Genomic DNA, 144,179 nt, shown 5'->3' on the forward strand with positions numbered 1-144,179 from the left:
TTAAGTTCGTCATTTTCAATACTCTGCTCCCAAAATGATTGCAATAGGAAATCCCACTATTTTGTTGTTTTCAAAGCAAATTTTTTGCTACAGGCTCCCATAGAACATATCCAAAGGTGCAATTGGTTGCTAAGTGGACAGGGGCGTTTGGTGTTATAGGGAAGTAATCTTTCTTGTTGCTTTAGAGTAATAATATAGTAATTTCTTAACCCTTTAAGTACTGTATTGGGAAAGAAGTAAGACGAACTTCCAGCATTTTGGCTTGCTTCTAACGGCCGCCTTAGCCTAGTAGTTTGTGCGTGGCTTCTATTCGTCGGATGTAGATCCAAAGTCCGTTGTGAAAATGAATTATAAAATTATAAAATAAGTTTGCATTAATAGTAGTCGAGGCTCCGTATGCAATGGCGGAGGTCAAATGAAGAGCTGGGAAAAAGCAACCTTAAATGCACTGTTAAGCACAGCGGAGATTCTGTTATGATTTGTGACTGTATATCAGCTCAGGGAGTCTGAAAGCTAGTTTTTATATCCTAGATGGTATGATGGATAAGCACCTTTATTTATCCATTATCAGGACTGAAGAAATTCTTCTTCTTTTATTTAGGACATGCCTGTCCGAATTCAAGGAACGAGTTTTTATCTCAACAAGGTGATGGACACAATCATACAGCTTATGATGTTAAATGCGAATACTTTGCAACACACAGCATTTGCAAACATCTCACCAAAGTCCTGACATAAACCCTATAGACTTAAAAATCTTTGGACTTATCTTGAGCTTAAGGTGCAGGAACACATCAAAAAATGACCTTGAGGCTGTTTTGTTCGAGGAGTGGGAAAAAATATCTTCCGAATTTTGAAGTAAGATTTACTTAATGCCATATATGTGAGGCACTGTATGCCGTTTTGTGCCCATTTTAAAGTTTTTCTCATTTTTTATAAATGAAATATTGATAGAAAACCCGTAAATATTTATTTTTTTATATTATATTTATATATACGAGAGGACTTTACACAAAATATTCCGAAAAAAAATCCTGGCTACGCGCCTGCTCCCATAAAAACCGTTTCTTAAAACCATCTGTTCTTCGTATTCGGCATAAAATTTATACCAAAGAGTCCACGACGCAATTTGAGCAGACACTCGGCCAATAAAGGTTGTAGACGCCAATCATATATGCCATATATAAGTATGTACATCCATACATATGTATACATATACATATACATATTTTCTATAGTAAATTTTGCAGACAAAGCACTCTGATGAGAACTTCGTTTCGATTTCAGTTATTCCTTGTATGTTTATAAAGAGAGAACGAAGTATTTTATACATTGACTGTTAAATAGGAACAACTTGAAAATGAAACGCGGCTTTTATTGGCGTAGTAGTGCAAAGATTTAGTAAAGCAAACACGCATATCTCGACTGCTCGTTCTTGCTTTATGTTCGCCTAATAGATTATAATTAACAGCGTGTCAACTTTTTATTACTATGCGGGGCCCATTCAGTACATTTATTGTGCTCCTCATTAGTTCAGAGTTTATCACCGAATACAATTTCCTCAATAAATTTAATTTCAATAAATTTATATTAGTATTTATTTTTTTTATTGACTATTTTATTGACTTTATTTCCTCCTCTAGTAAAATATTGTAAATTTACCCAAATGTTTGTACGACTTATGCATAAGTTGTTTAATGAAATTTAGTTTGGTGGTTTCAGCTTCCTCCCAACAGAACCTGCAACTTCCATTGTAAAATATTCCCAGGTTAGTAGGATGATATTCATTCTACTATATAATGTCCTGCTAGAATTTTTGTGGTGCTGCTAAAATCATTCTTATTGAATTCAATATAATCCTTAAAACGGCTTGGGTTAAAACTACCTGTCTTCGCTTTTGATTGCGATAAATCAGTTAGATTGTATCGGCATGATCTTCTTTATCTTTCTTCCACTTCCTATTTGTTCCCATAGTTCAATGATAAACGACGCAATATGTTTGCCGTCTTCAGTGCTGAATGCAAATGTTGCTGTTGCTAGAACCTTAGCGTAACAACAATGTTGCGGAGAGCCAATTGCTCGTTAAGCATAGCACTAAGTTTGTGTTTTACGTGAAATGGTTTTACAAATCCATACAAATTGCATTGCCGTGAAATATGCGTCGAATTTCATTTAAAAATACTTTACTTATCAAAAATTTGAAATTGCTTCTGGTTCGATGCTGATAAATTTGACCCTTCTTCACATTTGACGATCAATGTTGCTAGCAACATTTCATGGCAAACCAAATAATGCATGTTGCTGGCGAAGTGAAGTTAGCTGATGTGTGGCAAGTTAGTACTAGTCCTTAAAGCTAGTAACATTCATGTGAGCCTGTTGAAATTTGGATGTCATATTTGTTTTTCTTTTGGTTGTCACATTTGTTTCTTTTTCTTGATGTAAAAAGTTCTCCACTTTTTTCGCTTTATTTCGAGTATGAAATTAGTATTATTAGGATTCCTCTTATTCAAATGTTTTAAAACTGTTTTCTAACTGTTCTTTGATTCTTAGACAAAGCAGTAAGTGCTCACTTGACGTTCTAATGCGTGTACTTATATATCATGTGACATGTCTCACACAAAGACCCCAGGTGGAAAAAATTAATTTTTAGCATTTTTACTATTTCATAGATAAAGTTATACTCCATCGCTATTGCTTTTCGCTGTACATGGTTGGTAAAATTTTTAAATAGGGTCTGTCTTATTTGGCAACATTTTCTATGAAATATTGAATACACACTCAAAAATAGAATTTTGTAGAAAAAAATTTCTAGTTCTTATTCGGCCATAGTGAAGGGAGCCTATAATTGGCGGCTTCTAATGAATAACTATAACCACTTTCTTAGGCAATTTGGTCCATATCACCAATGTGTTTAGAGGCAACCCTCTTAGGTGAGTGCGTCTTCGTCCTGTGAGTGCTGCACATTTGATCATCCGACGCGAAAAAACGCCAAGCGCTTGTTTCGGCTAGTCTTATATACCTATATATATATAAACATATAATTGCCCGTACATCCTTTCTCGGCCCAGCTCCTTCTCTTATTGTGGCGTGCGTCTTGATATTGTTCCACAATTACAGGGACCTACAGTTTGTAGCCGATTCCGAATTCCAGATATTTTATATGAGGAGCGTTTTCATGGTAGAAATACACTCGGAGGTTTGCCATCACCTGCCGAGGGGCGACCGCTATTAAAAAACAAGGGCGTGGAGCGTAGTACACATAACAGAAATGAAACTTTCAAGGCAGGCAAAGGAAGAGGGAGAGACCCGAGAGAGAATGAGAGTGAGAGAGAGAGAAAGAATATATATCTAAATAAAATTTACAAAAACGGGAAACGCCGGACACAAACCGTGGCAACAACGCGCACTACTCCGAGCGTTTATCACCCATACAAACACCGCAATTCGAGGGCCGCAGCAACGGCACAAATTACCGCATGGCAATACCAATAAATCCGACGCCGGAATGGATAGCACTTTATAGTACGCACAAGCACTAGTCAGAAAACGGAAACAAGCGCCCAAAAGTAGGTAGCGTTATTTCTCACTAGAAATTAGCAACTACAAGGAAAAATAGCCTAAAGTGTATCTAAGCTATATATAAGGTATAGCTCTCTCTCTCCTCTTCCTCTACGTTATATCTTTTCTCTCTCTCGCGGAACGAAAATGCGCAAAACGTTGCATGGCCTTGAAATGTTACTTTCCATTATCGCTCGTCCATCGACGCCTAAGAAGTTTCGCTTCAAAAACTTTTTGTTTATTTTGATCTTTCGCCGAGATTCGAACTTAAGTGCTCTTTGAATTCCGAATGGTAGTCACGCACCAACCCATTCGGCTAGTCTTAGTTGCCTGAAATTGTAACGGAGAATTTCTATATATAAAATTCTTATGTCTAGTCCTGCTACTTACCAAATAAACCGTTACACGCTTTGAAAAAAGTAAACGCCACCATTTTGTTTTTAATTTTTACACATTTATTGCCTTTAATAGTTGCAATCCACACAACAGAAAGCAAACCATTTTAAATAAAGTTTGTAATAAATAATAATTTTCTTGTAAAAATATGCTTATAAAGTACGAAAATTCAGCAATTGCATGTGATTAAGAAAAAAAGTATATGTATGTATGTAAGTATGCACATAACACATTTCATATCTTAAAATAAAATTTATAACTTCTTACATGTCGATTCAGCTTTCTGTACAAACAAATCAAATGAAAAATTATTTTATTACTTCTCTAAGAAATTTCCTCTATACAAATTATTTTCAGTATACTTTAAAAATCTTGGCTTTGTAAATGCATTGTTGTACAGTAAAATAAATTATTTACTAAAGGAAATATTTAAAATAAGTTTCAATTCATAAGTGCCACTCCTCTAATTAATTGTTTTTTTTTGTTTTAATTTGCATACACACAACACTTGACAGACGTACATTTTCAAATGAATATTTTATTATATTTATATATTTAATTTTTTCTGTATTCTTACTATTTAAAACTTAAGTGTTCTAGCTGCTTTTATTCTTCTTCTTTGTTAGTTTATTTTGATGGCCCTTTTACCCAACTTAGCTCGGTACTTCGTAGAAGGCTTTTCATTTCTTGCGTTCATTACATTCTTTTATTGTAAATTTTGATTTTTGCAACTTGGCAACAATACATATTTGCATAACTTTTTGCGGCCAATGTTGCCAAATTGTTGTTGGTCCATATCTAAGCATTCGATGGTTATTGAGTGCGAACACTTAATTAGTCCGTCGATGACCGAGTATTTGAGTTGGTGAGGTGTTGTGTGGCTGAGTGCTGGCGGCGTGCGTTAGTACAGTTACAAAATAAGTACAGCTACTAATTTCATTACAAAAGCTACATAGAAATATAACAATTTATTTTCTAAATTAATTTCTTTGACTAATGAAGCAACAATGGATTGTTAACTCAATATGAGTATTTAGCAAAATGAGTAGTCCAACTTATAATATGAAATATTTTTAAAAATAAATGCACTATTCATAAAGTGTCACAAACAAAAAGTATTGTAATAATAATAATTCAGGAACAAGTAACAGTTACGCAGCAATTTATAAAGGACTACCGGGAATGTCGCCCTCGACATTCAAGGACATTATTACTTAGGCCATTTCTGATTAGTTTGATTTTATGAGATGATGCGCAAAACTAAACCATCTTCGAGATATTCGCTTTTGCTAATTGCTTCTGGTTTGATGCTGATAAATTTGACCCTTCTTCACATTTGACAATCAATGTTGCTAGCAACATTTCACAGCAAGCCAATTGCATGTTGCTGGCGAAGTGCAGTTACCTGACGGTTGTCAAGTTAATACTAGCCTTTAAGGCTGATAGCATTCATGTGAGCTTATTGAAATTTGGATGCCATACTTGTTTTTCTTTTGGCTGTCATATTTGTTTCTTTTTCTTGATGTAAAAAGTTCTCCATGTTTTTTCGCTTTATTTCGAGTATGAAATTAATATTATTAGGATTCCTCTTATTCAAGTCTTTTAAAACTGCTTTTTAAAGATTATTATAAAAAATTGTTTTTTTTTTTTTTCGTTTAGCAGAGCCCATAATTCACGAGAAGTTTATGATAGCGATGATGAAGTTCCTCTAGCTGATTTAAGAAGAAACCGTGAACTGCTTGGGCCACCCAAGTGGAGTAAGCAAAATTCTATGGAACCGTTAGTAGTATTGGCTGGCGAGATGCAGGGGCCTATTGATGTTATCGAAAGCATGCCATCACACGACAATTTTTCAATTTTCAGTTCAGTGGTAACTCCAGCTGTGGTTGAGCATATAGCATTCCAAGCTAATTTGTATGCCCAGTTATCGAGATTACTGGTCATCTCGCCCAGAACTGTACGATAGTTATATATTCAAAATAATGCCCGTGAAAAGATTTGACTGGATTTTAAGCAATTTGCATTTGAACGACTCTTCTATAATGCCAAAAAGAGGATCACCATCATTCAACAAACTCTACAAAGTTCAACCATATTTGGACATGCTGCAAGAGCGCTTCAAACTGTGCTTTAATCCTGGCGAGTACCTTGCGATAGACGAATCAATGATAAGATTCTAAGGTAGTTTTTAAGATACGTTGATATTTGTATTCTACAGAAACTGTTTTAATAGGACGATCAATTTTGATCCAGTATATGCCGAAGAAGCCAATAAAAAGAGGGTTCAAAACTTGGATGTAGTTATGTTAGCACCGGTTATGTTCATCGGTTCGAGATATATACGGGTAGAAAAGGAGATCTAGTCGAAAAAAAACTTGGAGAACGGGTCGTTCTTGGCTTAACTACTGATTTTGGGGGGAAACACCATAAAGTGTTTTTCTTGAGCTGAAAAAGCAATTGATAAATGGCTGCGGAACAGTGCGAACCAATTTCTTCCTACCGATATTAGACCGGGGCGACTATGATTGGCAAATTAGTGATTCTGGTATACTCTTTATGAAGTGGATTGACAAAAGAGAGGTTACAGCTTTATCTAACTTTCAAGATCCGAGTAAATTTGTGTAGGTACAACAACGCCAAAGCAATGGTTCTGTCAAAAAAATCGAAAAGCCTGAAATAATATACGACTATAATATGCACATGAATAACGTTGACAGGTTAGATCAGCTAAAGAAGTATTACGAGCTGTATAGAAAAAGCTGTAAGTGGTGGCACCGAATATTTTTTCACTTTCTTGATATTGCAGTCGTGAATTCTTTTATTATTTCTAAAAGTATAGGGTACCACTTAGCCTTTAAGGACTTCAAACTTGATTTGATTTCAATACTATGCAGTTCAGCCTCACCACTTACTCTTGGAACCATAAATAAAAAGCAAGCTAGAGTCCGTATGTAGATGTAAGCAGCTGGTTCGACTGATGTCAGGTCACTTTCTATGGGCGAAGCAGGCATCTCAGACAGTGCACTCTGCCCAGCATGTGGAGAAGAGGATGAGACGACGGATCCCTTTCTGTGCGTCTGCCCGGCCTTCGTTCGAATCAGGATTGAGGTCTTTGACACTGAAGAAGTAGCTACCTTTGTTCTTTGGCACCACAAGATCTACTCAGATACCTTCGGAGGGCGAGTAGATTTAAAGAAAATTAAAAAGGGAACCCGAGTGGAGTACAATGGACTTAATGTTGTCTAAGTGCTGTACTTGCTAGTCTGTACCGACAAAAAAACAAGTGCTTTTAGCTACCCAAAAATTTATAATTTTAAAATAAACAAAATAAGCCGTAGCCGGATTGCGGCTAGTGGAGCGTTTAATTTCATAAGATGATTTTTTTTTTTTAAATATGTGATTAAATGTCCTTAAGTATCTCGGATGACTTTCCCGGAAAGCCGGCAGTCCACCAAAGGTCTATTGCAAAGATAGATTTGATATAAAAAAACTCAATTTATACTTCTCGATTCACAATTTCTCTCGCCTTTTATCTCTTGAACAGAAATGCAGCGGACATCCGGTAACGGGTTGTCAAAATTGGAACCCATTTAAAAGCATGAAATTGCACAGAATTGCGGCGAGAACGGATTTTTTGACGTCGATTATTTTCTTGGCGAGAAAATACTTAGATTAATTTCTATTTTCTCCGCCGGGTTGAAGACTTAGGGTTACTTTTCTGATCACTTGATGGTAATTTTTTTGCTTACAAGCAACATCAGGCAAATCGCGAACAAATATTAGATTTGCGCAAGAAAAACCGCAAAATATCAATACTATAGTATACCGTGGTTTTTTTCCGTTGTCTCAAAAATATAGCAAACGAAAAGACTTCATTACAAAATTAATTTTATTATAAGCACAAAATATCAGCTGAAAACCGTTCCGGCGTAATTGTGTTTAACCAACCGAATTTTCCGACGGAAATGGATCAACTTTTTACCACCCGTCCGTCAACCAGTTACATGCTGTCCGGTTCAATTCTGTTTCGTGCCTTCCACGGTGTGACGCCCAAATATATCTGGAAAGTGATGTTTTTTTCTTCTTGTGGATCTTGTTGAGTAAAACAAAAATCGAAATGGGAAATTTTCTAAGCGCACCCATAATCCAGACTCACAGTTAAAAGCCAGGTGTGAGAACCTTTGCATACTTTTAAGCCTATAACTTCGTTGATTGACTGTGAACGACACAAGGCGCATTCATTAAAGACGGTGGCACTAGACTAACATCAATGTTCTGAACATTTGATTGTCAAAGCAAAGTTTTGTTTCATTCTGAGCTGACAGCCACATGGACGCGACGAAAGAAAAAAAAAACACAACTCAGCTGAGGTACCAACACCACCTTTAATTGATTCGCCTTGACACGACATGAAGTGCCCTGGCGTGCATTATGACAACTGTCAAGCAAATATTTTTGACTTGTGTAGCCAAAACTTGTAAAGGGGGGAGGGGAATTGTATTTTTCATAAAAAGTTGAATAACTCCATTAGTTTTAAATCCATTTCTGAAGATAAACATTTGTTTGTGTATTTTTATGCATTACGGCCATGAGTACAACACTCCACCTATGCCCTAAATGCTATGCTTGATTTGCTCCCCATGGATCTTAGGCAATAAAAGCTATGTATAGACTCCAATAATATGGTTTCTGGTACAAAGATGGAACTTCGAAACACAGAGAAAGTTTTAAGATGCTATCTCTTTTGGCACCTTAAGGCGAGCTTACGCCCATAGAGTGATTTGAAAGGAAATTTGATGTCAAATTTCCATTGCGTGAGCAAAGGAGTAATGAAGGCGGCTTTGCATGAAAGTGCAGAAGATTCTGGACAAAATCGATGACTGGTGCATGAGACAAGGTCTTTCCGTCAATCCGAACAAAATCACCATAGTCTTGTTCACGAGAAAACGGAATTTGGATGGACTTAGTCTTCCAACACTAAAATGTGTGACATTTGGTCTTTCCGATGAAGTTAAATATCTATGAGTAATTTTGGATATGAAGCTGACTTGGGAGACACACGTTTCACTGAAGGTGAATCGCGCATTGAGGATTTTTCAATTTGGTAAAACCTGGGGTCTAAAACCTGCTGTGGTCCTATGGATATACACAGCGCTTATCAGATCAATTCTCACTTACGCCTCTGTGTCTGGTGGCGACGGAGCATGGTTAAGTCCACAATCCAGGAACTATACAGACTGCAAAGAAGTGTGTGTTTATGCATCACAGGTGCCATGAGTACAACCTCTGGTAATGCCCTAAATGCTATGCTTGATTTGCTCCCCCTGGATATTAAGATACAACAGGAAGCAATAAAAGGCATGAGTAGACTCCGAAAATATTAAGACGAAACTTCCGGTCACAGAGAAATCTTTAAGTTGCTATCTGAGCAGTATCTCCTGTTGTTGGCACATAAAGACGACCAGATTTCATTTGGAAGGAAATTTGAAGTCAGGTTTGCGTGAGCAATGGAGTAATCCAGAATTCATTCAGGGAGTTTTGACGGATATTTTCTTTTCATTTCAAGAATTAAATAGGGTTTCGATCCGGATGGTACTTAAACGATAGTAATAAGTATCACTATGTCATGGGAGAAATGGTAACTGTTTTCCAAACGGAAAGTTTTGCCATCGTGAAAGTAGCCGAATGGATAATCGAGAGGAGATGGAGCAGGAAACAAATTTCAGTTTTCAGTGACAGGGAGACTGCCCAGAAGGCCCTTTGCTAGGGCAAGGCTACGGGTTCCGATGTCATAAGAACGAGTAAAACTGGGGGATATTTTCAAATTTGCCATAGAATCTGGAAAATTCTCACAGGGCTAGCTATCTCTGTCTCTGTTTCTTTTCTAGCCTATCTCTCTCTCTCTGTCACTTCTCTCCTTTCCTATTTTACTTTTCAGAGTTTTGAATTCAATGGGCTCTTTAGCCTGAGTGTTTTACGACTTACCAATTTCTCGGTGCTTATTGGCTCGCCTTTTTCAAATTTCGATTTTCAAAATTTTTTACACCCATTATTAAACGTGATTTTTTTTTCGATTCAGGCCTAGTATAGCTTCTTTATAAAATAGTGCGCAAAAAATCGCCAAAATTGGAAAAAGGCGAAATAAGTGAACAAATTATGTCACACACATCTAAAGTTTACTAAACCAGATATATGGATATAAGAAAACATAGAATTCGTTGAAACTGATTAATTGTGTTTAATAGCATAGCTTTCTGCTGATCTCAATTCTAAACAAACAAAAAACCACACAAGTATGCATGCCTATCATTATAAAAAGTGGCGCAAAATTAATCATCCTATTTTTTTTTTTGATAAATAAAAGAAAAAGATTTCTTTTTAAATATGATTGACGTACAACACTGTGACTGTGAATTCATTTTAAGCAGAGAGTTCAATTTTTTGCTACAAATTGCTGGCCATAAAAATGCAAAAAAAAGTATAATTTGTAGGTCCTTAAAACAATGTAATTCTATGCTGGAAAACAAATAAATTTGAGCAAATTATAAAGTAATAAAAGTTTATGCCTAAAAATTTTAGTAAAGGGTTTTCCAATTTCGATGCATGCATGTTCTTTATTTTTTGTTATTCTATTCAGTCACTGATACAAAATAATCACGGCGAATTGCATGATTGAGCAGCATGTGCAAAAGAAAAAAATATTGGGGTTACACCGTGCGGCAAAATTAAACTTTTTTTGTTATCTAGCAAAAATTTCCTATGGTGAATTTCAAAAAAAGTCGTTTCGAGAAAAACGCGTTTGAAATTAAGCATCGTATCGTAAGCGCTACGGGGCCGAACCGACGGGCTCTCACTTAAGTGCACATAGAATCGGGAATAAAGCGAATTTCGCTGTAAATTTTTTACCACAGTTTCTTAAGTAGTTTTACTAAAAATCGATTTTTTTTGAATTTTCACAGTGGCGTTCCCCTTAAGGTATGCTTGTTTACGTTCGCTTTACAACAGGTAGACTAATTATTTATTTAAAAAAACACCTTAATAAATCTATTTTTAATCTGTTCAGCTACTTTACTTTTCATCAGTACTTTAATACGACTGGATGATTAAAATTATATGCAGGAAATTGAAAATAATTCTCTCACACACAGCCTGTTTTTGCTCCATTTTAATTTTATTTTTAATCTGTCCCCGTTGGAAAACCCTTTATCTTTAATACTATATTTAGTTGAAACTTAAATTAATTACTTGCCTAGCAATCCAAATAATATGCACGATTTACTCATTACTGGCTGTTATCCTTTTCCATTTGAGTTCCTGCGTGCAAAGAATAAGTTATTTTTCACTATTCAAAAGTTCTACTAAAATATAACTAACGAAAACACTAATTCACTATTTGACTACTTTGCATTAAGGCTGCATGAATTTGCACTTCCATGCCTGCATTAACAAGCAATGCGCTTTTCAACTTTTTCCAAGCAATCACACATAAGTAATCATAAATTTGTTGCTATTAGCGCAGCTCTTAGTCCTGAGGGTGTGCTGAAATGGGTTACATACGTATGGACTATAAATATCTCATATCCTACAATAAATCAAACTACATATGCCCCGAAATTAAACATACCATATACCACAATTGATAACCACATCGCCACCGCCAGCCACATGCCACCCCACACTTTTGCTGCTGTGCTGCCGTGGAATTTACGCCCAACATAGCGCGCGTATTTCATTTGCATCGCATTGTAGTGCTGCTTACAATGCCTCGTCGGCCATTTTGTTGCCATCCAAGTGCAAATTGTTGTTGTATGTGCAAGTATTAGGATTGGTATGCACAGCTGTGGTGGTAACAAGTAAAGTGCCGCCAGCGCGACTGTTGCCTTCAATACTGCAGCCATCGAGGCTATAACTGCCGCTGCTGCTGTTTCTATTGTTGCTATTGTTGTAGTAGTTACTCGTTGTTGTTGCTGCTGCTGCTGCTGTAAATGTGGTTGTTGTTATTGTTGCATTTGTTGTTATCGTCGCCATCGCCGTCGTCGACATATTTTCAGCTGTCACTACCATTGTTCCAGTCGCACATTTCCTTTGGCTATTGCAGTTACTCGCTCTGCTAACAAATTCATCGCCTCCACCCCCAGCTCCCTCTTCCATCAACGGCTGGCATATGCGCAACTGATCGACGGTCTTTCGCCGCAGAAAAGGCAACTTGCGCAATCCACCCATAACTCCCGCTGTCGTGGACGACGCGTTGGTATGCGTTCTTTGGCTGCTGGGTGCGGTGCTGTTGCTGCGCAAGCGGGCGGCTGATTTACTGCTGCCTGGACCAGAATAGCCACCACTGCCACGACCAGTGACAGCGCTAGAGGCGCGACGTGCTTTTGTCGACGACATGTCCTTTAGTCATACCTTCTCTTCGCCGGGCAGGGGCGGGCCGCATCGCACGAACTATAATCAGAAGAACTGCGATTTGAAATAATTGCGAGTTGGTTTAAGGGATTTTATTTGGATTTAGCATTAATATTGTACTTGTTTGTTTGTTTGTTTGATTGGAGGTTTGGTTTGATGGTAACGATTATGCATACAAAGAAATGTTCAAAGAAAAGAAAAGAAACGAAACACATTGGCGGGTGGAGAGCAGTGTTGAAATTTTTCGTTTTTCGCTTCAAGCTACTAATTGATAAATATTAAGATGCCATGCGATAATAATAAAAAGCAAGCGGAACACGTTCCATACAACAAAACTAAGCCGAAAAGTTAGTAAGTATAAAAAATATTTGCAGAAAGCTTTCTCACAGCTTCAAGTTTGATAATCTTTTAAGGAGTTCGGGGTAGTCAGTATTTTCAAAAAATTAGATTTTTTTGCCTTTTCTTAAAGAGCAATATCTGTGTGAAAATTTTAAGTGAATCCGATAAATACTTTTCGAGTTATTCAACAATTAACAAGGGGCGTTCGGGCGCTCCGGTAATCGATAGCAAAATTTTAAATGCGTTTTTCTCAAAACTATGTTTCTTGAACTGGTGATCACTGTAACTTAAAAACCGCTTGGTAGACTTCAATAAAATTTGAACTGCTTTTGAAAAACATAAAAAACTCGTGCCTGATCGAGGGATTTTTTCAAAAATTTCCATTTTTTTAAACAATTAATTGTCGGTTTTTTTTCTCGGAAATCTGAAAAATATTTACTTAGGCCGCCATATTGTTAATTTTGAAAAAAAAAAAAAAAATGTGAGCCGTCATGGGACGCCTGGCAGATGTGAAACATCGTGTATGTACAAGTAATATGCATAAAAGTTAATATCATTACTGGAATCAAATATAACCTAATGAAAAAATGAAGTATTACGAATTTCTTACAGAAAATGGTAACTTTATTTAATAAACATTTATTTACATGTGATATCAAAATTTGATATTAATATCAAGCCACAATTTAAATATTTTCATCTGTGACTTCAGTAATAGTTATATTCGACGTTTCCTCTGCCGGTATTACTGTGACGATTGGTCGATGACAACTAAAGTACGTTACAAAAGTATTGGATGAAATATTATCAAGATATCTCACAAATACAGCATCTATTGTTGTTCCATATTTGGTAGTCGATTCTCTTGGATTGTTGTTGATTTGCAATTGAAATTCTTTTTGAAGTGTGCTTTGAGTGCTGAAATTTTTTGAATTTTCAGGTGGCGCAAAATTAATCATCCAGATTTGTATTTGAAAATTATTAAATAAAATTAAATAAAAATAATGACTTTGTGTGATGAAATTTTTTGAATTTTCAGGTGGCGCAAAATTAATCATCCAGATTTGTATTTGAAAATTATTAAATAAAATTTAAAAAATAATAAAAAAAAATTATACTGACTGATGACTTTTGACCTTTACGCCCGCCATTGCTTGTCTGTTCTTATACAGCAGCTCTACACTTCACAAATTTCAATTATGATTGTCGTACTGCACTATTTGTAAAAAATATAAATAATCCGATAGCATGATTAATTTTGTGTCACTTTGTATATTATGATAATCAAAATGTGTCTTTAAAATATGCCTTCCTCCATAGGCTTAAACTTTTTATTCAATTTCAACTTTTGCTCATTACGATCTGGCATATCTCGAATTTGCTATTAAATAAGTTTGCACTTTTCATTTCGAATTAATAAAGCAATAAATTTGGCATTGCAAAATAGTTCTACTTGGTTTAAATAATTGAGTAATGAAACTTCTTTCTGCTGTGGCTCTGCTTTCTGTGACCTTTTGATATTTTTCAACTCAAACACTGACCTTCGTCATTTCTTCGCACAGAGAGCGCGCCTCAAAGGTGCCCACTCTAGCCAGCCTTCCAGTTTCCCATGAATTCTCTGTAATCGAATTCCTATTATCTACATAGCTAATTACCGAACACATTCAAAAACACATAATGCACCAACATTTACTAAGCACTCACGAGCATCCAACTTGCCGCTCTTTAGCAACTCTACATATGTCTCTCTAATATGGCACACATACTAACACACTTTAACTCACATCATTTGTGAGTTGTTCCTTTGAAATTGGCTTAGCACTTCTCATACTACAACACATAAATACTACTACACACGGCAAGCGTCGCCACGCCAACGATTCGGTTTACAAGTAAGCCAATAGATGTTTCTCATCAAAAAGCTTAGATCAGGCACAAGTTTATCTATTAATAAAACTAATTTTTCTTCTCCGATTGACTCCCAAGGACTTGTGATGATCATCGCAAGGGACTTCTGGGGAAATGAATTCCACACAAACAGCGATAACTTTTACAATTACTAATGTTTTGATTTTTTTGAAATTTTGCTAAAGTCAAGTTGAAACATGATGATTTTTGTAAAATAAAGCAATTGACTAGCAAAAAACAAATATTGAAAATCATCGTTTTTTTGGGCCTCCAACTACCCCTAACCCCTTAACACCTACAAAAATATAAGTGAATTCATCCCTCGATTTGCATTGTAGTTACGTTCTCGGAAAAATCGCACAAAACCGAAACAGTGTAAAACGAGGCACAGAGTTTATACAAAGTAGACGGCTATGTTCAATAAACCTACAAATCCATCTAAAGAAGGCAAAGAAAAGTCGAGGATATGTTTATTATATTCGTATAAAACGATACAAAGATTTATTTAATTTCAGTTCAATTAATTTTTGAAAATGAAAGCGCATCTAAACATTAATTAACAAGATTCCTTTCAAATAAAAACAATCAAAACGTAAAAAACTAACAATTGTCTGTAGAAATAAAGACGATACAAAAATTCAACTTTAATAACAACTATCACAGAAATTCAATTCAGTATTTGCGCTTCTTCGGAGTTTTTTAAAGCTAGAATTCTCCTTTTATTTGGTAGGACTAGTGTAATATCACTACTCGAGTCACTAGTAGGAAATTCATCAACTTTTTCCATAGGTGCAGCTTCCCTAATTGAGATGTTGGTTACATTTCCACTCAGTTACTAAAAGTTGATTTACTTTTGGCTGGCACGAAATCAGTGATTAACATTTGTTTACTTTGGCGGATATTCTTGTAAATTTCTTCATACTGACTGAGCGCATTTCTTGTTGTTCTTTGAAAAGCCAATGCTTTCTATGTATCAGGGTTTCTGTTCAAAAAATTAGTTTTCACTTCTGTACCTAGTCGAAGACCTTTAGCATTTACTATTCAGCTTTTCTATTATCACCATCGGACTGCAATCTATGTTATCTTCGGTGATGCTAACGGATTTGGATGGTACTAAGATGAAGATACTAAGTACTCCTATACTACAGGACAGATTACTACGGTATTATAATTAGCAGGGAACGAGTTGGTTGAAAAACTGGCTAATGAAAGCTCTACAAGCATACAACTAGGCCCTGAACTCTTTCTAGGTGTTAATTCTGGTACGATTCAACTATAGACTGACCGTTTCATGGGGTCTACCTGTAGAAGACGTTGGTCTGAGTTGGTCTCCTGCAGAGTAGCCAAATGCTTTGCGAAAGGACCAAAGAAGAAATTAGCGACCTTTCTCCTAAAATTTAGTAGTAATGGTGGTGTAATCATGAGGCACAAAGCCTGTAGCCAGCATATGGCTACCATGGAAATCATTGGCGACCCAATACGCCTATCCTGTCCTGAGAATGAGGATACTGCAGAGACTTTTCTCTGTAGCTGTCTGGCGCTTACTCGAATCAGACTTAAGCTGTTGGGTTGCGATGTACTGAGTATGGATAAGGTTCATACTCTCCTTTTCCGGATTTCGTAAGATTTATCAATGAATTCAGAAGATTTGCGGAAGAGTGATCTCAAACCAGTTTTTCCGCCTTACCATCCACATAATATCTATCCTGTCTCTCTATGATTTCTACTGCAATCTATCCGGGTGTAGTGCAATGGTCTTCTGACCAAGTGCTTGGACCTGTCCCACCCCCACAAATCTAATCTGATCTCAGCCTACTGTCGAAATAAAAAAAACACGTTTTAGATTACGGGTTTTTCAGTTTGAATGCGACTTTTCGTTCTAGAGTTACGGGTGAAATTATGTATATTACATAAAAACAGGCCACCAGGGCCTAGATATTTAAGAAATTTTTAATAAGAACAATTTTGTTTATCTGGTTTTTGATTTATTTGATTTGGGGATGTTATATCCAAAACCTAACTGTTTTCGAGGTATTTGATTTTGAAGATTATTTAAAAAAAAATATTTTGGTTAGCTTGTACGTTCTTTTTTTCAACTGTTAGTTCTAGTGTTCGGTCTGACTCACTGGTTTTTATATTAATTTACAGGCTCCACCACTCGAAGTGTAAACAACTTCAGACGAATTTCAATCGTAATAGTGTGACTGCATTATATTTGGCTGGAAAATCGCACAATTACTCGTTACAACAACACTGGTAGCATCGCGAAACGTCATGGAGGTAGTCATCAAAAGACTGCAACGTCACGTGAAATGATTCAAAATGTGAAGAAGCGACTTGAGCGAAATCCCCGACGAAGTGCCAATCAAATGGCAAAAGAACTGAAAATATCTGATCGTAGCATCCGCCGCATACCGAAAAATGATCTCAAAGTCAAGCCTTACAAGATCCAAAAGGCGTATGATCTCACACCAAAGCAGCAATAAGTCAAACTTGAGAGAGCGAGAGTTGCTTCGCTTGACCAAAAGTAGTAAATTTCCGAACATTGTGCTTTCTGACGAGAAAATATTTCAAATTGAGTAATTCGTGAACTCCCAAAATGATAGGATTTATTTGACTGACCGTTCATACGACCGCTAAAGTCATCGATTGGCCACCAGAAGGCAGCTCCCGTCACAGTAATGGTTTGGGCCCCTGTAACCGCAGATGGGTGCTCTCCAATCGTTTTTATCGAGCCTGGCGTCAAAGTAAATGCGAAATATTATCGGGAAAATATTCTGGAGCTTGCTTTGAAGCCGTGGGTAGATAAAAATTTCGGTGGCAGACCATGGACGTTTCAACAGGCCCTGTTTTACAAAGCTCGAGTGAATTAAGAATAACTAAAAAACAACGTTCCGAACTTCATAACGTCCACACAAGGGCTCTCAAATTTACCAGACGCGCATCCGATGGGTTATTCTCTTTGAGCTATTTTGGAGAACAAGGTCCGAACTAAAAGGTTCACCAGTCTCGAGATGTTGAAAAAAGCCATTGTCCGCGAGTGGACAAAAATACTTGCAAGTCACATTCGGGCTGCTGGCGATTCATTTCTGGACCATCTCAAGGCCATAGTCAAGGAAAAAGGTGGTCATATCGTACGTCAAAGTAAATGCGAAATATTATCGGGAAAGTATTCTGGAGCTTGCTTTGAAGCCGTGGGTAGATAAAAATTTCGGTGGCAGACCATGGACGTTTCAACAGGCCCTGTTTTACAAAGCTTGAGTGAATTAAGAATAACTAAAAAACAACGTTCCGAACTTCATAACGTCCACACAAGGGCTCTCAAATTTACCAGACGCGCATCCGATGGGTTATTCTCTTTGAGCTATTTTGGAGAACAAGGTCCGAACTAAAAGGTTCACCAGTCTCGAGATGTTGAAAAAAGCCATTGTCCGCGAGTGGACAAAAATACTTGCAAGTCACATTCGGGCTGCTGGCGATTCATTTCTGGACCATCTCAAGGCCATAGTCAAGGAAAAAGGTGGTCATATCGAGCAAAAGTAAATTGATTTTTAATTTTGTATTATTTTCGCACATTTTGTACTTTGAATTAAATAAAAGAAATTTGCCAAACAAAATTTATGGCCCTTTTAATTCGTTACACTTCAAGTGCTGGACCCTGTACAAAATAATTTCCTTACAACTTTTTTAATGATGTGAAGTAGAAAACACTTGTCAAAAACCGTAAATTCCAAGCTTCACCAAGCAGCATTTACTGAGACGTCGCGGTCAAATGAAACGCGTACGAAAAATTCTTCATCAAACTATGAATTGCATTACCTGCATATAAGGAATTTCATCCTAAATTTCCTTTGGACATCCCCATGTTACAGTTTTAATAGTAGAACGATTGATTTCAATGTAAAGATTAACATTTTCAGCGCGTTTCTGCTGCGTATTGATTCTTAGTTAGCATCTACTAAGCCTCGTTTCAGCAACGTGCGCACATTTACCAAAATAGGCTGAACAATGAAAGAGATATTCAATGTTGAAACCACCCAAAGCCTTGATGGCGCCCCCTGCCTACTTATATTCAGCTGCATGAATAAAGTTGAAAAACTATTATTCACGCAAGATAAACATAATTAAATTATTATACAAGTACGCATACTTGCCTAAGTTAAAAGTTGGTTATTATGCAACTAATATGACATGCAGAGAGAACAGTAAGGCGCACAATACATTTTGTTGCTCATACGCCATGTATTACCAAGCACCAAGTAGGCAAAGCCGAAATGTAATGTAAGTGTTAGCAATTGTGCAGGTTTAAAAATAATTCACAAAATTTCGTAAAACATTCAAACTTTTTAACGCATTAAATCCTGCTCATAGATGCCGTCGTGAGATTTTATTGAAATTTTGTCAGTGCGTTTCCGTAAGACATAGAAGTTGTCTTGCAAAATTACAGGGGTATTTAAATGTCCATTCGGCAGATTAGAGTTCTGAGCATAAATAAGACGCTTAGTATGGCAGAGTACATTGCCAATGCAATGCCTTATGATGATGCAGCTACTAAATTCGGTAATGATTATAGCCGTGGAGAAAAAGTCTTGAACATCCAGAGAAGCACAATGTGCCGATCGCTAACTTTTTTGTCAGTTATAGATTGTTGCGTCGGTGGAATGGATACTGCGCAACGGGCACTGTGCGCGATAATCGAACTACCAGGTTGTTCAATAAGTTTTGTGGTTCGATCAGGGAGTTGGTACTAGTCTAACTTTTTTTTGAAGTGTTGGTACACTCTTCATATGAATTCAATTAAAACGTTTTCGAAAGGATAAAGTGAATTTTGTGCATCGGTTCAACACTACGGATGAGATTGGGGTCTATCACCTCAAATAAAAATAAGAGAGTTTCACAGGTTCTTGGAAGGTGTTAGCAACAGTTTTTTGGGATGCGAAAGGAATTTTGTCGTGGATTACTTGCAAGTTGGTAAAACATTAAGTTCTGAATATTATTGTAACCTTTAGACCGGCTGAAGGAAATAATTCGTGGGAAACAATTTTTTTTCATTATAATAATGCAAGAGCATATTTGCTATGGCTAAAATCCATGAATTTAAGTTCGAATTGTTGGAGCATCGACCGTATTCACCAAGTTTGGTCCCTAGCGACGTGCATCTGTTTCCAGACTTACACAAAGCGATTTCCATCAACCAATGAGGTCAAAGACCTGTGAAAGCGTATTTTGGAAGCCTTCCAAATTCTCACTTCAGAGATGGACTACATAAATTGGAATCTTGTCGGAATCACTCTATTGATGTTCTGAGATACTATACTTACCATAAAATTGTGTTTTTCTTATCGAACCGGAAAACTTATTGAACAACCTAGTGTTAGAATATTAGAATTCTCAGAAAAAGTCACTAAAAAGTAAGTTTGAAGGAGCTCAAAAATCACATTGATTTTTAACAATTAGTTTTTTAACGGCGATATTGAGAATTTTCTTATACGCCGGATGTTCGACTTTTTTTATACGGTAGAAAATACCCAGCCCGTAAAAAAAAAATAAAAAATTAAATCAATGCAATTTTTGAACCACTTGATATTTACACTTTATTAAAGTGCACATCTTAAAACTTAATGGGCTGTAAAACTGCATACCGAAGATTTTTCTAAAAATTCAGAATAAAAAAAAAATTTTTTGAAACCTTTCTGGTTGTTTTTTAAACTTGCACAAAGCTAGAAACTGTATTTATAAGGTTTTTAAAAACTACATTTTTATATCAAAACTATTACAACTACTAGGAACAAATAAATTGTCAAAACTTTTCATTAAATCCCAGTGCTAACCTAATGCTAGTGTACTGTATGAATATATCTCAAACGCAGCGAAAATTTTTTTAAATATTTACTACTTATGAAGCAAACACATAAGCACATATATAACTATAAATACGAGTATATACAGAAAATTGCTTTACATAGTAACAAAAACAAGTACAAAAGCTTATTTACAAATTTACAAATGCATTATAAAGCTAAGTGAAAAACGCCACGCTGAAGAATTTTAGAATAAGCGAAAATGCATACAAAGCCAACAAAATCTTACCGAGACCTGAGTGGCTGTGTAGGAATTTGCACGAGCCCTATTACTGAAGCAAACCATGCGCCATTTGCGCTTCACCTGGGCAATAACTTCGCCGTTGAAGAAGCAGAAGAATGTGGCAACACAGAGACCCTGAAATGACAGAAACACACAAAAATAATTTATAGGTGGAAAATGTCAAAGTTAAAAAGTATTATTAAATATGAGGGCTCCTCTTGAAAAAAAAAAATATAATATTGTATAATACATACATATATACAGAGGGGCGCAAAATTAATCACCCCATATCAAGATTTATAATTTTTGCAAATAGCGCTGTACGTTAATCATATTTCACCCTTCTGAACTAGACAGCTGCAGTATACAAATAGACAAGCAGTGGAGCGCTTAGAGGTCAAAATAAACATTTCCAACACTGAAAATAAGTTTTTTTTTATTTAATGAATTGTACAGGTTTTTCCAATAAGAGGAGTTTTTCCCGTAGAAGGTAAATGGTTTCGTTGCTTGTGTGGCACGTAGCGCCGTCTTGTTGAAAACAAACGTTGTCCAGATCACTACCATCCAATTCCGGTCATAAAAAATTGTTAATCATCTCTCGGTAGCGCAATCCATTCACCGTAACTGTTGTCCCAGCTTCATTTTCAAAAGAGTAAGGTTCAATGACTCCGCCGGACCATAAACCGCACCAAACTGTCACACGTTGAGGATAGAGCGGCTTTTCAACAATAACTCTTGGATTTTCTGCGCCCCAGATACGACAATGTAGTCGAAGCCACCAAGGTGAAAATGGGCCTCATGACTCAAGATGATTTTTCGATGGAATTCCAATTCCGGATCATTTGCATGCATTTCAACGACCCAATCAGAAAAGGTACGACGTTTTTGATGATCGGCCGGTTTGAGTACTTGTGTTAACTGGACTTTATAAACCTTAATACCCAAATCTTTAAGCAAAATACCGGGTAATGATGTTTGTGAAATGCCTAATTCCAAAAAACGACTAGGAATGGACAAACCTAGGTTTCCTTCAACACTTTCGACTACAACAACAATATTTTCGGCTGTTCTTGAGTGACATGCACGGGTTTTATTCTCCACATCACTAATTTGTCCCAACAGCTCCAATTTTTTCACCAATTTCTGTATTGCGGTGCTTCACGATGACCCAAAAATGTTCGAGCTTTACGAACCGTCTCTGCCAAATGTTCACCATTTTTATAGTGAATTTCAATAATTTCTATGCATTGTTTAAGCCTGTATCTTTCCATGTTTATTAATGGCTTAGTTTCTACTTGTCAAATATCAAAAAATGACAGCTTCAAAACACAGCTCCACATCCACCGAAATAGCGGGCTAGTCAAAATAACACCTGCTATTGGAAAACCCTTTATGATCAATTATGTGTATATGCAAAATTAGTTAAAATTTCTTTTCATTCAGAAAGATACAATTCTTTAAACCCTTCTTAGGAAGCTTTTCAAGAAGCCACTTCATATTTTCTGCATACATGGGCAGAAAAGTCCCGGGCCTAACAAAACAAACGCATTTTTTTTTGTACAAAAGTCGCTTTACTCATCATCGAAATTTCTATCGAGAACAACGGCGTCGTTTCAGGGCCGCTCTAACATTTCAATACTGCTTTTGCAGAACGATTTATCTTTTACCTGAAAAGAGGCTTCAGTTTCAGCGATAGACTCTTGATTCGACCGAAATTTGTTACCCACGAGCATTTTTTTAAGTCTGCGAACATCCAGCAGTCGCTGGGAGCCAAATTTGGCGAATACTGAATACGGTGGCTGTGGGAGGAATTCCAAGTTCAATTTATGTAGTTTTGCCTTTGTTTTCTTTGTCTTGGGGCACGGTGCATTGTCTTGATGCAACAAGTCTTTTTTCTTTTTCATATCCGAACGTTTCTTTGCAATTTCGGCCTTCAAACACTCCAATAACCCCATATATAAGTAATATTCACTGTTGTTGTTGCTTTCCTTCTCAAAATAGGCGATGAATATTATACCACGCACATCCCAAAATACCAAGGCCAGAACCTTTCCAGCCGATTATTGTACTTTCGGGTCTTTTGGACAAGGTTCACTAGTTGCTGTCCACTCAGATGACGATCGTTTTGATTCCAGAGTGAAGGGCTGTATCCGTGATTCATCCATTGTCACATATCGACGCAAAAGTTGCGATTTATTACGTTTAAATATGGCCAAACACTGCTTAGAATCATCAACAACGGGCACCCAATTTGAACAGAGCTTTCTCATAGCCAAATGCTCATCTATTAGAAAGCCAACCAGTCTTTTGATGTCTCTACGCTACCAGCTAACTCACGCAACTTCACTTTTCGCTCGTTCAAAGGATTTTGTGTATTTTTTGGATGTTTTGAGGTGTTACCGCCTCATTTGGACATCCACTGCGTTGTGCATCATTGGTGTCTCTACGACCACGTTTGAGGTCAGCAAACCATCGTTTTATTGTTGTTTCTTATGGAGCGGAGTCTCCATGACACTTTTCAAGTCATTTCTTTGCTCGAACGGTTTTTTCCCCATCTAGAAGCACGAAATTCTTTTTGATCCATTGGCTTGAAAATAACAAAAGCAGCGTCACTCTTAGCAAAATAACTCACGAACTAATGAATAGAATATCATGAAATTTGAACAGCTGTCGTTTTAAGGTTAGTACTAACTGAAAAAAGGGTGAATGCAATAAAACTAGTGCCGCCTATGTATTAAGCCCGGGACTTTTCAGCCCATGTGTTAAAAGAGAATTGTCAGTAGAGAAACATGAACTACAAGTAATTCAAGGCTAGACAAGAGTCTCATGGAGAACTCGCGGAGCTGCATAAAAAGTTTGTGAAAATATGTTGCCAGTGTTATAAATCATTTCCTGATAGAAATATCGGGTGGTTTTTTAAGAGCTTGAGAACTTGAGGATAATACAAATGCAATCTGGTAGATAATTTCATGGCATTTATTTTAAGGATATGATATCCGGCATATGTCCGTCGCGGCTACGAGTTATACATTCTATTCGATCACTCCCATAAATCGTTTATTAAGCACGTTGTATGGCAGGTTGCACTGTCTTGTTGGAACCAAACGTCGTCGATGTTTATATAACACCCAAACACCCAAAAAAAGAGTATAAGTCGTCGTGTTTTAGCTGATTAATTTTTGGAAACAGAAATTCAGTCAGCATGGCTCGATAGCACTCATGACTTATCGTAGCGGCAGCTTTCGAAAGAAATAAGGACCTATGATGCCGCCGGTCCTTTATAAACTTCGATTTAGTGGACAGAAATGACAACACAGTTAGCCATTCTCAGCTCTCAAGAAATAGTTATCGATATCGATACAGTTCATGCAGCCAAAATAGCAACTGATATTGTGGCCAATGGTCAGAAGTTAGTGTTTGTTTGACGATAAAGGGATGCCCATATATTGGGCAAAATTGACTGGTTTCAAATAAATTTCCCTCCTAGCCAGCTCCTCCGCGATTAAATGTTTAGGAATGAATTTATTTGCAACTATCACAACTTCCTTTATTGAAAATTCCTCTGAAAATTTAATTTTTCATCTTTTGCTCTAAAAATCCTCAAGTATCGAATATTAAAGTAGCTCAAAAGTAGAAAATGCTTTGCTTGCACGAGCAGCAACTTTCTCTTCTCGCTACATTTCGAGTACAGCAGTAAATTCTTAAGTTATCAAAAGCAAAGCAGCTAAAATTATTCCATACACATCATTAATTTCGATGCATTTCCAAAGCGCGCATTTTATATTTCTAGATTTTATTTTTAGCAGCATTTCGTAACATTTTAAGAAGTGCCCTTGCTGTACGCATATCGCTATGTATGTATGTATGTATGTATATAGATATGTAGATGTGTGCATAAAGTATATTTGAAATGCGCTTATTTCGCATTTCAATGATGTTAAGAGCGACAAAGGCGAAAGTAAAAGAAAACTTCTATTCGAGCGCAGCTCCTGATGAAAAGCGAATGCGCTTGACCCAGTTTGTGCGTAAAGGAACGACGGTGGGAGAAGAATTAGAAACACTAGAAATCAAAAAAAAAAAAAACAAATATGTGTTTAAATAAATGTTTGATGCTTATGAATACTTTCTGCTTCTTTTATAAGATACCGTCTCCAGCTCTTAGTTGGGGGCTTTATTTTGGGTGCGGAATTGTTACAGTTTTGTGCTAGGATATGCTTAGGAGCTGAATTCTAGGTAGTACTAGTAAAATACATGCATACATGCATACTCATATATATATATAAGGACATATTTATGAAATATTACTTCACAATTTTTCAATAAATTATACATTTCTCATCAAAATCCCACCTGAACAACCCACAGCACAAATTTTAATTGAACAAATAGAAATCTTATTTTTTTCAAAATTACGACACTCCAAGCACGGCAACAGTTACTGAGTTTTATACTGATAAGCCTGCATTGATAAAAATGAGCTTGCGATTCTAGCATCTTTCAAATTTTTCAACAATTCTCAAGGTTTCTAACTATTTGGCATGGCGCTGCTGCGACACAAAAATTTGGTAAACACAAAGCTCTAATTTTTCCAAAAAATAAAAATAAGTACTCAAGCGCTAGCCTTGAAGCAAAGTAACTGTTATCTCTTTGCATTAAATAAAAGACTTAAAAAACAAAGCCATCGCTTTAAAAGAGAAACGCAACTTGCAAGTTTGCCAGTCTCGTGCGAAAACAAAAACCAAGAAGAAGATATAGAAAAACTAAACTACTGCTTTGTAACTTTTTTCTTGCTTTTGTCACAGTGATGTCTTTCACGTAGTTAAATGACTATGAAATCTCACATTCACAGATACGCGTGTCAAATAGTTTTCTGTTTCCTTCCTTGAATTTCGCAAGCAGTTGCAATGACTACTGGAAAACTTACAGCACTCTGCTAAGTGCATGTCTGTCTGACTGAAAAAGATTGATGCACCAATTTTCTATGATTTCATCCCCACACTCCGAAATCATTTCCTAATCGTTTCGCAGACAGAAAAACATTAAAGGCATTATTTATATTTTTCGCGGAATAAATAAATAAAAAATATAAAATTAAATGGAAGAAAACTTAACCCACTTAGCTACAATAGAAAATATGTGCATGTAATAAATTATATCTTTGAGTGGAATAAGAGAAAATGGCTGAAGAGGCGCTAAAAAATCGTTTCACAATTTTTTGCGACTTCAATGGATTTGTCACCTTTAGGTTACTCCACTGAAACTAAAAAACAAAAAAAAAACCAACTTTATTTGAAAAATATTGATGTTCTTAGTTATGGCGACAAAGAGTGTTGACATGAGGGTACGCATAAAGTACACAAAATGCACATTCGTAATGCTGATTCTTTGAAATTTTCGGCCACGTATTGGCATAGATCTGGTTCCGAATTTCGACTACAAAAAAAAAAAAAAAAAAATAATAATAATAATAACAATAAAAAAAAAATATTTGAAAAAAAATATTTAAAATATAAAAAAGAAATTAAATAAAAAATTAAAAAAAATTTAACTGGCATGATCTGGGTGGTCATCTCGCACTGTCGAACCACGTCGCATACTGGACCCGGCTTAAAAAATGAACACTCACAAGTCTATAAATGAAAGTTGTTTACTGAGAATATTTAAAGCAAAGGTTAAACCAGAAAATAAAACTAAAAAACTAAATCTTTAAAGGCCTTAGTGGCAGTTTAAATTAGCAATTTAAATTATAAGATTTTTTGAGCATTTTTCGAGAAAAAAATACTTTTGGGGAAAAAATTTATAAATGTTTTTTAAGGTTTTTTCTATGAGTTTTTTCAACTTTTTTCGAAAAAAATGTGGTTTGAAAAAATTTGTATTTGAAAAAAAAATTTAATTTAATTAAAAAAAAAAAAATTTTGTTTCGACATCAACACTCACAAGTCTATAAATGAAAGTCGTTTATTGAGAAAATTGAAAGAATAGGTGAAACTAGGAAGTAAAACCAGAAAGAAATATTTGGAGGTCTTGTTGTTGTTGTTGTTGAATTGGTTGAATATTTCCACTGAAATTATCCTAATTAGTGACCAGCACCGTTTTGCTAGCACTGTCCTCGTGTGATGATGTCTTGTTTTTGTTTCTTTTTTGTTTTTTTTTTTGTTGCTGTTTTTGTTTTTATTAAGTCAGATCCATTTAGTGAGGTCCAAGTATTGCAGCAAATTCTTTATCTCGATGTCTGAGATATCATTAATTTGGTGTAAGAAAGGAGCTAGTCCTGGACATTCACATAAGTAGTGGAAAAGACTTCCCTTCAGCCCTTCTGCTTGACAGCTTCTGCAGATAGGATTGAAGCGGAGGTTGAGTCTGGCTGCATGATCCCCTACTTTCCAATGACCTGTAAGGGTTGCAGTGATGCGTGAAATGTTTGGTCGAGAGCAACCAAACAGGTCATTCGTCCTTTGGATTTTATACGACGGCCATTTTTTTTTTGTTGTAATACATGTAGTTAATTGCTTCCATCTTCTTTCGTCTAAAGCATGATAGTGTAAAACAATAGATGCTTTTATTGTGTTGAGTGGGGTGGAGATTGCCACCGCCTCTGCTATGTCTAGTGTCGAACCTTTTCTTGCTAGCTCATCCGTTATCTCATTACCCCGTATGTTCCTATGCCTGGGAAGCCATATCAGAGTAATTTCAAGCCAATGACTAAGCAATTTTAGTTCCTCTCTACACTGTAAGACTAATTTGGATGAAATGGAGTTAGAGTCTAAGGCCTTGATAGATGCTTGACTCTCTGAGAAGATAGCTACTCTTGCAGCAATTTCCTTGTAGAGTTTTAGTGATTTGCATGCTTCTCTGATCACTAAAAGTTCTGCCTGGAACACGCTGGCATAGTCAGGAAGTCGAATTTACTGAGATAGGTTGAGTGGCTCCGAATGGTGGGTTTAAAGACGCGGGTCTAAAAACCCATTCGGCTGTGGTGGCTTTGAGATGTTGAATTTAAATTTTTTTACACTTTCAATCAGCTTCATATTCAGCATGGAAAAAATCTTTGGTATATATGACCTGAATAATGATTTGTGATTTGTGTTAGGCTAATGCAAGTCAGGGCCCGTTCTTATTGATTCTGGGCTGCAAACTGGTGTCCACTGTAAGAAACACTCAGGAGAACTAGCCCTTATCGCTCCAGAAACCAATGTGCACTTTTCAAAAATTTCGTAAGATCTTTAATGTCGACAGAGCCGAGATGTTCTAATTCATTAAAGAATTGCCCGCCCAAAATGGCGAGTCTACGTCTGAATAGAGCAGGACAGCCGCACAGAAGGTGCGGGATCGTCTCATCGCCTTCCTTATCTACACAACTTCTGCAGAAGTCAAGTGTTTGCACACCCGTTCTCTGAGCGTGCATACCGTTTAGGCAGTGCCCCGTAATAACTGAAATCAGGGTGTTAAGACTGTGCTTATCTCTTCTTAGTAGAAGTTCCGCGCGTTTTGCATTGAGAGCTGTCGGGCGATTTTTCAAGTGGCTTCATGACGCCATCTTTCATTCGCTACTCTTACCATTTCCTCGCGGATACGTAGTTTACATGTTTGCAAGGGTATACCTATAATATAGTCTATGTACTCATCAATCAATTTGGTACCGATTTTCGCTAGTTCATCAGCTCTGCAGTTCCTCTCAATGTCACAATGGCCAGGAACCCATGTTATCATTAGGTGAAATGACTCAGCCATCTCGGTAAGAGATGCGCGGCATTTCATGGCTACCTTGGAGGTTGTCGGTGGTTTTGCGAGGGACTTTATCGCCGCTTGGCCATCAGTGAAAATGTAGATATCATCTCCAGGTATCGCATCACTCTGTCCCAGTGTCACGGTTTACAATGCTCATGAAACATTTTTTTAATTGATTTATTTGTTCACTTGTCTATATCAAAACTTGATTAGCAACCCTCGTAATATAAAAAAAAAAGTTAGTGGACACATTTCATTCCTGTAGGAACTAAAATATTATTAAATTTATTACAGTTTTACTTTTAGTTTATTGAGCCCTTGCAGGCGTGTGTAGCAGCGGTTCATTGGCTAAACAAGACCCAGAACTTATAGCAAAGCATTGCATGGCATGCCATTTAAAGCATATGAATTAATTATCTATGTAATATGTTTGGCAAATTAATTTTGCTTCCCTGAGTTTCTCTTTCCTTTGACTCCTTATTCAGTATTTTACTACCAGCAGGCCTATATCAGACAATCTTTACTTGCACTTACATACAAACATAACATCTTAATTATAATAAAACATAGTAAACATTAGTTACGTACGCAGTAGGACAACATTTGCTACTACGGTTACATTTTAATGACAAAAGAAATTGTTAATTTTTTTCCTTTCATTGGATGCAACACCATGGAAGTACTATAGCAGCGAGATAACAAGATACAAAGGATAATCAGACACGCATGGAATTGAAGTAAGCAGCAAGGGCGACAAGCACACATTGTATGAGCCCATTTCATACAGTATTCTGCACAAGTAAAGGTGCAGATTGAAAGTTAAGGAAAATAACATTAATACAAGTTTTTTAAAACTTCTACTAAAATAAAAATTATACTTTTAAAGTCTCTTGAAACAAAGCAAAAATTTTATTCAGCTAACAAAAAATTGTGCCTGTATTTTAGTAATCAAGTCAAAATTCAGAGTGCACCTGAAAAAATACGTAAAAAGTTATAAAACTGCGATATTTTAAAGGTCTTAAAACTTCTTTCTATGATGGATATTTAAATTATTAATTTCTATATAAATAAATAAAATAATAAAAAGTATAATAATATATATTACATTATTTTAAATTTTTTAAAAGCGCTCTGTTTGGAACTTTTTACAAACTTAAAATTCCTAACACTGGTTACCAAACTTTTGCTACAAGAACCAGTGGTTGTGAGAATTTTTCGCAAAGATATAAAGAGAAGTAGAACTTTTTTGTCAAATCTCAACTTTAAAAAGTCGGAGCTAAAATATCAATAAATGTGTTTTGGGTACACTTTCCAAAGTACTATTGGGTGGAGGAATAAGTTCGTAGCGTTTTTATATATTTTTTATTTTACAACGATTTCTTCGCTGTTTGGCAAAGGGTAAGTATTCATGCGATAGACTTCTTTCTGCTCTACAAAACTGTGTTAATTGTATTTTTGAGTTATTTACATTTTTATTATTACGAGGCTTAGAAATGGAATACCTAGGAAGCAAAATTGAACATTTTCGACACTTGCTATTCTTTGCTTTTCATCGAGGTCAAAAAGCTGTCGAAGCAGCCCAAGACATTTACGAAGTGTATAGAGAAGTGGTCAGAGGCGAGTCTACAGCACGGAAATGGTTTGCAAAGTTCAAAAATGGCGACTTTGACGTCGATGACACGTCCCGCAGCGGAAGGCCTCTTGTATTCGATGAAGAACGTCTCAAATCACTTTTAAAAGGGAACGGTCGCCACACCAGCCGTGAAGTGGTGGAAAAAATGAACTGCGATCATAAAACGATTCTCAATCAACTTCATTCAATGGGATTTACCGAAAAATTCGGAGCCTGGGTGCCTCACGCCGTATTCTCCGGACCTTGCACCGACCGATTACCATCTTTTTCGCTCCTTGTTAAACCATATGAATTGCGTTTCCTTTGATAACAAAGAGGTGCTTAAAAACTGAAAACTGGCTCAACAACTTCTTTGCCACTATATCAAGCGATTTTTGTTGGAACGACATCAAGAAATTGGTCGATAGATGGAAAGAGATTGTAAACAGCAACGGCGAATATATATTTGATTAACTTATTGATATAATTATTATTTTTTGTTTACATAAAAATCTGCGATAAATCCGCTATGAACTTATTTCCCAACCCAATATAAAGAAGGCGATGCGGTCGAGAGCTCTAGTAAGGCTCAGAAATAGAATTAAATCTTCTGTCGTAGTAACTCATTCGTGCACCAACTAACAGTGTTTCTGAGATTTGAGGCAACGTATAATACTTAGTCGTGCTCTAATCAAAGATTGTTTAAGATTCTTTAAATATCTGTGAGATCAATGTAGTTCAATGGATTCAAATCTGGACTTACAAACGGTCAATCTTCTGCGGCTCTGAACCCAGGAATATAGCTTTTCAACCACTGCTGAGTAGTTTTTGCGTTTATAGGCTGGAGCGGAATCTTGCTGCAAGATCCAACACTCTCCATTGAAGAGAGTACTGCTCAACTACTTCACCACGGCTTCTAAGACATCCTCCATTTTTCGCAGAATTTAAGAGATGTAACATCTTTACAAGACACTCCCACCAAACCATTACGCAGGCTGGATGATGGCCACGCTAAACCCGTGGAACAACATTTTTTGCGTCTTTGGAAATTTTAGCATAGATTTTGTTATTTTGCTTATTGAAAACTTCTTCAACAGTAAGCATTTTCTTCTAGAAAAGAATATTTTCATGGCCGTTAACCGCAGCCCAGCGAAGAAGCCGCTTACATCTGTCGAGTCTAGTTTTCTTCAAGTGTGTTGCTAAAAGATGACCAGTTGAGCGACGGAAAGCCTTCATTTCCCTGGGTATGATTTTCTGCTTTTTAAGCGGACTTCTGCGAATTCTTTTTCGAACGGCCTTGACTGTACTGATTCGAACCACGCGAGGACGACCACTTCTTTTTCATTCTGTCACTTCAGACGTTTGGGAAAAACGATTAATCGTGCGATACGCAAACATCCTCGAAATATTCAGTTTTTTTAGCAATTCGTAAATGTCTCCTGCACTTTTGCCACACTTAGGTAATTCAAAAACTGCAAAGTGATTTTTCTTACCTCCCCACTCTATTGTTAACAAGCGCAATTTGCAACGAAACTGAATATGATTTTGGAGTAGACAATGCATACGAACAAAAGTATTTAATTCTAAACCTATTTTTTGTATTTGAGGCTCAGCTTGTTTTGCTGCATTTCCATTTTTTCTTTGTGACGCCTTTATTTTCTAAATTTTTTTCCTTTATATATATAGGTATATAGGTATAAATAATTGGCGCGCACACCCTTTCTGCTTTCTGGGTGTTTGGCCGAGCTCCTCCTCCTATTTGTGGTGTGCGCCTTGATGTTGTTCCACAAATGGAGGGACCTACACTTTCAAGCCGACTCCGAACGGCAGATATTTTTGTGAAGAGCTTTTTCATGGCAGAAATACACTTCGAGGTTTGCCATTGCCTGCCGAGGGGCGACCGCTATTAGAAAAATGTTTTTCTTACTTTTGGTGTTTAACCGAGATTCGAACCAACGTTCTCTCTGTGAATTCTGAACGCACCAACCCATTCGGCTACGGCGGCCGCATCAATCCTTTGTGCTTTCTTCATTTATTTGCAATATGTTTAGTTTTTCTTTTTTAATTCGTACGTTTTTCTAGTATATCGAGTAATTTCTGCAATTTATTTTTCTATATTGGTAATTTTTTTACGGTGAATGAAACTTGAACAAACTAGATTAAAGCGCTGAACGCACACAGATTTTGCACGTATTTTAATATTAATACAAATATAGAAATCCAGGTTACGTTAGTAAAATTATAACTAAAGACCGGTAAAGCCAACAACACTCTTTTGCAAAGGGAAGTTACATTTTAATTCCAACCCCCACACTAATCACATATTGTTAATATTAAGTGATTGTAATCTATAATGGAAATAATAAAAAAAGGAAAAAAATAATACCTATATAAATAAATAAGAGTTGGACCAAACTGTAGCTCTACACAGACTTTTGTGGGACGTAAATAGCGAGTGTCCAAGAATAGGTTGTCGTCTTTGCTACTACGACTACTAGTCATATTATTATTTTCCAGGTAAGACTGCCAGTTGTTAAAGATGCATATAATTTTCAGTAGCGCATACTTTGACTGACTCGTACTCTGACTTTTGTGGAAGAGTGTGTTTATACAGTATGTACAGGGAGCATTAACATGTACATTTTCATTTAATGTGGCTACTGTAACACGCGCATATTGCATTTACACACTCTGAGCTCAGCGGCCCCTTATCTTTATCTCTCTAGTTGTGCACTTGCGTTTGTTATATCGCGTCGGCAAATGTATCAACAGCTTTCTGAGATTAGTATTCTGGCCTTTGCAGTCGCTACCATTTATATTCAGCTTTCAGCTTTTGCCAGGAAGATTTCTTCTTTGCAGTGATGAACGCAACTTTGCGCAACTTCTTTAGTTTTTGAATTGCTTGGCACATTCAAGTAGATTTAAGAACTGTGTGTTTTAAAATTTCTTTGCCTCGAAAGGAGGCTGAAAGAGAAAAATTTAATTTACCTCGTTTCAAGTTTTATGTGTACTTTCCATATTTTCCGAACATTTTCCATAATTATAAGGGAAAACAAAGAGAAAAAAATGGGAGTATAAAACATCAATTACTTCATTATAATTACTTTTCCCAGCTGCCTGCAATTCAAGTTATTATCCCTCTTATATTTGTTGTTTTTTTCTTTGCTTTTCATACCTTAATACAAAACAAAATTAGATCCTTTTTCAGGTTTTGTGCTCATTGCACTGGCTCCTTGAGTTTTTATTGTGTTGGTCTTTACGAGCGTCTATGGTATATTTCCTACTTTCCTTTGTGCAAAAGCTTATTAACTGGTTTTTCCATACTTGTAAATGCATTGGTCGCTTCGAGGCATTCGAGGCAATTTATTTATTTTCTTTTTTATCTCGGTCATACTTCACGAATCAGCAAAGGGATTACTAAAATAAGGTTTACTTTTAAGCAAAAAATAATGAAAACAAAAATACAAAGTAAATCAAAGAAATTAATTTTCTGATTCGAAAAAAATATATACGGGAATTGATGTTAACGCAAAAGGTTTCGACCTTGAATATCAAGTGTTTAATAAATATTTATTAAGCAGCAAAAATTTCTTTATATTTATAGCCTCGAAAGGTCCTTACCATTCAAACCGCTTTGTTATATGTATGAAATAGAATATGGGAAAGTGGATTTATTATAACCAGTTTTAATGTTTTATATTTTCTAAGAAGAATATAAGAATATAAAAAAGGCAAACAAGCAGCTTCTGCTGTAGAGTAAAGCTTTAGAGTTAGATCAAAATGCCACGTGCAAACAGGTTAGACAAAACAGAGCAAAAAGGTTTGGCAGCAGCATCGCACATAGAGATAGCGATGCCACTTAGACCACGAAATGGGTCCGTTATGAGCGAAGTATCCTTAAAGGATGCTGATATCAGCATCAATGAGATTGTGTGAACATGAACATTTTCCCCAAAAATCTGCGGTGAATCTAAGTGTGGCGGATGAAAGCTTATCGTTATGGGATATGGTAAAAAGGAAAAGGGAAAATCACTTGAAAATTTATGGGAATCCCACCATGAAGCGTTCATGGTTTACTGAGCATAGTCTCAGCTATTAATGAAAAAAAAAATATATATATATAAAAAAAAGTTTGAATTGTTTTACAAAAATGGTAAGAAAATATTTTTTCTTAATTTTGAGCAACACTGTTTTTTTAGTATATTCAATCCCAAAAATTAACAATACAACCAAAAACACTATAAAACCTTTAGGAATAACTGGTTAGTAGAGTTTCAGCATTTAATTTTAATTTAATGAAAAAAGTAAAAAAAACTGAGAGGAGTTTTTTTCAAAAATGAAAACAGCAATTTTTCTACAAAATTTTCAATAAAAATTTTTTTTTTCAAACACTTTTTGTGAAAATTATTTTTACATATATTTTATTCTTAAGCATTAAAAAAATCACTATGAAACTTTCAGAGATTACTGAGCATAGTTTGGAACTATTACACGGTGCAACACTGAAAATACACCTGATAAATTACACACTGTAGGTTGTTTATATGGTCGAATAATGCATAAAAATATTTTTGTTATATTTTTTGTACCCTCCAATTTTTATTTATTTATAAAAAACCGTTTTTTCAGACTTTGCGCGGTAATCTACGGATATCTCAGTCATTTTTTCACCGATTTTCAATATTTTATATGTTTTGAAAAGGATATTGTCAGACCTTTCAAATGATGTACAACAAGTAATTATTCAAACTAGTTAGTTCTGATTTTTATTTGATTAAACCTGGAGAAAGCGCTTTTTTTATCATTTTTTTAATTTTAACAATTTTTTATTGCATAATTTTACAACAAAATTAAAGATGTTTGTTAATATTCTTTGAGTGCATTTATTAACGAAGAAATTAGTGTATTACTTTCAATAATCGGACAAAAATTGCGTAAACTACGCTAGTTTTTCCTTAATAGAAAAAAATGCCTTAAATATCTATCCATTTGTGGAACCATAGTTTTTGTCTTTAATGATTATTTACTTGGAAAAATCACTGCATTCTTTATGTATTGACAATAAATGTGTGACAATGACAATTTATCATAAATTACAAATGAAAGGTTTACGTGTTTCTACATAATTTTGCGACATAACTTTCGCGCGATTTCTGAGGCGCAGAGACCCTCCTCCTCCCACGCAGTAATTTTGCCTCTCTCTAATTCGGTAAGTTTTGAACCGCATGGCATATAGATATTTATTTACTTAAAAAACGATTTAAATTAAAAGTTTTACTCAGCGAACACATAAATGCACTTTAAAGCTTCAATTCCTAATGCGTTCTATAGTTATGAAACGGCAAAAGTAGTAACGAATTGCTCTGACTCGTGCTCAAAGTAACGGTACAAACAAACACAAAAACACCACGATGAAAAGTTGTTGTTTATTGATACTAAGAAGAATAACGGTATTATTCCATATATTCATTTATTTTTACAGAGTGCCTACATATTTTTGGAGTAAAGATTAAATATTCATGTTACGCACCTTAGTCTGAAACAGCTATTAGACCAATCTTTGGTTGGCAGTACCTTTTTATCTCCTTCTTCCAAAATCGCGTTTTTCTCAAGTGTGTTTTTTTGTTAAAATTGTTTATAAGTTAGTTAAAGATGTGTGACAAACGCAATAATTTCTGCTACGTTTGCGGTTTATTTGTTGATAAACAACATCGCCGTGAATTAAAAACAAATACTATCGTGGTTGAAGCATACAATCTTCACTTTGAGCGCAATTATAGTGAAAGTCGCTGGTATGAACCAGAATATATATGTTCCACGTGCTCCATATCACTAAAAAAGTGGAAATCTAGTCAGTGTTTTCAAGATCGTTTGCCATTTTCGAGCCCAATGGTTTGGCATCATCAAGTCATTCACAGACCAGAAGACTTCTACTTTTGCCAAACCAATACATTGTACACACTGCAATACACATGATGGCCCCACGAAAAACTAGCGTAGTTTACGCAATTTTTGTCCGATTATTGAAAGTAATACACTAATTTCTTCGTTAATAAATGCACTCAAAGAATATTAACAAACATCTTTAATTTTGTTGTAAAATTATGCAATAAAAAATTGTTAAAATTAAAAAAATGATAAAAAAAGCAGTTTCTCCAGGTTTAATCAAATAAAAATCAGAACTAACTAGTTTGAATAATTACTTGTTGTACATCATTTGAAAGGTCTGACAATATCCTTTTCAAAACATATAAAATATTGAAAATCGGTGAAAAAATGACTGAGATATCCGTAGATTACCGCGCAAAGTCTGAAAAAACGGTTTTTTATAAATAAATAAAAATTGGAGGGTACAAAAAATATAACAAAAATATTTGTATGCATTATTCGACCATATAAACAACCTACAGTGTGTAATTTGTCAGGTGTATTTCGTTTTTTTTTTTGTAGCACAGTGTTATTAAACAAAAAAAAAAAAAAAAATTGATTTAAGTGTTTTACAAAAAAGTAAGAAAGTAACTTTTTTTTTAATTTTGAAAAACAAATAAGTATATTTGCGCTAAAAATTAAAAGGAAAACAAAAAACCCAATGAAGCCTTCAGAGATTAGATACTGATGCATTGTCTCAGCTATTTGTTAAAAAAAATTAGAAAAAGTGTTCTACAAAAGTGACAAGATATTAGTATATTTTTTTATTCTGAACTACAACAATATTTTTAATTATATTTAATTCTAAAAATTAAAAACAAAACAAAAAACGCTATGAAAACTTCAGGGTTACTAAGTATAGTTTTAGCATTCAATGAAAAAAGTAAGAAAAAAACTGAGTGGAGTTGTTTTCGAAAATGAAAAAAACACATTTTCCAAAAAAATGCGCGTAAAAAAATTTTTTTTCCAAACATTTTTTCTGAAAATTATTTTTAAGTATATTTTTTCTAAAGCTATTAATGAAAAAAAAAAAAATTTAAAAAGAAGTTTCAAGTGTTTTACACAAATATTAAGAAAGCCATTTTTTTTTTTAATTTTGAACATGAATTTTTTTAAATATATTTAATCCTATAAATTAAAATCAAAACCAAAAACACTACAAAACCTTCATGGATTACTGAGTATAGTCTTAGTATTTAATGAAAAAGTAAGAAAAAGTGTGAGGAGGTTTTTCCAAAAATGAAAACAGGCAAATTTTTCCAAAAAAGTTTGAGCAAAAAAAACTTTTTTCCAAACACTTTTTTGCAAAAATTAGTTTTAAGTATATATTATTCTAAAACTTAAAAAAACACTATGAAATCTTCAGCGATTATTGAGCATAGTCTCTACTATTAAAAAAAAATTGTTTTTAAATCTAAGTTTTTTACAAAAATTTCTTTTTCTTTTAATTGTGAACAACAATTTTTTTAAGTATATTTTATTCTAAAAGAAAAAGTGTGGCCAGAAGTTCTTTTTTCCAAAAAATTTGAGCTGAACAAATTTTAAGAATTTTTGTTTTTTGGAAAGTATATTTTATTCCGAAAACTAAAAAAACAAAGAACATTATGACAGTTTCATGGATTTTTTTTTCTGAACTATCTTTATCATAAAATTAAAAAAAAACCTGAAAACTTATATGGTACAACTTTCAGGGATTACTCAGTATTAATGAAAAACAATTAGGAAAAAAATCTGAAGGGGTGTTTTACGAAATTGACAAGAAAGTGTGTTTTTCTAAAATAAATTATAAAAATCTTCGTCAATCCGGATCCTCAAAATTTTTTATACCAAAATAATCCCAATCTCCGATATTCGCAATTTTTAAGGATATTTTAGAATTAAAAAAGTTTATGATTAAAGTACAATCGAAATTAGTATGTAACGATCAAAAAACATAAAAATTAAGCTTTCTTTGGATCTAATTTTTTTTTTTTTTTCATAACATCGAATTTTCGCTATTTTTTGGATTTTTTTGCAATTTACTCGAAATTCAAGGCTGGACGGCCCAAACTGACTTGAAATTCGTATTCAGCGGCTCGAAAAACATGGCCCTAGATAGGTGGCGCCCGTGTACAGACAACTTTTTTTTTTTGTGTGCGGGTGTTATTAATATTTATATTTTTAATACAGTTTTTCGCAAAAATAATAAGAAAGTATTTTTCTTTCAAAAATGTTGAACCGAAAAATTTATTTTTTTCCAAACTTAATTTCAAAAAATTTTTGTTTGATTTTAAAATTATAAATAAAATTAAAAATATTTTATTATAAAAATGAAAGATAAAATATTTTATATTTTTATAAAAATAAAATTGAAAATAATATATTTAAAATATTTAAATTTTTCAACATTAAAAAAATCTCAAAACTATTTTACGTTTCTTTGAAATTTTTTTTGCTTCATCTTATTAAGTGAAGATAAGAAAGTGTGTTTTAAATATTTAGTTATGTTTATATTTTTAATAGATTTTTTTCCAGAAGTAACAAAAATTATTTTTTTGCAAGACAATTTTAACCAAAAAGAATTTTTTTCGAAACTTCTTCCTAGAAAGTAGATAATTTTAACTGAAATTGAAATTAAATTCTTAAAGAGAAGCGAAGATATTTTATTTTTGCAACAGTGAAAATCTTTCGAATTTATTGTATTTTTCTTTGAAAGTTTTTTAAGTTTCCTTCTTCTTTATATTTTTAATAGAATTTTTTCCAAAATTAACAAAACTTATTTTTTTTTGCAAGAAAATATTAACCAAAAAAAATTTTGTTGGAACTTCTTTCTAAAAAGTAGTGAATTTTAACTGAAATTGAAATTAAAATTGTTAAAAGCAAGAGAAGATATTTTATTTTTTCAACATTGAAAAAATCTCAAAATTATTTAATTTTTTTTGAAAACCTTTCCAGTTTACTTCTTATTACTAAGAGAAGATTAGACAGTGTTTTTTCTAAATTTCTTGTAATATTTAATAAAAGCTACAGAAATTATTTTTTTGCAGCAAAATTTTAACAAAAAAATTAGTTTTTTCGAAAGTTCTTTCCGAAGATATACTATTTTTTCAACATTGAAAACATTTCAAATCTATTTTATTTTTCTTTGAAATTTCTTTCAGTTTACTTCTTATTATACCCTAGTCTATGTACGAGTAAATCGATTTTCAGAAAAACTTACGACAGCATCCAAAATACTTTAATCGCTTTACATGAAATCTCTTTGTTACTTATTCCCGAAACTGCATTTGGCGATGAAAAGACAGCGTCAGGTATCGACAGAAAGCAAATAAGCCGATGTGACTACTATCAGAGGCAATATTCTTAATAAGGATAACTTGAATCCGCGTGTAAACTTGAAGCTGGATGTAAAGTATTTGCTACAAATATATACTGAGTGTCTCCATTAAAAAAAAATCGGCTTATTTATAGAATATGATGCTTATAGGTAGGCCGGCTTATACGGGCTCATGTTTCACTAAAATAAGTATGATCACGCATTCTTACCAACAGATTCATTAACTTGTTGTGCCATTCTTACTTAATCTATATTACATAAAATTCGAATATTACAGACCGAATCAACAACATCAAAAGGAATAAAAAACGAAAATGCCGCAAGCAAAATATCATTTATCATTGAGAAGGATATCAAAATTAATCACTGATTATCACAATTTTTGTTTGATACTCAATGTGAGGCAATAATTTGGCACATGCGAGTATGCTCTAGGCGCCTTTGTTGCAACTTGTATTTATTTCTACTTTTTCTTTTCCTCTTTATAGACAGGTATGTATTTTTCTTATGCTATTGAAATACATCAACTCATTAGTGGTGTCGCTTAAGGCACTAAAAAAATATGAGTTCCTATCCAAAGTGTCAGATAGCAAGATAAAGCAAATTAAGCAGAGACTAAAATTGTCATCACAGTTAACAACAATTGTGAGTAATTTAGGTGAGTTGTGTATACCTTTTGTTATATTTTGCTTATGTTTCTGATTTTTGTTGGAGTTAATAGGACTATGAATAAGTTCGTGCGGTTTTTTTTCGAAATTTGAAACTTTATTGACGTAAAATGGTTACAAATTTAATATTCAAAATATTGTCCATCGCTTACTACTACTTTTTCCCATCTTTCTGGCAATTCACGGATTCCCTTTGTGAAAAATTCGGTCGGTTTTGCCGCAATCCACGAATCGATCCATTTTTTGACTTCATCGTAATTACGGAAGTGCTGGTCAGCCAGGCCATGTTGCATCGATCGGAAGAGATAGTAATCGGATGGCGCAAGGTCTGGACTATACGGCGGGTGGGGTAGGACATCCCATTTGAGCGTTTCTAAGTATGTTTTGACCACTTGTGCAACATGTGGCCGAGCATTGTCATGTTGCAAAATAACTTTGTCGTGTCTATCGGCGTATTGCGGCCGTTTTTCTCGCAGTGCTCGGCTCAAACGCATCAATTGTCGTCGGTAGACATCCCCCGTAATCGTTTCATTCGGTTTCAGTAGCTCATAATACACAACACCCAGCTGGTCCCACCAGATACACAGCATAACCTTCAGGCCATGAATATTCTGCGCCGACGTCGATGTTGAAGCATGGCCAGGGTATCCATACGTTGCCCGACGTTTTGGATTGTCGTAATGGACCCACTTTTCATCGCCAGTCACAATTCGATGCAAAAAACCCTTTCTTTGTGCCGTTGAAGCAGTTGTTCGCATGCCATAAAACGGCGTTCAACGTCTCTTGGCTTCAATTCATACGGCACCCAATGGCCTACCTTTCGGATCATTCCCATGGCTTTTAAACGTTTGGAAATGGTTGATTGATCAACTCCCAAAGTTTTTGCAACCTCTTCTTGCGTTTGAGCCGGATCTTGATCGAGCAATTCCTCCAATTCGGTATCCATGAACTTTGGCGGCGCACCCTCGCGTTCTTCGTCTTCCAAGCCAAAATCACCACTTTTAAAGCGTGCAAACCACTTCTGGCACGTTCGCTCAGATAGAGCATGCTCACCATAAACTTCCACCAAGATACGATGACTTTCGGCTGCTTTTTTCTTCATATTAAAATAATGAAGAAGAATTCCCCGCGAAAACACATTATTTGGCACGAAATTCGACATTTTCAAGTGTGGTAAAAATATTGTTGTTTACGCTTCAAATAAAAAACTTATACTGACGTTTGTGCCTTACGACAGTAGCTCTCCAATGAATGTTTGGAAATGTGGATCGATGGAATAATAATCAAGTTACGCCATCTGTTGTAAAACCGCACGAACTTATAAATAGACCTATTAATTTTTTATTTTTCAATAAAAACTGCATTTAAATGGTATATATTTGCCTTCAATTTTCAAGCGTACGTGAACTAATTGATAAATTAATATTTTTTTTAACTTCGAACTGCTCTCTCTACTCCCAGATCAATTTTTACTCACTGAACTTTTCTTCGAATATTTTCTTTTAATTTCCCAAAATTCATTTTCAAATTGGAGAATAGAGAGTATATGCGTATGTATGGTACATACCCTGTAGCGAATCATCAAACCAGTAAGCAAAAATTTTAGTTCATGAACTGTGTTGAGAGTGACTAGAATGGCACCAGTTGTAAAATTACCAATGGGAGGTGTATGCAAAATAACTAATTTTCTATTTTTTCAAAGTTCCACGAAATGCGGATTAGATGAGTATAAATGTTGATGGAGTTATTTTTCTACTTTGTCCATCATAAACTAGTCATCAGAGATTTCCTATGTAGTTCGTTAACTCGTATAACACTGATGAGGTGGAAATTCACATTTTGTAAGTCTTCGCTATATTAAAAAAATCAGTTTCGGCCGCCGTAGCCAAATGGGTTGGTGTGTGACTGCCATGCGGAACTCAGAGGGACAGTAGGTTCGAATCTCGGTGAAAGAACAAAATGAAGAAAAACATTTTTCTAATAGCATTCGCTCCTCGGCAGGCAATGGCAAACTTCCGAGTGTATTTCTGCTATGAAAAAGCTTCTCATAAAAAATATCTGTCGTTCGAAATCGGCTTGAAACTGTAGGTCTCTCCATTTGTGGAACAACATCAAGACGCACGCCACAAATAAGAGAAGGGGCTCGGCCAAACACCCAAAAGGTACGCGCCATTTACTTGATTAAAAAGTTCCCGGAATATATTCGGAAAATTGAAATACAACTTTATTTTTCAAAAGTGATATTATCGCCTTGAAAGTACTCTCCATAAACTGCAACGCCCTTATGCCAGTGTTTGATTCAGCTCACGAAACAGTTCTGGAGCTCTTTTTTCAGAATAGTCATGAGAACCATCTTTGATTTTTCCAGTTCTGTTTTCGGCTGTTAAAACGCCAATGTGGTTCCCCGTAGTGGGTTTTTGTCTCAACGAACCAAAAAAAAAACGCATGGAGCCATATCAGGTGTAGTCGATGGCAAATCTACTGGATGCTTTCCCACTAATCCTTTCTCTCTTGGCGAATTGCTTTACGCAAACGTCTCAGAACCCTCAAATAATAGTCTTCATTATCTGTCTGGCCTTCTAGCAAAAATTCGTGCAATCTATAAAAATCGTGAGCATCGCTTTCTTTTTCGACTGAAAGCGGCGTGGTTTGTCGTCTTGGTTCATTTGGAACTCTCCACTTACTCTTTGATCCTCACTCAGTTGGTAATCCTTGTTGGAATCACGAACTCTTTTGAAAAGTTTATGCCACTCGTATACAGTTGTTCTTTTCGTTACCGGAACACTATACCAAAATTTCTTAGGTTTCTTTACGTGCAGAGTTAGATTTATTCAAGACGGCGTAATGTTTACAAATTTCAAGTAAGGGCGATAGAATTTTGGTAGAAATGTTAATCACGGATGTGGAAATCTACCAAAATAACAGGCCTCAAATCAGTCAGCTTAGGGCGTCACCTGACGGTTGTTCCAGGAACTTTTAGATCAAGGTGGTATATATATATATATATATATATTGGAAAAAAAAATAAAGCAAGTCAACTATTTACTTGAGCTACCAGGCAAGCTTTTCGCTAGCTAGTCCAGAACCAATAGCTTTGACTGCAGGGTACATGCACGAATATGTTAAATATAATAAATAATACATACCAATGCATGCGCTAGTACACATTTACGCTTCTCTGCATAAACACACATACGCACTTGAATACATGTGAGTAAATAGAGATGCTTTGCTTTATTCTTAATTACCGCCTGAGTATGAGTATGTTAAATGTTAACATTCTGCTGTTAAACACTGAGATTGGCGTGAGAGGCTGTGTGGACTCATGCAGAACAGGTAAACATCTCAACTTCGCATAGTCAACTGAAAATTAGAAAGCAGAGTAAAATAAATGTTTGCCAACTCATTTGTTCATAGCAACACGCGCACACATAGTCAGGGTGCACACAGGATAACAAAATTTTTGCGGTGAAAACTGCTGACTAATTTTAAATACAAATATTACTTATACGCCTCGTATCACCAATTTTATAAGCAAACAGTACGGCTTTAATTTTTGGTGGAAAGACATTGAGTATCGTAGTAACTGCGCACTGCCTCAGTTTAGTTTTCGGTACTCGAGAAAATTTATTTGTATATTCTTCAGCGAAGCTTACGAAATGATAATATTTCTCGGTTAGAACTAATTATGCTTACAATGCTTCGATTTCTAGGATTTTGAGAGAATTTAATTCAGTTTTAAATCATATGATATAGATATTTCTTCCATAAAGTACAAAAGGGTGATTTTTTAGCTATTATCTTTTTAAACAGTTGGTTTAAACAGCTTACGCACGTTTCGTGTTTTGTTTAATTGTCAAACATCTTCAGTTTGGTCTATAATTTCACTGAATTTTATTATAAAAATGCGTGTTCTGTTAAGAAAGTTTATCGCGCGCTTCTTCCATTTTATGGTCAGTTTAATCGACCCACTGAAGCGGCTATTCGAGCTATTGTGACTAAATTTAGAACCAAATTTACATAATTGGACATCAAACCATCAACCACCAACAGGCTTACGTAGAGTGCGAACTGAAGAAAATATCGCAGCTGTATCGGCCAGTGTTAATGATGACCATAAATTATCGATTCATCGCCGTTCGCAGCAATTGGGCTTCTGTTACTCAACAACGTGGAAAATTTTGCGAAAGGATTAAGTTGTGAAGCCTTTCAAAATACAGCTGGTGCAAGAATTGAAGCCGAACGACGCAGATTTTTTGGTGAGTGGGCTCTTGGAAAGTTGGCGAAGGTCCACTTTTTTATCGAAAAGTTGTGTTCAGCGACGAAGCTCATTGTTGGATCAATGGATACGTAAATAAACAGAATTGTCGATTATGGAGTGAAGATCAGCCAGAAGAATTGCCAGAGCTACCAATGTATCCAGAAAAGGTTACAGTTTGGTGCAGTTTATGGACTGTAGGTATCATTGGACCATACTTCTTCAAAGATGCTGCGAATCGTAACGTAACTGTGAATGGTGAGCGCTACCGTGAAATGATATCCACCTTTTTTCCCCCAACTTGACTTGCATGACATGTGGTTTCAGCAAGACGGTGCCACATGCCACACAGCACGCGTAACAATGGACTTGTTGAGAGGCGAGTTCGATGAACATTTTATTTCACGTTCGGGACCTGTCAATTGGCCACCCAGATAACGCGTCTAGATTATTTTTTGTGGGGCTATGTTAAAGCTCATGTCTATTCAGACAAGCCTGCTTCAATTAACGCATTGGAAGACACCACTAAAGCAGTTATATGTGAGATACCGGCCGAAACATTGGAAAGAGTATGCCAAAGTTGGACTAAGCGGATGGACCATTTGAAGCGCAGTCGCGGTCAACATTTGCATGAAATAATCTTCAAACATTAAATTATATGGACTGTACTATCGATTTAAATAAAAATTTCATGAATTTTTCTGAATTTTACGTGTGTTTTTTGAAAAACTTTCCTGTAGCTCTTAAAAAATCACCCGTTACTTCAAAGTATTATTAAATGAATTGTTTAACTAGTTTCTAAGTATTCTCTAAAATTATTTCTTTTTGAACTTTAAGAAATGTTAAATTTTTTATAATAAAACGAAGTTATAGGTTTAATTTATTTTTAATTTAATTGTTTAGCATTAATCTGTTTTTCATTTTTGGATTTTTAAATAAGTGAATAAATAATCCGCTTTCGAGTTTCAATGCAAGCCGTAAAGACATATTTTTTATTTATATAATATACAAGTTGTAATAATCGAAAGCACCTTCAAGTGTATTTGTGTCTGCCTCAGACGTCATCCTTACTGCGATGTACAGACTTTGCCTCATAGTGGGCGCTGGTTAGGAAGCAAAAGCAAAACTGCGCAAAAAATTTACATATTTTTGCCATATGTAAGCTTTCAAAAGACGATCGGAGATGGTATAAAGCTATAGTGCCTCGAAATAAACAATTGTCTCAAAGATATGTATACCCTGCGACAAAACGTTAGCTCTACAACATTTTGCTCAATTGGGACCATTTTTTTGTATGCCCACTATTTCTGCATAAAAGTATAACTCAGTGTCTAAGCAATACCATATAAACTCGGTTTTCATTTTTTGGACAAAATTATAATAATTCGATAAATTTATCATTTCAATTAAATTTTTCTAGAAAAGTTAATGCCATATCTCATTGTAACAATGTCAGCCTTGATATTCAACGGAGTATCTCTCTTCCCAACAAGTGCTATTGTGGACTAAGTAGGCAATGGAGTAGTAAAGTACTCTTTCGACTAACAAAACCAACACTCTACAAGGCTCTCATTATACCCGTCCTAACATATGGCACAGAAGCGTGGACGATGACAACAGCCGATGAGGCGTCACTTGGAGTGTTTGAGAGAAAGATTCTGCGCAAGATTTTTTGACCTTTGCACGTTGGCGACGGCGAATATCGCAGGCGATGGAGCAATGAGCTGTATGAGCTTTACGCCGATATAGACATTGCGCAGCAAATAAAAATCCAGTGGCTACGTTGGCTGGGTCATGTCGTCCGAATGGATACAAACGCTCCGTTGGAAAGATCAGGTGGAGAAGGACTTGGTTGCACTTGGTGTGTCCAACTGAACGCGGTTAGTAGACAAAGAAACACCTACTCGACTCGGTCAAAATCGCGTAAGAGTTTATCGCGCCAATTTATTTATTTTTGTTTTTTTTTTCCATAAAATAGTACACCTGTCGTTAGACAATAAGTAATTTGATTTACAAAAAGATGGAATGAGAGTGATATTGGAGGGCCAATGTCCTCAAGCTCATATAGAAGAAATAAACATATTATTTAAAAACAAGTTTTTTTTTTTTTTTTTTTTTCTCTTGTCGGGACAACTAGCCAGTGCAGCACTCAGACATTAATTGAGTCCATTGTACTACACTTGGATTCCCTTTTAATTTTCTTTAAATCTACCCGATCTCCGAAGAAATCTGAGTAGATCTTGTGGTGCCAAGGAGCCAAGATGGTCGCTTCTTAACACGTCAGTGCCAAAGACCTCAAACCTGATTCGAGCGAAGGCGGGGCAGACACACAGGAAGTGGTCCGCCGTCTCATCCTCCTCTTCACAAGCTGGGCAGAGTACACTGTCTGAGATGCCCAACCTTTCCATGTGCTTTGCCCACAGAAAGTGGCCCGTCATCAGTCCTACCAGCCGTCTGCACTCCCCTCTGCTTAATGACAGAAGGGTTTGCGACAGTCGATCGGACATGACAGGTAACATCAGTTTTGTCCATCTGCAGCCTCTCTCAGCCTGCCAAGCTCGCTTGTGGGTAGTAGTTACCCATTTGCTAACCGTGGCCGTGATGGCCGCAGAGGGGAGTGGCAAAGCGGGCTCTGGGCCAAAGAAGTTGGCCTCAGAGCCCATCTTAGCTAAGGAGTCAGAGGTCTCGTTACCCGCGATACCCACGTGTCCCGGGACCCATGTTAGCATCAGGCTATTATGTCTGCCGACATAGTTCAGCCTGGATTTACAGGACTTCACTACCCCTGATGTGGTTTGAGGGCTGTCTAAGGCCATAAGCGCCGCTTGGCTGTCGCTGCAGACACATATAGATCTGCCTCTCCATCGTTTTTCCACAACAAAGTTCATCGCTTCTTGAACTGCATACACCTCCGCTTGAAACACAGACGCATTCATTCCAAGAGCAAAGTGCAGTTCTGTCCCGCTGGATTCCACGTAGACCCCAGAGCCGGAGCCATGCTCGGTCCTGGAGCCATCCGTAAAAATGCGAAAACAGTGTTTGCCGGGCTCATTTTCTGAGTCTCCCCACAACTGAGCCTCTGGTAGCACTACACTGTATCTCTTTTCAAGTACGACCCTTGATGGCATGGAGTCAAGGGGCATGGAGAGAATCGTTGGATCGATGTCCATGCCTTCTCTGTGTTCCAATGCCGGACAAGGGCCGTACCAGTTCCCACTGTGTTTCAGTCTGCAGATGGCCTTCAAGGCCTCTCCTCGGATGAAAGCATCAAGTGGTGGTAAACCAATCAGAGCATCTAGTGCCGGGCCTGAAGGAGTCGGAAAAGCTCCGGTGCAACAGATGGCCACAGTGCGTTGTAGTCTCGATAAGGTCCTCCTGACTCCCACTAGGGAGAGTCTGCTCATCCAGACCACTGATGCATAGGTAATAATGGGTCTTATCATAGCCGTGTAGATCCATAGGACCTTGCTAGGAGAGAGACCCCACGTTTTCCCAAAGACACCTTTGCACTGCCAGAAAGCTGTCAGCGCTTTTGATGCCTTTGTTTCAACGTGTGATTTCCATAGGAGCATGCTATCGAGGATTACTCCAAGATATTTGATTTCCTTGGATATCTGGATTGTGACTCCTTTTAGCTTTGGCAGAACGAGTCCATCAAGCTTCCTTCTTCTGGTAAAGAGGACAATACCAGTCTTGGCGGGATTTGCCGACAGCCCGTTCGCACAGCACGAAGTGTCAATCCGATCCAGAGTTTTCTGCACTTTCCTGCAGATGTTCGTAAGCGAAGAACCTGTTACCAAACAAGCAACATCGTCCGCATATGCTTGTGCGTAGACTCCCGAATCGTTTAAGGTGGTGAGTAGAGGATCGATTACCATGCACCAGAGCAACGGAGACAGCACACCGCCTTGGGGGCAGCCTCTGTTAACCCCAGATGACACCAGCAGATCTTCCTCTGCTCGCACCGAAATGATTCTTTGGGCCAGCATCGAACGAATCCAATTTACTAGCACCCGGTCTACGCCGTGCCTACTAGCAGAGTTACACATACTATCAAAAGTGGCATTATCAAACGCCCCCTCTATGTCTAAAAAGATACCCATAGCGTAGTCCCTCCTGTCGATGGCCAGCTCTACCCTAGCAACAAGGTTTTGCAGTGCCGACTCGCAGGATTTTCCACTCTGATAGGCATGCTGAAATAGAGACAGAGGGTGAGCCTTCAGCGACTTCTGACGTATGCGCAGTTCCACCAGTCGTTCGAGACTTTTCAGCATGAAAGAGGTCATGCTGATGGGTCTAAAGCTTTTGGGGCTGGTGTAGTCGTCTTTTCCAACCTTTGGGATGAAAGCGACCCTCACCATCCTCCAAGAGCGTGGTATGTAAGCCAGTGCCAGGCATGCCGAGAAGATTTTCTTCAGGGCTGCTGTCACGAACTCTGCACCCTCCTTCAGCATGGCAGAATATATGCCATCTGGTCCGGGCGACTTGTAGTCGCCAAAAGATTTGATGGCAAATCGAATGGCGGCCTCATTCACCACAGATCTGGCAACGAACCAGTCATGCCGAGAAGGTATAGCAGCTCTGACAACTGCCTCTATCAATAAGGGCTGTTGCCGGCTGATGCTTATCTGATTACCAGGAAAGTGAGACTCCATCAGCAAGCTGAGTGTCTCACTTTTCCGCTCCGTGAAGGAGCCATCAGATTTCCTAAGTGACCCCAGCTTTGCCGTTGGGTCCCTTTTCAGGATCCTAACCAATTTCGCCGTGTCACTCAGAGATTCAATACCGCTGCAGAATTCCCTAAAGGAGGCTCTTTTCGATTCCCGAATAAGCCTCTTGTAGTTCTTCTGAAGGGCCCGGTTTAGAAATTTTCTCGACTCGCGCCTCAGCATCTGGAGCTCTCGATTCCACCAAGGAACGGGAGTCCGGCTGGGGAGAGGTCGAATTGGACAGGCTGACTCAAAACATTCGGTTAGGGCAGCGTTGAGTTTCTCAACAGCCGCCTCAATGGCCTGTTCTTTTCGAAGTCTTGGTGGCGCAACGCCAAGGTCCCGCAACGCCTCCCTAAACTTCTGCCAGTCTGTTTTTCTTGGGTTTCTAGAGGGCAATGGCATTTGTGCCTCCTCGCCACACTGAAACTCAATGTACCTGTGGTCCGAGCACGAATCTTCGGCAAGGACCCTCCAGGTCTTGATTGACCACCCAAGTTTTGAGTTTGATAGGCTTAGATCAATCACCTCCTGTCTTCTAGCCGTTACAAACGTTGGCTGTGAGCCCTTGTTTTGTATGTCTAGGCAGGAGGACGCGATAAATTCGAATAGTCGAGAGCCCCGTAAATTGCACTTGCTGCTGCCCCAGATTGTATGCTGGGCATTAGCATCGCAACATAGGATGAGGCCTAGACTGCGCCGCTCACAGAACCTCACGAGACTAGTGGCCTTCCCGGGTGGTGACCCTTCCAGAGCATCGTAAGGAAAATAAGCAGATGCAATCACAAACTTCGACCATCCGCGTCTACCTCTATAACACACCTCAGCCGCTACCAGGTCTTGGCAACAGAATTGCTCAAGACCCGTCACAGTGAGATGGGATGATACTATAAGACCGGTCCTAGGTCTGCTAGAACTCCTGTCATATAGTAACGTGGCCCCTTTCAGCGCACTTAAGCCACAGAGACGGCCCCTAAAGACCCAGGGCTCTTGCACTGCTGTTATGTGGGGTAATGTGTGCAGCTGGGAAAGCCTTCTACTTAGTAGTGCAGTAGCGGCTTTGGAATGCTGCAAGTTAATTTGCGTCACCGTCAAGGGACGATAGCTACAGGAATCGGCCGAGTCAATCATTTGGGAAAGACATGGAAGCTGGCCGTCCCAAGGAAGAGACTCAGACGGTTCCCGTACCGTGAGCCCATGACATCAACACTGGCCTCGTCCACTCGCACCACAAGAGTAGCCCCTTCCTTCCCGTCCCGGTTTTTACTCTTAGTGTACGAGACGACTCGCCAAAGCCTCGTGTTGATGCCCGGATTCTGGGCACGTAGACAGGATAGGACATCCGCCGTAGACAGGTCTGGATCCGGAATCCAGCAGATGGCCTTCCTGAGGGGTACACTCTCCTCGCTGTAGACTGCGAAGCGAGTGGTCCCCATGGGGGGCACGTTATTGACCGCGGTCCTGATCCACTCGAAGTTGGCCAGAGACGCGCACGTCACCTTTATGGTGCCGTCCTTTGTCTCATAGCCCTTCGCGTTGGCTTCCGGACCGGAGGCAATAACCCGACGCATCAGCTGGCTTTTGCAGTATTTGATTTCTGCATCCGTCAGCTGATGGTCAGGCCCCAGTTTTCCAATCACAGCCACAGGTCGTGGGCCAGCAGCCTTCTCGCTATAGGATGGCTTGGCCGCACCCTTGGATGTGCTTGGGCGAAGGTCCAGCTCCCGATCCTCCACTGACGAAGATTTCGCCGGGAGACAGCAGTGCTGGACATTTTGTCGAGGCGCCGATGGAGACGTGGCTCAGCAGAACCTTTTCCCGCCACATTGACTGGCGCCAAGACCGCGCTCGTACCTTGGGGGGTCGTGGCTCGGTCATTGGCGGCAACCGCAGGGCAGGGAGGTGTGCTGCTTTCAGCCGCCGCCTTTCTCCGCTTGCCTCGAGAGCGAGACAACTTGGGAGTGCCTGTGCCCACCGAAGACTCGGTAGCTTCCGTGGGAGTCACTTCCGCTGACCGAGGTCGTTTGGAAGACACAGACACAGAAGGGCCGGCAGAGCCACATGAGGATTTCTCCCGCATGAGCTCTGCCCGCCGCTTTTTTCTCTTCCTCCTTGCCGCGCTCTTCGATTTTCCTGCTTCTTTGGGAAGTCGTGCAGCCACCGAAGAGACCTCACAACTCAGGCCCTCAGAAGCAGGGAAACGTTTTTCAGACTCTGAAGGAGAGGAGATTGCGATAGCAACCCCCGTCTCCTCCAGGATGCGCTCTCGCTCGTAGAGCTGAGAGACTTGGGTAATGGTTGGGGCCTCCAGAATCCATGCCCCTGCCGCCGAAGCGGGTGGATTGCCACTTGTGTGGATTCCACCTGGAGTAATAGATCCTTTGTTTCCCATTACCTTTTTTGGTTTTTTTCGGGACTCCTCCCTAGCCAGTTTGGTTCGCGGATGGCACCCTGATTCTATGCCAACTTTGAGTCATCACACGAGTGTTGAACCCACCCCATCAGGGAAGGCCACTCTTGTGATGCCAGGGCTCCCTATCCACCACCTGGGACGCGCCCGATGGGAGATCAGGCAACTCCAAACAAGTGGTTAACAAACACTGACATATACGATTAGTTGACAATTGATTACACGCATTTTGCAAGATCTGTTGCTGTTTGACGGTTAAGCCGACTTTGGGTAGATTTTTCTTTATTTGGTAGTCTTCTCATCATAGGATTTGTGTGCGTTAATAATCTATTTATGTGTCTTCTGCTAGCGCTTTGGATTGTTTCATAATTAGTATCGATATCAAGGTCGCGATGAATATCTGCGTTAGGTATGTACCAAGGTGCATTAGTTAAGGTCCTAAGTATTTTAGACTGGGCTCGTTGAAGTATACTTAGATTACTTTTTGTAGCAGTGCCCCAAATCTCAATTCCATATTTCCAGATTGGAGCAATTATCGTTCGATAAATAAGTACTTTATTTTGCAATGATAGATTGGACTAAGGTCCAAGTAGCCAGTACAATTTCATAAAACGATTTTGAGAAGAAGAAAAAGAGATATATCTCATTGAATTCAAGTAGTACGAAGTGCAATTTTGATGTTTTTGTTTTTATTTTTGTCGTAAAATTATGAGGAATTTTTTCATTTAACAAATTCGCGATATTTTGCATAACTCTCGTCAAAATATTGATGTGCTATCCTTTGTCACGGATCATACGTCCCACTGTTGTGATTTTTAATTTAACTTTTCTTACAAAAAATAGAAATAAAAAAATAAAGAAAAAATAAAAAAATGCAAACTTTTTGGTAGTTTTATTATATTTAGTGAAATATTTATATGGAGGATGGTTCCATATGTAGAAGTCCACGCAAGTGGGGAAAGTTACTGATCGCTATTCACTTGGGAGTGGCCAGGAACGATTCTTCTGCATATGGCTCAAGCAGCCCACAACTCCCGGGGTTAGCCCAAGTATCCTCTGGGTAAATTCCGAACACCCTTTAGGGAGTGAATAACGTTAGAAGGCAAAGCAGTTCAGTATAGCTGGTTGTGCGCTGGGTTTGGGACCCGCCACTTAAAATCTCCCCCCAATGAAATGATTGAAAAAGCCTCGGATGAGAACTACCTTTACTGATGACGACCTCTGCAAACGAACTTAAGACTATGATTTGAGGGTATGCACCTGGAATGTCCGGTCCCTTAATGGGGAAGGTGCCTCTGCCCGATAGGCTGATGTCCTCGTGAGAGTAAAGGCTGACAGCACTGCCATTCAAGAGATATGATGGACGGGGCAAGGCAGGAAAACTTAAGATCTTGCGACGTCTCTACAGCTGCCATGTAAGGGAACGCAAATTCGGTGTTGGAGTTATAGTGTAGGAGAGAGACTTCGTTGCCAAGTACTGTCGTTCACTCCGGTGCACGAGCCACTCGCAATAATTCACATCAAAGCGCGATTTTTTAACATCTCGCTCATTTGCGCCCACGCCCCGACGGAAGAGCAGGACGATGCGACCAAAGATTCCTTTTATAATATGAGCGTACTTATGAGCGTTGCCCTCGCAACGACATAAAAGCCGTTCTTGGCGACTTCAACGCCAGGGTCGGCAAGAAGGGAATTTTTATTCCCACTGTCGGAAAATTCCGCCTGCGCAACGAGACATCCGGTAACGGACAGAAGTTGATCGATTTATATATTTTATTAGCATAAGTGCTTTGATATCGCAAAATTAAAAATCCTCTAAATTTTTGCTTACTGCAATGGAGTAGAATGAACTAAAAGTTGCCCAATTGCGCTACTACCAGCTTGATTTTTATTTATTTTAATGCAAATGCAGGGAAAACCGTTTTTTCTAATTTATGAATTATATGCTGATTAACTGAAATCTGGAAACCTATGTCAAGCATTGATTACCCGCTGACTGCAGTCCTGGCAAAGCAAAAATGCATAGTAACTTTTCATAAAGAGATTCGTATCCACAAAGCCATACAATAATTTCCGACACGTTTAATAACAAATTAGTTTCACTTACAAACTTAACTTGAAACTTAACATATCACAGCTTTTCAATTTGATATCTAATAATCATTTAGTAATCACTTAATACTGCCTGAGCTTTGTGCTTTCATGTGCCAAACTATTTGTTCTGTTTTAATCGTTTAGATTAGGAAATTTATTGTTGCACAACATGCCTTACATGGTGTTAAGTGACTTGCATCGCAGTCTATTTGGGCTGAATCAGTTATTGTTAACTGATCAAATTCCCCTCGGTTACACTTCGAGATAAATTAATTTCAACTGCCTTCGCCATGTGCTTAGCCTTAAACGCATTTCCATGGCCCATTGTTGCACTTGGCAGCTGTCGCTTATTCTGCACAATATTCTTGTCTAATTTTGAAATACGTACAAACAAAAACAAAAACTTACATATGTTCCTGTCTGATTTTGAAATTCTAGTGTGCGGGGGATTATCTCGTTAGAGTAATTGCTGAAAACTGGAAGTAGACAAGACAAGAGGAAAGGGAAGTGCAAGGAATTGAGTTGTCAATTGTAGTAGAGAAAAATCCACACGAAGTGAGTTGCCCATTATTTACATACCTACTGTTCGCACACATACTTATACATACATGTACACATATGCTTACTTATGCAGCTTCAAAACCGAGCGAAAGTGAGTGAATAAAGACTCTATTTAATGGCATGCAAAGCACACAATGAGGCCTGATCGATTTTCAGCACTGCTGTGTAATCTACTTTTGGTATTAAGTACTTACCTGAAATGAGGCGGTAAATGCTGAAATAATTTCGTAAGTCTGTTCCCAAGGATGATTGTTTTTTGGCCGAAATGGTGTCAAAATGTATTGTAGTCCTAGGAGTGGCACAAGTAGAAGTGTTGCGCTGTAAAGAAGAGGAAAACAGAGTTGATAGGATAAAAATGCGGTACGAATAAAGTCGAAAATTGACATCTTTTGAACTCAAATCAATACATTTTTTTAAATATTTTTGCTATTTTGCACAATGACGTATCGAAATTAAATAGAAATTACCAAGGCGCATTCATTAAAGGTGGTAGCACTAGACCAACAACAATATTTTGTACGTTTGGTTTTGATAATCCAAACCAAAGTATTGGAAAAGTAGAAAACAAGAAATTAATTCTCCTTGATTCATTCTGGGCTGAGCCATATGGACATGGTGAAAAAAAGAAAACAAATCAGCTGATTTGCCGTATCACCTTTAATAGATTCGCCTCGGGAATTTCAGACTTTTCATTACAGAACAAATGTTAGCAAATACTTTTCTTTCTTTATGCAATTACGCCATATATTTCCTCTTGCAGAGAATGCATTAAAAAATGCAGAATGGCGAAATAAGCCACACAAATTAATGTTAAAAAAAATCAACCAATTAAAAAGCTTTTCATCAAAATTTCAAACGTTTTAGATACTTTTTCTGCTAATAGACTTATCTATTTTCTCCAGAAAAAAAAAGTTTGGTCACTCAAAACGGTCAACGAGGTAGATCAAACGGTCAATACTCAATAAGACGCACTAAAGCACCTTTACCATTTTGAGACCTCCAACGGGCAGAAGGTATCTAAAGCCGAATAGAGTTGCTGATGTAACGGAGAAGCTTGATGGAATTTCGATTGGAACACTGCCCCGGGCTGTCGACCTTAAACGTCTGACTGTCAAACCCTGACACTTACAGAGAAAGTTCTCAATAGTTCCCAAAGTTCTGAATGAAAGGTTCCCACTGCAATGGAAATTAACTGGTAAACCCAGCTTGACTGCGCATGAGCCGATCATCTATTGGCCGGTAAGCACAGCTACAAGTTTGGAAAATGAATGGCCTCAAAGCCTTGTATTGGGTTTCCCAAACAGGGATTTTATTTTGGTATTCAAAGAAAAATGCTACTTTTTAATATAAATGACCGGATGTTTATTTCATTATAAAGAGGAAAGTATGACGTTAATAGAGAAAAATAACATCAGGCAAATGACCACCACGACTACGCTTACAGGACAATATCCTTCTCATGAAATTTTCCATAACCGAATTGCAAAGTGGCTGCCCGCAGTCCGCGATAGCCTTACGAACTCCTTTTTTGAGGTCTTGAATCGACCCTGGGCTATTTGCGTAGACCTTCTCTTTCACGCCCCAAAGAAAAAAGTCACCAGATGTTAAGTCACAAGATCTCGGTGGGCAATTGTGATCACCTTTTCAAGAGATAACACGGTCCGGAAACTTTTCCCGTAAAATATCAATGGTTTCGTTACTTGTGTGGCACGTTGTCCAGATCAATACCATCCAATTCCGGCCTTAAAAATCGTTTATCATCTCTCGATAGTGCAATGCATTCACCAATAATACCTATTATTGGAAAACTCTTTATCTATTGTACTAGGGCCAAAGAGTTTTCGAAATAGTACATGAAGAACTGGAGCTCCATCTAATCTGCGATTTCTTGAGAAATAAGTGGTGCGATTACCCTGGGTGACCAAAGACCGAGTGAAGAACCTCTGAGGTCGATTCAGTCGACCACTTCCTGGCAAGGTCAATTACCTCAAAAAAAAATCAAAAAAAAAAATCATAAAAAATTATAATTTTATTACACCAAAAATGTATCATAGCTTGCACACGCGAAGTTTTTCTAAATATTTTGATTGCCATGCTGCTTTAATATGAAAGCAATGACAGCTCAAATTTACTTCATGCTACCAACCAATAATATTTCATTGACCATCAGAACCAAACTACTCTGCGACACTTTTGGACTTTTCTCTACGAACCTACATGAAACCGTTGAAGATCAATTGCTGCAAGGATAACAGGCATCTCTTTTGGCAAAGTCAAATTATAATCATAAAATAGTAATATTTGTGCAGTTTAAAGCCTAATTGGTCTGTGAAAATCATATTCTAGGGATCAAAATAAGAAACTTTGCAGAAGGAACCATACCTCTAAAACGAATTCTGATGTCCCCCAATTTGGGTCGAACTTTTTAGTTTCGTTTCTCATGTAAAGGCCAAAAATGGTGATATTTTGAAATAATTGTATGGGGAACCCCCCACAGGAGTTCCAGGGGGTGTGCCACTGGCATGGGTGGATCGGCCGTCCAAAGTTAGTGGGGGTCGGTCATACATTTGTACTCGATTGGAGCACTCTAAATGGGTCAAAGTGTGATTTTTCGTTTGACCCAAATTGGGGGACATCAGAATTCGTTTTAGAGGTATGGTTCCTTGGGCAAAGTTTCTTATTTTGATCCCTAGAATACGGTTTTCACAGAGCAATGAGCGATTTTTAAATCGACATACATAGTGAACTTTGTAGCTTTAAACAAAATTGGGGACTTGAACAAGTTGAAGTTGGCGTAATACGCTTTGTTGGCGTCATTGATGCGATCACTGTCGGCGGAAGTTGAATCACCGCTACATGCGAACATAACTCCTAGGTACTTAAAATGCTTCACCGCTTCAAAATTATAGGCTCCTACATGGAAATTTTACCATCTGTGCAGGCTGCCTCGATTTCAACAGATATTTGGTTTTGCCCTTGTTTACAAAAAGGCCAATATCGTTCGGAATTTTGTTAATTTTTAAGAAAATTTCTTTTATTTTTAAGAAAATTTCTTTTAAGTCATTCCTATTTCTTGAGAGAATAGCGATGTCATTTGCATAAGCACATATTTGGGTTGTTTTAGTTATCAAGGTACCACCTTTGTTGACTTCCCTTACGGCACCAAATTGAATATGACTGTTGATAGGGCATCACCTTGTTTTACACCTGTTTCAATAGGGAACGACTCTGTGAGCTTCCCTTGCATTAACACTTTTTCTTGTGTATTTGTGAGCGTTGCGCTAACGAGCCTTATTAGTTTGGCAGGTATTACAAGAATAAGCAATATGTGCTGGATCATATCTCTTTTAACACTGTCTAAGGCTCGTTTGAAATCAATGAACAGGCAGTGAACATCTAGCCCGTATTCATGGTCGATTGTAGACTTGCCTCCACGAAATCTGCATTGGTAGTCTTCGAGTCCGTACCTAACCTTAAATTCTAAAAACAATGAGGTAAAATAAAATAATGTCACACGATCGTGGTGACCAATCCATCGGCGGCTTACAGAAAGTTTCAAGACCGGGACGTTCTCTTGTAAGACAGCGATCTGGTCACCGACATCCAGGCCGTACTAGAATTATGGAGGAATACTGCTGAAACTCGTTAAATAGTGACAGCTACGCATATCACAGAAAATGCTTTGGTCTCGATACCACAATCGTTGGCGATGGGACCTGCGTTCCGCTACCCGACCATGACAAGGTGAAAATAGCGATAATGCGGCTAAAAAACAACAAAGCCGCGGGAACTGACGGTCTGCCTTAGCTATTGGCATGGTGGCCAGATAAAGTAAGGTATGCAAGTAATCGTAAGGGGCATGCATTAGCTCTTATGCAAAATATGTTAGAAAGAAAACATGATTACCGGTTCTAAGAAGGGCGATCTTGCAATCTATGCCCATTACTGCGGGATTAGTCTTCTAAATATCGCCTGTATGGTAAATGCTAGTGAGCGTATTGTGTGAAAGTCTGAAGCTCACCATCAACCAACTAATTGGACTTTATTGTTCCCAATAAGAAAAGTCCTGGATAAGACCAATGAATGGAGAATCGACATAACAAAAAAATTTAACAATATAAAACGTAACTCTACACAAGATTTTATATAAACATTTGTTTTTCGAAAGAAGAACCTAAGCCTCATACGGGTATATGGATATAGATATGTAAAGTTACCTTCATATACAAAATCTCAAAAGACTACTCGCCTAGTGCAACAAGAAATCTACAAATTAATAATTCAATTTGAAAAAGCAAAGTCAGTAACCTAGGATATCGTCGGAAAGCATTAAATTGGCAACAGGCCTGCAATACTCCCACAACGCAACTCACCGAAATGCCTGCAGGACGGTGCGTGAGGGTCCACAGCTGTCTTGTATACTGGCTGGTGCCTTCAACTTGAGCAGCACAACGCGCACAATATTGCATAGGAACAGCAAATTCAGGAACATCGAAATACAAACAGGTACCATGAGTATACTATCGAATGGTGAGGGATTCATCCAGCATCTAAAAGTTGAAGAAGGAGAAAAAAAGATGGAGAAAAAAAGATGGAGAAAAAAAGATGGAGAAAAATAAATTAAAAATTAAATTAGCGCCAAATTGGTTTACCCCAAAAGGGTTATACAATGGTACTCGTTCTTATTTCTTATTTATTAAATAAGCAGTTGTCAAATAAGAAAGCACTTCTGCAATTCATACTCACTCAGTAATGATTTTGTCTGAACCAGCAAGACCGCGCGCCAAGCCATAAATCAATATGATAATTGCCGGTGATCCCCAACCGAACGCTATAAGCCATTTCACAAGTTTCTTCTCCGAGATGAATGCAGACACCAACACTGTGTGCAGATAGAAGCCTTCACAAAGCATCCATGCGTAGTTTGTGAGCAGGAAATAGTGAAGTATTATATGCAGCGCAACGCATGTGGGCTAGGAAGAACGTATGAATAAACGCAAATAAATATAATAGGAGCAGTTGGCATGGTAACGGTTATTGAATTGAATTACAGTGGCAGAAATTGAAAATATAAAAAAAGTATTGTAAAATAAATTAAATTAAAAAATTGTTTGCGCCCACATGGCATGGCGTATACGTAACATTTTCGACTATTGTGCATTTTATTGCCTTCATGCAATTATAGTATGCAAATTTCCTTTGTGTGCACTGGTGCGACTACAAGCTCTACCATTAAATTAATATATATGGGGTAGATGCTTTTCCTTTCACGCCCGAGGCGCTAAAGCTTTTGAAGAAAGACTACAACGCACCGGATTTCTGTTCAGCATTTCCGAGTCGGGCATCACCACCAAATACCAAATCAGCCAGAGTGAGTTGTTCGCTGCAAACGATGTGAATAAATTCATGTGCAGTGTTATGCGCGCACACTTCAGCGATCTGCAATGGACGGAAAGAGTAGTTAATTTATTAGCTGTTGATAAGAGTGAGGCGCGCAGTGTTAATGTGGATAAATTTGTCTTTTATATACACAAGTGAATAAGTGAGAAGCTAAAACTCTAGGGGAAGATACACATAGAAAGTAAACATTTCCTCTGCCAAGCGGCAATTGGTGTGTTGAGCTCGAAGTTGATGCGTTCGAAATTACTCGGAAAATGCCCGACTTATCTCTCGACCGCATCTGAATACTTCGATATTAGGCTCATTTCAAGTCCTGGTCTCACGCACATAACGAGGATCTGCTGGCCGGATGAACCGGCTAGGCAGGGACTTTCAAGGTAAGGAGAGGATTGGTATTTCTTCGAGTCCTTCACAATAATTTTTTTTTTATTTATCTCAGAGCGACTCTAAGTGATTAAAATATTTTGGACATTGTAGTCAATTTTCAAAAAATATATTCGAAACAAATTTAAAAACTTTGATATTAATAAAATGTTGATAATTTTGGTGTAGAGTTTTTAAATTGAAACATATTCGAACATAAGAAAAATAAATGTTTTTAAATTTTTTTGTAAATGTTTATAACAAAAACAAGAAAAAGAAATTTTTTTTTTAAATATTTATAAGAGTCTTATAAGAAATTATATTTTTTTATAGGAAAACAGTTTTTTTCCAAAATTTTTATAAAAACATTTTGTATTAAAAAAAAAATTAGGAGAATGTTTTTACATGTATTTTTTTTTTCTTATAAGAAAAAACATGTTTTTAATATATTTTTAATATTTCTTATAAAAAAATAAATTAAAACAAAATTATATATCTTTTTATAAGAAAATTTTTTTTTTTCAAAATTTTTATGAAAAGTGTGTTTTATGAGAAACAAATTTAGAAAAAAGTTTTTTATTTTTTCTTTAATTTAAAAAACAAAAAAATTGGGGAAACATTTTTCCTAATATTTTTAAAATTTCTAACATCTTTTAAAACATTTTTTTTAATACTTTTACAATTTGTTTAAGAAAATGTTTCATTTTATGGGAAAATAGTTTTGTTTTCGAAGTCTTCATTGTTTCATGAAGAACAAAATTCAAAAACATTTTTTTTAATATTTTTATTGTTTTTTTATAAGAAAATATCTCTTATACGAAAATATCTCTTTTTATAGGAAAAAACATTGTTTTTTAATATTTTTAAAATTTGTATAAGGCAATATCAATTTTTATAGGAGAACATTTTTTTTCAAATTTTTATAAGAAAAAAATTATTTTGTAATTTTATATGAAACATTTTTTTTAAATTTGTATAAGAAAAAATTTTTTCGTTTTTTAATTTTTATAAGAAATATTTTTTTCTTTTATTTTTTTCAAAATGTTATGTTTTAATTTGTTGAAGAAAATATCTCTTTTTATAGGAAAATATATTACATTTTTTTTTCAATATTTTTAAAATTTGTATAAGACAATATCAATTTTTATAGGAATATAATTTTTTTCTAATTTTTATAAGAACAAACTTTTTTCAAATATTTTTGAAATTTTTTTTCAAACTTTTTTGAAAATGTGTATTTTATAAAAAATAAATTTATTTTAGTATTTTTAAAATTTTATTAGAAAATATCGCATTTTATAGGAAAGCTTTTATTGTTTAAATTTTTTAAATTCTTATAAGAAAGTATCTGTTTTTATAAAAAAAATTTTTTGTGAAATAATTAGTTTTTTTTTTTGTATTAGAAAAATTTCCCTTAGTTCCTTTTCATATTTCTTCACTAAAAGCTATTTTCAGTAATCCCTGAATGTTGCACAGTGAAATTCTCATACCTTTTGAAGTTATATTCACATACGATGGTGAATCACTGAAAAATGCCACGTAACTGCTTATTTATGTATGTAGTGACGCTTCGATTGATTTGGAGAGGTTAGTCATTGTGGTGACAAGTGATTATATATATACATATATAATTGGCGCATACACCCATTTTGGGTGCTTAACTGCGCTCCTCCTCCTATTTGTGATGTGCGTCTTGATGTTGTTCCACAAATGGAGGGACCTACCGCTTCAAGCCGACTCCGAACGGCAGATATTTTTTATGAGGACCCTTTTCATGGCAGAAATACACTCAGAGGTTTGCCATTGCCTGCCGAGGGGCACTTTTTTTTTTTTGATGTTTCACCGAGATTCGAACCTAAGTTCTCTCTGAAATTCCGAATGGTAGTCACGCGCCAAACCATTCGGCTATGGCGGCCGGTGGCAAGTGATTGCTATCCGAATATTTTCATATATGCTTTCAAAAGCGCAAAATAATAAAGCCAGGGTATTATTTCTTTTTTTGAGTACCTTCTCTTTGGTTGTGCGAATTTTATTAAGAAAAATATTATTAACTTTTAACCACTCACATTTATTTTTTGTCATTTATAATGATTTTTGCGGAAAGAGAAAAAAAGATTTAATTTCCTCGTATACGTAGTTGAATAGTTTTCTGACTACCCCGTTTGCATTTGCACTGTCAACGTTGTCATATAAGCATTTACGTTGCTTTTCATAACTGCTAAAACATTTTTTATGCCATTAACACGCGAGTATAGAAATTCGTGGTTATCTCCAGAGTGAACATTTGCACTTCCTACATACACAACTAACAGAGTTGAACAGGTGAGAGAACGAAATTGACTTTGCAATCTCATGATCTACTGAATACTTATTTATTTTTATATGTGCACACATACATACATACTCATAAGTACATTATGGTGTTTAGGTAAAAAATAAAATAGTCGAATGGTAAAATTTGACTTTCATCAAAATATTTTGATATTACGCATTAATATTCGTCATTTATACTCGTACTCGTTTCAACTTGAAATCGTGTTGAAAATATCATATCTTGTAAAATTAAATTTTCCCTAAAAATAATTTGAATATTAAAGTTTTTTTTAAATATTAAGTTCATTACTATTTTCAATTTTTTCACAGTAAAAGGGCTCAATTGATAGGACAATATTAACTATTGGCGCATACACCCTCTGTTGGGTGTTTGGAGCAGCTTCTTCTTCTACTTTTATACAAATGGAGAGGCCTAGAGTTTTAAGCCGCCCTCGGGTAGCAGATGATGTTTTATGAGGAGCTTTTAAATGGCAGAAATACCCTCAGAGGTTTGCCATTGTCTGCCGAGAAGCGACATCTATTTGAAAAAACTTTTTCTATCATGATCGGGGTTTCGAACTCAGCTATCCATTCGGCTATAGCGGCCGCTTGCTCAATAAAATTGCAGAAAAGGTTAGGTATTTCATCTTATTTTAACGAAAATTGCATTAAAAAATTCACAAAACTTGCATGAAATTATTTTGAGTATATTCATAGATACTTGAAGAATTTGTCAAGTCCCTTAATGCACATAGGAAGTCTATTCAAAAATAAGATGACTCGAAAAATATTGATTTATTATTTAACATCTGCTTTGTGTTCCTCTCAAAGTAGTCCCCTCATTTACATGGTAATACACTTGTTCTAACGTTTTTTCCAATATTCGAACCATCTCACACCAAACAGCCCCAGAGTGCTGTCAACGATGCTGACCTTATGGAGATAAAGTCGAGGCAAACCTCCGCCATTTCTTTTGGACATTCTGTTTTGGAAAGTTTTACCGGAGAACGGTGGTGAAGGCAAAATTTTGGCGTTTTTTGGCGAAAAAATGCAAAATTTTCTTTAGTTTTTATCGATCGCAGAAGGTAAGCTGTATATCTGTAAAAAAAAAAAATACATATATCCGGACCGGGTCGGTCGCCAAACACACAAAAAAAAAAAAAATAAATAAATACAGGGTGGCTGATGAAAGCCGCTACCAAAAAAAAATTGAATAAATTTTTTTCTTTTTAAGTTATCTGTTCCATTTTTGTTTTAATTTGCAGATTGATCTTTAAAATTTATTAAAATGGATAACTGGGACACGCACACAAGAATTTGGATAGTCCACCGCTATCACGCATTGGAGTCCGTAGTTTTGGTACAGAGAGAGTACAGGCGGATGTTTGGCGGCGATAATGAGACTGGTGAATAATTTTGCTGAGCAAGGAACAGTCGCAAGAAGGCCTTATCATCGAAACCCACCAGTTCGGACGGCGGAAACGATCGCTGCTGTAGCTGCAGCTATACAAAGCAATCCAAGGGTTTCAACAAGAAGCTTATCTGCTCAACTTGGTGTCAGCCGACAGTCTTTGCAAACAATAATGCACAAAGATTTAGACTTATTTACCTACAAAATTCAAATGGTTAACAAACTGAATGCAGCAGACTTGCCGATTCGCTTGGAATTTTGCCAGAAGATCCTGCAAATGGTGGAAGAAGACCAAAACATGTTAAACTGCCTTTTCATGTCTGATGAGGCCCATTTCGATTTAAACGGCAATGTGAACAAACAAAATTGTCGAATATGGAGTACTTCTAACCCACAGATACTCCACGAGACGGAATTGCATCCTCTTCGCGTGACAGTGTGGTGTGCGGTTTCTTCACGCTGTATTGTCGGGCCTTATTTTTTTGAAGAAAATGGTCACACCGTTACGGTTACTGGAGACCATTATTTGAAAATGCTGAAAGAATTTTTCTATCCAGAACTACGCCGAAAGAGAATTCCTTTCAACTCTGTGTGGTTTCAACAAGATGGGGCAACGTCTCACATAGCCCAGACTGTTATGACAGAGTTGCGACGAAAATTTCCCAATAAACTGATTTCAAGAAACTCCGAATTTCGTTGGCCCCCCAGGTCGCCTGACCTTACTGCACCTGACTTTTTCTTGTGGGGTTTATGTAAACAAGAAGTTTATAAAACAAAGCCAACAAATTTGGATGAACTAAAACAATCCATTCAGGCAACAATTGCGGCTATTCCTGTCGCAACTCTCAAAGCAGCAATGAACAACTTTTTACTAAGATGCCGCACTTGTGTCAACGAGCATGGGGGGCATTTAAATTCAATTATTTTTAAAACTAGTTAAGCTACATTTAATAAAATTTAATGACCTTCAACTTGAAAAAAAAATAAATGAATTCCATACACTAAAAAAAAAGTTATTTGAGTTTCTTAATGTAGCAAAATTCATCAGCCACCCTGTACATGGAAAAGGCTGTGTATTTAAACCATATATTGGAGTTTCAACACCATAAAAATGGTTCTTGTATTGTAGCGGGGCTATTTCTTATCTGATTTTCCTTATTGAGGAGTTCTATATATCGGTCTTTTATCCTTTTGAGCTCCGAAGTAAATTTCATATAATTAATTAATCAGTTAAGCAGATTTGTATGCTCTAAAATATCCCTTTGATTTCATCAAATTTTTTAAAGTTCATTTAAAGTTTCCTTTTAAACTGTGTTGCTAAACTCACTGCTTTCTAGCGCAGTTTTGCATTGAGGGTAATACCAAGTATTTGGCTTCATTGACGGTTGGAATTGTAGAGAAAAAACACTACAAATTTAAAGAAGTCAACAGCTTAATGCATTTACGTCATCTGCCAGATTTGAGAAGTCACCTCACATTTTCCACACACCTCATGTGTTTGCATAATTTTATGTGTACGTATATGCAAATATTCCGCGATTGCAGTTACTACATTTCGGCGCCAGAGTTTTTAATATAGCTGCCAAAAAATGCTGTTTGATAAAGAGTGGGTATATAAAACGCAGGTATTGCCACTTAGAGATGCGTTCACCACAAGAGAAAAAGGAAGGGTGAAAGAAAGTGAACAAAAAACATATGGACTCTTTCTAAGCTTCCACGGAAATCGCTTCCACTAAGCGCCACGCGCGCAGCCAAGTAGTCGCCGAATAAAAAATTTTTGCATTTGCCATTCCAACCAACTAATATCAAGTGTTGGTATTGCCTCGATTTTTCGATTTAATTGTGTGGTTGCTTTTCTGTAGATGCTATTATTTTTTATATTTATATATATAATTGGCGCGTACACCCTTTTTGGGTGTTTGGCCGAGCTCATCCTCCTATTTGTGGCGTGCGTCTTGATGTTGTTCCACAAATGGAGGAACGGCAGATATTTTTGTGAAGAGCTTTTTCATGGCAGAAATACACTCGGAGGTTTGCCATTGCCTGCCGAGGGGCGACCGATACTATATTAGAAAAAACTTTTTCTTAATTTGATCTTTCACCGAGATTCGAACCGACGTTCTCTCTCTGAATTCTGAATGGTAGTCACGCACCAACCCATTCGGCTACGGCAGCCGAATATTAAATAAATTATTTTATTATTAAATAAATTGGGATAGGTTTTTTTCTGCATAACACCCCACCAGACAACATTTCCATAGAAGAATGGGTCTGACGACAGCAGTATAAAGCCAATGAGCAACCATAAGTTTAATTTCCCAGGTCTTATCTAAAACTATTTTACAGGCATAAAAAGCTTCAATAATTCTGCTATTTAGCATTTTGTCAATGAAGCCTACCAAGCCCGTTTGTACCCCAAGATCAGTGAGCGCTGCAGTGATTGCCTCTGCTTCAACATTGTTAAAGGCCCTTTCAATATCAAGAAAAGCAGCTAAAGTAAATTCCTGTTTGTGCAATGAACTCTCTGCCATGTAAAGAAGGTTATGTAGAGCTATCGCTACCGATTTCCCTTTCGTGTAGGCATGTAGTGACGTAGAGATAAGATTTTTATCTTTAGTTAGGCTTAAGTGAGTAAAGTGACGAAAGTGGAACACTTAATAGGCCACCATCTCAATTATAATAAAGCTACATATACAGTTAAAAAAAGCATATGCTACCGCTTTCATATAATCCAACATAACTACGAGTACATACAAGGTGAAGTCCAACATAAACAAGACTGATGTCCTAAAAATGTTTTTGATGGCGCCATCTTTTTAAGAGTTTGTGCGTTGGAAGTTACATCCCTAGCTGATTTTCACTGAAAGCTTGGTGACATTCGGTTAACTGAAAGCGAAGTTATTACGTCTAAAGTGTCAGTATATTTGTGTCATCGGTACAAAAATGAGTTTCGAAGAAAGAGCTAATATTAAATTTTGTTTTAAAATCAGTAAAACTTTTACCGAAACTTTTGAATTGATGAAAAAAGTGTATGGCGATGGTTGTCTATCTCGTGCCAGAGATAATTGTGAGGACATTAATGACAATGTACATACGGGTAATAACCGAAGACTCCATCGGAGTTGAATAACTCTAAAAGCCCGATTTATTGCATTTTAACTGATCATTTGGGCTTACGAAAGGTTTCGTTTCACTCCGCACCAGTTAACTGAGGATCAAAAATTGCTCATAATTCAACATTTGAAAGACCTCATTAAAGAGGCGCGAAAAGACGAGAGCTTCCTTTACAATATTGTAACTGGTGATGAAAGGTCGTGCTTCCAACATGAACCTGAAACTAAGCATCAAAGTGCCGAATGAAAGGCCGCAAATGAGTCACCACCCAAAAAATCGCGTTTGGAGAAGTCAAAAATCAAGTCGATGATCCTTTGTTTTTACAATTCAAAGGGAATTGTCCACAAGCAGTTCGTGGCAATGAGCGCAATCGTCAACGCAATTTTTTATCTTGGCAGTTTGAAGCGTTTGTTGCATAACATTCGTCGAATACCGCGAAGGAGGAAGCTGGCGCTTACTGCATGATAATGGACCATCTCATCAATCGACTCTCTAGACTGATTTTTTGACTAGAAATCGCATTTTAATCATAAATCATTCACCGTATTCGCCTGACATGGCCCCCTGTGACTTCTACCTATTCGGAAAGTTGCATTTGACTATGAAAGGAAAACGTTTTGCGTCCGCAGAGGCCATCCAAATGGCTTGTACTGACATCCTGAATGACATTCTGGTCAATGACCTGAAACACTCTTTCGAAAAGCTTTTCGTTCGCGCAAAACAGTGTATCGTGGTCAGAGTGGACTATTTTGAATAGGTAAACTCGAAGTTATCAGAACAAAGCTCTTGTCGTTTCTATTTTAGTTCAGTCTTGTTTATTTTGGACTTTACCGTGTATTTTATCACAATCTCATACTGATTATTTTATAATACAAATTTTTGAATTGCAGATTACTTTAGAAATTCTGCTTGGTGCTCAAACACTTCACTTTTAGCTTGCGTGGAGTGTGTCTGGTTCGTTGGAAAATGCAAATGAAGCCATTTATCGCATTTAAATATAAATTATATTTCCTGAGGGTAAACATACACACAACTACATAATCACTGTGCAGGGCATGGTATGCCCACAATAAAAAAAAAAAAAATTTAATTGAATTTAATATAAAAAATTGTAAGTGAATTGAAAAGAGAAGTTTTCTGAGGGGTATAATGTCATTAATTTGAATCGCAAATCTGAATAAATACTTTGGAATTAAATCGAATCATATTTTGGATATATTTCAATGAAGCTATTTTTAGTTTTTTTTTTGAATTTTTTGTTTATTTATATGGGTAATAGGAGAGATGAATCCGAAAGGCGCCACACATTTGAGAGCAGGCATGGCAAAAAGTAAGGTGATTTTATTTGTGAAAGTTCGCGGGATTAAAATTTCGCTCTAGTTATTTTTTTCATAAGTTGGCAGCACTGTTAATAACATCTGTGAATGTCATTATCAGTAATATATCTACGCTTGTGTTTACCAAACGACCAAGAGTGCATTTTTCGATTTTTACAATGTCTGATTTGATTGAGCAGAGAAATGCCATCAAATTTTGTTTGCGGAATAAAATTTCGGCTGCGGAAACGTTTAGCATGTTGCAGAAGGCATTTGGTGACTCAACCATGTCGCAGAAAAATGTTTATAAGTGGTACAAAGACTTTAAAGAGGGTCGAGAACGTGTTGATGACTTGGAGCGCTCCGGACGACCATCGACGTCAACAGATGACCAACACGTCAATAAAGTGAAGGAGTTAGTGCTCAAAAATCGTCGGTTGACTGTTAAAGATCTTACTGATATGAACGGAATATCAGAAGGATCTGGGCCTACGAAAAGTCAAATCTCGTTTGGTACCGAAAACTCTCAATTTCTTAGAAAAAAGTCGTCGCGTTGATGTGTGTGAAACAATGCTTTCAGACTATCAGGACAAGCTCAAATGCATCATTACGGGAGATGAGACTTGGATTTATGCTTACGACCCTGAAACAACCGACCAGTCAAGCGAATATCGTGCTAAAGGCGAGGCCAGACCGAAAAGAGCACGTCAAAGTCGTTCAAAAATGAAGGTCATGATGACAGTTTTTTTCGATTTTCGTGGTGTGGTGCACTATGAATTCCTTCCACCTGGCCAAACTGTTAATAAGGAATATTATTTGAGCATTATGCGTCGTTTAGGTGAAGCAATTCGTCTGAAAAGACCAGAATTATGGGCCAACAACTCTTGGTTTTTGCATCACGATAATGCACCGTCTCACACTGCACTCGTTCTTCGTGACCATTTCGCCAAAAATTCCACGCATATCGTTCCGCAACCACCGTATTCGCCTGATTTGGCTCCGTGCAACTTCTGGCTATTCCCAAAACTCAAGAGACCACTCCGGGAACGCGTTTCGAGTCGATTGAGGAGCTGAATCGAAGAAGGTGCTTATGGCTATACCGGAAATGGACTATTTGGCATGTTTCGGGAATTGGAAAAATCGTTGGCATAAGTGTATTTCATCGAGAGGGGATTATTTTGAAGGGGATGAAATTGATTTACAAGAATAAATAAAGATTTTTCATTTTACAACCCAATTCACCTTACTTTTTGCCCACAGTATAAACCTGTGCACCCTGTATGCGGTATACAATAATATTTTCGTGCTCAGCGATCACTTTTACAATATTATAGCTTCGAACTATTATTATTATTTCTATTGAATAAATTAGTTGATATTGCATTCTAATTTTCATACAACAACATGGTTTCCATTCAAGTAAATCTACTTGTACAAACCTTGCCATTCACAGTTTTAATGAAACAAAACAATTCAGAATACACAAATTGATTAATACTTACTTAAAGTAGCTCAGTATAGCGAGAGACAACAAAATTGCTACCAACGATATGCCATAACCGGTCTCATAGAACAGGTTGATGCTGTGCCTCCACTAAAAGTATTGAAAACAAAGGGAAATATAAATAAAATAAAATGTCTATATCACATTAAATATTGAAACCTTTATAAAATTCAAAAATTAAATTATCTGCATTTTCGCCTCACCTCCAAATCCGCCATATTGACGCAGGTCGTGTAATTGGACCAAGTTTTATTCGTTAGCGGATGTTTATACCATTCGCCATCTGCTCCGCATTCCTTATGCGCATTTCCTTTAGGCGGCAAGTGGCACAAGTGGCAAGTGGCAGCACACAACAGGAAGTGTAGCGTATTGTGTAAGAAGAATAAGAAACATTTCAATAAAATTTTAATGAGGTTAATATGTGGGTGTTCTGCAATGTGCAGCACTTCCATTATTTTCGCATAAAATGGCTGCATATATGCAAGTGCTAATATGCGTATAAGTAGGTATATGTGTGCTTGTATGCTGTACAAAATGAATGAAGAAATTGCAGTTTGTTGTGCAACGTAGCAACGCAACCGAAAAATTAATCTGCCGCACAGTTGGCTGCATTTATGTTTTAATGAATATTACTTGTATGTACGTGGAGTATTCGGAAGAGTTTTCTTAACTTTACTTTTGAACTTTTCAGGCAAGCAAAACAAGTCTATAGCAATGATATGTATGCTAGGTGGTTCATTAAGTTTTGCGGGTCTATACGAAAAACACACTATTGTGGTTTAAAATACACTTCAGCATTCAGTATGGCCTATCAGAACATCAATACACTCCAACGAGATTCCAATTTATGAATTCCATGACCGACGTGAGAATCTGAAAGGGCTGTAGAAACGATGCCACAGCTGTTACGACCTTATCATTTGCTGAAAAACGAAAAACACTTTCCACGCATGAATTTTTGTAGGTCCGGAAACAGATGAAAGTCGCTAGGGGCCAAATCTGGTGAATACAGTGAATGCTTTAACAATTCGAAATTTAATTCATGGATTCTAGTCAGTGACAAAATGCTCTCTTCACACGATATATTGTCCTGCTGAAAAATTAACTTTTTTTCTTTTGCAAACTGGTAGGTAGGTAGGTTAGATGGCAAGAGTACCGCAGGTACACTTCAAGTAGCACTTACGTGCCGTTTTGATACCATAATGTGGACCACTGCCTGCGAAAAAAATTAGGGAAGAGAAAACCGTCTACAACCATCCAGTGCTGTTGATGTAGTGGAGGAGAGAAAAGGGATCTAGGCTGGAGAATTTCTTCAAGTCATCCCCAAAGGGCACGCTAAAGAATCTCAAGCGTCTAGCCACCAGAGCCGGACATTTGCAGAGAAAGTGTTCCATAGTCTCTTTCTGTGCAGGATCCCCACACCTTCTGCAATAGGGGTTGTACGGAATTCCAAGTTTCTCCGCATGAGTACCGATCACCCAGTGACCAGTGAACACCGCAAGGAGTTTGGAAATTGCATGGCGAGGGAGTTCCATCACATTAAGCGTTCTGTTTATTTCGCATTGAGTTTTCGAAAAAGCCCCATAGTGTTTTCGAAAAAGCGCACTATGAGACAGACCTCCATCTGTCTTCCACTTTTTGTTTAGAAAGAAGTTGTGTAGTTTCCCTTTAACAACGGTCAAGGGGCCACCGCTGTCTGAGAAGGGGACAACTGAAACCGGTTCTGTCGACCCCTTCCTGGCAAGCTCATCTGCAATTTCATTGTCCTCTATATTCCTGTGCCCAGGTACCCAGATAAAGGAAATGTTTCCTGCACGTTCGAGACGTTTGAGTTCCTTCTTACAGGAGTTCACCAGAAGATAGCTGCAATACGGCGACGACAGGACCTTGATCGTAGTTTGGCTATCGGAAAAAATATTAATGTCTCCCTGCCAACAGCGATCCCTAAGTATTTTGCATGCTTGCAGGATCGCGAAAACCTCTGCTTGAAAAACGCTGCTCGTTTCAGGTAGTTTAAAGGAGACCAAAATGCTGGCTGATTTAGAGAAAATCGCCGCTCCCACTCCAGATTCCATCTTGGGTCTGACAGTGAGAAAGGAGGTACCTATATCTGTGCCACTTCTCCCCTCTTTCCAATTTTGCCTGCTCGGAAGGGGTATTTTTTCTCGAATTTTTCCTTCAGCCGGTCTAAAGGTTTACAACAATATTCAGATTTTAGTCTTTTGCCAGCTTGCAAGTAATCTACGAACAAAATTCCTTTCGCAGCACAAAAAACTGATGCCAACACCTTCTTGGCCGATTTCTAGACACGCACTCGTTTCGGTGCTGAAGAACTGGGTTCATACCACTGTTTAACCTCTTGTTTTGATGTACGGTCATGGGATGGACTCAGGTCTCATCTCTAGGGATGAATCGACCAAATCCATTTTATCCTTTCGAAAATGCTGTAAATTTTGCTGAGAAAATTGCATTCGAATGTGTTTTTGTTCCATTATTAGCGAGTGCCGCACCTATTTTGCACACAGCTTTCTGAAACCCAATACTTCAGTCAAAATATTGTATACACTTTACTAAATCTCTTTCAGTCACTCGACGATTTCCCAATTCGCATTCCTGTAGTTTTTCTCCGATTGTTGGTTTGTTGCTGTTTTTGGACACCTTTGACTTGGATCGTCTTTAAGGCTTGTATGACCGCGTTTGAATTTAGCGGCCTCGATAGCCTAGCGTTAGTGCACTAGCTTGTCACCCCAGAGGTTGTGGGTTCGAGTCCCACGTAAAGAACGGCTGTCCCAATTTTCCAAATTTACCTACTTTCCCTGTTTCTAAAAAACAAAAAACAAAAATTCCTCCAATTCCATTCCTCAACCCGAAAAACTTATCCTTTCCATCCTTACTCCCGCACAATAGTCAGCGCATTATTTGTATTGTGGCTGCTAAAACAAGCAAAAAAAAAAAAACAAAGAAAAACACACAGCTACATAATGCATCAGTGGCGCCAACAAGAGAAAACGGGCAACCGCGGTAATAGCACAGACTCACCACTTTACCGAAGTCCTCAACCATCTGTGCGATCCTTCTGCCAGAAAAATGTGACACACAGATGGCGCTCCAAGCAGTAAGAAGAAGTTGTTCCAAAGCAACGACAGGTGGGCACTCCCACTACTTAGGACTGATAGCAGCAGACTAGTCACCTACCCTGTCAGAAACCAAAATAGATTAACGAAACCAACGCAAGACTGAGTCTTGTCGAGGCCCTATGCTCCCGAGAGGAGTGAACAAGGAGAACAAAATTGATGGCGAAAAGTCTCAATACACTTTGAACATTCGTTCATAAGTTTCCTGTGCTTTTAAACCTTTCAGATTAAAAATTCAATCAATACTCGATTCATGACTTTTTCCTTCGTAAATAATAGTATGACAGTGGAAAGCAAATGGCTTGTAAGCAAGCAATGAATTCAGATAATGAAATGAAACTTCGTCTACATTTATATGGAGGGTGCACCAACATAACAAAAAAAATTAGGCTAATAGCAATGTCCTGCAAGTGCAAGTGCATCCTCCTTCGCAATATGTGGTTTAGAATATATTTCAATAAAAATATATTTCATACCACAGCAGAAATCATGTAAATCCAGGTTTAAACTTTGGTGCAAATTTACCTAAGATTCTCTTTTTTTAATAAGAATTTTTAAAAAATTCTAGGTATGCAAGATGAAAGGCGAAAGTGCAAGTGTGAAGTGGCTCTATATTCGCGTTTATTTTTGATAATTTTTTTGTTGACGGTATTATGCATTTTCTGCCATATTAGGAGTGCTGGAATGTCCAAAATTCAATGGGCTGTAAAACTACGTACTTGAAATTTTCTAAAAATTCTGCTTAAATAAATTGAAATTTTGAAGAAAATTTTTTGATTTTTTTTAGTTTGTGCGAAGTTTGAAGCTATGAGTTAAACGGGTTTTGTTATGGCATAAACATAGAGTAGTGATAAAAGGTCTGTCAGGTAGAAGTGACATTCTTTTTTAGGCAGTAATTTATTTCATAATTGTGCCCCATGTTTCAAAAGATTTTTTTTTTTCATTAAAAGAAATTTCTAACGGGCGTATACTAAGCTGGCTGGCACCCTATGTAAAACCCTTTATAAAAAAATAAAAAATAAATTTAAAATAAACAAATCGCCAGAACTTAATAGTATGCCGCGCTGCTATTATTGTGAACACTGCCGTATGTATACCTGCATATTTTAAAAGCAGACAAAGCATTCAACTATAATGTTAAGTATACGCCACATCTTCCTTTGTTGTGCTTCTTGCTAGCTGTGCAATAACTACATACATATGTATGCACATATACTTGTGTGCGTATAACGTATGCAGGTATGCAGCATTGTCTGTTAGCAATTTGGGCTTTGTTTGCTTTATTGCATTTCTTGGCAAATGAGTTTTCTGACATGAAGTGCTATTTAGTTTGTGGTTTGTAATTGCATTCGTAAGTTGTTAAAGTATCTTTACTGCCAAAGGGAAACAATAATAATATGCGAAATTTCACATTAAATTACTAGCAACTCAAGTAGCGCTACTGCAAATAGTCGGCAAGAGAGCAAATGAAAATAAATTAACATAAATTAAAAAATAAGTTTTTGTATTGTATATTTGTACAAATAAACGCGAGACCATGAGAGAGAGAGTATTACTTAGTACTGTACTTAGTCTTACTATAAATTCTGTGACAAATTTTTCAATGCATAGGGCGAGAACAAATTCGCGAAAAAAAATTGTGTTATTTTTTGCTTTTGTTCGTATGCATGCTACTCATAAATTATATTCAGTTTCGTGGCAAATTTCACTTATTAACAATGCAGTGGGGAGCTAAGGAAAATCGCATTGCAGTCATTGCATAACCAAAAGTGTGGCAGAGGTGCAAGTGAGATTTACAAATTGCTGAAAAAATTTAATATTTCGAGAATCAACCACACGATCAATCGTTTTTCCCAAACGTTTGAAGTGACAGATAGAAAGAAAAGTGTTTTTTCTGGCGTGGCTTGAACCAGTGCAGCCATAAAGACCGTTCGAGAAAGAATTCGCAGAAATCCCCTTAAAAAGCAGAAAATCATGTCCAGGGAAAGAAAAGCCTTCCGTTGCTCAACTGATCATCTTTTGACAACGCGCTTGAAGAAAAGTAAACTCGACAGATGCAAGCAGTGGCGCGCGGTTAAGATCCAGGAAAATATTATTTTTACAGATGCGAAAAAATTCACTTTTGAAGAAGTTTTTAATAAGCAAAACGATAAAATCTGTGCTAATACCGCTAAACAAGTAAAAACTATTGTTCCAAGGGTTCAGTGTGGCCACCATTCAGCCTCCGTAATGGTTTGGTGGGGAGTGCCTTGTTAAATCGGCATCTCTTCATTTCTGCGAAAACGACTGGGGGTTAAGACCGGAGCAAAATTGTACCACGAGGATGTCTTAGAAGGCGTGATGAAGCAGTTGAGCAGTACTCTCTTCAATGGAGAGCGTTGGATTTTCAATACAGAGAATCGGCTGAATACTTTTTCCTTTTCCATAGCGATTTCTATGGTGCTTATGGCCAAATACCTAACAGAAGGGTATTTGAGCGAAAGATTCTGCGGAAGATTTTTGGACCTTTGCACGTTAGTAATGGCGAGTATCACAGGCGATGGAACGATTAGCTGTATGAGCTTTACGACGACATAGACATCGCGCAGCGAATAGATATCCAGCGGCTATGCTGGCTGAGTCATGTCGTTCGAATGGATACAACCTCTCCGGCCCTATAATTCGAAGCGGTACCAGCTGGTGGTAGCAGAGGAAGAGAAAGGCTTACTCTGCGTCGGAAAGATCGTATGGAGAAGGACTTGGTTTCACTTGGTGTTTCCAACTGGAGCTGGTTAGCATGAGAAAGAAACGACTGGCGTCTGTGTTTTCTGTTAGGTGAAATCATCTTGCGAGCTTAATGTCCAGCATTAGTCTGTCTACCTTCCATAGCTGCTTTGGCAAATCTGTCAGATTGCATCATTTCAACAAAATTTTGCCATAATTTTCTCCTTTTTCTGGTGAATTTGTTGCTATCCTTGATTTCACAAAGCTCACGGATGTCGGTATTCGTTTTTCTATCGTGCAGAGTGTACTAGGTTTTGCTCGTTGTTATGATGAAGCATACGTTAGTATTGGTCGCACGTAAGTTTTATAGATACGCGTTTCACTTTTTATACGGATATATTTATTAGGCCAGATTATATATTGTAAACCTTCTGACATGGCAGCCGCTTTTTTAATTTGGATTTTCGATCCTTTTTTTAAGACTTTTTTGCTGGTTATTAGCGTTCCAAGATAATTGCATTTAACCACCTCTTCAATTGGTCTGCTATAAACGGCGAGTTTACAGCGGAGATGGTTTCTGGATATTACTATAGATTTGGGTTTTTTAGCTGAGATTTCCATATTAAGGCGGCTGATAAGCTTTATCAAATTCGAACAGAAGGTGAAGTCGGTGAAGGTTATGCTCGGTTTCTGATTAAATCATCGCATCGTCAGCATAGCATATTATTTTATATTTTTGCTGCCCGATCTAAATCCAGGAGCTGCTTCTCGTATGATACTTTCTCAATAATCGCATCCATAATCACATTAAACAGTATTGGGCTTAGGCTGTCACCTTGCCCAATACCCAATTTAATAGGTATCGGATTTGATTATACGCCTTTTGCCGAATAATTTTTTTCTTGTCAGTTTTGAAGTCCTGTATTAGCGCTACTATATTTGCAGGTACTTGATAACATCTCATAGCTTAACTCTGTTGGATGCTTTGGTAAGTTCACCCACACCGGTTTGTTTAATTCAGTTGCATTCTCAACAATTTGGCTTACAATAAAAATGGCATCGATTGTAGAGCGATTTCGGCGAAGTCCTAGATGCCCTTGCTTATTCTTTTTCTAGATATTTCGGTCGCAATTTTAGTGAACAGCTTCGACACTGATGCTAGCAGGATGATGCCTCTATAGTTTTGGGGATTTTTCTTTGTCTCCTTTTTTAAAAGCTGGAATTTTTATGCTCATCTTCCATTGAACCGGTATTATTTGGTACTGAACTAATATCGGATTTCACTCATAGATGGCTTCAGTTGAATTTTTAGCCTTGCAGACGTAGTACAAATGTAGATTTTGTTATTAGATAGTTGGCAATTTAGCTGTCAATCAGTAAAAAAATTTTTTTAAAAATTGAAAATTAGAGCTTGGTTGGGATGTTTCACCACATCCACCATATAGACCTGTCCTTGCACCATCTGATTACTTTTTGTTTCGATCTTTACAAAACTCTTTGAATGGTAAAACATTCAAAAATGATGATGATGCCAAATCGTGCCTGATTAAGTTTTTTGATAATAAAAACTAGAAGTTTTATGAACGTGGGATTATGATGCTACCTGAAAGATGGTAAAAGGTCATTGATCAAAATGGGCAATGCATTACAGAATAAAGTTACTTAGTTCCATGAAAAAATTGTCTTTGATTTTCTAAAAAAAATCCGCAATTACTTAGTTGCCAACCCAATAGTTCCGATACTAAAGAGGAACCACCCTACTTAAATATTTCGTCTGAAATTTTTTATTTCCGGAAGATTATCTATTTTTAAGCTTGGTTGTGATTGACCCGAGTTCATATTGGGTTGGACCGGGGTATGGCTGCGTGTCAGTTGGCCTTATTTCTGGCAGCATAGGTGTTCTAAAAGCCAGATGAAGCTTAGTGAAATAGGAAACCCACGAGTCTATTGGAATGGTTGGTATATTAATTAACTCGTTGCTCGTTGATTGGTATTTTATGTTTTTTAGCATATTCCAAATCTTTTTTTGGAAGCCACAAAGATCATACTCCATATTCGCTGTGAAGCTTTCCAAAAATTTTCTTTAGTTTTTGCAATCAAAGAGTTAATTTTGTTGCTAGTTTCTTTGTAGCAACTGTGTGTTATTTCTCCTGGCCTATATTTAAGATAGCAGTTCCATTTTCATTGATACGTCCTCACATTTTTTTTATTTTTTTCCCCTTGTTCACTCCTCTCGGGAGCATAGGGTCTCGACAAGACTTGCCTGCGTTGGTTTCGTTAATCTATTTTGATTTCTGACAGGGTAGGTGACTAGTCTGCTGGTATCAGTCCTAAGTAGTGAGAATGCCCACCCGTCGCTGCTTAGGACCAACACCTTTTTACTGCTTGGAGCGCCATCTGTGTGTCGCATTTTTCTGCCAGAAGGATTGCACAAATGGTTGAAGACTTCGGTAAGGTGGTGTGTCTGTGCTATTACCGCGGTTGCCCGCTTCCTCTTCTTGGCGCCATTGCATAACATTGCATTTGCATTGTGTAACTGTGTGTTTTTCTTTGTTTTTGCTTGTTTTAGCAACGACAATGCAAAAAATGCGCTGACTATTGTGCGGGTGTAAATACCTTTACATCCTTAACTTTTTGGGTTTTGAGGAATGAGATTTTTTTTTGGAAAGAGGGAAAGGAGGTAAGTTTGGAAAAGTGCTTTACGTGAGATTCGAATCCATAATCTCTGGGATGGCAAGCTAGTGCACTTACGCTAGACTCCCGCGGCTGCCTCACATTACCATGGTTTATTGTTTTACTCTTTGTGCTGACTTTTCTTTTGCTAGATTTTCTCTAATCGCAGCTTTCGGTATATTTGTCTGTATTTTATTCCAAGCAGTGTCTGTCTCATACGAATCTTCAATCGAGCTGTTATTTGTATGCATCTTAAGTCTTCGCTCATATAATTCCTTGATCGATGTGTAAATAAATGATTCAATATTAAATTTTTCACTTAAGTTCTGTGCTTTTCTGCTTTTTTATTTAATTTTAATCTCAACTTAGTTAATACTTGAATAAAATAAATAGATAAAAGTCAGATAACTACAAAAATGCAAAAAAATCGTTGGGAATCACAAAACTGCTTACTTCCTGCTGCATTATTTCAGCTTTCATTCACTTTCGGCAGTATCAGCAAAGCCGGAAGCTCAGCCAAATACTGAACTTAGCGTACTACAACCACAAAAGCACTTATCAAATTTGAGTGGCCAAAGGATATCACGCGACCAGTGAACCCACAAACGATCCAATGATTTTCGGCAGCACCGAATACTAATACCACAAACACAAAAAAAGGAGAAAAAAAGAACACATGCTGATAGCATCCGTGGACAGGATGTGCCATAAAAACTAATGGTCGAACAGAAACAATGGGACAAGGGGTTCACCAAAAAAAGGGGGAAATACAGAAATACAGTCCACTCAAACATTGTTGGCAGTGAAATCAAAATCACGCAGACTAACCGAACTTCGAACTACACCCCAGGCACGGAATGAACGACATCGCTATGTTGATTTTATATTCCGTACGCAACTACTCACTGCATGAATAGATTTTTGTGCAGAACATTAGGAAAAGGAAGACTAGAATTATAAATAGAAATAGCAAAAATGGCAGCATAGTTGTTTTAAAAAGGAAACAATAAAAGTCGACAAGCATTCCAACCGCAACGCAAATGCACACAAATCGCTATACAAATCAACTTAACAAGGAAAATCACAAAAGAATACACGCACATTTTTTATAGCACAGCTGGTACGATTTGACCACAGAATGCACTAAAAGCCGTCGCACAAACACACAGTTGACGCACTCGGGTGAGACAAGTGGAAATAAGCGCTGAAAACTACTACATAGAAAATAAGCAACGCCAAAAGCCGGCCAAATGGAAACCGCTAAACCACAAATGAGAGCACAGGAAACACAGAAAAAGCGCCAACATGTTGTGCCATAGCCAAATATAGCAAACAGCAAACGTGTGGGCTGTGTGCTAACCCTTGAACCTAATACTTCAGTTACAGTCATAATGAGCTAGCAAAAGACAGCTGGCCTACGAAAAGCAAATAATAAAAATTACACAGCTTGCGTTAGAGTAGCACTTAAGCACGCACAGACACAGACAGCTGGCAGTGGATTCAACGACGGGGGAAGTGATGGGAGGAATATTACTAGTTTACTAGTTTACGGTTATTCGCCCAGTCGCGTCGAATCAGATAAGCATTAGCGGGCAAGCGAAGAGAATTTGAAGTGCTGGGCTCAAATTTAAGCAAACTGAAGAACATTGCAAGGTGGCAAATGCTTCCTCTGCTTTAATTTTCCTTAACTAGCGTGAAATTGGTTTAAATTTGGTGCGCTGAACTATAAAAATGAGAAAATACGCGTATCGGTCTTATGTCTTGTGGTCTTACTTGTACGATGCCCAGTGCAAATTGTTGTACGAGGAGCCTTCAATACATTCTCGGTAACGAGATGATTTACTAGCGCGATAGGCAATTTACTACAATAATTGCAATAAATAGTTACATTACTTAGTGATATGAATACGAAATTTCACACAATTGCGGTCAGTAGATATGTCGTAATCCTCGGTGAAAGACGACCGTAATAGCTTGGGCGAAAATGGCAGAAAATCGAACACTGCGCGGATGAAATCCCTCGCAAAAGAAGGGAAAAGACAATATACATATATGTATAATTAGCGCGTACACCATTTTTTAGGCGTTTGACCGAGCTTCTCCTTCTATTTGTTCCACAAATGGATGGACCTACAATTTCAAACCGACTCCGAACGGCAGATATTTTTTTATTTTATCAGTCGTTTCTTTCTCGTGCTGACCGGCGTCAGTTCGACACACGAAGTGAAACCAAGTACTTCTCCACTTGATCTTTCCAACGCAAAGAAGTCCTTATTCATCCTCAGCTACCACCAGCTGATATCGCACTGAATACTTTCAGAGCCGAAGCATTTGTATCCATTCAGACCCAGCCAACGTAGCCGCTGGATCTTTATTCGCTGCATTGTGTATATTTCGACGTAAAGCTCATATAGTTCATCGTTCCATCGCTTGCTCAATTCGTCGTTGGCAACGTGCAAAGGCCCAAAAATCTTCCGCAGAATCTTTCTCTCAAACACTCCAAGGGACGCTTCATCGGATGTTGTCATCGCCCAAGCTTCTGCGCCATACGTTAGGACGGTCATGATGAGAGCCTTGTAGAGTGTTAGTTTTGTTCGTTGAGAGAGGAATTTACTACCCAACTAAACAAGATGTCCCCACAGCTAATCTGATATGCGACGATTGGCGCATGGGCTTCGAAAATCGAATAATTTCCCGAAATAGCGATGCTAATTGGCCATATAAAAACTCCAGCCGACTATTTTTGAATCTTAATTTTGAAGCGATTCAAGAGTTAAAATATGAAACGCAGGCTTCCGTTGGTGAGAAAAGTGCCGCAAATCACGAAAATGTAGTACAAATTTAGGATGAAAAAATAGGCTACGTAAAGCCAGCTGCGAAAATCTTTTAAAATAAATTAATTGCCTCGCATGTCAATGACAATCCTTCCTCTTTTCAATAAAAATAAACTTGATTACAAAATTTGTATGCGCCTTTTATGCATAGCTGAATTAGATAAGCCACCCTGTATTTTTTTGTCCCAGATTTATTTTATATAGCTTTGCGTGAAGTTTAATACGAAAGTAGCACAAAAGTGCCTAATTCAGTGGGACGAAAGTGTGTTGCACGTGTGCTTGAAAGTAGCCGCAATGAATTAATTTGGTCAGTGCCTGTACGAATGTGTGAGAATGCACATCTATTATGCGAGTAAGCATCTGTGAGCGCGGGTGTGATAATGGCAGACGAAATCCTTCTACCAGCGCTACAGACAGCTACGTATCCAATTTCAGTCTGCTCCTTGCTGCTCTAAGTAATGTGGGGCAAGTATATGCGTGAGCGGCCATTAATAGACCAGAAGTCGCCTACGTACGGCTTTTTCGTGCAGAAGATTAAAAAAGACTCAATAGGCTGGAAAAGCCAAGCAAAAATAACCAAATCACTTTAATTTTATGACTTTGCTTGTAACTTTTAGCCTGGCTGACTGTTGTGTTTGCATTTAAGCTTAAGTGGGGCGGTGAGTTCAGTTGGAGGGACACAAATGGCATAAATGACATAAAGTGGGCGATTGGGGACAGAATCGTGGTTTTTCTGGTTTCGGTGAAACCAAAGACATTAAATATTATGTTTGCATAACAACATTCCAGATGGTGAAGAAAATTTTCGGCAACATTTCACTAAAGAGATATAAAGCGCCTTTCAAAAGACGCGCCTAGATGCTGTTTTAAATAAAATATGTGACAATTTAAATTCTTGCAGGTTTTACTATTTTTATTCAAAGTATAGCTCTTAACAATTATATATGAAAAACGGCTGCATTAAAATGCGCAAACAGTGGATTTACGAATGCTTAATTGTTGAGAATGTCGGGCTATCGATGTGCGCAGTACAGCAGTAATATGCTCAACAGAACGTCTACTTTTTGGTCTGACAGTCCTTTTTTCTATCCTCAATAGAATCAGTTTCATGAAATTTTTTCAGCAAGCTTTGAGTGGTCAACTCCTTCGCATGATTTTTTCCACCAAAAAAATCATGAATTTTGCGAAATGTTTTTCTTAAAGATCGACCATTTTCATAATACATTTAAAAAATTTTAGCTCGCAGTGTAAAATTACACATCTGTCTACTTGAAAAATATCAAAGATGACATAGAACAAAGGTAACGCATAGGAACAATTTACTACTGACATTTAGGCTTGTGAAATACCCTTTAGCTCGAGATATGGATGCCATTCAAATTGCAAAAATTATAAAATTATAGGTAGGTAGGTAGGTGAAATAGTTGAAGTGCCGGTCTGGCACTCCTCAAGTGGCACTAAAGCACCGTTTTGGTACCATTATGAGTCCCCCAACAGGCAGATATCTACAGCCAATCATCCAATTGATTGGATTTGGGTTGGCGCACTGCCCCAGACTATCGAACAAAGGAGCGCCCAGTGATCTTAGTCATCTAGCTGCCAAACCCGGACATTTACACAGTCTCTTTCTCTGAAAAGTTCCCCCAGCTTCTGAAATGGGGGTTAAATGGTAACCCTAGCCTTTCCGCGTATGTGTTGATCGACCAGTGACCGGTAAACACAGCTACGAGTTTGGAAATTGAATGGCGAGTCCCTCGAAAATCATATTGTGGCCAAAGGGTTTTCGAAAAAGCACTTGAAGAAATGGAACTCCATCTTTTCTACGCTTTCCTGAGAAATAATTTGTGCAGTTCCCTTTTAACAGCTGTCGATGACCGATGATCGGGTAGAAGGTCTCTGAGACCAATTCAGTCCCCTTCCTGCCACGCCCATCAGCAATTTCTTTTCCCTCTATTTTCCTATGTCCCGGAACCCAGATCAGAGAAATGTTACCTGCACAGCCAAGAGATTTGATCTTCTCTTTACAGGAGTTTACTAGTTTCGTTCTGCACCATGACGTCGTGAGAGCCTTAACTTGATGTTAATATCTCCCTCGTTCCCGCGTTCCCTAAGCATTTTGCATGCCTGCAGGATCGCAAAGACTTCTGCTTGAAAAACACTAGCAGTATTCGGCAGTTTAAAGGAGATAGATAAATTGGCTGGTTTAAAGAAACCCCCTGCTCTGACTCCCAATTCCATCTTGGAACCGTCAGTGAGGACAGCGGTGCAAGCTTCCGCTGCAGATTTTCCCCTCGATAATTATAAAAGTAAAGAAATAAATTTAATATGTTCATGTTTCGGAAATACTGGCTGATAGGTAATCGTCATTGGAATTACTCTGAAATTCCGTTTATTTTCTGTCACTTAAATTGCTGATTTCGAGCGAATCTTGTTCTAGAACTCAAGCTTCTGCAGGCTTGGCAAACTCTTACGCGGTGGCGAAATCTTGCTGGAACCGCATAGCTTATTTAGCTCGTTCAGCATGCTTCGGTCCCGTTCGCTAGTGAAAGTTACGGGGAGAAAGTATGGTCTCATCAAATATTCTAATTGAATCAATAATTGATTTGGGAGTAGTATCTCGTGAAAAGCACAAGAATATTTGGTTACCCAAAATCTGATATTTTAGTTTTTAAATGCCCAGAGATGGGGAAATAACCTCATTTCTCATCGTTACCATCATAAGTTTTTGACACTACAGCTCTTTGTGAGCTTTGGCCTACTACACGTGGAACCTTCATACATCTCGGACGCTTGGGATCGCTTTTTCCAAGTCTTTATCGCAAGTTTATTGATGTCCTGCCCTAGTTCATCGGTCCATCTTGCTCTCGGTCTATTTCTTACTACAGTGTTGAAAGCGCTGGCTTTAGCAATTTTTTTCTGCGCTCTCATACCGTCCATTCTTGTCATACCCTATGACCAGAAAGCACCAGGAATGTTTAAATAAAACAAAGCACAGATAAATTTCAGGCAAATTTATTTTATCTCCATCAAAATATGACCCGTCTGAAGCACTACACATGTACCAACGTTTAATCCAGTCCTCCAAGCAGCCCTGGTAGGTCGACGAAAGGATGGCCTCCAGCTCCTTCGTCGCATTCTCTTTGATCTCCTCTATCGACTGAAATCAACTCCCACGAAGTGGTCATTTCAACTTGGGAAACAAAAAAAAGTCACACAGGGCCATATCAGGTAAATACGTGGCTTGCACGCTGGTATTTACTTGGTGTTTGGTCAAATAATTCAGCACATTTTGGTCTCGGTGCAATGGCGCGTTATCATTAATCAAAATCCAAGAATTGTTTTCCGGCATTTCCGGCCGGCCAGGCAGACACTGATGATCCAATGACGCTAAAAATTTTGTTTTTCATAGGGTATGACTCAACCATCTTAACTGGTGCTCTTTGATAAAACGTATAATATTTTTATCATTTATAAGCCGGTCTAGCTCGTCCTTCCACTTTATATGCCACTCGGTGTGGTCTTTGATTTCTCCTAAAAATTTTCTGTGCATTTTCCGTTCCAAGGTTTGCAATTTCTCTTTATCTGCTTCACATTGCCTCCATAGCTCCATAGCATAAGACTGGTCTGAAGATGGTTTCTTACAGAATCAATTTGCATTGCCTGCTGAGTAATTTACTTAAAGCTAGATTTTAAGAGTTTCGCTAGTGACGCGTACGAGAGGCGTATGTTAGCTGCTGTAAGCTGTAACAACCTTTGACTTTACGCTGTTGAACCATTTGAGTTTTTTAGAGAAACCCCTTCAAATATTTGATTTTGAAATTCTTTAGCCAAATGGGTTGGTTGATTTTGAGTTCGCAGTTGATGGTTGATTCTCGCTACTATCAATTACAGATTGGATTTTCTCAAGTGGCTATCTACTCCATTTGGTATCACGAATTGGGGTACCAGAACAGTCTCTTCAAGTCAAGCCACTTATAAGGAGTTTTCCAAAAACAGGTGTTATTTTGAATAGCCCGCTACTTCGGTAAGTGTCACCTTTGTAGCTGTCATTTTTTGATATTTGTCAAGTAGAAACTACGCCATTAATAAAAATGGAATGATACGGGCTTAAACAACGCATTGAAATTATTAAAATTCACTATAAAAATGGTGAAAATTGGGCAGGGATCGTGAAGCACCTGGTCGGACCGCAATACAGAAATTGGTAAAAAAATGCACGTCGCTCAAGAACAGCCGAAAATATTGCAGTTGTATCTGAAAGTGTTGAAGAAAACCCAGGTTTGTCCATTCCTCGTCGTTTCTTTGGAATTAGGCATTCCACAAACGTCATTGCACCGTATTTTCCATAAAGATTTGGGTCTTGAGGGGGGAGCCTGCTTTAGCGCCTTCACAAAATCGATTTTTTCGTGGATTTTTTTTGGGATGGAAAGACTTATTCGATTGAAACGAAACTTTCACATTTTATTGTTATATATTTCGACAGTCTTCTCAAATTTTTTCATTAAAATATATGTCGTATTATGCCTGGTACAAGCATTTTGCCGAGGCGTCTTGAGTATGTGTCATGCGGCGGGAAAGATGCAGGTCGAAATTTTAATCAGAAGCCAAAAACCCAAAAAAAAATTTTATTTTATTATAGTATAGCTTCTAGTAAACCAAGAAAAATTAAATTTTTCGCTAATTAAAAAAAAAAAAATTCATTTGCTTGGAAAAAGAAATTCCCTTCAGATTGTTTAAAAAGTGGGTTAGTCACAACTTTCTTAAGGTTTTTTAGGTTCAACTAGAAGATAATTTAATTCCGAGTACAATCAATGTTATCTCGTTCCGATAGGACATTTAACTTTTCCCCTATCTTTCCCGCCAATTAGGAAAAATCGTAAAAATAAAAAACCGAGAAATCGCACTTCGAGCGATCCGGCCGCACGTATACCTGCTCGACGCTTGCTCACAATTTCTTCTGTAACTCCAAAAATATTTTGAATTTGCTTCTGAAATTTTGAGGACACATTCTTGGATAGTTCGGGAAGTCATTTATGCAAAAAAGAAATCGATTTGTTGAAGCCTCTAAAGCAGGCCTTAAGGCCTATAAAGTCCAGTTAACACAAGAACTCAAGCCAGCCGATCATCAACAACGTCGTGTCTTTGCTGATTGGGTCAGTGAAATGCGTGAAAATGATCCGGAATTCCACCGAAAAATCATTTTTAAGTGATGAGGCCCATTTCCACCTCGGTGGCTTTGTAAACAAGAGAATTGTCGGATGTGGGGCTCAGAAAATCCTAGAGTTATTATTGAATACCCTCTGTATCCTAAATGTGTGACTATTTATGGTCCTGTGGAGTCATTGAACCTTACTTTTTCGAAAATGAAGCTGAAGCAACAGTTACGGTGAATGAATTGCGCTATCGAGAGATGTTTAACGATTTTTTATGGCCGGAATTGAATGGTTTTGATCTGGACAACGTTTACTTTCAACAAGAAAACACAACGCATGCAAACACACGCAACGAAACCATTGAACTTAACACCTCTTATTGAAAAACCCTATATTAACTATATTTTTATAACAAAATTATTGAAACTAAAAATGGTATACTTTTATAAATTTGCAGCGGCCTTACATTTACCTTCTGCTCAAATATGAACGAGACGTTATCAATAAAACGGTCCGCGGATGACATATGGCAAAAATAAATTTTTTGTTTTTTGGTAGGACTGTTATAAGCTTACATGGCAAATTTCTGCGTGATATGTCACATAGTTTGTTTTCTGTGCTACTGTAAACAAGTCAAGCTCGAGTGTGTTCTTCGAATTCTCTTTTATGACTTCAATTGTCTCAAAATGTTTTCCACGGAGCGGCAACTTGAGCTTGGGAAACAGGAAAAAGTCACATGGAGCCATATCTGGCGAATACGGTGCTTACGGAACGATATTAACATTATTTTTGTTCAAATAATCGCGAACAAGACGTGATGTGTGAGCTGGTGCATTATCGTGATGCAAGAACCATGACTTGTTGTCCCACAATTCCTTCCTTTTAAGACGAATGTTCTCGCGCAAACGCTTTCAAACGTCTAAATAATATTCAGCGTTAACCGATCGGCCTTGCGGAAGGAACTCCGAGTGCACCACACCTTCGTAATCGAAAAAAACAGTCAGCATAACCTTAATTTTTGAGCGACTTTGGCGTGGTTTTTTGGGTTGATGTACGGCCCTCTTTGAACGATTTGTACCACTGGAAAATACGTGCACGCGATAGAGCAAAGTCCCCATAGGTTGTCTGCAACATTTTTAAGGCGTCAGAAGCCGAAATTTTGTTCGAATAACAAAATTTCAAACAAATTATTTGTTCAACTTGAATTTCCATCGTTAAATTCGAAGAACACACTCGAGCTTGACTTGTTTACAGTAGCACAGAAAACAAACTATGAACATATCACTCTGAAATTTGCCATGTAAACTTATAACAGTCCTACCAAAAAACAAAAAATTTATTTTTGCCATATGTCATCCGCGGACCGTTTTATTGATAACGTCTCGTTCATATTTGAGTAGAAGGTAAGTCTAAAAATAACGTCAGTTTTTCGAAAGATCACTTAGGTATCGTAAGAATAATACCGATTAGAATATTTACCTATTAACTTTTTTTAATATTAAATTTTTTCGTACCCATTACATACTTGCAGGCGGTCAAATTATTAAATCCTCATCCCAAAGTGTGACTTTATAAAAGAAAACGCATAAATTATCTGATGAAATTTTGCTTATGTTCATATATGTTAAAATCTAATCATACTTTACTTTCATTGCTTAGATGTAATAAATCTGCATACATTTTGTAGAATTCGCATATCCGGTACTCGCTGACTTTAAAGCTGAAAAGTATGTAAGACACTAAAATCAAGAATTTGTGCGCACATTTTTATAAGGGAGTATGTGCTCGTCGTGTTTTCATTTTTAAGTAAATGCATTCTCGTAAAAAACCCTACACGCATAAAAAACAAATACCCTACGGGTGGCTTCGAAATGTCACGTACATAGCACATGGCCACGCCACGGAAACCAGCGACTAAACATTAACAAGCAAACAACAGAAAAAAGTATTTATGAAAGGGGCAAACGCACTTAAATATGTGTGGGTATACCCCAGTAGGTTAATGTTTGAACTTCGTTGGAATTTTTCAAAAAAAAAAAAAAATTTAATTTTCTTAATGTATCCAGAAAGTTTTTAGTCAACTCTTTCCGAAAGCTCGTGATTTAAGTGAGGAAAAAGAAAAAAAAAGTCTGTTTATATGATATTCCATAGTGGTGTAGGTGTTGACCGAGTGATACAGCCCAGACTTAATTAATACAAAAGATGCCCGTTTTGGGCATCACTTGCTTTTTATTAGTCGAACCATAGCCTGATTTCACTATGAATCTGCCTATGTTGTCTATTTTCTTTTGCGCAATTTCTTTCAAGTTAAGCATCGAGAATTCCCCCAGCATTCTACGCCATCGAGCACCCAGCCTTAGGCAATTAAAGAGATAGTTAAATACTGTTTCTTTAGATTCTTCTTGATTGCAGCCGTTGTATGGCCACCCTCGTATGGTCTCCCAAAGACCAGTAGGCGGTTATGGTTGACGTAATTCTGACTATGTCTGCTCGTCTTTGTCTTTCTTGACAACACAGTCAGTTCTAGATTTGTTGAAATTGGGCCACGTTTGTTTAGTTTCTTTTTTTTTTTGTTTTTTTTGTTCTTTTTTTTGCAGATTATCGTTCTAGTCCATCTGTCAACGGCCTGCTTCTGGAATAGCGATAAGATCTCCACGCCTTTGGGACGGTCTATTTCTACCGCTTCGGATGCCCCCGAAGCTTACCATATAGCTTTAATAGATAATAGTAGATGTAGTTAATCTTTAGAAAATTCGAAAAAAATACAATTTAAAAGAGTTTTTTCGATCCCGTCTATTTAAAAAAGTCTTCCTTTCTTAGCGATCTGCAGGGAAAATATATTATATAAGACTAAACACTTTAACTAAGTGGTCAAATAAGAGCTACGCTCACGGCAAAATCTTGGCTGGTACTTCGGTGCTCTCCGGATTGGTGGACTATGCACTCCCGTCTACACTTGCAATTACAACGTTCACAACCCTCCTACCATCAAGGCAAGAGTGGGAACGGGACGAGGTAAGACAGGGCGAGTTCATACATGCATATACAGATGGCTCAAAGCTCGAGGGCAAGATGGGTGGAAGTGTATATTCCGCGCATCTGGGGATCTCCTTCAGTTTTCGGCTTCCTGACTACTTTAAAGTTTTTCAGGCTGAATTGATGGTAATAATGAAAGACGCGACACTGGTACAGTGTGATGCGATATCCGGAAATGACATCCACATTTTCACTGATAGCCAGGCGGCGGTAAAATCCCTCACAAAACAGTCGACAACCTCCCAAGTAGTCATGAAATGCTGCACATCTCTGTACGAGTAGGCTCAGTCATTTCGCTTATATTGGTTCCTGGCCATTGCGACATTGAGGGTAACTGCAGAGCCGATGAACTAGCGAGACTCAGCACCAAATTGACTGAAGGGTACATAGATAATGTCATAGGCATACCCTTACAAACATGTGAGCTACTCGTCCTTGAAGAAATCGTAGGGAAAGCAAACGAAAGATGGCGTAATGAAGCCACCTGCAAAATCGCCCGTAAACTGTGGTCGGCTCTCAATGTTAAACGCAGAGAATCTCTGCTAAGCTAAAATAAACACAGTCTTAGCACACTGATTTCAGCCATAACGGGGCATTGTCTAATAGGTTGTCAAGGCCACAAAGGATAGGTGTGCAAGCGTATGACTTCTGTAGAAGTTGTCTTGATGAAGACGAGGAAGAGACAATCTCGCACCTGCTGTGCCACTGTCCTGCTTTATCCAGATGGAGATTTACTATTCTAGGCAGACAATTTTATAACGAATTGAAAGATCTCATTTCTGGAGAAACAGAAGATATTCTAAAATTTTTGAAAAGCACACACTGGTTTTAGGAGAAATAGGGAAAGCTCCCCACGCGGCATCACAATGGGCCATGAGACGGAGTATGTCCCACAGTGGACAACCGCTTCACCCTAATCTAAACTAGCTAATCTGATATTCGATGGTGAATAGTGTTAGCTGAAGTTTTGTGCTTGCAGGGCTTGTCTTGGAAGCCAACAGGCATGATATTGCATTCCTCATACGGCAATCAACATATTGAAAATTTAATTCGAGGTGAGTTTTTACAACAGGTCAACGTCGATTAGAAATATCTATATTTATTAATAGAAATCTCGGCAAAGCCAAAGGAACTTTATTCTGAGGTGTCACAAGAAATTAGGTACCAATGGCTGAAATTTCAAAACTTGTAATTAAAAACTATTTCTCCTATAGTTAACCTCGATATTTGGCGGCCGCCGTAGCCGAATGGGTTGGTGCGTGATTACGATTCGGAATTCGCAGAGAGATCGTTGGTTCATATCTCGGTGAAAGCAAAACTAATAAAAACATTTTTCTAATAGCGGTCGCCCCTCGGCAGGCAATGGCAAATCTCCGAGTGTATTTCTACCATGAAAAAGCTCCTCATAAAAATATCTGCCGTTCGGAGTCGGCTTGAAACTGTAGGTCCCTCCATTTGTGGAACAACATCAACACGCACACCACAAATAGGAGGAGGAGCTCGGCCAAACACCTAACAGAAGTGTACGCGACAATTATTTATTTTTGTTTTTTATATGGGGAAGCTTTGAATAAAATATTTCATTTATTATACGTGCGACTGTAAAATCAATTAGCTTAAGTTTCATATGCACTTGAAACTATAGATTTTCTATAGAAATACTGCAAATTCAGGTCGTCACTTTCTCATGAATTTTAATTTTTGAAAGAACTTCAAAATTTCAAAGGGCGAAATTTTCACAAAACGTATTTAAATATTTATGCTCACTCTATGGCATAAATATGGAAAGCAAACAAAAGAGGAGATGTCCACCTTTAAAAAAAATGCTTACTACTCGCAAGGACAAATGCATCCTTACACAGAAGCTACAACATTCTGGCCAAACACCATCAGTAACGACGTACTGTGGATATTAACGAACGAGGAACCCATCCTTAGGCAAATCAAACGCGGAAAGTGGCGATGAATAGGTCACACACTGAGAAAACCACCAGAGAGCATCACGAGGATGGCACTGGGCTGGAACCCGCAAGGGTGCAGAGGTCGCGATCGACCAAAAAACACTTGGAGAAGGCCGATGCTGTGTGAACTAGCAGATGCCGACATCTCATGGGACGGTGCAAAAACAACAGCACAGAACCGTGCACGATGGAAGAGTCTTGTCGAGTCCCTATGCTCCCAGGGGGAGTGAATAGGGGGGAAAAATGCCCTGTGAAAAAATATTTCTAAATATTTTTGAAGTTTCCCAATGAATTATTTTGAAAAAAATTAAATTAAAATAAATGTAGTAATACATTTCTTTAGCTTTGTTCTACTTGCTTTTTTATAAAAACGTAAAAAAATAAATAATATATTAATTGAACTCTGCCTTTACAAGATGAAGCTAAGTATACGCAATGGATACCTCTGGACACGGTTTCCCTTTAAAAAATTTAAAGTACTCTAAAAAATTAAATTGATGAAGACGAAAAAACTAGTCGCTTGTGTGTACTCATCGCTTGCGCAAAACTAACTGTAATTAAAAAATAATTAATAAATAATAATTAAATATTATGATAATTTGGCGAATTCACTTTTTGCGCCTGCTACGCCTCCCTTCAAAATGTGAATACCAAAGCAAAAACTTTAAATTGTCCGAAAAGTATGGCAACTTATATGTGAAAAAAATCAGTTTAAGAAACCTTATCTGTGGAACGAAGGCCTGGCAGTGGAAGAAAAAAGGATTCGCGTCGGAAACAAAAGCCAAAAATGGTGTCATTATTTCGAAAGAAGCTGATTTTCACTTCGACAAACAGCTGCATATGTCGGAAGGATACGTCTAAGAAGTAGAAGTATGCAAAAGTAAAGGTTAACGATCATGTAAAAGGAAATGATAAACCAAATAAAAGTCAAGATATTCATAAATGTGGCTGGGTGGTTATGGGCGATGAAACTTATGTAAAGGGGTTACATGGGTTTCGTCGGGTAAAAAAGGCCTATTCTCAATATACATTTTTCTATGTAAAAAAATATTTATTTAATCAAAAACTTATTTCTGTCTTATAGATACATATTTAAAGAATAATTTCTGAAATTTTCAAAAAAGAAAAAAATTAAAACTCCTCCATTGTGACGTCATTTCCGGTGACCCCTCGTAAAAAAGGTGCGTCCGCGTTGTCAACATAACTCCTGACTGAATCATCGAAAATGAAAAAACAAAAATAAGTGTTTTAGTTAAGACTATAAACTCGTGTTTGAGCGAAGAAAGAAAAAAAAAGTAAAAATCGGAATTTGGCAGACATTTTTCCAAAAAAATGAAAATTTCGGTCAAATTTGCCTGGCATTTTGTTTTTTTAAATAGTTGTAATTAAAACAACAAAAATCCTTCGTTCGAACACCTGTGTAAAATTTCATCAAGATTGCTTCAGTAGTTTTCGAGAACATTTGACAACCGACTTTGGAAACACGAATCCGAGAAAAACGCGTTTAAAGTTTTGAGTAACAGTAAAAGTGGCTTGGAGCGCACACCTTCCAAAGGCTGTATCTCCGAAACTATTATTTGGATCGACTTGAAAATTTAAAATAATATTCTTAAGTTGTTGTAGAAATTAATAAGCAAAAAAAAACGATTTTTTGAACCCACAAAACCCATGTTTCGGGCAGTATAAATCAAGAAATTTATAAGAATGCGTATTTGCAAAAGCGTTTGCTGCCATTCATAAAACAAGATAAAGGCTCAGTTCTGCTATGGTCCAATCTAGCATCGAATTTGTATGGCCGTCTTGCTATGAACTGATATGAAAATCACGGGGGAAATATTCTTTAGAAAGACCACAACCCACCAAACTGTCCACAATTGCGAACCATTGAAAAATATAAGGGAACTGATAAAACAGAAAAAAAAAATTACAAATCAGTAACAGCTAAAAAATAATTGGCAAAGAGCAGCAGATACCGTAACAAAAACTGATGGCCATCGCCTAACGAGAGAAGTCGAATCTAAACTGCGTCAATTTGTTTATAACAAAGAGAATTAATAGATTGAAGAAAAAATAATAATAATAATACGGGCTGCCCATATTCGACGGACCCATGTGTTTTTTTTTTAAATCAAAGAAAAACACAATTTTTTTGATGTTGGCAATAATAATCATTTTACTTGGTTCAAGTAGATTTGTTGACATCACTTTTTGAATATGAAATCTCTCAAATAGCCGCCTTGAGCCTGTACGGCGTATTGTGCCCGTTTTGTAGCATTTTCCATAGTTTTAGCTAATATTTCGGCTGGAATAGCGGCTATTTCCTCACGGATGTTGTTCTTGAGCTCTTCTATGGTCTTTGGCTTACTAATATAAACCTTTCATTTTAAATATCCCCACAAGAAGAAGTCAGGTGGCGTTAAATCGGGCGAACGCGGTGGCCAGTCAAAATCGCCATTTTTCGACATCAAACGACGAGGAAGCAATTTCTTCAAAAAATCGATTGTGGTGCGAGCTGTGTGTGGTGGCGCGCCGTCTTGTTGAAACCAGAACTGCCTCATACGCTTTCGACGAATAATTGGCATCACAAAAGTGGTTATCATATCGCGATAATGCTCCTGATTGACGGTAAAAGCTTGTCCATCTTCATTTTCGAAGAAAAACGGCCCAATAATCGTTTTCGCACTAACGCCACACCAAAGAGCGACTTTTTCGTCGTAAAGAGGTACCTCTTGAATTTCGTGAGGATTTTCAGTGGCGTAAATACGGCAATTTTGCTTGTTTACCGTCCTATTCAATAAGAAATGAGCCTCATCGGACAGGGTGGTTCTTCTTCTTCTTCTTTTGACTTCTTTTGTTGAATGTAAATTTCAACCATTTGGGAGCGCTCGCATGGAGTGTACTGTTCCATGGACTGACGCTTTCAACGCGGTATGTCATTAAGCGAGCTGACGTCTCTGTCAAAAGATGGGTTCGTCGAATATGGGCAACCCTGTAGCTTATAAATGCAAAATGTATGTCAGTGAGTGCGGACGTTTTCGTTGTTTTTTTGCCCCACAGTTTTCGTGCTTACTAAGCTGTAATTTTATAATCTAACAGTTAATAATTTGAAAATTTGCGTATATGAGACAGTGACTCTTTTCTTTAAAAATATATAACTATTTATGAGGGCTGAAGGTGCATTGAACTTTTTCATTTCAGCTGTGCGGGCATTGCTGCTGCTGATGTGGAGTTCCTAATCAGCTCCAATCAAAAATTCTTTTGCATGAATTGTACTGCTATCCATCGGAGGTCTATATGCCTTCCTCCTACGCCAAATTGCGACGGACATAGCGTAATATTTACCGAAATGTTGTCAACAAATTTGAGTGCAAGCATCTCACCGCAAAAACAAGTGCCAGAACCAGTCGCAGAAAGTAAATCTGAAAGCAGCCTACATACAAAGAGTTCTGACAGAAATCGCTACACTTCGATCCGGGAATGCTCATGCTATGGATGCAATTAGTTCCCTTCAAGCTGAAAAGCAGTTATTGCGCTCAAAATTATCTGAGCTTTTCGCTGACTTAAAAGAAATGCGAAAAATTGATTAGTGCTAAATGTAAAAAAGAACTAGAGCAAATTTTCTTTTCTTAGCCACCTCCTAATTTGATCACAAAGACATATCAATATACCAATTTTTTCCACGTGATATATCTACTAGGGAAGATATTACACAATGCGACCTACAGCGCAATGAGACCTACAACACGTTGCGGTTTTCCTTGCAGTGTATTGAGAGAAAGATGCTGCTGAGTGTTTTTGGACCTGTGCAAATTCACGACGACGATAATCGCATGCGGTGGAATAATGAGCTGAATGAGCTTTATGCTGACATAGACATAGTGGACCCAATAAAGATCCAACAGCGCCAACACCCTGACTCCCAAACTACTCAATACAGTACCACCTGGTGGTAGCAGAGGAAGAGAAAGACCTCCTTTCTGTTGAAAAAATCAGGTGGAGTACAACTTGACTTCACATGGTGCGCTCACAACGAGCGCCGATTAGCACGAGAAAGAAACGAAAATCGCTTAAGCGGTTATCGCTTTGCATTCAAGCAGAAGAAGGCCTACACCACGTGACGCCTGTGCGCCATGGGATGTTTGCCAATTAGGCACTTTGCCATTCTCTGTTGGTATCTAACATTGGCTCACCGCACAAGCTGTGTCACCACAGAAAATGCATACATAGAATCACCAATTTTTCATATTTTGCAGACGTGCTAAAAAGTGCGTTGCCGTAGTATTCTGCTGAGCGGACAAAACGCACGAAGAACGGCAGGAACTAGCGGGTGTTCGTAAAAAGCGTAAATTGTTGACTAACGGGTGGAAAAATTTCAGCAGTTCAGTTGGTGTGCCAACTGCTTGCTTAGACTTTTATGCACTCGGCTGGCTTCCCACTTATTTATTGTGTTTGCTGTTTTGTAGTTTTTAGTTTTGTTGACTTGCTGTGATGTTCCTCGTTTACCTTCGCGTAGTTTATATATACATACGCGTGTGCACGGCTTGTGGTTTCGTTGTTGGTTTTGTTTGCTCTCTCATTAGTTTAAAAATTCAGGTTGGTTTATTTTCGCCGTTTTTCTATTTGTAGAGGCATGCCCTTTTACCTTTATTTGTTCTTACACGAGGTGTGATTATTATTACACTTGCATGCGTTTTTCAAAACCCAGTTAAGTTATTCGTTTATTTCACTCGTTCAGTACGTTTTTGTGTATCTCAACCGACTTATGGAATGGTTTAATAAAGAGGAAGTCTTTTGCTCATTGCTCAAGTTCTTCCTCCTTACGAGTAAGCCCCTTTTACGCTGTCTCCGAGTAGCCTCGATCAACATTTTTGAGACAAGTAGTTGGGCTAATGAATCATATGGGATTTACCTCGGAGTCCACATCAACTAACATCTATATCAATCTGTGTATTATTCGTTGGACTTTATCAACCCATCGTGGTGTAGTTGATAGAACGGAGCTCACAGTGCTTAAATAAGCAAGTCCTGGAACCTCAATGTTCAATAAGTCTATTTAACAAAAAGTTAACATCGCACACCCACACATCTAATAGTAACTTCGTCTGGGCAAAAGCCATTAAAGGATCTCTACCGCAACAAAAACATAAAAAGTTTACTTTTCTGGTTTTACTGTCTCTGGCGGTGTCTGCTCAGTTCAGGATCTGCATCAGTAATGGCTTCTTATGCCGAGAACGAAAAGTTTGCCCAACGCCCTGTGTTCGCTACCAATTACCTGTGCCTTGATTTGTGGTAGGCTTGACTTCAAGTTGGTTCTTCTACTTTCTTATATTCTAGTGCAATGCGAATATTCGGTATTCTAGTGATGGCGTTGACTGCTTATTACACTTCGGCTTGTGCTGGTGTGGCAGCAGAAAAGGTTTGCACCCTTTCTTTGGCTGGCTAATTTGGCTATATGCATTTAAGCGATTACATGTGAAGTGACCGAGTGAGTTTGAATATTCTCATAACAGCTTCTGAAAATTGATTCATTTCTTGATGTGATTATAATAAACTGAAAGAAGTACAAAAAAACAAAAAAAAAAAAAAAAACCTGAGAATTTTGCGATTTATCTAATGTTGAAAATTTTTGTGAAGAGATTTTTTAAGTGAAATACTAGTGGTTCTTTTTAACATTTGAGTAATTTTTGAAGTGAAACTTCTTAGGCGTCGATGGACGAGCGAGAATGGAAAGTAAAATTTCAAGGCCATGCAACGTTTTCGACATTTTCGTTCGGCGAGAGAGAAAAAAAATATAACGTAGAGGGAAAGGAGAGAGAGAGCTCTACCTTATATATATCTTAGATACACATTAGGCTATTTTTCCTGAGTTTTTCCTTGTGGTTGCTAATTTCTATTGGGAAATAACACTGCCTACTTTTCGGCGCTTGTTGGCTGGTGCAAACTTGTAGGAAATATATTTTTGGTGCCTACTTTATGGCCTACTGTTTGGGGAGTTTTTTTGGTCCCAGTTTTTTGGCGTTTTTTTTTGGTGCCTACTTTTTGGGGTTTATTTCCGTTTCCTGGCTAGTGCTTGTGCGTACTATAAAGCGCTATCCATTCCGGCGTCGGATTTGTTGATATTAATTTGTGGTAATTTGTGCCGTTGCTGCGGTCCTGGAAGCGCTGCGTTTGTGCGGGTGATAAACGCTCGGAGTAGTGCGGGTTGTTGCCATGGTTTGTGTCCAGCGTTTACCTACACCGCTCGATGCTTCTCCGTTTTTTGTAAATTTTGTCTATTTGTATTCTCTGCAAATGTTGTGAATTTGTTTAGATATATATTCTCTCTTTCTCTCATTCTCTCTCGGGTCTCTCCCTCTTTCTTTGTCTGCGTTGAAAGTTTCACCTCTGTTATGTGTACTACGCTACACGCACTTTTTTGTTTTTAAGTTTTTGGGAATAAAATAGACCCTTTACAAAAAATTTGTTTGGAATGATTGATTTTTTTTAAGTAAACATTTTTTGAAAAAAATGTTTTTTGTCATCATTGAGAAACATCCCTCTCAGATTAAATGTTTATTTTGTGATTAATAGCCAAGGCCAAAGCCAATAATGAAAGTTCTATAGTGTTCTAAAGTCATCGAGAAAAAAGTGGCAGGCTTATCACTTACCCTGCCAGATTAACGAAATAGACAGATTAACGAAACCAACGCAAGACTGAGTCTTGTTGAGGCCCTGTGCTCCCGAGAGGAGTGCACAAGGAAAATACATAAAGTTACCGAAAACTGATGAAAACATTAATAAAGTGAAAGAACAGTTGATCAATAACTGTAAACTAATCATCAGAGAGCTGGCAGAAGACTTGAACATTGCTTATAGATCCAATCAAGACATTGTAGTTAACGATTTGGCCTTGCGCCGTGTTGCTGCAAAGTTAGTCCCAAAAGGCCTTAACTTCATGCAAAACAGTCAACGTGGTTTCTCGTCCCTAAAGACATGACTTTCAAAGCTGCACCTTCATCAGGCGACTCAAAATTTATCAAACGCATCATTGCTGGAGACGGGTTTATGAATACGAAACGCTATCCAGACATCAGGCGAGAAGGAGGGGAACACCGAATGAACCAAGACCAAAGAAAAAACGCACTTCGTTGTAGCCAAATAGTCAGGCAACTAAGAAGGACTGCTACCATATTTGGGCGTTATGACACGTTTATGTGAAACAATTCGCCAAAAAAGGAAATATTTGTGGGAAAGCAACTTGCGAATGTTGCGATGAATTGGCCAACCGTGGATCAGCGGTGCCCCCACAGAGCCAATAATCGGAATCAGTTCCGCAGGAGTCATGAATTGGATCAACGCTTATGTAGGCAATCTACATAAAGAGCGATGGTCCGGTCTAGCACGCTGCAGAACTGCAAAGTGTTTTGTGACAAGTCCGAACAGAAAACTGTCAAACTTTCAACTAAAACTTAAAGGAAAGACGTTCGGTTGATGGTCAGAATTCTTACAGGATACAACCCATGGGGCCAGCATATGACCACCATTGGAATCATTGAGAACCCAATGTGTCTGTCTTGTTTAAAGGAGGCGGATATCACTGAGCATTTTCTTTGTGAGGCTACGAATTTTGAATTCTGATGTCACGAGAATGAGTAAAATTCGTTCTCTAAAACTGGGGGATATTTACAGATTTGCCAAAGAATCGGGAAAATTATCACAGGACTAACTATCTCTAGTTTCCTAGTTTCTCATAAAAATAAAAATAAATATAATAAAAATTAATTAAAAAATAATAATAATAATTTCATTCCTGGAGCTCAGACCTCAACAACCTTATCCTTCCAAACCTTACTCCCGCACAAAAGTCAGCGCATTGCTTGCATTGTGGCTGCTAAAACAAGCAAAAAAAAAAAACAAAAACAAAAAAAAAAAGAAAAAGGCACAGTTACATATTGCAACAGTGGCGCCAGCAAGAGGAAGCGGGCAACCGCGGTAATATCGCAGGCGCACGAAATTTCAGCAATGACAGGTGATCATTACTTAGGACTGATAGCGGCAGGCTAATCCCCTATCCTGTAAGAAATCAAATAGATTAACGAAACCTGCGCAAGACTGAATCTTGTCGAGGCCCTATGCTTCTGAGTTGAGTGAACAAGGGGGGGAAAATACACTAAATTAAAACATACATAAATAATTGGCGCTTACACTCCTGTTAGATGCTTGGCCGAGCTCCTTCTCCTATTTGTGGTGTGCGTCTGGATGTTGTTCCGCAAACGGAGGGACTTACAATTTTAAGTCGACTCCGAGCGGCAAATGGTTTTAATGAGGAGGTTTTTCATGGCAGAAATACACTCGGAGGTTTGCCATTGCCTGCCGCGAGGCGACGACTATTAGAAACAACTGTCTATTATTTGATGCCCATGCACTGTGATTCGAACCTACGCACTCCCGATTGGTAGTCACGCACCAACTCATTCGGCAATCGCGACCGCAAAATTAACTAAGAAAAAATAACAATCGCTTTATCAGTTTGAATAACTTAATTCCTTCAGCCCCACGTAGTACCTCTTTCTTTTCGCTCTCACAATTTTCTTTAAACAGAATTTGTTGAATATAAATTTGATGGTAAATGAATTAGTTCTACAGTGAATGAAATTAACTACAAGGACTCCAGTTGGATAAAAGTCTTCCAGGTGTTGCGCATTCTCGCAGTTAAAGCAGGGACAAAGAGAATTTTGTTTACGCACTGCTTGATTCTGAGGAGTTTAAAATGTCACTAAAACAAATAAAAATCACGTAACGTTATTTAGTGACTCAATAGAAAGCAATAAATCGCTTTAATTACATTCGTCAGAGTAGCAGATTTCTCTTGCAATGAATTTCTCTTTATCACTCCGAGCTTGAATTAATCAAATTTGCATTGCAAAGGGCGACATGAATAAAGGAATAATAAATCACCTTTGGATGTGGGTCGACATCTACAACTAAAAATAGCAAATCGCATTATCAATATCCTTTGAGTGAAAGGAATGAATCGCGAATTAGGCAATGGCAATAGAAACGCGATTGCGTATTCACTCACGCAGAATATCTCAACTGAACGACCGAGGGCACCCAGTGTATTGGACTAGGATACAATTTACCTACACACATACATATGTACGCAAATTTAGTAAGACAAGCTGCGGGCAAGGTACCCAACTCAAAATTTAGTGATGGTAGAACGCAGGTACGACTCTATCGCAAGCAATTACTTTAGCTAAGAAAGGCTTTATTTGGGTATGTCTTTGCTGTCATTGAGGATTTGTTATGTTGATTTGTTTAGGCATATTTAGCTACATGCGGGCAGCTATTATTATCTGCGGGATTTTAACCCTGTTCATTTCAACATTTAAGTATTAGCATATTCCGTTTGCACAATTTCCTTTTTTGTTTAATTATATTACAAAATAATAATAATAATACCTAAAGTGTGTACTACAAGTCTCGGTTTTTTTCTCCAGTTTTTTTTCTCCATTTTTTTTCACTTTTTTGTATGTTTTCTGCATGAATGTCTGCAGATGACGGTTGAGTTTTCATTTCAAATTTATGTGGGAATAAAAGCAAGATCGAAGTTTATGTAAGAAAACTGAGTGGGATTTCAACAGAAAACGCAATGTGCGAGGAGAGAAAGTCACGTAAAGCTCGCATATGTATGTGTAGTATACCTTGTTTGTAGTAGTCCCTTGTGTGGACAGTTTTATAGGGCCAACTTCGCGCGTGTAATCGATTAAGGTTAAGCTTTCCAGTTGGTAGTTTCCTTCTTCCTCTTTAATTTTCGCAATTTCCTTCGCACACAAAGTACGACGAGCACACAAACACAAACACATAGTAAATATACTCGTATGCATGTAGCCAATAAAGAAATACCGATTTTAAAGAAATACGATTTTTTCTACGTTTCTTTGTTGGGGGCATTTAACGTTTTGCGTAAATGCTTCTTTGATGTTGGAAACTTACTTGTCGGATCAAAGCCGGTAACGAATTCAGGGCAGAGTTCGTAGGCGGATGTGCCAGCGGCTGTATCCGGCCAACAGAGCCAACCGTCGAAAGTGCCAGCGCAGTAGGATTCACCTGGTTGTGAGTATAAAAGAAGAAAAACATTACATTGGTAGATACAAAATGGAGGAAAATATGTGGTTGGGTATGCATGTTTGTGTGTGTGTGAATTGGTGGGGCGATGTTTTATGACAGTTTGGCGCAGATGCTAGTGTAAAAACCACTTCCAAGTGCCAGAAAATGTGTGCGCGTAGGTGGATATCCCTTAGGTGTAACCTGATATACTGCGAAACCTCGATATAGCGAAACTTCGTAAAACAGAAAATTCTCAACAATAAAATTTTTGAAATTAAAAAATCAAAATTAAAAAATTAGTACTAAAAAAAAACGAATATTTTTTTAAATTGGTATATTTTTGGATAACAAAATTTAAGTAAAAAAATAAACGAAAATATCAATACAAAAAAATTTTTTGGCATTAGAAAATTACAACAATCAACAATGAATACAACAAATTTTTTGACATTCAAAAAATTAAATTAAAAGAAAAGAAAAATTCAATATAACAAATTTTTTGGCATTAAAAACCTAAAATTAAAAAAAAAAAAACAAAAATTCAGCATAACAAAATTTTGTTGGTATTAAGAAATTTAAATAAAAAAAAATTTCAACACAACAAATTTTTTGACATTAGAAAAATTTTAATTACAAGAAAAGAAAAATTCATTATCACTAATTTTTTGGCATTAAAAAATTTAATTACAAAAAACGAGAAATATAACAAATATTTTGGCATAAAAAAATTAAAATAAGAAAAAAAAGAAAACGAAAAACTCAATACAACAAATTTATTGGCATTTAAAAATTTAAATTATAAAAAAAAATCCAATATAACAATTTTTTGGCGTTAAAAAATTAAAATTATATTAAAACAAAAAAAAGAAAAATTCAATACAATAAATTTTTTGGCATTAAAAAATTGTAATTAAAAAATAAACAAAAATTCAATATAACAAAATTTTTGGCATTGAAAACCTAAAATTAAAAAAAAAAAACAAAAATTCAATATAACAAATTTTGGCATTAAAAAACTAAAACTAAAAAACGAAACATTCAATAGAACAAATTTTTTGACATAAAAAATTTAAATTAAAAAAAATTTTTAATTCAATGCAACAAATTTTTTGACATGAAAAAATTACAACAATCAATACAACACATTTTTTGGCTAAATATTAAAATTAAAAGAAAAAAAAAATCATTATAACACATAAAAAAATTAAACAATAAAGACAAAGAAACTAAAAATTCACTATAACAAAACTTTGGCATTAAACAATTTAAGTTGAAACAAAAAAGTCGAAATTACGCTTATAAATTTTTTTTTCAAAAATTTAGTATTTTTCGTTGTAACGAAGTTTTGTTATTGCATTAATATGGCACAACGCTACTGCAGAGATAACGCAGAATTTGCCCAACCCTTTCAACTTCGCTAAAACGGAGCTTCACTGTAATGCAGTAACTGTCTGCTTCAGCACTAGTACTTTTCAATAATTGCGCACCACTTCTCTGATGACGTCACAAAGTTAAGTTGCTAAACGGTATTCAATTCAGAGTCTCATGAAATGGCTACTGCTTCTAGTGCAGTGCGTTGTTGTTGCGAGTCGGGATGCAGGCATTTGATTTTTTTTTTTCAAGTTTAATGGTGAAAAATTCGAGTGAGGGCCAAGTTTTGAATGACTGGATAAAGTTTGCATTGATATGTATTACATATGTAGATACATAGTATAACCGCGTATATGTAGAGCCCGCGAAAATTTGCAGTGCCAAAAAATTGTGAGCAGTTGTGATTTTTTTTTCATTATTTTTTTATCAAAATATGGTTTATTCTACAACGCATATTATTCCAATAGAAATTAAAAACTTTGTACAAAATGTATAAAAAATCGAAATACTTTCGTAAAAATTTCAAACTTTTTAAACAGAAAAAAAAGGAATGGGGTACGCAGTTGTACGATAAAATTTAAATCTTAGGGTAGTAAAGTGCAAGCTTGAAGTGGCTGAAAGTTCCCATAGACTTTATCCCTAACGGTGTTGCGCATTTTTTCCACACGACGATTGCCCGACATTTTTTATATGGAAGAAAACATCCAACACCGTCAGCAAAAGAAAAAAAATTCAAAAATCAACGAGAATTTAGAGCTAATTCAAACTTGCATTTTATTTTAAGTACTAACATTTGAGTTGCTATTCAATTATTTTTTTTTTTATTCTGCTTAAAAAGTTTGAAGATGGAAGTTTGATTTAAAGTGTTAAACTTCAAGGGCCGATGTTGAATGTAAACAACACTTAAATGTCAAGTTTTTTCTGCATTTGATTTGACATTTTTCAATTTCAGACTAACTCAATTTGAATTCTTGAAAGACACATAATCGAGGAACGCGTTAAAGCTATTCAGGCTTATTATGAAAACGGGCGTTAAAATCAAAATGCATATCGCGCACTTCGTGATTTTTGGGTCAATTTAATCGTGCAAATATGCGAACAATCGGAAAAATTTAGCGAAAGTTTGAGCAAACCGGGTTTGTAGGAGATGTGAAAACACCAGTGCATGCTCGTACAGCTCGTTCTGCAGAAAATATTGCTGCTGTTCGCGATAGTGTAGTTGAAGAGCCGTCCACCTCAACTCGTCGTCGTGCCCAACTATTGCACCTCTCACGCTCGTCGTTGATGAACATTATGCATAAAGACTTTCATTTACACGCTTACAAGGTGCAATTGACTCAAGAACTAAAGCCTCTTGACCATTTCACGCGTCGTCAATGGTCAGAGTTGTGGCAGGAAATGGCAACAGTGAATGACCAATTTTCGAAGAAAATCATCTTCAGTGATGAGGCACATTTTCACCTCAGTGGATTCGTCAATAAGCAGAATTGCCGCATTTGGGCGAATGATAATCCAACAGTGGTTGCCGAAAAACCAATGCACCCAGAAGGAGTGACTGACTGATTGGTGCGGTTTATGGGCCGGCGGCATCATTGGGCCGTATTTTTTCCAAACTGAGGCCGGTCAGGCAGTTACTGTGAATAGTGTTCGCTATCGTGAGATGATAACGAACTTTTTATGGCCCGAATTGGAAGATATGGATGTGGACGATATGTGGTTTCAACAGGACGGTGCCACTTGTCACACAGCTAACGAAACAATGGCTCTTTTGCGCGAAAAATTTGATGGCCGAATATTCTCACGTCGCGGCGATGTCAATTGGCCGCCAAGATCATGTGATTTGACACCGTTGTACTTCTTTCTTTGGGGTTATTTGAAAGAAAAGGTGTACGTCGATAAGCCAGCAACAATTCAAGAGCTAAAGAATGAGATAATTCGGCACATTAACGGCATAGAACCTCAATTATGCCTCAGCCTCATCGAAAATTTGGACCACCGGATGGAGGTATGCGCCGAAGCCGCGGCGGCTATTTGGCCGATATTTTATTTCATACGTAATTGAGCCATACTAAGATTATCATAATAAAGAGAAACTACAATAATTTCTTAAGAGAATTGTATTTTATTCAAAATCGTCACCGGCCCTTGAAACTTAACCACCCTTTATATGAATTATAGTGCAGAATTACACTCTTATCAGAAAGTAATGAAAATTAAAGCAAAAACCAAAAAGTAACCAAAATGAGTCAACATGTTGCCGTACTATAGATTTTTTCGCGGGCTCCATATTTCAAGCAAATTATCCTAAACAAATGGATGATAGCTTCTGCATTCTAAGGTATCACAGTGGAAAACTCAACGGTGGTTTGGATGAAAGAAGGCAGTCTCTGTCCCTCTTTCAAACTCCCTTTAAATGCATTACAAACGCACTATTTCGGTACTAGAGCTTTTTCCCAAGGGGTAAGCGCTGAATTGTCAATGCACGAGTAGCCGGGAGTGTTTTTGCTTTGGTGTTTACACAAAATATCAAAATAAAAATAGGATTGAAATTTCTGGGTAAGCCAAGTTTTTTGTGCCCGTGTATTATGATTTTTACTTAAAAAAACAACATTGACAATTTTGCTAACCACACAACTTTGTTTGTATTGCGAAATACACACACATTTTTGCAATTTTTCATTCACAAATTTGTGTGCTCTGTGATTTTAAGTTTAATCCTGCAGCCAGAGAAGCAGACAACCACAGTGTTCCATTTGTTTGCTAAGTACACAAAATGAAGGGTTCTTAATTAAAAACCTTTTTTTCACATTTTTCGTGAAAATTTTATGTACTTCTGTGCCTAATTTATTTATTTATTTTATTTTTATTTTATGTAATTTTTTTGTATTTTTATATTTTCTTATTTTACGTCGAATTACTCCCTTGAGGTGCACAGAGCCTTCCCAACGTACGCTGTTAGAAGCTGTCGTCTTAGCGTAGTCCCAGCTAGCGTTTATTGAGGATAAGTCATGCAGGATAGATCCACATTGCAAGGTATTATTTGGCCGGCCGCGGCTTCTGCTTCCCAGAGGATGCCAATCTGTGCCTAATTTCTTTTGCTCAATTTTTATTTTTTATTTATGTATTTCAATTCAATATTTCTAATACAATATTTTGTTTTTATTTATTTTAATTCATACTTCTTTCAATTTAAAAAATACGTAGTTGATAAATTTTTATTCTCAAACTTCATACGAATATTTTTTTAACTGCACTGTAGCTTTTTTAAAGGCATACTTTATATTTTTTTTCTATTTCTTGCAACTTTGCCATAAGCTTCGAATTTTATTTTATTTCAACCTTTCTATTTTTCACGTTAGATATGGGCATTAAAACAAAAGACACACACACATTCCCTAACATCTACCTCCACTTGTTTGCTCAATTCCACTCACCTGCCGTAAATTTTGTCGCCGTGCTATTCAACCGCTCATAGCATTCCTTCCGTAAAACATCGAAAAAATCCGGCTGCGTCTCTGCAGCACCTTCACTTTCCGCACTCTCATCGCTGCTACTCGCCTCCTCAACTGGCGCCATATCCGTTGTCGCAAAGTCTGAAATTGCGGCGGATGTTGGTAAGCCCGCCAACATTCGGGCTGCTAGCGTTAAAGTCGTGTTTGTTGTTGTTGCTGTTGCTGTTGATTCTGACAGCAAATTATCTGTGCTTGGAGTGTGTGCACTCGCATGATGAGCTGCAGCAGTGGCAGCAGTAATTCCGGCTATCCATAAAGTGTGTGCGAAATGCTGTGCTTTGGCAAGGGCATTCATTGTCGTACCGGAGTTTACTTTTGTTTAGTTATTAACTATTGGATATTTAGTAGGAGATCATTTAACTGCATGGAATATGTTTCCGTGTACTTTTGCTATTGTTGTAGCTGGTACATTAGCATTGGACAATGTGGCAAGGGTTAAGGTCACTGCTTTAACATGCAAAGATGTGGGATTAGTTACAATTGAACTCAGTGACGTAACGCATCCTTACCACTGGCGTTTATAAACGTATGTATATGCTTATATATTATATGTAGATATATAATATATACGAAAAATTTCGTTAGTTGTAAATACTTATATATTTCCGGGGATTTATTGAATGCCTTGCGGTTTCTATATGTGAGGTTGTATGTACGTACGTTTAAGTATTTGTAGTGAATACATATATGCTTAATCACACTTTTTTCTTCTCTCTCTGCTTTAATGGCTCAGGTGATTTTTTTCAGGTGTATAATGTATATATGTGTATACATGTACACGCAGAATTTCTCTCAACAGTCTCTGCTCTTTCGCTTTCCCACTGCTTAGGCTTTTATTCTCCTAATTGCGCCGCTCTCTTGTCTCTCCTAAATTTGTTTTCTTTTCTTTGTTATTGATACTGATATTCTCTATTGCTCTTTCCAATAGAATCCACAATTAATAGCCATTGGTAGCCTTTTAGTGAACTGTAAATAAGTAGAGAAAAAAATAAAATAAACATTCGAGTGTAGATATAAAGTAAATGCTGAGTATTGAGATAAAAAATTCTTATAATCTACTACTACGACTTATTATTTAAAAGGAGATATTCTTGATTTCACAAAAACTTTCTCTTATGATTTGTAATATAGATAACTAGTATGTAACACCCGAAAATCGGGTGGGCTTTTTTTCCACGGAAAGTAAACAGCATATGTGACACTTTTATATATTAAAAGTTATGATGATTAGAAAAGTGTATATTTTTATTCATATGCAATATGTAAGAACTTATGCATATAACATTTTTAAAAATTTTTTCAGTTAAATGAGTAATTTTTTTTTTTTAATTACTTCATCTTGCCCTTCGCCGTGTCCTATGCGCAAAAGAAAATTACAATAGTCGGGTTCTTGACTACGCATATTGATTGTGAGCTTAAATGATTTAAAAAATTTCCACAAAGAGCAACGCTTTAAACAATTACCAACTATGCCAGTTCGCGTACTTCTCGGTACCACAGGCGAAACTTGCCTAAAGTCTCCACCCAGAATAATAATTTTCCCACCAAAAGGCGTCTCATTTTGGTGAATATCGCGCGAAAGACGATCTAAAAACAACAGAGCTCTGCCAGGTACCATGCTAGCTTCATCCCAAATAATAGCTTTTGCTGCCTTTAATGCCTGACAAGCTTTAGTGTTTGGTTTTACCAAAGAAACTGACGATTCAGTCAACGGTATGGGAAATTTAAAAACGCTAGGAGCAGTTCGCCCGCCTGGCAACAAAATTGAATCTATACCTGTCCAAGCTACGGTAATCACTGTTTCTCCAATGTACATACTTCGTCAAAAATGTGTTTTTGTTCTCGATTAAGCTGATCTTTTAAAGTTTGTGCGCATATCAAATCGGCTTCAATGTCAGTTGGTCGTCCTCTAGGCATATTTTAAAATTAAATATGGATGTACTTTTTTCTTAAAATAAATTCTATTTTGCGTCTGTCCTGAAATCTTTCTAATTTGCACTGTTACCGTTGTTTTAAGTGAATTGACAAATTTCAAGTCAATTGTCAATTCATACCAATTATTGCCATCACAACAAAATTTTGGAAAAATTCGCAGCACCCGTTAGGACTATGTTCATGAATACATATTTACTCGTATTAGTAAAGAGAACAAAACAAAACAATTATTGAGAATCCAAATGTATATAATGCTGTGCTCATTAGAAAGAGAGATAAACAAATCAAACGTACTCATACCTATATATGCGTATATTTGTGTGCCATCCCGCTTTGCATAGACATCGCTGTTATCAATATGAAAATTTTGATAACTTTACACGCAAATATTTCATGAACAAATTAACCAATTTTAATTTTTATAATTTTCCGGAAATATGCTCATCAAAACCTTTCTTTTGATATATATTTCATAACTGTACATATTGTAGTTTAGTCAGAATAAGCGCCATGTTTTAAAATAATGCTATAGATAATGTGCGTTTCATAATCATAGGACAACTTTGGTATACAATTTTTGAACTACCCTAAGCTCGTTTTTACTTTCCGGAGTAGCTTTTATTTGGCGTCATTTTAATAGTTATAGACTTAAGACTTCCATCAATTGTTTTTGCTGCGAAAGCTCACTTTATTTTGTAGAACCGTTATCTCTTTCCAAGAAGCTGTACTTTTGCTAGTCTTTTCGGCGTTTCATAATGAGGAGACACTAGTCGCAAATAAGCTTCTGAAGAGATAGAAGGTGCTGATTGTTGCTTTGGATGACTTTAATTGTATAATTTCATTCAGTTTATTCTAAAATGCCGAGGGGCTCAATATTAGCACAAGAGGAGCGTGGAAAAAATTTCGCCTACAAGGATTCAGGCTTGTCAATCAAATTAATTGCAAAAAAACAGGCCGAAGTCTTCGTATCAGGTCAGTCCATAAATTCGTGCGTTTTTTAAAGGTGGTTTTAAAATTCATAAATAGATGTTTAAAGTATTTATCAATCAATAATATATTTGCCTTCATTATTTATAACGTCTTCCCAACGTTTAGGCAAATTTTGAATTCCCTGCTCAATAAATTTTTCGTCCTTGGAGCTAATATCCTTTTTTATAGCTTCTTTTGAGGAGTACTTCTTGTTACTTATATGGGATTGAAGTCCACGGAAAAGATGATAATCACAAGGTGCAATATCCGGAGAGTATGGTGGATGCGGCATTAGCTCCCATCCGAGCTCGTTCAGCTTGCCTAATGTTTGCCTAGCGGTATGAGGTATTGCGTTATCGTGGTGAAACATAACTTTGCGTCTTTTCACTAAAGACGGTCGATTTTTTTTAAGTGCCTCATTCAGGTTTGATAGCTGATGGGAATAATAATCAGCAGTTATCGTCTGGTTTGGTCCCAGAAGTTCATAATAAACAATACCGGCCATATCCAAATAGACAGGGAAATCTTCTTGGGGTGAAGGCCATATCTAGGGGTCAGTTCTGGTGTTTCATCTTTATCTGACCATTGGCGTTTTGCGAACAGGATTATTCTAAAGGACTAATTTTCATCACCAGTAACGATACAGTTCAAAAAACTTTAATTTTCAAGCCGTTGCCGCAGCTGAGAACACACATTCACTCTCTGCTGAAGATTGGCGACGGAAAGTCTATGCGGAACCCATTTTCTCAGCTTTGAAACCTTTCCCAACTGAAAAAGGTTCCTGTTAACTGTTCCATGCGATGAATTTAACCTCTGAGCTATCGTATCAACTGTCGAATTTGGCTCAGCTTACACGAGTTCGAGCAAGGCGCCGGAGGTTAGGACTTCAGGACGACCAGCGCGCGGGGCATCCTCCACGTCGCAGTTACCACTTCGGGATTTTGAAAACCACTTTTGTGCAGTCCTTACACTCAGGGTATCCTCTCCGTGAACAGTGTTTATTTCTGCAGCGGCAGTTGTGGTATTTTTACCACTTTTATAAAAAAATACAAAATATGCCTCTTACGCCTGTTCGAAGATTCCATTTTATTTTTTAACAACACGTGCTTCTACCTATCAAAGAAAATATAAATAGTTCTGTTATATTCCGCGAATAATTTTTTGTATGCAAAAATCGTACAAAAGTGAAATTATGGGTAAAATACGCACGAACTTAAGGACTGACCTGATAAATATGAATTGAACAGAATGGCATTAGCTCATAGGGCATTTCAGAGCTCTGCAGAGGGTAAGCAGTTGACAGGAGAGGAGAGAGAGGGCACTATTATCCTAAAGAAATGGATATACCGCTAGTTTTCAATTATCTTGACTCATTTTTCGCCAAGACTTAGCAAGTGGCAAATAGATGAATCAGATGAACATAAGTCGGCAACGCGGAAAGAGAACTGCCTTAAATTACATATGCTAGTAGGGCAGTCCACCCTAATGTGTGCTTGATAACTTTATTGTTGCTTTCGCATGCAAATTTTTCGCTAAGTTAATCGAGCATAGAGATGGGGAGTGGGGAAATGACGAATAGAAGAGGCCTAGCTTTAATTTTATAGTGAAAAATATAGAAAAAAGTTTTCTCTTCATTTGCACAGGGTGTACGCTTTCTTAAAACACTCAGCCTAAAAGTATGCAAATTAGTCAGTAATGAATACCTACTATAGATACTCTGTCCAGTATCGGATGTAATGAGAAATGAGGACACCTTAAAATGTGTAATTACTCGGATTTACTTCCGAACAAAAAGTCAGTTAACAAAATTTTTGATGGTATTAGTGTCACACAAGTATTGCTAACATAAGAATAAAAATATGTAAGTGCACATAGACTTTTCGTAATTGTGTTATTTTCAGATGATCATTTACAACTATCTTATTTATCCGTCGTTTGCAGCTTGGTTTTCCTCAAAGGAAGCAAAGGAACAAGTTTTAGAAGAAAGGGAAACAATTTATAAAAAATAGGTTAGATACTTTTAAAATATTGCCAAGAGAAAATTTAATTTTTTATTAATAAATTAAATTCTTTTTAATTTTAATTTTGCTTTCAATATATCTTATCGTTAATTAAGTAATACTATTTCCACCATGGAACATTTTTTTTGAACGCTTTATTGATTCCTGCAGTAAAGGGTAAAGTTGAACTATTTAGTTGCACTTGTATAACGGTAAATTACAAAACTCTAGTAAGCTCGACCATGAAAACAAAATAATTCGTATTTCTGAATTAGCGACCATAGCATCAGCTATTCATGAAAATTATAAAAAATCTAAGGGAAGTATTTTTTTAAAATGACAAAAAAAAACACTTTTCCAAAAAATTTTGAACAAAGAAAATATAAATTTTTTTCCAGAAACACTTTTCAAAGCGCACATTTTATTCTAAAAAATTAAAAAACAAAAAATGTTAATTAAAGCAGAGAATATTTCACTTGAAAACTCTTTGCTAAAATTGGCAACATTTATGAAATCTAAAATTTTTTTAATTTTTTTCAAAAGTTTTACAATTTAGTTTTTAATATACTTAAGATTATTTGCAGCCTTCTTCAGAAAAATTGACGAAAGTGACCAAAATATTGGAATTACTTGGACTAGAATCGGTTAAATCTATGTAAATTTCGCTTGGAAATGGAATTCATTCAATTTTTTCTACATTTAGTTATTTCAAAACATTTACCTGCCTATTCCGCAAGACGACTCATTAATTGTCACTGCGAAATATTTACTTACCTATGGATATTATAAAAAATTGAGTTTATTTTGTGCTTGCTCACTTCGGTTAAATATTTATGTTCGCTTATTTGCTGCATTCTCAATTAGCACCTTTTCAAATGCGCCGCTGCATGCTTGAGTTGCATGCCACAAATTTACACCTGTGCGATAAAAGCCGTAAACTATTTTCATTACTGACATTGGAAATGCCTATGTCACTTTGTTGTTTATTTTATGCAAATATTCCGCTCTGCCTCGTCTTCTTCTTCTCTCAACGTTTTCTTTGGCTTATTGATGCTTGGAGGTGTTGCTGTCGTTCAATTGCGCTTTGCGTTTTGCATTTTAAATGGTTAATTATCAATAAATGTTTCTTTTTAGCCACTTTACTGCTCTTTTGTATGTTTATTGCGTACGTGCAGAGGAACACGTAGATTATTGTATGATTATATCAATGGAAATTTTCAAGCCTGCAAATACAATTGCGAATATGAAAATCCGTGCAGGTCTATTGCTAGAATATATTGAAAAGGGCTACGGGGTCTATCGGGTAAGAGATTCAGGGATGAGGAACATTTATTGTAATCGTTGAGGGCTTCGTTAGATCAGAAAGTATTTGTGATTTGTGAAAAATGGTTGCGCAATAGAAGTAAACTTGAAAGAAGCGATCGAATGAGAAAAGTGGAAAGGGGAGGAAAATCTTATCCAAAAAGTAAGTAAAAAGTAGAATTTGGCAAGTCCGTTGTTCATCCCTCGAACATTTTCAGATCCCATGTATGAAAATGAAAAGCTGTTAGTTTGTTTGAGGATAACTAGTTTGAGAGAGGACCGCATTTGAAACGCAAACGTTCGTTAAAAAAATGCAAAGCTGCTTTGCACTTAGATAAAAGCTCATATACAACTTTTTCCTCTTCTTTATTTGCCAATCCGATCTCGAATGAAGGCGTTCGCACGATTTTGCAGATAAAATATTGCACTTATAACAATTAAACAACAACAATTTAACAACACCAAAATAAGATAATTTTGTACAAGCAAATTCTAAAACCAGTGTGGACTTTGGCGCTCGGCTATGAAATTGTTCCAGCCGAAGCAATATTCAACTACCTAATTGAAAAGTTTCAGAATAAAGAGCTAAAATGTGCCGTTTGTGCTCCTTGGCATATCCGTAGCTCCGATCTGGAGCGTGACAAATAAATGGAGAAGAAGGCTTAAGCGCAAAAAGCCACAAGACCTGGTCAGGTAAAAAAAACTGATTTATTTAAATATTTCCATAATATTTAAGTAGAGTACCCCAATACAATTTGTTTTATATTGAATACGGGAATAAGTGTCCGCCATCGTAAGAGCGGTTTCGCTGCTGATACTACAGGGTGGCTGATGAATTTTGCTACATTAAGAAACTCAAATAACTTTTTTTTAAGTGTATGGAATTCATTTATTTTTTTTTCAAGTTGAAGATCATTAAATTTTTTTAAATGTAGCTTAACTAGTTTTAAAAATAATTGAATTTAAATGCCCCCATGCTCGTTGACACAAGTGCGGCATCTTAGTAAAAAGTTGTTCATTGCTGCTTTGAGAGTTGCGACAGGAATAGCCGCAATTGTTGCCCGAATGGATTGTTTTAGTTCATCCAAATTTGTTGGCTTTGTTTTATAAACTTCTTGTTTACATAAACCCCACAAGAAAAAGTCAGGTGCAGTAAGGTCAGGCGACCTGGGGGGCCAACGAAATTCGGAGTTTCTTGAAATCAGTTTATTGGGAAATTTTCGTCGCAACTCTGTCATAACAGTCTGGGCTATGTGAGACGTTGCCCCATCTTGTTGAAACCACACAGAGTTGAAAGGAATTCTCTTTCGGCGTAGTTCTGGATAGAAAAATTCTTTCAGCATTTTCAAATAACGGTCTCCAGTAACCGTAACGGTGTGACCATTTTCTTCAAAAAAATAAGGCCCGACAATACAGCGTGAAGAAACCGCACACCACACTGTCACACGAAGAGGATGCAATTCCGTCTCGTGGAGTATCTGTGGGCTAGAAGTACTCCATATTCGACAATTTTGTTTGTTCACATTGCCGTTTAAATCGAAATGGGCCTCATCAGACATGAAAAGGCGGTTTAACATGTTTTGGTCTTCTTCCACCATTTGCAGGATCTTCTGGCAAAATTCCAAGCGAATCGGCAAGTCTGCTGCATTCAGTTTGTTAACCATTTGAATTTTGTAGGGAAATAAGTCTAAATCTTTGTGCATTATTGTTTGCAAAGACAGTCGGCTGACACCAAGTTGAGCAGATAAGCTTCTTGTTGAAACCCTTGGATTGCTTTGTATAGCTGCAGCTACAGCAGCGATCGTTTCCTCCGTCCGAACTGGTGGGTTTCGATGATAAGGCCTTCTTGCGACTGTTCCTTGTTCAGCAAAATTATTCACCAGTCTCATTATGGTCCATCTGCTGGGGGGATCGCCGCCAAACATCCGCCTGTACTCTCTCTGTACCAAAACTACGGACTCCAGTGCGTGATAGCGGCGGACTATCCAAATTCTTGTTTGCGTGTCCCAGTTATCCATTTTAATAAATTTTAAAGATCAATCTGCAAATTAAAACAAAAATGGAACAGATAACTTAAAAAGAAAAAAAGTTATTCAATTTTTTTTTGGTAGCGGCTTGCATCAGCCACCCTGTATTTTTCTGTTCGCTCCAGTAATATACTGATGATTTGAATTTATGCTGGTGAAAAAAAAACTATTACTTTTCATTAATAGCTGGATATAAGTATCCTCTTTCCATTTTAATATCAAAAGGTGAGTAAAAGTAAATATATAAAATTATTTTTTGAAAATTTAGTCCTCTGAAATTTTACAGTCATTTAAAAAATTTAAATTAACAAGAAATTGAAAAACTGAGTACGAGGGGTGCCTTTTATATTTCGGGATTTGGCAACCCTGGTGTTGCAATCTGGCAACTGACAGCTGTATCGCAAAGTTTGACATTTTTTGGCTTTTACGTACTCCGAACGTTTTGAAATACCAGCGCTATTTGTGTTGTTTACAGTAACTTAAAAGATTCATCTCGGTCCAAAAATGGAATTAAATCGTGAGCATTTTCGTGCGATTATTTTTTACAACTTTCGACGTGGATTGACTCAGCAACATTGCATGGATGAACTTAATTCATTTTTTGGCGATGAAGCTCCATCAAGGACCAGTGTTTATCGATGGTATGGTGAATTCAATCGTGGTCGTAGTTCGCTCCAAGACGAATTTCGTGAAGGTCGTCCAAAATCAGTTGTTGTTCCGAAAACCATTGATGCTGTGCGCGAACTGATATTGCAAGATCGTTATGTGACCTATCGTGAGATTGAGACAATCTTAGGCATTAGTGGGACCAGCATACATTCAATATTGCATAAACATTTAACTGTCAAAAAAATTTGTTCGCGTTGGATCCCACACAATTTGTCAATCGCTCAAAAAAAGGCTCATGTCGTTTGGTCGAAGGAAAGGGTGATGAATCATGGATTTACGTGTATGAGCCCGAAAGTAAACAGCAGTCGACTGTATGGGTGTTTCAAGATGATCCAAATCCAACAAAAGTTGTTCGAGCATGAAGCACTTCCAAGCAAATGGTCGCCTGTTTTTTTCGGAAAAACTGGACATGTCGCAACCGTACCACTAGAACAACGCAGAATAGTAAATTCTGAGTGGTACACAACCATTTGTTTGCCAGTTGTCTTCCAAGAAATTAGGAAAACCAATCGCCAAAGACGGATCACTCTTCACCAGGACAATGCGAGCTCTCACACATCGGCTCAAACAACTGCATTTTTGAGCACCCAAAACATCGAATGAATGGGTCATCCGCCGTATAGTAATGACTAGGCACCGATCGACTTCTTTTTATTCCCGTACGTAAAAAACAAACTGAGAGGTCAACGTTTTTCGACACCTGAAGAAGCGGTTGCGGCATTCAGAATGCATGTTTTGGAGGTACCTCATTCAGAGTGGCAAAAGTGCTTCGACAATTGGCTCAAACGCATGCAAAAGTGTATAGATCTTCATGGAGAATATTTTGAAAAACAATAAAGTGATTTTCGATGATTAAAATTTGTTTTTGTTCTCTAATCCCGACATATAAAAGGCATCCCTCGTATGACGCATAAGTATATAAAATCTGTGCCACGTGTGTATACAATTTTTCCGTATAACTTTTACTAGCGACTGTGAAATACTTTAAAAATTAGTTAATATAAAAAATTATCGTATAGAAATGCAAAAACCATATTAACATACTTGTATTTTTTCCACACTGAAACAGTTTGCATGATGGTTTTAATTTGTCGGCGCAGAATGCCCGAGCTAGTCACTGAACCCCATTTTTTTAATACCCCGTACATCTGCGTCATCTTCAGCCGTGACTATTTAAGGTTTATCTGATCTTACTCTGCTACTTTTACTCCCAAAATTATGCCAGAAGACTTTGTGGGATTGTCGGCATGCAGCCTCAAGACATATCCTGCGCACTGCAAGTACTGAATACTGACACTATCAGCCTATTCGATTTCATTTAACCTATCATTGATTATTATAGAGTAACTGGGAAGTTTCAAAGCCGATTTTTATGGCACCGATAGTTGTTTTTGGCCACTTTTCAGGATACGGGTTAGCTTTCGACTGGGGGTAAAAGTGGTGTAGTTGAAAAGCTGAAGTCCTCCCATCTTCAAACGTATCCACTTTTAGCAGCAGGAAGCTTACATTTTTAAAGTTATTTGGATTTAAAGCGAAATGGTGATAGGTCGTTCACAAATTTAAAATTTTTCACCACAAATACCTCGAAAAATAAATATAAGCTTCCTGCAGTTAAAAATGAATATATTTTAAAAGCGGATTGCTTTCGCTTTTCATCAAGTAAGATATTTCAAGAATCAGCTTAATTCTGTTACAAAACGGTATAAAATTGTTTTTATGTGAGTTCCAGGACACCGGGGTGCTTAAACAAGTTAAATGTCCGATGAATTGGTCAACTGTGAATCAATGGTTACCCCACAGGGCCAGAGCCAATGATTGAAATCAGTTCCGCAGGAATCATGGATTGGATCACCAAATATGTATACAATTTACATAAAGAGCGATGGTCCAGTCTAGAACGCTGCAGAACTGCAAAGTGTTTTATGACAAGTCCCAACAGAAAACTGTTAAACTTTCTACTAAAACTTGGAAGAAAGGACGTTCGGTTGATGGTCGGTATTCTTAAAGAATGAAACACATGGGGTCAGCATATGACCACCATTGGAATCATTGAGGACCCAATGTGTCTGTCTTGTTTAAAGGAGGCGGATATCACTGAGCATTTTCTTTGTGAGGCTACGAATTTTGAATTCTGATGTCACGAGAATGAGGAATATCTGTTCTCTGAAACTGAAGGATATTTTAAGATTTGCCAAAGAATCTGGAAAATTATCACAGGTTTAGCTATCTCTGTCTCTGTCTCTGTCTCTGTCCCTGTCTCTGTCTCTGTCTCTGTCTCCTTCTCTGTCTCTGTCTCTGTCTCTGTCTCTGTCTCTGTCTCTGTCTCTGTCTCTGTCTCTGTCTCTGTCTCTGTATCTGTCTCTATCTCTGTCTTTGTCTCTGTTTCTGTCTCTGTCTCTGTTTCTGTCTTTGTCTCTGTTTCTGTCTCTGTCTCTGTCTCTGTTTCTGTCTCTGTCTCTGTTTCTGTCTTTGTCTCTGTTTCTGTCTCTGTCTCTGTTTCTGTCTCTGTCTCCGCCTCTGTCTCTATTCCATCCTATCTCTTCGCTACGTAGACTCGCCATTTTGGGTAGACAATCCTTTAATGAATTGTAAGATCTCAGCTTTGTCGGAATTAAGGATCCTATAAAATTTTTGAAAAGTACACACTGGTTTTAGGGGAGATAAGAACAAGTTTCCCACGCGGCATCACAATGGGTCTAAGCCTGAGTGGGTCCCACAGCGGATAACCGCTTCAACCTAACCTAACCTAATCTATTTCTTTCGCTATGTTACTTTCCTCCTTTATTATCGACTCTTTTACTTTCCAGATCTTTGAATACAATGGACTCTTTAGCCTGAGTGTTTCAGGAGTTACCAATTTCTCGGTGTTGCTTGGGTCAGCTTTTTCAAATTTCAATTTCAAATTCATGATATTTCACGAACAAAAAAAAAATCAAAACAAAAAAAAAAAAAAGAAAATATGAAATCCAAAACACTATTAAGTAACGCCGCAAAACACAAAGTTTTTTGCTACCCAGTCTGATACCTATGTCCGCAGCTGTATGCGTTTATCGAAAATTGTTGCTGTTCAATCATTTTTCATTCATAAAATTTAACGGCAGTGGCTTTCTTTCCCATTGACGCATATTCCTCTATTCTCTATCAAATATAAAAATTGAGTTTCTGTTGATGAGCTTCATTTTATTTTCCAACTTCCAACGTTAATTGCTTGGCGGAAATAATTAAAAAACACTTTATTACATCGAAAGCTATCGATATTTGTTTTCAATGCGGCTTATGGGCGCATTGAGGTATAGCAATACAATTTATTATTATTGTCGAATATATTCCGCGCATAAAATATTTGCAATTTATTTCATTAAAATTGCAAGCTTCATTGAATAAATTAATTAATTATGTGCAGGTGTGTGTGTGTGCATGTGTGTACATGAGTAAAGGCTTAAATATGCATCGTTAAAAGCAATTGTGTTGTTATATTATATGAACATGTGCATATGTATGTATGTATGTTTGCATACCATATGAGAAGCACTGATTATTTCGGTACACAATAAAAATCGAATTTATTCGAAATCATTGCATAAACAAATTTTCAGATAGTTTTAATTGATAAACATCGATTGTGCGGCGTAAATCCACACCACGCATAAATTATTTTAAGCTCATGGACGAGTATAATCAAATCATTATGTGATTAATACTTAAATTTGGCGGGTAAGGCAAACTGAGTTTTGTTCTCATTTAAGCTAATAAATTGACTTTAATGAAGTGCAGCTAAAACGTCAGCTTGTGGCTCAATGTAGGGTTTTCCATTAATGGGTATTTCAGAAAGGAAAATAAACGAGAGAGGGTAACCAAGAGATGTTGGCGAAAGCGACCGAAGAAAGTAGACAAAAAAAGTAGCGAAATTCGTAATGGTGGGCCGAAGAATTAAATTGCAGCAGATAGCAGATGCACTACAGATTAGGAAAAAAGGAATAGGAGCTACTTTGCACGAATATTTGCACATGAAAAGTTAGTTAACATTTTATCACCAGAGGCGTTACTGCAAAACAAAAAACGTCACCCGATCTTTGGCCGCTTTAAAACCACCAGCTGATTTTGCAGATTTTGCTTTTAGGCATTTTCTTCCTGAACAATCCCATTTCGTCGGCATTAAATATTTTATCTGAAATATGATTTCAATGTTCAGCTATTTTTTCTAGTTTATCTGGAAAACTTTTTGCAGCATTTTCGCCTGCTGATGCTACTTTACAATTTTCCCATCAATAAGTTTTTTTTGTTAATTTTCCTTCCAAAACACCATCTGTTTTTCCGTTTCCTCCAAGATAGGATTTCGCCTATAAGATTTTTTTTAGAACTAAGTTCCAATCCAGAAATTATTGATTTTCGAGTGGAATTCTCATTTTTCTAATTGTTCTTACAGTCGTTTCGCTTAAACCAAAAGCTTTGCCAACAGATGTAGGACCTTCGCCTCTCTTCAGACAGTCTAAAATTTTTGTTTTGCTTGTCTCTTCGGAATATTTTGTTGTTATTTAGGAATTTTATTGATAAGGGTACTGTAAAAACGATTGCACGACCTAATTAAAAAAAATTAATTTCAACATTACAACTTACAAAATTTCATTCAAATTATTTATTACGCCCTACGAACTGAACACTTTAACACAATATTAACTAACGAAATCCTGTGTTCAAGCTGAAGTACAACGAGATAAAGAAAAGGGACGATAATAAAAGTCAGGTATTCTCCGTAAAGTAAACAAGCCAGCAAATAGTCACTAGCCCATCTATGGGCATACACCGACCGACGACCCTACAAAACAGTGCGGAGCACTTTCCACAAAAATTCTAACATATTTACAAGTATTTTATTAGTCTCTAATACCCTACAAGACAGCTGACTATCTTATAAGCATCATCACTATCCTCATCCAACTACACATTTTCGTTCTAGCCATGGACAAGTTCTGATAGTTTCCCCTTGTCGGTAAGATATTCTATCTCTCTTTTACCAATAGCAAAAATATATCTACTGTACTTTAAACGCCAAGGGAACTCATTTGTATGCTTATAATGTGGCTGCTCTGAAAAAAGTTCTAGTGTGAAATTTGGCTGTGTTTTTTGTATGGTCGCCAGAGACGAATGAGTAGATGCTGGACTAAAACTTGAAGATTCGAGATTTCGAATCTCCGCGGATGAAACACCGAATTGGTATGTAAAAGTTTTCTAACAAAAAAATTTAAATTTTATACAATATATTTCGAAATAAAATATTTTATGATGACAAAAACTCCTCAGTCTGATTACTTTTTACGAAAATGAGGAGTTTGTGCTGATTACTTTTTGATAACGAAAATGAGTAGTTGTTTGGCCCATAAAACCTGTTTACTTTTTGAGAACAAAAATGAGAAGTATGATTATTAGTGCTGAGAAGTTTGTGATGACGACAATGAGGAGTTTAGTTGTCAGCAGTTATTGCATTGTAGGAATAAAAATGATTAGTTGCCTTGCCTTTAGAGCATAATAGATATATTTTTCAGTCATAGGAAATTGCTTTTGGTAAAAGAGAGATGGAATATCACACCGACAAGGGGAAACTATCAGAACTTTCCCATAGCTAGAACGAAAATGTGTAGTTGGATGAGGATAGTAATGATGACAATATGAGTGCTTATATGATAGCCAGTTGTCTTGTAGGGGGTTTGTTTACTTACGTATACCGGGGATTACGGTATTCGCCCAATTGCAGTTTGTTCCTGTATAGATAAGAAACTGTCAAAATTAGAAATAAAAAAAAATTTAGCGATTAGTGCTAGAACGAAAAATTCGCGTGAAAAAAATACAGCCTAAAAAATCGTATAAAAAAATCCCGTGTTAAAAAAGTTGGGTGTACTTTAATTGAAATGGTGTTTAAAAATTTGCTTAGAAATATCTTAATTTTCACGGCAAGTTTCAGTCGCGAGTGAAATATATGTGGGGCAGGCAGGCATAAAAAGCTGGTCGTGGATTTTGAAAATGTTGATACTTTTTTCTTAATTCTGTAAAAGCGACGATTCATTACCAAATCGTTCCGACATAATTAGAATTATCGCACCAATTTAATTGCAAATAAATACATTTTTAGGAGCCATTACCAAATGAAATCAAAACAGTTTGCTCTTCAAGCGCCCATCAATTCTAAAAACACTTGAAAAGCAATTTGGAATGAGTTTGGCATAATAAACAAAACACTATGCGGTTGTTTACTGATGGGCGAAAATAAAATTGATGTTTAATTTCAAAGCGTAATGTTATTTTAATGCCTCAGCGGCAGCAAATTTATTTTGGAATTTTAGTTTTTTTTATTTGCGTGAAATATTACTGATGGTGAATCACTATCAGTGCGCACTGAGAGTGCGTAAAAAAGGTAAAAAAAATATATTAAACAAAAATTATTTTACATAGAAAATATGATTTACATAATTCTGAGGTACACAAATTTGTTTACTCAGAACTGTTTCGGTTAAAAAATTTTAATTTTATGTTATCATTAATACTCGCATGAATTAATTGAATTTTATTCTGTTTATGTTGTTAAATATAAACAAAAAAGGAAAAAAAAACATTCGTGGTAAAGTTTTTATTAATTGAAAACAATTTTCGAACAATATTTGCTTTGAAGAAATCAATGCTGAAGGGCTGCTGAGTTTTGTGGTGTGAAAAAAAGCGTAAAAACTACGACGGAAGACCTTGAAGGGAAACCATTAGCATCATTGTTAATGAGAGTTAAAGTAAGAAGAAGAGTTTAAAGAAATAATGGAAAATGTATGATCATATTATAATAAGAAAAATATTTATAATAAAACCTTACGTGGTAAATTCGCAAAAAAAAACAAAAAAAAAATAGTTCAATGGCCTACTGCAGAGGTAACTTTATTAGAGTAAACTTTAGAGGGAACGGTAACACAGTGCAAATTTCACCAAATTTTAACTTTTTTTCTCACACCGATGTGCCCGATACTACAACTCAATGGTGCTAATTTTTCAATATCACGTCAGGATTATCAAAGTTTCAGTTAGGGTACAGTATTAAGATATACTTTTTTTTTATAGAATTATATGATAAAGACACATACGAGTACATGGGATTGGAAAACTGCTCGAGAAACTTTTACTCCGCAACCTAACAGAATCTGTGGGGAGAGTAGGAGGACCCTCAGCAAAGCAATACGGCTTTTGACGAGGAAAATCGACTTTGGTGCAGTAGAGGAGGTGGTAGGCAGTGTAGACCGCGATTAATCCAGACGCTGCTGCCCGTCCTGGCAAAGCTTTATGTATAAAACACCTTTAACAGCTTACGTTGGACAGACATTTATAAAAGAACTGCGAAAAAGGTTCCGAAGACCCGCATACCTGCTAAAGATTTTCTAGAACTACGTGCGAGCGTGAACTTCTGTACGACACAACAGATGGTCAAAAAATTAAAGTAGTTAAGGGTCTATTTTCGGCCTCGATCTCTGCAATCTGCGCTTCAACGTGACCTTGAGTATAGAAATCCAGAAGTATAGAAATCCCTCGTGGGATACGAGGACGATAGAGCGGTGCTGACCACCAGCGCGAAGTAACGTTAAAGACTCAAATATAGCTCGAGAACCCTAGACTGGAACTCGTCAAAAATAAGACCGAAGTCATCCTGATGAGACGAGCTCGCATGCCACTCGAGGTCAGCATGCAAATAGGCGACATATCCCTAGTGACTCAAAAAGTAGTGAGATACTTAGGTATTCAACTTGACTGCAGGCTTACTTTCTGGGCCCAGATACGGCATGCGGCTACCAAAGCAGCAAAGGTCACGGGTATGCTAAATAGATTAATGGCCAACATCGGTGGGCCAACACGGGCAAAAGAAGACTGATAATGGCTACCACAAGCTTAATACTTTTGTACGGCAGCGAGGTATGTGGAACTGCGCTAAACTGCAAACCGAGCGCAAAGCTAGGGAGGCTGCACAACGAACAGAGACACTCAGAGTTGCTTTAGCCTACCGCACTGTCTAAGGCGCGACAGTTTTTGTGACCAGCGGGGAGATACCTCTCGACCTCATGGTCCGGGATCGAATGGATGCGTGGGATTCCAAGAAAAAAACACACTAACGGCTTAAGACGGAGGTTTGAAACCATGCAGCGGTGACAAAGAGGATAGGATACTGAATCGAGTGGCAGATGGACGGCGAAACTCATTGCAACAATAGGTAAATGGACTCAAAGGAACTTCGATGAAGTGAACTTTTCATGATCAGTTCCTCTTGGCCCACGGATGCTTCCGGAAAATTCTAGACCGCATGGGTAAGGTGACGACAGATGGCTCGTGGAAAGAGATGCTTTGAGAGAGCAGATTGGCTACATTGCGCGGACAAATTTAATCAGCAAAATGCTGAAACGCGAGGACAGCTGGAATTCAGTTAAAATATACGTTGAAGACGTATTACGAATAAAAATATATACCTTCACACAGATCACAAGAAGACGAGCCTGCAGCATGAAGCTGGCGGCAAATAAGCTGCACCCAGACGTGAGTGAATAGAACTGTGCGAACTACTTCACCCAGCAAAAAACAAAAACAGAAGACGCATACATTGGTATCAAATGAAGGAGAATGTCCGCAGCCTAACAAACTTGGGCTGTAGAGAACTTAAGCTCAAAGGATGACATGACATTGAGGGCAGTCTGACTGTCACTCAAAATGGCGATCCGCTCATTTCGGATTTTTTTTTCAGCTTACTCTCGGCGCATAAGCAGGGGCATACCCTTCCGTATTCTTCCTATAAACAAATGGCGTCATCTTTGATACCCTCTTCAAAGCTTTTGGCAAGTCAAATACGAAACAGCGCACCATACGTCACGTATTTACTCGTACTTGATAAGCGACTACGCTTTTTGAACAGCATACACCACAGATGCATTCATTCCAAAAGCAAAGTGTAGTTTTGTCGCGCAGGATTTTACGTAGAGCCGGAGCCGTGCTCGGTCCTGGAAACAGTGTTTGCCGGTTTCATTTTCAGAGTTTGACCCCAATTGAGCCTCTGGCAGCACCAGACTGTATCTCTTTTCAAGTGTGACTGCTGATGGCATGGAGTCCAAGGGCATGGAGAGGATCGTTGCCTTCTCTGTTTTCAATGCCGGACAGAGGCCGAACCAGTTCCCATTGTGTTTCTGCCTGCAGATGACCTTCAACGCCTCTTCTTGGATGAAAGCATCAAGTGGTGGTAGACCAACCGGACCTGAAGTAGTCAGAAAAGCTCCGGTACAACAGATGGTTTAGTCTCGACAAGGTCCTCCTGACTCCCACGAGAGAGAGTCTGCTCATCCAGACTTCTGATGCATAGGTGATAAAAGGTCTTATCATAGCTGTGCAGATCCATAGGATCTTGCTAGGAGAAAGACCCCACGTTTTCCCAAAGACACCTTTGCACTATCAGAAAGCCGTTAGTGTTATAGATGTCTTTGTTTTAACATGTGACTTCCAAAGAAGTTTACTTTCGAGGATTACTCCAAGATATTTAATTTCTTTGGATAGCTGGATTGTGACTCCTTAGGCAGAACGAGTCCATCAAGCTTCCTCCTTCTGGTAAAGATCACAATACCAGTTTTGGAGGGGTTTGCCGATAGTCCATTCGCACAGCATGAAATGTCAGTCATATCCAGAGTTTTCTGCACTTTCCTGCAGATGTTCATAAGCGGAGGGTTCATTATCAAACATGCCACGTCGTCCGCATATGCTTGTGTGTAGACTCTAGCATCATTTGAGTTAGTGCGCAGAGGATGGATCACCATGCACCAGAGCAATGGAGACAGCACGCACACCTCCTTGGGGACAGTCTCTATGAACCCCGGATGACACCAATAGATCTTCCTCCGGCTGCACCGTCCTGATTCTTTGGGCAGACTTTAGCTTTCGCAGCTACATTCCTTCGCTTAACTCGATCAGTAGTCAGCTCCTTCTTGTTGGCAACACTTATTCTTTATAGATTATTTACGACAGAATACAGCCATCTTTTTCGCGGTCTTCTTCTACTTCTTCTTCCCACTGGTGTTCTGTGACGTACTATGCTAGTAGCTCTATTTTTTGGAATTCGGCTAATATGACCCAGCCATTTTATTCGTTGGCTCTTTATATACTCGTAGCTTACTTCATTTTCTCTATCGAGCTCTTCGTCATATCTTAGTCGATACCCACCATCTGACAAGCAAAATTTACCACCTATTTTTCTTAGTATTTTCCTTTCAAAAGTTAATATTTCTGTTATGTCTGATGCCTTAAGTGTCCATACCTCGCAACCGTACATAATGATTCCCTCTTATGTGCAGCTTATGGTTTATTTTATTTTATATTACGTATATAAATAGGTGAACGAAGGGCCACAACAAATTCCTTCCGTTCACACCCGTTCTGCGCCAATCTCTTAGCTTCATTCCAGTTTAATTTCATGGCGCGCGTTTCCAAATCCAACAATCGCCTCCAAGAGTCAGATGACCTCCCTCGACTGCGGTTGTCCACTATATAGCGGGCCTTGTAAGGTCATCACATTGTCTACGAAGGACGTGGCCAATCCAGCACCATTTTCTTCCGCAAATCTCAAGAAGTATTGGGGTTTGCTGAGTTGTTCTCTGATTTCACTTTAGTTGTCGCATAAATCTTTCGCGTTTTTACACTTAACATACCCTTGAGGAGGATAATATGCTTGTATTACACCCATATTTCTGGCATTAGAGGGAAACTTACTGCTGGTTAAAAAAACATTCACTTCACCTAAATTTTTATGCTTTGTATCCTCAGTAATTGTGAACCGAGCGCATTCGTCACTTAACATACTTGGAGACGACCTTAAACTAGTGACGTGAGTTTAATGTTATTCTGCGGTAATTGCAATTTAACTACAAGCAAAATAAACGCATGCATGCCACATATATGTACACATGTACGTATGCATGTATAAGGATATCTACTCACTATCAGACGCAAACGCGGAGGATTGAGGAAAATAAATTTCTGGCACGTAAAATAGTGGAAAAGTTCACAGCTTAAAAGCAAACCTGTCCAACTCCTCCTCAGTGATTTTGCCTGAAACTCTTTTGTGCGTAAATGGGCGGTGTTGAAGTGATGTGAATGCGTGTACGAGGTTGTTACAAAATTGTTATCCTGCGACGACTTTTACTACAGGCTCATAAAAGGCTGAGATTGACTTCTTACCGACATGCAGACACATACGAGTACTTGTGTAGGTGCGCTTACGGGCACTTGTTTTTCAAGTGTTTGCTTTTAAATATTAGTGAGCAGCTACATACGGAATATTTGCATGTATGTTGACTTAGTGTTTTATGCTTGTAGGAATGTGGAATTATTTTTTTCTGTGTTCTTCGCAGCTTTTAGATATTATTCTGTGCATGCAAATTAGGCATCAAATGTATGTGGATGCGTCAAAGAGGTGCCTATGTTCTGAGTTTCTGGCAACCAACAAAAGAAGAAGAAGGAAAAGTAAAACCTGTTCATATACATTTGAGATGTCAATGCGGGTACCCCAGTCTTTTTGAATTGCGTACATCCCATAATTATTCGTTTCAACACCGGGATTTTTTAGTATAATTTTTGGAATCAGTTGCAATCAGTAAAATTTGCATGACAAAAATCTCTCTATTTATGGAGCGGAAGGCTTTATATGCAACATTGAGTTTTGAGCGCTTGCAACAACTTTTTTTATAAAACAGCTGAGTTTGTGTATATATTTTTAAAAAGCGAATGAATAGCAGCTACAATTCACCGACATTTACAACATTTAGCCTGAAGGATAAGTTGCATTGGGCTTTAACTAGCAGCATTTTGCAAACTTCACATAATAGAATTTTATTTGAGTGTAGTTTTCTTGATAAACAAAAAAATTGTCTGAAGGTTGAGTAAAATTATATTAAAAAAAAAAAATCACTACCATCCCCGGATCTTGGAATTAAAAAAACAGATTCAGAAAATCCTGAGATTAATAAAATCGCGAAAATTGGCATCCCTAATATACATACATACAAATAAGCACATGCTTGTAAATTGGCGTCCCTTTATTACCCTGTCAATCTGCAACTTGTCACTCCGCCTCTGACAGCAGTGCTGAATGCTTCTGATATTAAATAACAAACAAAAAATTTACAAAGCAGAATAATCTTGTGTCTGTGAGAAGAAATGAATGACAAATTTGTGTATGTAAATATGGATGCATATACCCTGCAGTGAATAGAAAAATTACTCAGCGGATGTTTTGTTATATGAACTGGCATTTGTGGGATAAGTGATACTAGTTCGAGAGCGTCCAGAATGGCACCAGTTGCAAATTGGCTAATTAGAGGTGTATGCAAACAAATATTCCCCTATTAGTATAAATAGGACTGATTTATATGCAAAAAATGCATGCAACGAAGTTTAGAGGAAAATAAGTTTTGAAAGAGTCAGGAAGGAAAGGAAAAAATCCAACATTTTCCTAATATTAAAACAATACAGCTTTGGATTAGAGGATGATGATGGTCAATTACTAATTACATTTGCTAATGGTTTAAATGGTTAACCACTTGAAGCTATTGATGAAATTCATCAGGTGGATATTTATTTATTTAAAAAGAGTAAAAGTTAATAATAACTATTCCACTTACGAAATGGCTGCGAAAACTAGATATATGTACATTAGGGCGGGTCGATTTAAAAATCGCTCATTGCTCTGTGAAAATCGTATTCTAGGGATCAAAATAAGAAACTTTGCCGAAGGAACCATACCTCTAAAACGAATTCTGATGTCCCCCAATTTGGGTCGAACTTTTTAGTTTCTTTTCTCATGTAAAGACCAAAAATGGTGATATTTTGAAATGATTGTATGGGGAACCCCCCAGGGGAGTTCCAGGGGGTATGCCACTGGCATGGGTGGATCGGCCGTCTAAAGTTAGTGGGTCGGTCATACATTTGGACTCGATTGGAGCACTCTAAATGGGTCAAAGTGGGATATTTCGTTCGACCCAAAGGCGTGACCGATCCGAAGGCATCTAAATATCTTGAGGTTCTTGGGCTTGATGCCAGTAGGGTTTTACTTTTTCTAGTGGTGTTGATAATTAAACCGCTGGCTATTGTATGCATCCTGAAGAGATTTTAGTATAACTTTCCGAATATCTTTAGTAGTAAAATGTGCACTGAAGTAAAGGGGTTCCTGGGCAGCTTCTTTGGCTCTAGTATCAGCGCCCTCGTTGCCTTGTATTCCGGCATGACCCGGAACCCACATGATCCTTATGGAATTTTTATTTGATACAACATTAGTTCGAATTTCGGTGATTATTGGAGTTTCATTAGAATGGTTCAATATAGCGTCCATTACGGATTTACTATCGCTGCAAATAATGAATTTTCCGCCTTTGTTGGAGGCATAAATTCATTCATCAGGTGGATAATATCCGTAAGTGTAGCAAAAAAGTGAGAGCCAAGATGCCTGAATCTTAAGGGGTAACACCACTGTAGAAATTTCAAAAAATTGATTTTTTTTTTATAAGCTTAAAAAATTCTTTGAACCTTTTAAAATACAGAACAAAAAGTTTTATACGTTACCGAAGTTAATTTCATACATATTTTAAACTTTTAACCAAGCGTTAGTGACTGCTACCTAACGACTTCTCCGAGTTTCCAAACTGTCTACAAAAGATACCCAACAAATTCGAGAACTGCGGCTTCGTTAGCCTTAAGAACTTCTCGAGCGCCTTCGATCTACCTATTTTGGATACTGGCTACTACTTTGTAGTTATTTTATGTTTGCGCACTGGTGGCCGCATTTTTCTAATATTAACATCAAGACGCACATTAAAAATAGGAGGAGGAGCTCGGCCAAAAAGGGTGTACGCGCCAAAATCCAAAAAAAAAATCCAACACTCGCTGAGTTGATGTGAAATCCAACCTCCTTCGAGCAGACCATAGATTTTCGATGGAACCCCAATCCTCTCATTTCGTAGGGAAACCGACTCGAGAATCCCGTTTGTAGCCTGCTCATCCACCCAGAAGTTTTTTATCGTAACCAGAAACCAAAGTGATCCAAATGTTGTAGTTTTGGCATGCAGACAAGAAAGAAATGAGGCATTCCCCGAATAATTTCGTGCGCATCAACAAACCCTAGGCCATAATTGACGCTTGACTGTCAGAGTAAATGTTCACCTATCTCACAGTAGTTACAGAAGTGAGCAACCAGTCCACTGCTTCTTTAATTGCAGCTACTTCTGCTTGGAAAATATTGCAGAGGTTCGGTAGCCTGAATGTGAGCTTGATGGAGAGCTCTCATCCCACAGCCGTCTGCTGTAAGCGATGATACTTTTCCACCATCAGAAACCTAGTTTCAGGCTCCGTTTGGATCTTTTTCATCTACCGCAATTGTCGCCTTATTTTCTCATTCTGATGCTGTTCGTGCAACAACACAAACATTTTTCGCACGTCTTTGGAGGGAGCCGCTAAAGTGACTGTTCTAGGATCCGACCTTCGTGCATAAGTTTCAAAGAATTGTCCAAAACTTAAGCCAATTTTGAGCGAAATTTTACTTTTTTTAATTTCAAAATTTTACGTTATTATACTAAAATTTAATGGGCTGTACTCCTGCGCATTTAAAATTTTCTTAAAAATTATGATTCAAGATTTGAAATTTTCATGAACATTTTGTTGAATTTTATGTGAAAATTTTGTAGCTCAATGAACTATATTTTCATAAAAAGATATTACTAAAATCAATAAAAAAAAATCACAAATAAATTGACAAAACTTGTCAAAAAGTTCATACAAAAAAATCCGTACTGTGTTTCCATCGGAATTATAAAACTTATTATATTTTAAACCCTCAGCCAAAATATTTCGGAAAAATATTTAAAATATATATTTATTATTTTTATATTTTACATTTTTATTATTTTTATTTATTTATCAAAATCGAGTTTTATATAAATAAAATTAGGTTATAAGGACTATGAATAAGTTCGTGCGTTTTTTTTTCGAAATTTGAAACTTTATTGACGTAAAATGGTTACAAATTTAATATTCAAAATATTGTCCATCGCTTACTACTACTTTTTCCCATCTTTCTGGCAATTCACGGATTCCCTTTGTGAAAAATTCGGTCGGTTTTGCCGCAATCCACGAATCGATCCATTTTTTGACTTCATCGTAATTACGGAAGTGCTGGTCAGCCAGGCCATGTTGCATCGATCGGAAGAGATAGTAATCGGATGGCGCAAGGTCTGGACTATACGGCGGGTGGGGTAGGACATCCCATTTGAGCGTTTCTAAGTATGTTTTGACCACTTGTGCAACATGTGGCCGAGCATTGTCATGTTGCAAAATAACTTTGTCGTGTCTATCGGCGTATTGCGGCCGTTTTTCTCGCAGTGCTCGGCTCAAACGCATCAATTGTCGTCGGTAGACATCCCCCGTAATCGTTTCATTCGGTTTCAGTAGCTCATAATACACAACACCCAGCTGGTCCCACCAGATACACAGCATAACCTTCAGGCCATGAATATTCTGCGCCGACGTCGATGTTGAAGCATGGCCAGGGTATCCATACGTTGCCCGACGTTTTGGATTGTCGTAATGGACCCACTTTTCATCGCCAGTCACAATTCGATGCAAAAAACCCTTTCTTTTGTGCCGTTGAAGCAGTTGTTCGCATGCCATAAAACGGCGTTCAACGTCTCTTGGCTTCAATTCATACGGCACCCAATGGCCTACCTTTCGGATCATTCCCATGGCTTTTAAACGTTTGGAAATGGTTGATTGATCAACTCCCAAAGTTTTTGCAACCTCTTCTTGCGTTTGAGCCGGATCTTGATCGAGCAATTCCTCCAATTCGGTATCCATGAACTTTGGCGGCGCACCCTCGCGTTCTTCGTCTTCCAAGCCAAAATCACCACTTTTAAAGCGTGCAAACCACTTCTGGCACGTTCGCTCAGATAGAGCATGCTCACCATAAACTTCCACCAAGATACGATGACTTTCGGCTGCTTTTTTCTTCATATTAAAATAATGAAGAAGAATTCCCCGCAAAAACACATTATTTGGCACGAAATTCGACATTTTCAAGTGTGGTAAAAATATTGTTGTTTACGCTTCAAATAAAAAACTTATACTGACGTTTGTGCCTTACGACAGTAGCTCTCCAATGAATGTTTGGAAATGTGGATCGATGGAATAATAATCAAGTTACGCCATCTGTTGTAAAACCGCACGAACTTATAAATAGACCTATTAGGTTAGGTTAGGTTGACCTGTTTGGCCGTTACGTGGGAAAACCAGCGATTTTTACATTGTGGAGAGGCACCCTAATATATGTATGCATACATATATATATATGGATATAGTTATATATATGTATATGTATTATATATAAGCACTCGTATATCTTTATTACTTATTTTCCTAGCCAATAAATTATTTATTTTCCCATACTACGCTTTTATTCACCTCTCTTATTGCCTTAAATCGGATTTGATTTATTTTATTTATGCTCTTCTCTTCCTTTATCTCTTTCATCACACGCACGTTGATTGAATTCAATTTATTATGCCAATTCAATATTTGTATTGTCTGTTATTTTGATAACGTAATGGACACATTTTTATTTACTTGGCTCCGGTTTTGCAAAGGAATGCACTGTTAAATATATTCATGCGTAAGTATTATTTAAGTATCGAAATGAATATTTGTGCTCATAAATATAAACTCAGGTAATTCAGGATGCTTAATATAGAAAATACAATATAAAAAAGAAATATAAAAATTTAATATGCATAAGTTACATTGGCAGCGAGACATCTCTGTGAAGTTATGAAAAAAAATCGTTATTTATATTTTTCACTTTCAACTCTGCTTATAGAGCATTTGAATTTCTCTGAAAAGAACTTAACTGAATGGATAAGAGCGGAATGGAACGATACGAGCGTCACCAAATATGCATGCAGAGGTACTTCGCAAGGTGGGGTTCTCTCGCCGCTATTATGGTTACTTGTAGCAAATGAACTGCTCGAGGAATTTGACGTAGGGGCACCAAAACTAGTGGCGTATGCAGATGACATAGCTATAGTAGTTACGGGAAAGTACCTGGACACATCTGAAATGTGATGAACGCCACACTTAAAACTGCACACCAATGGACCTCTTGCGCAAGGCTAGGGAAAAACGCGAAAGAACCGGACATCATACTTTTTACCAAGAAGTATAGGGTCCCGACATGGAAGCTTCCGAAGCTAGGCAACAACGAACTACTTCTCAAAGATCATTCGAGGTACCTCGGAGTAATACTAGGAGGTAGTGGAAAGGATTTAGCGACTCGCTGCTCTGTGCATAACAGCAGCGATGAAAACCACTCCAACGGCGGCGGTGGAAATGATACTCAGCTTACCTCAATGAAATCCGCGGGGAGGTTAGTGGCTGCTAGAGCAGTCACCTGTAGAACCTTCGGTCACAGCTCAATAGGAAAGAGGAGTTCAGGTGACACAGAGTACATGACTCCGTACATTAACTGGGAGAGAAGGTTTCGTACTACAATTGAAGAGGAGGGATGGCAGAAAGGCATGAACCCTGGCCATAGAAATTTTGATATCTACACAGACGACTCTAAAACTTTAGACGGACTGGGAGCGGGTATTTACTGCTCAAAACTAGTGATAAGGCAGCTTATCGAGCTGCCGGACCACAGCAGTATTTTCAAGCGGAAGTTTTTGCTGTGGGAAAAGCCGCGGAGCTGGCCTACACCAGAACAAGAAAGAACGCAACAATTAATATATACGTGGACAGTCAAGCAGCAATAAAAGCAATAAGCTCATATTGTATTAAGTCCAAAAAAGTTCAACGGAGCACGGAGGCCAAAGAAAGGCTAGCCGCAAACAGTAGGCTGCATATCTATTGGGTACCTGGTCACAAAGGCACTATGGTTAACGAAATAGTAGACGAGATGGCAAAAAGTGCTGATAGACTACCATTTGAACAAGAGAACAACATACCAAAACCGCTAAATAAAATATACAATGAAATGGACGACTAAATGAAAAGGCGAGTGGAAGCTAGGTGGACTAACCTGACCACATTCAAAACAGCAAAAGTTATGTCTAGAAGTAACTACAAAAAACTGACTCAATTCGTACTTACGCTCTCGAGAAAGGACTGCAGAACTATAATAGGTATGCTAAAAGGTAATAATCTATTGGCTGCACATGCGTACAAAATAGGGATTGCTAACACGGACAAATGCAGGAAATGCAGAGAGGATGTTGAGGAATCTTTAGAACACCTTCTATGTGTCTGTCCGGCATTATTAAAAACGCGTTTAAAATGCTTGGGAGCCCCATTGTTTGAAGGTCTGGAGGACGCCTCAAAAGCGGATCTCCCAGTTCTGCTTAGATTCGACAAGAGCGTTGACGTTTTATAGGATGTCTACTTTCAGTATTCATAGAGGTCGGTCTCCATCTGGTATCGCTAAGGACCAAAAAGTCTATGCGTGGCTAATTGCCAACCAGGCTAACCGAACCCTTATTTGAATCAAGAGCACGGAACTTTTTCTATATGACTAAGCACAATTTTTTTAAATACTTAAATAAAATGGGTTGTGGTAGTCACGTAGCGATCAGAGATTGGAAATGAGACTAACGGATGGTCTATACCTCCGATCGCCAATCGTCGGCGAACTGTCGAATTTCTCTCATTCGTGTAACTAAGAACGTAATACAGTATTTTTGCTGATAGATCGTTGTATACTTTTTCATTTGAAATAGGTGGATTATTTTCTTTATTCTGGAAGTATACATAAACGTCTTAAAAACTATGTATTTAAGAATATACGACAGTGACCCAAATGGTCGTAAATTATCCAAAATCAACGTGAATTTTGAGCGGCTTCAAACGTGCACTTTGTTAGACTAAAATTTAATGCGCTGGGAAAACTGCGAACTTGAAAAAATTCCGAAGCTTTTGTTTGCAAATGCTGCTTAAGAGTTCCAGCAAAAAATAATCAAATAAACTTTCTCCTCATTTAGAATGTATTTTCCCGGACTTACACATGCAGATATGCCATTATTTTAAATCAATTAATCAGCAAGCGTGAAGTAATGGCCAGGAAGTACGTCAGCATGCGCTCAACTTGTCATTTCGGCAACGAAGCTGACATGCAACAAAAAACTTTTTATATCTTTTTAGTACTGGTGGTCAGTGGACAGCGCAATAAAATCGCTGCGTGTTGACGTTTGTTGATGTTTAGTACTCACAGATTATTTTTCGAATTTCAGGAAACCACGCAATTTGCAATGACAGTGCGGAATATTCTCCGCAATTACGAATTTAAATGCCTAGGGGCGACAGAAAGCGACAACCAAAAAATTCGCGTGTTGGGAAAATTCTTTTAAAACTTTTTTCTTGTTTACTTTCACTTTTTGGCCACTTTTTCCATTTATGAAACAGTTCACATTTCTGTGGTTTTTTCTTGACTTTTTTCTCTCAGTTTTAAGCTTTTGCTTACGTTTCTGCCACATATGCGTGCTCTTGCACGTGTCATTGCATGACAGTGGCGCTTTGATATTTCACAATTTGGCCGAAATGTCAAAGTCAAAAGGGAGGAAAAGCGAAAAACTTTTTTTCTTCCACAACGCAAATTCGTTTCCTTGTCACACTTCGCCGCCGCTCAACGCTTATACAGGAGTGCCGCAGTCACGACACAAGACCTGCGTGTGGTTAGCATCATAAGCTGCGCGGTTTGGAAAATTCGTTTTATACCCAGTATTTGAACGCACTAATTTTTACTAACAGCAGTGGGCAAAATCGGTGACGAGTGCTCTGCCCAATTGCTAGGAACGGTGATCTTATTTAAACTAAAAAATTTGGTGATACACCGACAATTAACTGTTTTAGGGAAGTTGGAAGCAAATACTGAAGACGAAGGGAAATTCAGGTATGTACGAGTACGAAATTCGCGCCTTTCAAGTGTTTAGAGGCTGCACACAGCATTCAGGGCGGTGTGACGGTGGATCAGTCTTCTCACTGGACATTATTGAGCAACTATATTCAGAGGAAGGGCCGGGTTGCTGACTTTAATTTGTGGCATTTTGTTCACCTAGTCCTAGCCACCAGTGCCTTTCGTCATGCGATATAATTATTCATAAATGTATTTCTAATAAATAGATAAATAATAATTTAGAATTTTGAGAAATATGAATAATTATATTTCTACTATATTAAATAAATAAATAAATAAAAAAAGTGCGTGTAGCGGGACACATAACAGAAGTAAAACTTTCAAGGCAGACAAAGAAAGAGGGAGAGACCCGAGACGCAAAGAGAGAGAGAGAAAGAGAGAGAGAGAGAGAGAGGAGGAGAGAGAGAGAAAGAGAGAGAGAGAGAGAGAGAGAGAGAGAGAGAAAGAATATATATCTAAATCAATTGACAATGATCAAAAGAACGCCAAAAAAATTGGTACCAAAAACGCCGTAAACAGTAGGCTCCAAGGAAATATAACGCCAAAGATATATTTCCCACAAGTTTGCACCAACAAACAAGCGCCAAAAAGTAGGCAGTGTTATTTCTCACTAGAAATTAGCAACCACAAAGAAAAGCTCAGGAAATATAGAGTAAAGTGTATCTAAGGTATATATAAGGTATAGCTCTCTCTCTCCTTCTCCTCCACGTTATATCGTTTTTCTCTCTCGCGGAAGGAAAATGCCCAAAACGTTGCATGACCTTGAAATTTTACTCTCCATTCTCGCTCGCCCATCGACGCCTAAGAAGTTTCACTACAAAAATTTGAATTTCGAATATTATTAATAATTATATTTCTAAACAAATAAATAAATTTCTCTGTACAACGCATGTCCGACATTTTTTTTCATGTGCAAAATGTACAGCACCGCCTTGGGAAAAATATTATATAAAGTCAACGGGATTTCTCAGCAGATTCAAACTCATTAAATTAGCTAAGAAATAGTAGGCAAAAAATCTGCCAATAAATTCTAATTAAAATCTAAAAACTATCAATTAAATTTGCAGAAAATTATAAAATTGGATTTAATTTTCTTTTAGACATGAACTACCATTTTGCCGCGGGATGTATAGACGATGATCACTGCGTTTGGAAACTATGGCTGGAAAATGAAGGGAAAGATGCCCTAGATAAATTAGCTCGATTGAGTTCAGAATTACTGACTGAAATTATAATAGAAAACAGCAACAATATGATAAACACGAGGCAAGTTTCTACTACACTCAACGCATTTTCGGTTGACGCTAGGAAAGAAGGAAAACTTCCACAACCATCCAGTACTATTGATGTAGTGGAGGAGAGAAAAGGGATCTACTCTGGAGAACTGCCTCAGGCTATCCCCAAAAGGCAAACTAAGGACATTGGCAAATAAAGCGTTCAACAGCCTATTTCTCTGCAGGATCCTCACTGCTTCGGCAATTAGAGTTGTACGTAAGTCAAAGCTTCTTCGCATGAGTACCGATCCCCCAGAGACCGGTGGCTGTGAAAATTAATGACGGGGTATCCAAAGTGATTTTGAGATCTGTTTTGCGCTTTTTTAAGAACGAAATTGCGCAGTTTTCCTTTAATTAAAAACGGTCAACGGGACACCGATGTTTGAGATATGGACAACTGAAACCGGTTCTATCTTCCTGGTAAACTCACTGACAATTTAATTTTCCTCTATACTCCTATGTCCGAAAACAGAGACACCTACAGCCGTCCAGACTCTCCCCTCTTTCCAATCCAGCCTGCTTAAAACGAAAGCTCTAGCACAACGCTCAAGCCCCAGTTTGCGGAGGGAGAGATCTGTGCTAAGAACAGAGAGGAGGGATAAATCTGCCTGAAACTGCCACCAGGAGATTGCCTCCAGATGCCAGTCTGCTTCAACCTAACAGCGCTTTGAGCAGTAATGACTTGAACTTGAAGACCAACGGGAAGCTATACTGGCCTTCTTAACTTGATTTTCGAGTGCAGCTTCCAGTGAATGTTGGGGTCAGGTTGGTTGGTTGGGGTCAGGTACTACAGAAAGATAATTAACTGCGGAAGAAACTGGTTGTGGTTGATGTCTAAAAGGAAGAGGTTTGTACTTATATTTTCTGGTGCATAGCATCAACTTCGTTTTGTCAGAGTTCGCCCTCAGAGCGCAATTGGCAGCCCATTGAGTGAGTACAGCCAATGCTCCTTCCGAAATTTCAGCCATGATCGAGGGGAGGGATCCTGGAACAGTGAAATATGCTACCATCTTAACCACACCCCTATTTAAATGAGTTACAAATTCATCAGTATATACTAGTATTTGTTCAAAAATGGTCTGACCTAAGGTTTTTTGGCATATAAAAATTTGATATCAATTATTTTTTTTTTAATCTCAGTATAGAAACATCTCCTCATACGAGCAAGTGAAATAGAAATTCCGAATTAGCAAAGCTTTTACATTAAATTTATGCGCATTGACAGGTGCATACACATGCGTAAATAAATGCATAAATAAATGCAATTATAATTTTTGAATTTTCAATTTTCGTCTGTTGCATTTGGCCTGTTTTCTCTACCAGTTTTGTCCAGCTGGCAAAACGACAGTGGCAATGCGACAAAATAATCTCATTCGATGCAGTATTAATTTGTTTAGTGGGCAAAAATGCCAACAGCAGTCACTAATTTGTATGCCACAAACAGCAACAACAACAATTGCTCTACACTCAAATTTATATGCCATACACCAAATAATAATTATTAAAATAAATGAGCAAATAAACTATGAGAATATCCCTATAGGGTTCGTGCGTGTGTAAATATATAGAATTTAAAACATAAACCAACACAAAAAGCAAACAAAGTAAATCAGTAATAATAATACAGATAAATGGAAAATCTGCGCTCTATTGCCGCCTATTCAACCGTACATAAATGGCAATGCAATAGACAGTCACCGATGACTATTTGCTGATAAATTCACTGCCTGATGTTGCCAACGCTCAGGCCTACAATAAAATAAACGTTTTTATTTGCGATTGCAATAAATTTTACAGCCGCCGCAAACAACTGCCACTTGCCACTGCTGCTTAGCTAATGCTGCAGTTGCAGTTATTGTTGCTTTTATTGCAATAACATTCACATGCTTGCCTGTCTGCTTGCAGGCTATGCTCGGTAGCAGTACACAGCAGTCAGGTACGGAAAAGTTGCCATGTTGGCAAGTATGGCATAAGTTACGATTTATTTGCGTTCAATAAATGTTACGTATACGCCACGACGCCTGTGACAACGATAAAGTATGAAAGCATGTGCGCAGAGTGGATGAGCGGTGGTGTAGCAGCAAAAAATAGAAAATAAATTGGACGATTTGTGGTAATGGTTTAAACTCTTTAGACACTCGATATACATATGCGCACTTTTTTTTCTCTTCTCTCAGAAAGACTTAGTTTGAATTTAAATTTGATGGTAACTGGATAGGAATTTAATTGCAATCCTTGCAAGTGTTGTGTATTCCGGCAGAACTGTGTATTTATTTTATCTACTATTACTGCGACATACTCTGCAAGTATGTCTGCTACAAATTCACAAATACTAACTAGCAATGGAAGTGCCGCATGCTGAGTGTCGCCTATTTTGTTGTATTATTGTGAGTACAAAAGCGATTCATACACCACATGAAGGAACATTTAGTTAAAATATTTTATTATACATATTAGGCCGGGTCGATTTGTGGGGAGGCAAAAAAATCGCCCATTGCTTTGTGAAAATCATATTCTAGGGATCAAAATAAGAAACTTTGCCGAAGGAACCATACCTCTAAAACGAATTCTGATGTCCCCCAATTTGGGTCGAACTTTTTAGTTTCTTTTCTCATGTAAAGGCCAAAAATGGTCATATTTTGAAATGATTGTATGGGGAACCCCCCAGAGGAGTTCCAGGGGGGGTGCCACTGGCATGGGTGGATCGGCCATCCAAAGTTAGTGGGGGTCGGTCATACATTTGGACTCGATTGGAGCACTCTAAATGGGTAAAAGTGGGATTTTTCGTTTTTTTTTCGATTAATTTTTTTACAATAATATTTCTTATTGTTTTTATGAAAACAAAAAAAAAATTATGTTTTTATAAAAAAAAAGGCATGAATAAAAACAATATGAATATAAGTAACAAATATTTATAAAAAAAAGAAAGTTATAAAAACAATAAAAAAATATAAGTATAAATAACTTTTTTTAATTAACTGCTATGTTTGCGAAGTCTTAACTATTTTTCTTTAAGTTTTTTTTAATTCTTCTTATTGTTGTTTGTAAAAAGAAAGAAAAAAATTATGTTCTTATAAAAATTATTGACTATTTTTTTTAATATTTTTTTAAATTTTTATTAAAACATAATTTTTTGTTCTTATAAAAAAATTAGAAAATTACTAAAGTATTACAAAAAAAAAAAAAATAGGTAACTCTTTGCAAAATGTCACTGTTAAGTAAACAAATATTATATTATTATAATTTTTTTAATTATTTCAATTTTTTCATACTCTACTGATAAAAATATTAATATTAATTAAAATATTTGTAAAAAAACAAATATTTTTTTTTTATAAAAATATCAAAATTTCAAATATTCAAAAAAAATTTCAAAGAACTCAAAAAATTTTCTTTGAATTTTAATTTTTAGAAAAATTCGGGGATTGCAGTTTTACAGCTCGGTTGATTGCTGATAATTTTTTCGTTCGTTGTGTATTTTCTACGTATGGCGAATACTAAATTTCGTTTTTAAGCATCTGCGAGGGTCGTTTGAAAAGTCCGTGCAGAGTTAGAGAGATGGCACCACTGGCACCTATTGAGTGTATATTTAGTTAATAGCATCTCTAGGAAGAAAAGCCGCCATGTTTCAACCAACCTATTTCTATGTGTTTGGCATTCGTAAGAATCGAAGAAGTCGAGTGATTTTCCCCTTTCATGACAACAACACACCAGCTCATGCCTCACCAATTGTGCCAATAGAGGTCCAACTCGTTTCACAACACCCCTAATCTCCCTCTCGGATAGGTTAGGTTAGGTTATATTGGCTGACCTGTGTGTGGGCCCACTTGGATGAAGAAATCAAGTTCATCCTCTGTTTCGGTTACGTTATATTGGCTGACCATACATTAAACCCACGTGAACGAAGAAGTCAAATTCATCCTCTGTGATACCATTGCAAAGGAAAAAAGGTGAAGGAAACCGATAGAATGAAAGGAGAAGTATTTATTGAGTAAAGGTTGAGTATTTGTGGACTATGGAAGTTGACTTATTTGCGGTTGTGCTAAGCGTTTGCTGATGCTGCTGATGAAGTTAATCATATTTTTCATATCAAGGGCATCTATATCAGCGGGCGTAGGAAAGAGGCGAGAATGAAGATACCTAAATCTTAGTCCCGCGAAAACAAGATGGCTAAGGAGAAGGTGCCATGAGGTTCCACCTCATCCTCATCCTCATCCTAACGCAAAAGCGATGTAAAGTAAAGTAATCCCAAGTCTCACGGCACGCATACCTCGTGGAGAATCCTGACCTGTGAGAACAGCCGCGAAGTTTGCGAGCTGAGATTTTGCCATCCTCAGAAGATCCCTCGAACGCCTTCGATACACACTTGGCCAGAAGGATTTCGCAACCTTACAAGTTTCTGACGAACCGACAACAAGCACAGACATTTGAGTGTCTGTATCGTATAGAGGACAAGACGGTAGTGAGTTAAGAAAACACTACTGCAAGTTTTCCGATGTCTCCTTTACTTTGGAACCACCTATAAACATAGTGGGAGTAATTGGGACTATCGACGGTGTACAGCCTTCATACGCCTACAGGAGAGGAACCTGGACTCAGGTACCTTTTGTGTATTCGGACATAAACGCGGCTCTACCCAGAAGTTATACTTTTGTAGTCCCAGGGTAGAACTAGCCGAGGTGGAGGATTGTTATAGTATTAGGGGGAGCGTGCCCCACATACCATTGGCGTGACGGCACCGCTGAGATGTTTCCGACATTTTGATTTCAACCTCCTTACTAGTTTGTTTACCTACCCCGCGTGGATTCCAATCCTCTCCTTTCGCGGGGAAACTACTTCACAGGTGCCTTGCCTGGTCAGCTCACTCGCTTCGCAGTTGCCCGCAATGTAGCAATGACCAGGTACCCAGATGAGTGTTATGTTAAAGAATTCGAATGCGATCGAAAGTGAAACCAGGCAATCGCTGACCAGTTTCGAATGCAACGTCATTGAGCTCAGGACCCTAACTGACCCTTGGCCATCGGAGAAAATATTTACTTTAATTGTTAATTAATTTAATAGGCAGGAGAGTAGCCAATCAGCTGCTACTTTGATTGCGGCCGCCTCTGCTTGGAACACACTGCAATGATTCGGTAACCTAAATTTGAGTCTGATGGGGAGATCTTTGCAGAATAGGTACCTGTAGGTAGGTAAGATGGCAAGAGTACCCCAGGTACACTTCAAGTAGCACTTACGTGCCGTTTTGATACCATAATGTGGACCACTACCTGGGAAAAGATTTAGGGAAGGTAAAAACCCGTCTACAGCCATTCAGTGCTGTTGATGTAGTGGAGAAGGGAAAAGGGATCTAAGCTGGAGAATTTCTTCAAGCCATCCCAAAAGCGCACGCTAAGGAATCTCAAGCGCCTAGCCGCCCGAGCGGGACATTTGCAGAGAAAGTATTCGCAGAATACTCCTTCGCCAAACCCTTTCGTTCAACTTCGAGCAATCTATGAACAATTTCACCAAGCTCTGTCTGCAAGTGGTGTACCCAGTCTGGAATGTGGGTAGAAAATGTTCCACTTGGAGTATCGGATCCTTTCGACTATTATTGGTTTCGCAATTTGAAGAAATCTCTAGCGGGAAAGAGATTTTATTCAAACGGGAAGGCGATTGCAGCAACGCAAGGCTATTTTTCAGTCTTGGACAAATCCTATTAATCGGAAGGGATCAACAAATTAGAACAGCGTTGGACGAACTGCATAAGTCTGAATAGAGATTATGGCGAAAAATAAAAAAGGTTTACTTTAAACATTTTTTGTTTTTTTGCACGGATTTTTCAAAAAAGCCTTGAACTATTAGACACTTGTTACAATAATCATTTAATATTTTTTATCTTAATAATCTGTTATTTTACACATTTATCGAATAATCTGTAAACTTATTGTTTGTCGAAATAATAAAAAAATTCAACAGACGAAGTTATCAAATATCAATGGAATTTTGTGAATTATATTATAATAAAATTGATTTAAAATAGAACTGCATACCTCACTTCAACTACATAAAATTAAGTGAAAGCTATCGCTGTGCTATTATTGTGACCTCTTCATATATTTCAAGTGCACAGACAAATTCCTAAGTGTGCATTTATGTATCTGACAACTGAAATGTTGAGTTTTTACAATTAAGTAGCAGAGAATACCAGCAGCCAGCAAAATTCGTTTGTGTTTGTAAAAAATGACAATCTTGCTTAGGAAAGATAAATTGCTATTGTTGGTTAAATTGATAGTTTAAGTGAAAAGTAAGTAAACCCACTTTCATGTCATGCACTCATTTTGTGTCATAAATCTTTGAAAGTAATTGAGCTGTCTTTATTTAATTGAAGCAGTTTGAAATTAATTTTTGTGCAGCTTCTTTTTCTTAATAAATAAAATTTGACATCTCAATGTGAGTTTGCTTGCAGACGTCTTGCAAAGTTAAAAGTGCGTAGACTATCCATTTTATCGACATTTTATTTTCCATTTGAGTGCAGAACTTTCACATATAAAGATAAATTCGTTTGGACAGCTAAATAATATTACAGTTAGTTCACTGCACTTTTGTTGCGAAAAAGTTTAATTTATTTATTTATTTATTTCTGACACACTATGAAAAACAGATTAATGCTAAATGATTCAATCCAAAATAGATTAAACTTATAATTTTCTAGTTTCATTGTAGTAAATGAACGGAAGAGGTAACATTTCTTATAATTTACAGCGAAAGAATATTAGATAATACTAAGAGTTTAGTTCAACAATTCATTTATCACCAATTTGAAGTTGTTCTTTGTTGAGAAAAAATCTAGGCCAAAATGATTTGAAAGCGAATTAAATTCTACCACAATTCTGGAAACCCCAGCATTAGAAGCATAATTAGTTCTTACCATCTCTAATCAGAAAAAAGGGTGACGTGAATAGCCTAAAGTGTTTCTAAAATATATATAAGGTATAGCTCTCTCTCTCCTTTTCCTCTACGTTATATCTATTTTCTCTCTCGCGGAACGAAAATGCCCAAAACGTTGCATGGTCTTGAAATTTTACTCCCCATTCTCGCTCGTCCATCGACGCCTAAGAAGTTTCACTTCAAAAACATGATTGCGTAATATTCGTTGAGGAATATTGAAATTAATTTTCTTGATTAGCAAACACCTTACTCAGCCAACATCAAATCGAAAGAGAAAGTGATGGAGAGAATAGAGAAATTAATTTTTTTGAGTGTTTTTAATTCATTATCGTTTATCTAACTGGTTAGGCAGCACACCCAAAACTTAGTCTCAATTTCCGCTTGCTTCGAAACACAAGCCAAGATATCAGTTTCTTTAACACTGAGCGAGAATGATGATAATTGTAACCATTTAAATATTGGGTACATCACTGTTATTGGAACCAATCACAACAGGCTTGTTCAATTCATTTCGTCTACTTTTAGTTACACGGGGATATCTGTCGCGCTGCAGGCACAGATTCAGTGTCAGCATTAGAAATAGCAGGCGCAGAGACTTGAGATCAAGCAGTAACAGAAACGAAGATTACTTTTGCAGGTGCAGTTGTAGTAGCGACAGCTACTTTACTCTTTTTTCTAGCGACGGCATAGCAGAGGTTTGCGACGCAAGCTTAGATGCAGCAGCAGAGTTCAGCGCATTGTTCTCATTGTCAACAGGCGGACATCGAGCAGAAAGAAGAGAGAGCGAAGTGCTCGCTTTATTTACCGATTTATTTGAATTTGCAGTGCCGAGAATATTAGCTGAGTTAACAACAATGCTTTTGAAATATTTTATTTAAATAGTTAGCGTAGAGAGAGCGACATATTTTACTTCAAGCTTAAAGTGCAAAGAGCGAATTTCTGCAATAAGATCATCTGATTTTTGTATTAAATGTTTTTTTTCTTCTTGCAGAGCATTTATAGCCGATAGTATGCGACTATTTTCGGTTCTTAGCGCAGCTATTTCTTTGACAGCAACAATCAATGTAATTTCTTGCTTATTATTGTGCACATTTGTTCTTTCATATTCTTTATTTTTTACTTCGAACGGAGAGTCTGATAAAGTTTGAGACCTAATAGAAGAACGTCTGTCGGCAGAGCAGGTCTTGCAAAGATACGGTTTATCAGATGAGAGCG

At 37.4% G+C, this 144,179-nt stretch overlaps 1 protein-coding gene across 1 annotated transcript; it reads right to left on the reverse strand.

Moving 5' to 3' along the window:
- Positions 1–10,926: 10,926 nt before the first annotated feature.
- Positions 10,927–106,822, reverse strand: LOC128867418 (calcitonin gene-related peptide type 1 receptor). The gene is given in 10 exon segments (XM_054108609.1): positions 10,927–12,399; positions 20,698–20,826; positions 54,170–54,293; positions 58,349–58,525; positions 58,722–58,948; positions 59,288–59,414; positions 69,395–69,486; positions 69,600–69,706; positions 100,869–100,982; positions 105,788–106,822. Coding segments are annotated over 10 exon segments (2,160 nt in total). The 5' UTR covers positions 106,161–106,822; the 3' UTR covers positions 10,927–11,709.
- Positions 106,823–144,179: the final 37,357 nt, after the last annotated feature.

Source organism: Anastrepha ludens, chromosome 6 (assembly GCF_028408465.1).
Source record: "Anastrepha ludens isolate Willacy chromosome 6, idAnaLude1.1, whole genome shotgun sequence".
Taxonomy (NCBI): domain Eukaryota; kingdom Metazoa; phylum Arthropoda; class Insecta; order Diptera; family Tephritidae; genus Anastrepha; species Anastrepha ludens.